The sequence below is a fragment of the Pelodiscus sinensis genome, chromosome 16, assembly GCF_049634645.1.
Source record: "Pelodiscus sinensis isolate JC-2024 chromosome 16, ASM4963464v1, whole genome shotgun sequence".
NCBI lineage: Eukaryota > Metazoa > Chordata > Testudines > Trionychidae > Pelodiscus > Pelodiscus sinensis.
The window spans coordinates 10041701-10185879 of record NC_134726.1 but is presented as its reverse complement, the minus strand read 5'-3'; positions in this window follow the sequence as shown (position 1 = coordinate 10185879).

Below are 144179 nucleotides of genomic sequence, written 5' to 3'. Positions count from 1 at the left end.
CCTGTCATGGTTCATAACAAAAGCCCCCAAACCTTGCTCCCTAGATCTAGTATTAAATCCTTCAGATACCTACAAATTATGATGCTGATATGGCTGCTAGGATCAAGGTTTAAAGTATAACATGGCTCTTACAAGAAATTCTAGTGATTGATGTAATATATCAGGCACTTGCCTTGAAAAAAAAGTATTATTCAGCTGCCTTCACTGGAAGATTAAAAGGAGGAGGGAGAAGTTGCCAAGGTGGTTAAATGAAGGGTGGTTGTTCTCAATGGTCAATGTTGCAATGAAATCACTATAAAAAATAGCAACTGATATTGAACTTGCTTGCAACATCTTCTGATCCCTCTAATACATGTCTGTAGGCAGCAATTCTCTCTTCACCTCAATAACCTTGTTACACCAGCTGGTTTCAAATACTTGCAATTTCCAAAATCATCTTTGAAAGCTCCTTTCCATACACTCTGCTCTGCATGTTTTTGAAACTCCTCAGACAATGTGAGCAATTGCTTTTTATATTTTCAAAAGGTCCAAGTCACCAAAAGGAAGGTTACTCCCTTCTCATACAATTTCAGGTTCTAATGTTGATTTGCAAACACAAGTATTTGAACCCAATGAATGATACCATAGGAACAGTGAAAATTGGTTACTATCATGCTCAAAACATTTTGGTATGGGAACATAGAACCAATCATACTTAATCAGGCCACTAGTTCATGAATAGTCTTGGCTTTTGCAGTAGCTAATACCCAATATTTCATAGGAAAGTGAAAGAAACCCCAGAGCACTAAGATAATTGTCCACCAGTGTTTGAGGGAAAATATCCTTCTTGCCCCCTAGGTTGTCTAGCTCTTGCTTTCACACATGTAATATTAATACCATCATTATAATGAAAATAGACTCAGGATATTGTTTTCTAATCTATATTTACAGTATATACTCTACTCCTGTTGGAATTCTGCAACTGTTGCATTTGGAGCCATGGGATTTTTGCAAAATTCCAATAGGAGTAAGATTCAGGCATCTACCATGGAGACCCAATAGTGGACTGTGCACAAATTACAGGCAGTCCCCGGGTTACATACAAGATAGGGACTGTAGGTTTGTTCTTAAGTTGAATTTGTATGTAAGTTGGAACTAGTACATATTGTACCCCAGATGTCCTCGATTCAGCCGCTGCTGAAACTGACCAGCGGCTGACTACAGAAAGCCCGAGGCAGAGCTGCTTTGCCCCGGGCTTCCTGGAATCAGCCATTGATCAGTTTCAGCAGCAGCTGACTTGGGGACACCTGGGGTAGAGCAGCTAGGGTGCTGCCAGGTTGGTCCCCGCAGTGCCGAGGTGCGGCGCTGTGGGGACCAACCCGGCAGCACCCCAGCTGCTCTGTCTCAGGCGTCCAGATTCAGCCGCTGTTGAAACTGACCAGCAGCGGCTGAATCGGACACTCCTGGGGCAGAGCAGCTGGAGTGCTGCTGGTTTGGTCTGGTAGTGCCGACCCTTGGCGCGGCGGGACCAACCTGGCAGCACCCCAGATGCTCTTAGGGATGCCTGGGGCAGAGCAGCTGGGGTGCTGCTGGGTTGGTCCCACAGCGCTGCTCCTCGGCGCTACTGGACCAACCCGGCAGCACCCCAGCTACTGTGCCCCAGGAGTCCCCAAGTCAGCCGCTGCTGAAACTGACCAGCGGCTGACTACAGGAAGCCCGAGGCAGAGCTGCTCTGCCCTGGGCTTCCTGTAGTCAGCTGCTGGTCAGTTTCAGCAGCGGCTGACTTGGGGACGCCTAGGGCAGAGCAGCTGGGGTGCTGCTGGTTTGGTCCAGTAGTGCCGCACCTCGGCACTGTGGGACCAACCCGGCAGCCCCCCAGCTGCTCTACCCCAGGCATCGTGATTCAGCCGCTGCTGAAACTGACCAGCGGCGAGAAAAGCCTGGTCTACTGGGGGGATGGGACCCCGCCGCCAGCGTCCTCCGCAGTGAGAAAAGCCACTCCGCGTCTCCCTGTTCTGCTGGGGGGAAGCGCCCCCCGCGCCGCCGGTGGCGGCGACAGTGGGGGAGGCACCCTGAACTAGCTGCACCCCCCCCCCCCATTTGTAACTAGGGGTCCGACTTAAGTCGGATTGACATAACCCGGGGACTGCCTGTATATTCATAGGAGACCAGCTGACACAGGCTCTCTCGGTACTAATGTATCTCCATAGGGAAGAGGATCAAAGAGTTTGATTGGCTCTTCCCTTTCCCTCCCTCCTTTGCAAGGTCCCCATAAAAGTTGGAAAGAGACTGAAGAGTTGCAAAGTGGGTCCCATGTTAATAGTAGGCAGTAAGTATCATGACCGAAACATGTAAGAATGCTACTCTCAGGCCAGCTTGTTGGGAATGTATTTGAAATTTAATGAGAGAGATGCAGAGAAAACAGCTTTGGGATATGTAAGGGCATGTCTACACTACAGAGTTATTTCAAAATAGTTCACGTTATAAGAAGAAATAACAAGGCAAGTATCCACACACCAAGCCCATTGTTTTGAAATTATTTTGAAATAATGGGCTTCTCATTTCAAATTAATAAATCCTATTTCATGAGGAATAATTCCCATTTCAAAATTACTATTTCAAAGTAGGGTGAGTGTGGATGCTGCAGCTGTGCTTATTTTGAAATAACTGGTCCCCAGTGGGGAAGCCCATGGTGGGAAAGCCAGGGACAATGGGATTGACGTTGCCCAGGATGATGACTCTGCACAGCAGGATGGAACTGACGGGCCTTCACCTCCTGTAAAAACACAAGAAAACAGATTCACTGTAGCCCTTTGGAGGTCTCCGTGTCCAAGATCCTTCCCAGCATAGGAGCAACCCCAACTACCCCATTCCCGACAGGGCTTTGTGAAGCCGGGATGGCATAGCTGAAGTTGAAATAGCTTAATTCAGCTTTTGGTGCTGTCTACACAGCAGGCAGTTGAAGGGCAAACACTCTTCCTTCGAATTCCCTTACTCCTTGTGAAATGAAGATTACAGGAGCTGGAGTTAGAAGTCCTTCAGCTCAACATTACTTCGAAATAATGGCTTGCAGTGTAGACATGTTCTTTGTTATTTGGAATAACGTGACTTATTCCAAAATAATGCTGTTGTGTAGACATTGCCTTAAAGACTATTTTCTAACAAAATAAAACAAAAATACAAACGTGTTGCAGAACACACTATTACTAAAAATTGCTCATTTTCTCATTTTTAACATATAATTATAAGGTAAATCAATTAGTACGTAAATATTGTACTTACATTTCAGTGTTTAGAGCAGTATGAACAAGTCATTGTCAGCATGCAATTTTAGTTTTCACTGGTTTTGCTAGTGCTTTTTAAATAGCCTATTGTAAAACTAGGCAACTATCTAGACAAGCTGATGCCCCTTCCTGGGAGACCTCTGTGTAACTCCAGGGTACATGTATCTCTGGTTGAGAACCACTGCCCTAGTGCAAATGAGAATCAATCCTTTTGCTTTTCAAATTCTGTAGAAGCCTGTGGGCTTGGTTTATTTTGTTTTATGTTATTTTTTATCTTAATGTGGCTCCAGTGAAGTTACTACTGATTTACACTGATGTGCTAAAGAGCAGAATCAGGCATTATACATTTTACACTCTTTATAATACTGATCTGTAATCATGCAAAATCCACAGGGAAAACTGTGTTCAGGCCTATACAATCAACATTGTAATAATTTAAAAAACCCACACAGAATTAAAAATACAAACCACCTGATTTTAAAATAAATTACCTTCATGGAATTATATCTTATCTTTAGAGTGAAATATTCATAGAAAATTAATGAGATTGTCAAGTGGCTACAATGAAGATTTATGTGCTAATCTGGTGACATGTTTTAAAACAATATGAAATAATAAAGAAATGCTTTTGTTAAAAAAGGCAGAGATACTTAATTTGAATGGAATCTTTTATTAGATTCCTCCTGTTTAGAAGCAAATAGCTCCTTTGTTTAAATACCCTTCACAAAGGCAAATCCTCGGGAAACATTTTGTAAAAGAATTCTGAAAGTCAAAGTCATTTTGACAAAAATCAAACCAGAAATAATTTCTCCCTGAAGGAATTCTACTTTATTTTAATGATGTCGGAATTGTTTCCATTTAAATAGCCTTTTTTCCTGTTAATTATGAATCACACTGTCCACTTTAAACAGTCACTTTTTTACATAAGCTCAGGAACTCATCTGTTTTATCCATTTAGTACAAGTGGAGGAAACAAATATGAAAGGAAAACAATTTGACTAAAAACATCTTCTGTTCATTAAAAAGTGTTATGCTCTAATGTCTGAATGTGAAATTCTGCCCTTGACAGCAGCTGAGAGCTGGGGAGCTCTCTGTTCAACACTTACCGAGACATTTTTTCTTGATAATCTAGGCTGTTTATGGGGCTTTTCATGACCTTACTTTTTGGTACTGCTAACAGAGGAATACTGTGTGCATCTCTTTTGCATCCACGTATCTGCTTGTTTATGGATATGTACCTTATTTATTGTCTTCATTTGGAAGAATAAAATGAGGTAACAAAGAGAATCAAAGTAAGGTATGTGTGTTGTGTCATAAAGCTAACACTGTCATTAACGTACATACATGCATCCATACATGAGCATGTTAATGCTACCAGCACAAAGGTTCTGAGATAAAATGCCCAGTCAACTCCTTTGGTGCTTGGGTACATTACAAGGTGTTACTGCCCTTTGCTATGGACATATTGGAAGATGCTGGTGAGTTCCCTCCTCAGGAGTTGTGCATTCTTTTGCTTCTAATATTACAGGATGGGTATTCTTTTAGTTAGAAATGACCTGGAACCATTAATACAAATCCCATAAAATTTGGAAGTTCAGCTAAAATAGTGTGTACATTTAAATACTCCATAATTTTGTTTTTGTAAAAAAAACCTTCTATCTCCAAAGTTGGGTGCAAAGAAGCATCCATTTTGCATCCAAACACTCCAAGAAATGATATCCAAGCAATGATTGACAAGATTAGACTCTAATACTATAGGCATGCCATGCAAATAGAACTAAGATCGTGTTGGAACCTTACTGGTATCTGAATTCACCATAATTCCATATGGAGCCATCTGATCTAGGGGCAATGTCTTTGGATGAAGCTCTGCTAAAACCAACCATAGTTATTAAAGACTCCTTTAAACAGGAAAGAAGGTGGGGGAGATGTTAATCCATCTAATAGCCATACACATCCAACCACTCCAAACATGCTCATGTATGGATGCATGTATGTATGTTAATGACAGTGTTAGTTTTGTGACACAACACACATACCTTACTTTGATTCTCTTTCAGTTACCTCATTTTATTCTTCCAAATGAAGACAATAAATAAGGTACATATCCACAAACAAGCAGATACGTGGATGCAAAAGAGATGCACACAGTATTCCTCTATTAGTAGTACCAAAAAGTAAGCACTTTGCTTAACTCCCTTTGATGTCAATAAGGCCTAAGCACTTCCCTGAGTAAGGATGGGTTTAAGAACATGTGTAAGGGCTTAGCTGGATCCAGGCCATTCTGATAAAGTCAGAGAAAGATCCAACAAGCTTGTTTATCGCTGGAATTTCTAACTCCCCAATGACTGCATTCCAAAGAGCCCCTAAGCTTAGCCACATATCCGCAGTCTCCAGCTGCAGCCAGCAAACTCCCCTAGGTATGTTTCACAATCCCCCCTGACCAGCAAGGATACTGCAAACACAAAGCCATCAGCATTTGGACTCTAGCACGTATTTATCTGTGTTTCCTTTAAGCTGTCCCCCCTCCCACACATAAATATTTTTACTGTAACAAAAGTTGAGCTTTTTCAAAATGAATTCCTTTCTTTTCTCAGTAAAGCTGAATGTACAGTGCTAGTAGATCAATAATTAAATGTTTTCATCTAGCGTTATATTGGGTCAATGTATTTACTATTCCTATGTACACCATGGGTAATTTTATTGGAGCCTGTTTTAAGTATCAGAAAAACATATGCATTAACTTGCCCCTCAGAGTCACTGCAAATTGATATCCAAGCAATGATTGACAATATTAGACTCTAATACTACAGACATGCCATGCAAATAGAACTAAGAATGTGTAGGAACCTTACTGGTATCTGAATTCACCATAATTCCATATGGAGCCATCTGATCTAGGGGCAATGTCTTTGGATGAAGCTCTGCTAAAACCAACCATAGTTATTAAAGTCTCCTTTAAACAGGAAAGAAGGTGGGGGAGATGTTAATCCATCTAATAGTTAATTAAAATATGAATAATTCCAGTCCATCCTCCCTCCTGACCCCTACTCTCACCCCCATATCTTTCTCCCTCCTTCTACATTTAAAACAGCCTGTTTCCTCCTCTGCCTGGGTTGAAGTGGGGGAAGAAAATGCATTGTGAGCAGAGATGCCTGTTCTTCATACCAGTGTAGAGCTACTGTTGCTGGAAGAATCAGTCACAAGGAAAGTACTACTTCAGTCCTGCAAGTCTTAGGCAGGATCAGACTCTGCAGATAGAACCTCTGGAAAATTTAGCTTGGCTCTCTACTGAGCATGTGCAAACTGAATTTTTTCTGATACTCATAGCTTGTGCACCTTCCTACAGTGACAGTAAAGAGCATATCTGTAGCACTAGTGCAGCCTCCCTGTCCCATTTCAAGTCCAAAAGCTTCTGGCCACCAGACCTTTCAATTAAATGGTTTTAAGAATTTGTTTAACATGGGGAAACAGTGCTTTTCTTAAGTCCATTTTTGGAAATGGTGAATGCACTTCTGCAGAAGCTACTGAAGGGTCCTATAATGGAAAGTGTTGGGTATCCTTACCTATAAGGAATACTACTCGCTCCATTCACAACATTTTATGAAACCTTTTAGAACAGAGTAAGTGTTACAATGCTTTCATTTTCTATGCAGACATTGACATTGGCAGCTATCGCATATATACAGCAATCACTGTCATAGGAGAATGTGTATATACAGCAGCATGTAGAGCATGTATATTACATGCCCGATAGCATGAGTACTAATAGGACTAGAGACTGTGAAGCACTGCTTAGGTGAGTAATGACATACCAGAACCTTAGGGTATACAACTTACATAGCTCTCCAGTCACCCGTGCACTGCCTTCCATCCAACACTGCTATTCTTAACTGTCTCCTACTGCTGGAGCCTTTCTCCACCACAGGAGCTGCCAGATCCTTTCCCTACTACAGTGAAAGACTCCAGCAGCAAAGAGACACTGGCAATGGGCGGAGAAGGGAGAAGTTATGGACAAAGGCTCCAGCAGTTATTTGTCTGTTAAAAATTGGCCACTAGGCATGCATTTAAACATAGTGTAAAAGAGACAATAAGTGGCTCATAGATGCGATAAGTTTGCTACACTTATGAATAGCGTATTGTAGGTGGCTGTATGCATATCAGTACATAATCCTCCAGACAGTCGCAGCCTATTGACATGTTGGACTTTCTAACAATCCATAACAATTGGCTAACTCTTTCATTATCCATTATAATTTTACTAACGTTGTATATAAATACCTTTAATAGAAAATACGACCAAAGTTAATGGCTTTTACCATGTGTTGAGAAGGACACAAATTAAGAAAGAAACTGTATAGCACATAATAGAGCCAACAACCTAAACACTGCAAATAGTTTGTCCTGACTATACATTTCTACCTGAGGGTGTCTTTGCTATGGAATTGTATCATGTTAGAACAGGACCTTGACAAAATGAGATAATTAACACTATTCTCACTCATCGGGCAGTATAGATATGGAGTGGTCACGGTCAGAATAGAGGCAGCTAGTCTTGGTCAACTTGACTCCCACTCATGTTTAACCATAGCTAACTGAAGCAATGCGTCATACAACTAGCCGCCTGCACTTAACGAAAGAGTCACAGTCAGCATTGTTCGATGCCATCCTACACTATTCAATTCTGCAGGGAAGACAAACCTTTAGCTCTGTGTTCTGTTCTGAAGACAGCACTAAAACAACACCTGCAAAACGGCTTGAGGATAATGAATTCCTGAAGCGAGGGATTTGAAATATCAGCAAGCCATTTGATATGCAGTGATAGCCTAGAGGTGACCTTGCCCCTGTAATTGCTCCTTTTCTCAATTGCAGGGTGATACAGCAACATCTAACTGCAGAGTGGAAAGAAGAGAGCAAGTGTACAACACCCATGGCTAGAGACTGCTCTGAGCCAGCTTTTCAGGAACTTTCTGCTTCAGAAGTCTCACCTTTCATATCTGCAGCATTCTAGTGGAACTCTTATCTGCTATGTAGTGTTCTCTCCTGGGACGACTTATATCCTTAGTGAAACACTTAAAATCGGACCCAGCTGTCAATCAAGTCAATGTCCTAACTTTGTGCAGGTCCTCCTCATTAGGGCCGGATTTCCTGAGGTGCTAAGCATTAACTGCTCCCATCGAGTTCTAGTTAACTTGTGAGTGCTCCGCACTTCTGGGGAGAAAAATCATGCCCTTGTAGTCTTCCTTGCTACAAAGGGGAAAAATCAAAATACAGATGACTCTATGGAGTTTCCTCTAAAACAATGCTGCTTTTTGTCCTTGGCAGGAGTTCACCCCTCATCCCCTGCTTCTCTTCTTCCTGCAATTTATGCAGGTTTAAAACCAGCAGCATCTCTGGACTTTATGATCAGATGGAGCTTTTTTCCCTTCTCTATTCACCTGACTGCAATTACTCATTTACAGCTTTACTGAACTAATTTTCAGTCACCATGGTTAAAATTAATTCCAAAACAGAGTTCACAATTAAAAATCCCCAGCATTAATTCTTTCATTCTGTTTTCAAAATTATTCTTGTAAATTATTCGGACAACTGTTAAAAATTAGTTTTTTGCTCCCCAAACCCTTTTACATCAATGCTTTCAAGAAACTATTTTTCCCCTTTGGGTCTCTGATTTCCCTAGTGGCAGCAATATAAACCTTGAACTTCTTAAATGTCACTTAATTTATTTGATTTTTCTGTTTACCCTTTTAAAGTGACAAGTTGTTCTGTAGTATTTATGTCTGTTTGAAAATTAGATATCATAGACAAGCCACTGCTGCAGTTACATTTGTTACCTTAAGCTTACTAAGCACTTGCCATAAAAATTGAGGATAAAACAAACCCAGTCTCTTTTTCCTAACTTTACTTTTTCCTCTAATGTACAACAATTTTAATCTACTTATTTAACTGTTTACTTACTCCTTTAAACTTCAGCAGTAACAGTGATTTCAAAAGATTATGACCCCTGTGTTTGGTGAGCAAAATAAGAGATTATTGACTTGCTTTTAACTATCCATTCTTGACATGGGTTAATTAGTTTCACACCAAGCATGTCAGATCTTGTCATAGGCCTCTGAGTCATCATCTTGGGGCTGCAATGAGTTGCACACACTATGTTCCCTTCAGAGAACCTTGTGACAGAAATGAAATTAACTTGACCCGTGCTGCCAGTTTTACATTAACGTTGCATCTGGTCTCTAAATTAGGATGACAAGATTCTTGCTCCTTCAGTTCTGGTTGGGTTAGCACATCCCATGGGCCATGTTTATGGTGGTTCTAGCATTCAGGAAGTCCTTCTCTAAGCACTGAAATCACAGCTTTCCACCATGGCGACCATGGAAAAAGGATAATGGCAAGTACTCTTCCTGAGCAAATACATTTACAGCTATATAAACACAGGTGGAGTCACTGGAGCTACTTCATAGTAGCAGATGATCTGGACCATAAATTGAAAGTTATTCATCCAAACTATTCGGAGAATAAGAGTAACTAATACATTTGAAGAAAATCAGGGCTAATGTTTTAAAAAATGGGTGTCTAAAGTTAGGTTTCCAACTCTGTATTTAGGCATCTAAAAATTGATCAGACATTTAACATGAATAGGAGCAACTGAGTGCTCAAATCAGGCCTCTTATTTAGGATCCTAATTTTAGACACACATTTTTGAAAACTCATGACAATTGATCCAGAGATGGTTCTCTAACCCAAAAGTGGTGCTAAATTTCTAATCAGGCTACTGAAAAGTTAAAAGTTCCACTAGAAGTAAAGGGGGAGAAAGAAATGGAGAGCAAGTACAAGATAGTCAAGATCTGTAGCTATCCTATGAAAAGAATCTTGAAGGTACATAATTTTGTAGATGTGTATGAAGAGCCAAGGAAACCTTAAAGACTAGCAGGAGTCCTAATTAGTCTTCTATTATATCAATTTACAGGGCAGAAAGAAATGGAACTAAGGGTAAGAAAAGAAAGGTCAGAGATAAAGCTTTTCAAGTAATGTCACACACAACACAGAACTGACACATCTTACCTATTTGCTAATTTTGTGAACAAGCTCAAAAGTTTGTTTCTTTCAGCAACAGAAGCTAGTCAAATAAAAGATATTACCTTAAGTGCCTTGTCTCTGTAATATGCTGGGACTAGTACAGTTACACCAAACCTGTATACAATTTTGTGACTAGGTGTACCTATTCATTTTTCACCTATTGAACTTGTGTCTACTTCTAACGAGGGAAGGATGGGTAAGAACAGGGAAAGGGGCTGAAAGAAACAAAATGAGATGTTAAAACCCTGCTGTTTATCTAAGAAAGCTGAGAAACTGGAGGCTGTTTCAAGAAGGAATCTTTAATGAATAGCTTAGGGCCAAATATGCAACCCCTAGAGACTTTGGTGAGAGCACTGCATGTGCAACTCAGGAAGAAATAGGCTCTTATTATCCTATTTTTAAGACAACCATCACAGTACTCTCCAAACATATGTCAATTCAATTCAGAAACAAGTTCAAGAATTACTTATGGTTATGTCTTTGAGTATTACACCACCTAGGTGTTATTCACTAGCTCTGATATTTGCACTGAATCTTTAATACCAAATTCTTGTATCATTGATGTATGATGCTTGCACTTTTGTCTGCATGGGGAGATATAAAATAGGGCATCCCTCTCCAAGGTGCCTCTAAGATCAGTGATCATAACAGTATGTCAAGTCTTCATACCTGTGAACTGCTGGAATGAGTTCAGGTTCTATGGAGCTAAATTGGTAAAAATTTATTACTAAAGAGAAGGAAAAAAAGTAGCCATCTCTTCCTTCCCAGAGATTAAACAGTAGAGTATTGGATGGCACTTACTTTAAAAACTACTGTGACTTTTGTTAAATGCTACACTTGTCAGGACATTTTCGCTATGTCTGCACTACACATTTATTTCAAAATAAGATATTTTGGAATAAAAACTCCCAAAATAACTACAGGCAGACCCCGGGTTACATCAGTCCAACTTAAGTCGGACCCCTAGTTACGAACGGGGCGGTGGGTGCAGCTAGTGCGGGGTGCCTCCCTCACTGTCGCCACCTCCGGCGGCGCGGGGGAGCGCTTCCCCCCAGCAGACCAGGGAGACGCGGAGCAGCTTTTCTCGCCACAGAGGATGCAGGTGGCAGGACCGCAGCGTGTTTCGGCGGTCCCGCCGCCCGCGTCCTCCGCAGCGAGAAAAGGCGCTCCACTTCTCCCTAGTCTGCTGGGGGGGGGGGCACAGCTAGTGCACCCTCCCCCCCCCAGCAGACTAGGCTTTTCTCGCCGCGGAGGACGCGGGGGGCAGGACCGCGGCGCATCTTGGTGGTCTCACCACCCGTGTCCTCCGTGGCGAGAAAAGCTGCTCCGCGTCTCTGCTTTTCTCGCCGACACCTGGGGTAGAGCAGCTGGGGTGCTGCCGGGTTGGCACCCCAGCTCTGTCCCAGGCATCCAGATTCAGCCGCTGTTGAAACTGATCAGCGGCTGATTCCAGGAAGCCCGGGGCAGAGCAGTTCTGCCTCAGGCTTCCTGTAGTCAGCTGCTGGTCAGTTTCAGCAGTGGCTGACTTGAGAACACTTGGGGCAGAGCAGCTGGGGTGCTGCCAGGTTGGTCCAGTAGCGCCGAGGAGCGGCGCTGCGGGACCAACCTAGCAGCACCCCACCTGCTCTGCCCCAGGCATCCCCAAAAGCAGCTGGGGTGCTGCCGGGTTGATCCCGCCGCGCTAAGGGTCGGCGCTACCAGACCAACCCAGCAGTACTCCAGCTGCTCTGTCCCAGGCGTGTCCGATTCAGCCACTGCTGGTCAGTTTCAACAGCAGCTGAATCTGGACGCCAGTTCCAGACCTGCTGCAAAGCACTCGCTGGCTCTCAGACCTCATGCTGCACCTCCTGGTGCAGTTACTGCAGGCTGCTCTCGTGGTATTGCAGGACCAGGACCAGGAGCCCTCCCTGGGGCACTTCCTCATACCACTCCATGTGCTTCTTATGCATCACAGCCCCTCTGCACACTGTGCGCCACTGCTTCTGGCATCAGGTCACCAGTTCTAACAGGTGGGACCAGATCATTATGGAGCAGTGGAATGACCAGCAGTGGCTCCAAAACTTCCACATGCAGAAGGATACCTTCCTGAACCATGTGACCCACCCCTCCAGAAGAAATCATCATCATTATTTGGAAGCTCACCCTGCCAGACAGCTACTACTCCATTAGGAACCAGTTCGGTGTGAGGAGATCGACCATCGGGGCTGTGTTCATGCAGGTATCACTCTCTTGCTATTCTCCCGGGAGGGTGGTGAAGCATTGGAATAGGGTTCCCTACAGAAGGAGGGAGAGAGAGGACTCTCCCTCTCTGGAGATTTTTCAGGCTTGCCTTCACAAATTCCTGCTGGGATGGGGTAGTTGGGGTTGCTTCTGCTGTGGGAAGGTTCTTGGGCTTAGGGACCTCCTGAGTGCTCTGGCAACCCTGTGATTCTCTGCAGGAGCAGGAGTGGGTGTGATGGGGGACTTGTGAAGGAGCAGGAATAGGGAAGGGGGAATGGCTGCTGGACCTCTCAATCACAGCAAGCAGACAGTCAATGGTGGTGGTGTATGCCACGTATATGTTGTGGTTCCGCTGGGACAGCTCTTTCCAGGTGGTGCAACACAGCTCCCTGTCAGCATGGTCCGCCTTCAAGTTGATGTCCCACCTTTGCTCCTGCTGCTCAAGACATCAGTGCAGGGCATGCAGGTAGGCGATGTGTTCCTACTCCAGGTCCTCGCAAGGTCATCTGTAGAGGTGGCTCTCACAGGGTTGGGAGGATGGTGCTGGAGGTGATGGATGCACCTCACTTTCAGCTGGTCCAGCTGTGAAGAAAAATGAGAAAGGGGGCTCATCCCAGAAGATGCTATGCATGAAGGTCTGAGCCGACACTGAAAGGTCTCGGTTCAGACGATGGTAATGTGCTTCAAGTAAGGCCATCTGTGGGCTAGACATTGTGCACAGTCCTGCAGGGGTACAGATGTCCCTGGGAAACCCCACTACCACAACTTCTCAGTGACAAGCAGGCATAAAAAGGTGACAGCCAGGCCAAGAGCCTGCGGGTGGAGGGGGTGTGTGTGTGAAAGGGCAGCTCACCTTCCCTCCATGCTGCGCACATACCAGGTCCAGCAGTGGTGGCATCACACAGGGGGAGGACTTCTATCCCTGCCTGCTGGAGGAGAGTGGGGAAGGGTGTTGTGGGAGGTGTGTGTAAGGCTGTGTCCAGACTCCATGCCTCCGTCGACGGAGGCATGTAGATTAGCCAGCTCGGAAGAGGGAAATGAAGCCGCGATTAAAATAATCGCGGCTTCATTTAAATTTAAATGGCTGCCCCGATCTGCCGATCAGCTGTTTGTCGGCAGATCGGGAGAGTCTGGACGCGATGCCCCGACAAAGAAGCCTTTCTTCATCGACACAGGTAAACCTGGTTTCACGAGGCTTACCTGTGTCGATGAAGAAAGGCTTCTTTGTCGGGGCATCGCGTCCAGACTCTCCCGATCTGCCGACAAACAGCTGATCGGCAGATCGGGGCAGCCATTTAAATTTAAATGAAGCCGCGATTATTTTAATCGCGGCTTCATTTCCCTCTTCCGAGCTGGCTAATCTACATGCCTCCGTCGACGGAGGCATGGAGTCTGGACACAGCCTAAGTGGCAGACGCTGTTTGTGGGGGAGAGTACTACTGGGGTCCCTTCCTCCTCCCTCTGGCAGGTTACCATGCAGGGGCTCTGTGTTCTCCACCTTGCTGTGCTTGCCTGGGAGCAGATGCTACCCTGAGAGTGTGGCATGAGCCTGTGCCATGTGCAGCAGTGCTGTATATGTCCATGACACCAGCCTCCTTAGTGGTGGCTTGTGTTGGGTAGGTATCCCACCGCAGAATCAGAAGTAAGGTAGGCCTCTCCAGAAACCTTGTGAGCAGGAGTGAAAGGTTCCTTTGTGGCAGCCTCCTGTGGCTGTCTGCTCTGGACTGGCGCTCCACGTGAACCCACGTGCACAGCCTGCTGTGTGATTCCCAGGCTGAGACGGGTGAGCACAGAGCCTTTCACCACCTGCCACCTCCCTCTGCATATGTCTACAAGAAGTAATGGAACTCCCGGGATGGATTTTCCCCCACTTCGTCCGAACTCTGGGAAGGGGATACTGGCTCCAGGGACAGGATGACCTCCTGGCTGGTGGGCATCTTGTCCTGGCTCCTCCTCATCTTCCTCGTCCACAGCCCCACCCTCCAGGATGCTCACAATAAGCATCTCTAGGCCAGAGTACATGACGAGTGGGGTGGAAGGAACTGAATGTGGTGCAGCCGCTCATAAAAGCGGCAGGTCTGGGGTGCTGCTCCTGAGCAGGAACTGCATTCCCTGGCCTTGGTGTAGACTTGCCTAAGTTCTTTGATTTTCATGTGTACCTGCTTCTGGGTGTGCATGTGGCCCTACTGGCCCAGGCTGGCTGCCATATGGCTGTAAACATCCATGTTACTGTGCCTGGTGTAGAGATCCTGGAGGTTAGCGTCTGCTCCACAGACATCAATGAGATCTAGGATCTCTGCACCAGACCAGCAAGGGGCCCTCCTCTTCTTCCCCTGATCAGGGGTTGGGAGCTGGCTACTGGTTCGCTAGCAGCCCTAGGGGGCTCAGTGGGAGCACTGGGGTTGCTCATGGGAGCAGAACAGGGTCCTGCTCTGTGGTACAGCGCTGGCAGGGCCGGTGTGGTGCCACAGGCAGTTTCTCTTCTGGCTGTAGCTTTAAAGGCTGCAGGGGAAGGAAAAATACAGAGTTTTGGGGAGTGTGGACAGAGTGGCTATCAGAGCAGTTGTGAGAATCTCTGGAGGCCAATTATTTTGAAATAACCACAGCTGCCCCATCCACACACACCCTATTTTGAAATAGCTATTTCAACAAAGGCATTATTCCTCATGAAATGAAGGTTTATTATTCTGGAAAATAATTTTGAAATAACATGAGCTATTTTGAAATAATTGTAATGTAGATATGCCCTGTATGAAAATCAGTGTGATAGACAAAAACTATTATTTAACAAGGCCTGCTGGAAATGGATGAAAATATTCGTTTAAAATAAGAACTAGAGCTAGGTAAATCTCTTAAGCCCCTCCACAAATATTTGTTCAACTAAAAAATTTAATTCACATCATCTGTGTTTACCCCACCCCCTATTATGTTTATTCCATGTTGATGTTTTAGTTTCCTGCAAAGGGTGCTCCCAGATACAACAATTGAAGTGGACCTTAAAGAATTTCTCACAGAACATGAAGGAGGTTAGTTTGTCACATCAGTATTAAACCTTGTGCTTCAGGATTTAAGATGATCTCTAACAATTAGAGACCTGGATATGATATATATGTGTGTGGGAGGGGGATTCCTCCACAACTGCTGTGTGTATGGCTTCATCTAGAATGAAGGCTTCTTTTGGAAGAAGCTTTTTTTGGAAGTGATCTTCTGGAAAAAACGTCTTGCGCAAGAGCACGTCCACACACAAAAGCTCATTGAAAAAGCAATGCACTTTTTTGAAAGAGGGCGTCCAGACCGATTGGACTCTTTCTTGCATAAAAGGCTACCCAGAACCACTTCAGCCAGGGCCTGAGGTCACCAGTTACTTCCAAGTGATGGTGCCAGAGCCTAGCAGAGACACATGTTTAAAGGGACCCCCCGGACAGCCGTTTCTGTGCTTCTGCTGTGTGCTTGCTACCTCTTTGAGGGACAGAAAAGCTCTCTCAGTGCCTGCTGTGGTTGTCCTGCTTTTTTGGATGCCACAGCTTGTCTTTTGGTGCCATGGAGCCAGAGCTGCCCCTGGGCATGTGATGGCCCCACATGGCCATATTGCAGTTTCTGCAGCACTTTGTGCCGGCTACCTTCCTAGTCCTGACCAAGCTCAGCCCCAAAGCTCATTCTGGGGACCCTCTCCCTCGGTGCAGGAGCTTCACTCTAGCAACTGAAACCCACTGTGGAGAGGCATTTTAGAAAGCTGGACATCAGTTCGAACTGGTGGTACTGGCTGGTCATAGAGCAGTGGGATGACCAGCAGTGGCTCTGAAACTTTCGCATGCAGAAGGCCGCCTTTTTGGAGCTGTGTGCCTGGCTTGCCCCTACTCTCCGGAGATGCGACACCCACCTGTGGCCTGCCAATCCCCTGGAGAAGCTGGTCACAATTGCCCTCTAGAAGCTCACCACACCAAACAGCTACCGGTCGGGGGGCAACCAGTTTGGTGTGGGGAAATCGATTACCATTGGGGCCTTCCTCATGGAGGTAAGGCACTCTCGGGCTGCAGTTCCTTCTTGGGGTGGAGGAATACTGTTAAAGGGGAACCCTCAGGAAAGGGCGGTTGGAGGTTGTGGGGGGTGGAGTGGGGTTGGGGGAGCCCTGTCCTGCGGGGTTGTGCCTTCCCGCCTTCACACAGCCCTGGAATTGGGCAGGTGGCCTCATAACGGATGGCTCCTGGGATGTTTGAGGGGGGCTGAGGGAGGCCACCTCCCAGGGGTTCAGGCACTCTCTCTCTCATTCTCTGTTTTTTGTGTTTGTCTCCTTCTGCAGGTGATGAGGGCCATCAATTCCATCCTGCTGCGGAGAGTCATCCCGAGACCGGCTCCTGATGGTGGTTGGATTTGCTGCCCTGGGATTCCTGAACTGCGCTGGAGCCATAGATGGGACCCACATCCTGATCCGAGCACCAGAATATTGAACAGCCCAGTATATTCATAGGAAGGGCTACTTTTCTATGGTGCTGCAGGCCCTGGTTGGCCATTGTGGACAGTTCACAGACATATTTGTTGGGTGGTCAGGCAGAGCACACATTGCCTGCATCTTCAGAAATTCCAGGCTCTATGGGAAGCTGGAGATGAGCACATTCTTCCCCCCCTATGACTTTGCAGTTGGGGATGTGCAGATGACACTGTGAATCATGAGGGACGTGGCCTACCCACTCATGCCATGGCTAATGAAGCCATATACCAGCCATTTGGACCCCAGCAGGAGCCAACTTAATGCCCACCTGGACCTGGTCCGGATCCAGGTTGCGTACGCCTTTGGCCACCTCAAGGCGCAGTTCAGGTGCCTCCTGACCCACTTGGATGTGGGGGAACACAATATCCCAGAGGTGGTCGTGGCATGTTGTGTCCTCTAAAACATTGTGGAGAGGAAGGGGGAGGCCTTCCTCCCAGGGTGGGGGACAGACGCTGGCTGCGAAGGGGAAAGCCTTCCAGCAGCTGAGAACACCTGCCATCTGACAGGCCCATCAGGCCAGGGTGCACGTCCAGAAGGCCCTGAGAGAGAGGTTCTCTCAAGCACCCCAGTAACTCTCTCCAGACCCTTCCCACTAGGGGCCTCTCGTTTGCAACCCTATCCTTTCCCTACCAAAACCTCTCCCTTCGCCTCTTCCCTGACCTCAGAATAAAGATACCTGTCTAGCTGTGAACAAAATGAAGGCTGTATTTATCTTAAAATCTTACAATCCGAAAAGGTGGGCAGGCGAAGGGGGCTCATAACGTAGAGGGGGAAGAGGGCAGCTAGATGTGCCACCTCGGGAGTTGGGGTAGGGTTAGTCCACAGTGGGGCAGACGGGGGCAGGGGCTGGAGCGGGGTCAGGGATGGCAAGAAGGACAGGAGGAGGAGGTTAAGTCATCACTTGGGGAGGGAGGAGGCATCGCATGGACATCACTTGGGGAGGGGGAAAGACGTCACTTGGGGAGGGAGCGGAGGCATCGCATGGGATGCAGGCAGAAGGGCATAGCAGAGGGGGCAGGAGGAGGAGCAGAGGCATCACATGGACAGCAGCAGCAGGTGGTTGTTATCATACCAGTGCATGAGCTGGTCCCAAGCGTAGTTCTGCCACTCGGAGTCCTCATGGCCTTCTGCACCAGGGTCTGCTGCATATCACACAGGACACTGACATGATGGTGCATGAGGTCTTCTTGGGCCCTGGCGCACCTTGTCAGAGGGTCCCTTGCCCCTCAGTCTCAGCTGGTCCTGCTGTGGAGAACACAAAGAGGGAGAGGCAGACGGTCAGTCATCCCTGCAGACACCGTCGCTGGGGCTGTGCCCTCCTCTGTGAGCAGCGACCAACAGTCCTTTGAACATCCTTAGAACACACAAGAGGAAGAGGCTGTCAGTCATCCCTGCACACACATTCCCTGAAGCCGTGCCCTCCTCTGTGAACGGTGACCGCACCAGTCCACGGCCCATAGGAGGGGGATGTCCTGGGAGCAAGGCCACGTGTGGCCTGCACAGCGAGCCTTGCCTCACAGGGGCCCTAAGGTGCCCAGGGGACCATGCTGCCCACTTCCCAATCACTTCCCCTGCACAGTCCACAGACAAGAAGACAAGGAAAGTGTCCAGCCACAGAGGGATCCCCCTATGGGTAGCAGAGGAGCCAGGAGCAGCCTGGACCTCCCTGGTGTCCGCGCACACACCTGCGGCTTGTAGCACTGCCCGCAGGAGTGGGTGGTGCCTTGCATGTGCATGTATGCCCGTGTGATGTGTGCGGCACTACTTGCTGTGTCTGGAGTCATGCCTGTGCCCTTGTGGTTAGCCTGCCAGCAGCCATGGCAAGTTCTGGGAAGGCTTTCCCTCCCTCGCTCCATGGCTGGACATGTGTGGCCTCCCCTGAGCCTGGCAGCTGGAACCCACCAATGCTCAGGGGCTGCCTGCTGTGGTCACATGCTGCACACTAATTCAGCATGTGGTTCCATGGCATCCGATGAGGCCTGGGAGATGTCCTGGCTCACAGGTACCAGCTCCAGGGTTAGGGTCATGGTCTCTGTCTCCTCCTCCTCTTCTTCCGGCTGGTGCTGGTCCTCTTGCTCCTCCACCGCCATGACCTCTGGCCTGGCGATGACAGGGATCTGGAGGCTGGAGTCCACCACAATGGGTGGGACAGATGTTTCCCCATCCCCTGGGTCTGCTGCAGCTTCTAGTAATAGGGGCAGGTGTGGAGTCCTGCCCCTGAGCGTGAGCTGCATGCCCTTGTCTGGACAAATCCCTGTAGGAGCTCCTTGACCTTACTCAGGACCTGTTCTAAGGTCCGGGGGAGGTGTCTGCGATCCGGTAGGGACTGAGCCATGTGTTCATAAGATGTCAGCATTGCACCTCTTGGAGCGGAGATCCTTCAAGGTGTCCTCCTCACCCCACAACTCGAGGAGGGACAGGATCTGTGCTCCAGACCTCTTGGACCCTCTTGGATGCCTGCCTCTTGGTCCCTCTGGGTGGGTCCTTGGACCCCTGGGGCTGCTCCCTGCAAGGGGCAGGGGAGTCACAGAGGGCTTGAGGCTGGTCCATGAATGGCAAGGCTCGTGGCAGGGAGAGCTGCGCAGTGAGGTGCTGCTCTCAGGCTGGCTTCCTGCCACAAGGCTTGTCCAGAGTATCTGCAGCTTTAAGAGGGGCCAGGAGACGGGAACAGGAGTTCTGATTACTTTGGACAGAGTGTCCACCAGGGCACCTGTGTTATTTCCTGGAGGCCTCTTCTTTCGAAAAGAAAGAACAACCCTCCTTCTCGTCCACACATGCCTTTTTCCAAAAGAGCTCTTTTGGAAAAGGTGTTCTTCCTTGTAGAAAGGGGAGTGCCTCTGTCAGAAAAAAACTCTCTGTTCTTTTGATTTTCTTTCAGAAGAACATGATTGCAGTGTGGATGTAATGCAGGTTTTGTTGGAAAAACGGCTGTTTTTCTGACAAAACTCTGTCATGTAGACATACCCTATGGCTACATCTACTCTGCAGGCTTCTTGTGTAAGAACTGTTCTGTGCAAGAGTTCTTGTGCAAAAGGTCTTCCACAAGAGCATGCCCACACTGCCATGTGCTTTTGCGCAAGCAATGTGCTTTTGCGCAGGTGTGTCCATGGCAGTGTGGACACTCTCTTGCACAAGAAAGCTCTGATGGACATTTTAGCCAGAGGGGTTTCTTGCGCACGAAATCCCTGTTGACTGTCTATACTGCCTTCTTGTGGAAGAGCTCTTGAGCAAGAGGGCTTATTCCTTGTGGGGAGAGGAATAACTTCCAGAAGAAGCCCTGTTTTCTGACTCTGTATCGTAAATTAACTTTTGCAAGAACGCGCGTGATGTGTAGATGCTCTGCAAGTTTTTGTGCAAGAACAGGTGTTCTTGTGCAAAAAGCCTGCAGTGTAGATGTAGCCTCTGGGTTTTATACCCTACTCTGAACCATCTGGTTTTGGCTGATATGAAAGGCAGGGAACTGGGCTAGATGGACCATGGATCTCATTTAGTCTGACAATTGATATGTTCCTAATAACTCTTAGATATATATTTCCCTGAAATATAATAATACCTAGCTTTTATATAGCACTTTTCATCAGGAGTCCTCAAAGTGTTTTACAAAAGGTCAATATTTATTTTACAGCTATGAGACCGGAGTCAATGAAAGGAGAAGTGACTTGTCCACAGTTTCTCTATAGGACTGTGGCAGAGCCACTGACCAAAAACCAGGTTTCCTGAGGCCCAACCCTGTGCTTTATCCACTCGACTAAGCACTGCCTCATATGCTTCTAATCCTTGATAAGTTGGCTGAAGCCCCAATGACCTGTATGAAGAGGCACCCACTTACATCTGGACTGAATTTGACCCTGGCCTCTGGTTGGAATTTGCAAAAAGTCATTTGCAAGCTCATTGGGGCAGGGACTGTGTCTTGCTGTGTATTTCCAGGAACTATACTACTGTAATAGCTACTGGCAACCTAAAAATAATTGCTGAAATTTTAGGCTTTGAACTTAAAACTTCTAAACTATGTTTTAATGAGGTCACTGGACTACAGAATACTGGCAATCACAGTACTCAAGTAAACAGGACTAAGTGGGTTTAAGAGCCCAATATAAATCTATTATAGTCTGCTGCCAGTTTGTGTGCCCGAAAATGAAAATACGGCATGCACCATTCTGAGTGGCTGACAGCAAAAATAATCGAGGCTCATTTGAAACAAACTTTATTGGCCTGTATGAATTATTTTTGGTCTTCTGTAATCAAAGCTGAAGAGTCACCTGTCAGGCACAGTATGGTAACACTCATTAGAATCTCACCATGTGCTGTTATGAAATTGCTCCATATGGCTGTGCATGATTGTTTACTCGCTAGGTTAGGTTATAGGCAGGGCTGAAAAAAATAACAAGTAATAATTATTTTCAGATTTCTTAAGGCAAAAAGCATCTATATGCAAATTACAGACTTTGCCAATAGTAAATATTTCCCTCATACAAAAGTATTTTGTTCTGCACAGCACTGACAATATCGATCATGCAACTGGAAATCCTCAGATGTGAGCACTCATTACTGCAAAGGTATATGAATCATTTTTTAATGACACCTTTTTGCTTTCAGCAGCTTAGCATGTGTCCTGGTTTCAATGGATGCACTGTAATTTAGGCAAGCTGTCTATGGGTTTCTGCCATTTCTCTTACCATATGTTTTCTTCAAAAATTACCATGCGCTGGGGCCTGCTTGCTGGATTCATGTAGTGATGTGCACTCTCTGCTGTATCAGCACTTCAGCACCAGTTGAGAAAGCAAGAGTAATGTGCTTATTATAAAGAGAAATTCCCAATTAGCAAGTTTAGTGCATGTGTGTTAATGTGGATTAAATACTTGCCAATTATGGGCAGCTCATTATTGAAGCTACAGCCAGCTGTTTGCCAGAAATGTGAGATCTGGTAAACAAGCTTGTCTATCTTCACTTGAAAAGACTCCCAGATTATTTGTTCTTCCTATTGGCTTATGAATACTAAGGATGAATATTGATGTAAATTGTACTGCCATGGCTCTAAGGTGGTTCAAAGCAGTACCAGTGTCAGAGGTAAAAACATCCGTTCCTGCTCACAGCAAAACCAGAATATAGCAACAGTGATAACACTTTGAAGGATCACACATGCATAGAACATGAGAGCTAGAATTGACCTTCTGGTGTAGGACATATGGATGAGAATCCAGCTTCACTACAAATGGGAGAGATTCTGCCTTATTATTTCCTTCTATTTTGCTAGTTTTCACTTAAGTGCTTCTACCAAGTTTGGTTCATTAATACAGGAGACAGATTACTCTCCTATCAGATGGTTCATGTTATCAAAAAGTTTTTTCTAATACTCTAGATTAAAATTGAAGAGAGATATACATTTCTATTCACCTTGAAATGACTGTCCAGAACTAGAAGTTCAGAAAGAAGGTGCTGAAAGATACATACTGGTTTTCCATTCTTAAGCTTTTAAATCAATTTTCTACATGATACATTTAAGGATTATTTCAAAAATAAGATTCTAAAATATATGAGGCATACAAGGTCGATAGGGAAATATTGTTTATTGGACTGGTGGTGGAGGGGAAATCTTTTGAGTTGTATAGAGCTCACCCTTCACAGAGGTCTGGAAAAGGTAACCAAAGTGTAATAGTTAAATACAAGGTGGGACTGAGTGTTAAGCATAAGGGATTCAAACGTAGTGTAGGAGACCACTTAAAATGAAATGGGTGCTCGAAGCTTCTACAGTCATAGGACAAAAAAGGGTTACTAGGCTGCAGTGTTTTATAAATTGTTATAATGAGCCATGAAATTGGTGTCTTTAATAAGTAGGGATTAGTGTCCAGTAAAATTATAAATTTTACTTCCCATGATCATCTTTTGTGCTGGTTGCCTTTGAGGATGAGGACTGAAAAGTCAGATATGGGGTAATCAGATATGTCAATATAGATAGGTGGTTTCTTTCTTTCTTTCTTTCTTTCTTTCTTTCTTTCTTTCTTTCTTTCTTTCTTTCTTTCTTTCTTTCTTTCTTTCTTTCTTTCTTTCTTTCTTTCTTTCTTTCTTTCTTTCTTTCTTTCTTTCTTTCTTTCTTTCTTTCTTTCTTTCTTTCTTTCTTTCTTTCTTTCTTTCTTTCTTTCTTTCTTTCTTTCTTTCTTTCTTTCTTTCTTTCTTTCTTTCTTCCTTCCTTCCTTCCTTCCTTCCTTCCTTCCTTCCTTCCTTCCTTCCTTCCTTCCTTCCTTCCTTCCTTCCTTCCTTCCTTCCTTCCTTCCTTCCTTCCTTCCTTCCTTCCTTCCTTCCTTCCTTCCTTCCTTCCTTCCTTCCTTCCTTCCTTCCTTCCTTCCTTCCTTCCTTCCTTCCTTCCTTCCTTCCTTCCTTCCTTCCTTCCTTCCTTCCTTCCTTCCTTCCTTCCTTCCTTCCTTCCTTCCTTCCTTCCTTCCTTCCTTCCTTCCTTCCTTCCTTCCTTCCTTCCTTCCTTCCTTCCTTCCTTCCTTCCTTCCTTCCTTCCTTCCTTCCTTCCTTCCTTCCTTCCTTCCTTCCTTCCTTCCTTCCTTCCTTCCTTCCTTCCTTCCTTCCTTCCTTCCTTCCTTCCTTCCTTCCTTCCTTCCTTCCTTCCTTCCTTCCTTCCTTCCTTCCGAATTAGGGAAAATCAGAAACTTTTCTCAATCTCCAGGTTTAAAATCTGTTTCACCTATGTATGGTGGCTTTGGCAGGGAGATGAGAAACCTGGAGCTTTACTACCCTGTCTGTGATGTTGATAATAAAATTTATTTCAGGGAACTGGTATAAACTGGCAAAATACTCTTTTGTGGGTATAAACTCTGCCTTGACCAGGACAGATGTATATCTACTGCATAGGTCTCTTGGCAACCCCTTCCTCATGTATGCAAGGCCTGGGAATCACTATAGCTCTCCGCTTTCTCCTAAATGACAGTAAGTGAGGGTATGTCTACACTACCCTCCTAGTTCGAACTAGGAGGGTAATGTATGCATACCGCACTTGCTAATGAAGCCCGGGATTTGAATTTCCCGGGCTTCATTAGCATAAGCGGGGAGCCGCCATTTTTAAATCCCCGCTGCTTCGAACCCCGTGTAGCGCGGCTACACGGGGCTCGAACTAGGTAGTTCGGACTAGGGTGCCTATTCCGAACTACCGGTACACCTCGTTTCACGAGGAGTAACGGTAGTTCGGAATAGGACCCTAGTCCGAACTACCTAGTTCGAGCCCCGTGTAGCCGCGCTACACGGGGTTCGAAGCAGCGGGGATTTAAAAATGGCGGCTCCCCGCTTATGCTAATGAAGCCCGGGAAATTCAAATCCCGGGCTTCATTAGCAAGTGCGGTATGCATACATTACCCCGCTAGTTCGAACTAGCGGGGTAGTGTAGACATACCCTTATTTACTAGTCTTACAGGCTCAGATGTTCAGGCCAATGAGTAGGGAGGAGTAACCAAGGCTCTGCTCATTTTTCATCTACCTCCTTCAAGGGAAGTGAGAGTGAGTATTTTGCTCTTCTTATTCCTTATACCCCTGCATGCCAGGTAGCCCAAAGTTGAAGTCTTTGTTCCCTTTTATTCTCTTGCATTACACAGAGTCCAAGACTGAATCTAGCCCTTACTGAATAAAGGAGCTATGGCACAAGGTAGATGGGGGAGACAGGAGGATCTCTGGACCTTTGTAGGACATAAGGGCCACACTGGGTCAGACCAAAGGTCCATCTAGCCCAGTATCCTGTCTTCCAACAGTGGCCGATGCCAGATGCCCCAGAAGGAGGGAACACAACAGGAAATCATCAAGTGGTCCCTCTCCTGTCATCCATTTCCAGCCTCTGACAAACAGAGGCTAACACACCATTCCTACCCTTCCTGGTTGATAGCCATTGATTAACCTAACCTCCATGAATTTATCTAGTTCTTTTTTGAATCCTGTTAAAGTCCTTGTCTTCACAACATCCTCTGGAAAGGAGTTCCATAGGTTTACTGTGCGCTGCATGAAGAAAAACTTCCTTTTGTTTGTTTTAAACCTGCTACCTATTAATTTCATTTTATGTCCCCTAGTTCTTATATTATGGGAACAAGTAAATAACTTGTACTTATGCACGTTTTCCATGCTAGTCATGATTTCACAGATCTCAATCATATCCCCCCTTAGTCTCCTCTTTTCCAAGATGAAATATCCTTATCTTTTTAATCTCTCTTCATATGGGATACATTCCAAATCCCTAATCATTTTTGTTGCCCTTTTCTGAACCTTTTCCAATGCTAATATATCTTTTTTGAGATGAGGTGGCCATATCTGTATGCAGTATTCAAGATGTGGGCATACCATGGATTTATATAGAGGCAGTAAGATATTCTCTGTCTTATTCTCTATCCCTTTTTTTTATTCTCAATCCCTTTTTTAATGATTCCTAACATTCTGTTTGCTTTTTTGATTGCTGCACATTGAGTGGATGTTTTCGGAGAACTATCCACAATGACTCCAAGATCTCTCCCTTGAGTATTTATAGCTTAATTAGTCCCCACCATTTTGTATGCATTTGTTGGGATTATTTTTTCTAATGTGCATTACTTTGCATTTATTAGCATTAAATTTAATTTGCCATTTTGTTGCCCAATCACTTAGTTTGGTGAGATCTTTTTGAAGCTTTTCAGAGTCTGCTTTGGTCTTAACTATTTTGAGCAGCTTACTATCATCTGCAAATTTTGCTACCTCACTGTTTACCCCTTTCTCCCGATCATTTCTAAATATGTACAGACCCTAGTTCCCTCTCTCCATTCTGAAAACTTACCACTTATTCCTACCCTTTGTTTCCTGTCTTTTAACCAGTTATCAGTCCATGAGATGACCTTGCCTCTTATCCCATAACAACTTATTTTATTCCATGCCTTGGGTGAGGGACCTTGTCAAAGGCTTTCTGGAAATCTAAGAATATTATATCCACTGGATCCCCCTTGTCCACATGTTTGTTAACCCCCTTAGAAAACTCTAGTAGGTTAATAAGGCATGATTTTCCTTTACAGAAACCAGGCTGACTTTTCCTCAACACATTATGTTCATCTACATGTCTGACAATTTGTTTCTTTACTATCGTTTCAACTATTTTGCTCAATACTGACCTTAGACTTACCAGTCTGTAATTGCTAGGATTACGTCTAGAGCCCTTTTGAAATATTGGTATCACATTAGCTATCTTCCAGTCATTAGGTACAGAAGCTGATTTAAAGTATAGCTTGCAAATCACAGTTGTTAGTTCCACAATTTTACATTTCAATTCTTTCAGAATTCTTGGGTTAATGCCATGTGGTGACTTGTTACTGTTAGGTTTATCAGTTTGTTCCAAAACCTCCTCTAATAACACCTGAATCTGGGACAATTCCTCAGATTTGTCACCAAAAAAGAATGGCTCAGGTTTGGGAATCTTCCTAATATCCTCAGCTGAAGACTGAAGCAAAGAATTCATTTAGTTTGTCCGCAATGACCTTATCGTCTTTAAGTGCTCCTTTAGCATCTCGATCATCCAAAGGCCCCACTGGTTGTTTAGCAGGCTTTCTGCTTCTGATGTACTTAAAAAGTTCTATTACTTTGTGAGTTTTCCTTTTTGGCTTTTCTTATTATATTCTTACATAGGAGCGGCTCAAGGTGGGCTGTGGCAGCTGGCACCCCAGGCGGAACATGCAATCGGCACTTTCACCTACATGGCCATCAATGGAGTGACGTCATCATCGGGCACCCTGGGCACCCTGTGACATCATCATCAGGCACCCCAGGTGCCCTGTTGAAGGCGGCGCCCTAGGTGATGGCCTTTAGTCATGGGCTGCCCCTGTTCTTACACCTAATTTAACAGAGTTTATGCTCATTTCTATTTTCTTCACCAGAATTTAACTTTCACTTTTTAAACTATGCCTTTTTATCTCTCACTGCTTCTTTTACTTGGTTGTTAAGCCACAGTGGCATTTTTTTGGTTCACTTACTGTGTTCTTTAATTTAGGATATTTTGTAAGTTGGGCCTGTATTATGGTATCTCTGAAAAGTTTCCATGCAGCTTGCAGGGATTTTACTTTTGTTACTGTACCTTTTAATTTGTGTTTAACTAACCTAATTTTGTGTAGTTCCCCTTTCTGAAGTTAAATGCCACAGTGTTGGGCTGCTGAGATGTTATTCCCACCACAGGGATGTTAATTTTTTTTAAATTATGGTGATTATTTTCAAGCAGTCCAGTTATATTTACCTCTTGGACCAGTCAGGGATGGTACTTGGTCCTCCTGTGAGGGCAGGGGATTGGAATTGATGACCTCTCAGGGTCCCTTCCAGTTCTATGAGATAGGTATATCTCCATATATTATATTATTATATTATATTATTATTATCCTGAGCTGCATTTAGGAGTAAATCAAGAATTGCCTGTCCGCTTGTGGGATCCAGAACAAGTTGCTCCAAGAAGCATTTTTTTAGGGTATCAAGAGATTTTATCTCTGTATCCCGTCCTGAGGTGAAATGAACTCAGTCAATATGGGGATAGTTAAAATTCCCCACTATTATTGAACTTTTTATTTTGATAGCCTCTCTAATCTCCCTTAGCATTTCACAATCACTATCACTATCCTGGTAAGGTGATCGATAATATATCCCTACTGTTATATTCCTATTATTAGAGCTTGGAATTACTACCCATAGAGATTCTATAGAACATTTTGGTTTATTTAAGATTTTTACTTCATTTGATTCTACATTTTCTTTCATGTATAGTGCCAGTCCCTCACCAGCACAACCTGTTCTGTTCTGATATATTTTGTACCCTGGTATGACTGTGTCCCATTGATTGTCCACATTCCATCAAGTTTCTGTGATGCCTATTATATCAATATCCTCCTTTAATACGAGGCACTCTTGTTCACTGGTCTTATTATTTAGACTCCTAACATTTATGTATAAGCACTTTAAAAATCTGTCACTATTTACCTGTCTGCCATTTTGTGATGTGTTAAATTCTTTTAAATTTCTCATCTGATCTTACCCATATTTTATCATCTTCTATCTTCTCCTCTTTACTAGAACATAGAGGATCTCTATTAATATGGAATGATGCTTACTCACTGCTGAAAGGGATGCTTACCACCCACCACGAGCAGTCGCACTCAAAAGAATAAATTTAAAAAACAATAAATAGTCTGGTAGCACTTTAAAGACTAACAAAACATGTAGATGGTATCATGAGCCTTCGTGGGCACAGCCCACTTCTTCAGATGCCTGGAGTGTTGAATGTCCAGAACTAAAATAAATAGGGGAGAATGTGGAGGAGGGGCAGAGAAGGAAAAAATGGGAGGAGGGAGGGAACAAGAAGAGGTAGTGGGTATAAAAATATCAAGGGGAAAGCCGAGCTGGAATGTAATCGGAAAAACAAATAGTCATAAGCACCTAAAGACTGGATAGTCAAAAGAGGCAGATAAGCCTACTAATTGCTTAAGTCCATGCACCTAAAATTGTCTGAGCCTTGACACCTCTTTCTTTACATTAAGCACCAGAAATAAGCTCGACTTTTGGTAGTAAGTGTCTGCGGTATCAAGTGTTTAAACCCACCTGTAGAGAAAAGCAACTTCTTTATCTGATAGATTCCACTCTATCTTCAGTTTTATGATGATCTGCACCTTGTTTATTAGAAACTGTGCAAACCCAATGCTAATTGGCATGTTGACTCTGCAAAAAAACGCAATCCCTGCTAGTGATGCCTGGAATGTGGTTACACTAAGCAATGTAGTGCAAGTACTCACAAAGTATGTAGGCTCTCTATATGCACAACTTCTTCCACTTATAGCAACATTTACCAGACCAAGAAATAGGCAGTGAGGGAATCTTTGCTTCATACCTGTCCAGTATAAGCAACGGGGAAAAATATATTAACAAAATGACAGCACATGGTGAGTTTTTTAATAAAGGAGAGAAAAAAAATGATTGATTAAGTATAGGCCAAAGCCAAAACACTTGAGGATTATGGAAAAGGTAATCCCATTCTAGGCAGTCAAATGCTTTCACGGCGTCATTAGAAAGTGCTATTTGGTAGGAGAGAACAGCTTATTGGCTCAAGAGATAATGCTATAGAGGTTTCTAGCATTATCTGTGCATAATCCATATATAACAAATCCAACCAGGGACTGAGTTATGGTGTGGGAAATTGCTTTTTCAGTACTAGAAGCCAAAAGCTTAGCTCTGCAACCCTAATTTATAAGGGAAAAGGGACGGTTGTTGGAACAAAAATTTGGATCACCCTCAGGTTTCGGATTGAAAATAATTAATGCTTCTGTGAAGCTCCCTTGACAGTTAGTTTCGGACTCAAGATCTTTAAAGAAATGCTTTAATTTAGGGACAGAAACTCATTATATTGTTAAAAGACCCCAACAGTGCTTGTTATGTTGCCTTCAGTCTATGTTCCAACATTTGTAAGATCCAAGCTTTTCTGGCAGCTGACACACAAATATGAACCCTGATTATTTACCACCCCAACACTGAAACTTTGTTCCAAGTCAAATCTTCTTTGAATTACATCATAGTCAAGCTTCTATGCCCTTGTCTATTCTATGCCCTTCCCATGATTATCAGCATCTCTTTTCACATTGCCCTGATATCCTGTCTACAAATGGCACCAAGTCCACTTTAAGGACTACACTGCATGGGTATTTCAGGATACCAGAGGTATCCTGAAATAGCTACTCCATGTCTACACAAGCCTCCCATTATTTCAAAATATTACTCGAAATAATGGGCATGCTATTTTGTCATTCTGATAGACGTCATTGCACGAGGGATGTCTTGAAATAGTGCGTTATTTTGAAATTTGGCACACTGTAGATGCACCAAATTTCAAAATAAGTTATTTCAAAATGGATTCAAGATAAGATATGCTATTTGCATAGTGCAAATTGCATATCTTATTTCAAGTTTAGGGTGCTGTGTACAGAGGGAGAGGCACAAGGATCTTGTGCAAAATGGGGTTTTTGTGCAAAAAATCCCGTCCACACTTCTTTTTGCACAAAAACCCCTTGCACAAAAAGAAACAACAGAAAATATGCTAATGAGATCATGACTCATGCAAATGAGTCCCACATTAGCATATTTTTTTCAGGAAGATCTCGCAGTGTAGACGTAGCCTCAATGTTTTACACTGTTCCCCTCTTGTACCATCATCTGCCTAGTTAGAATGGAAGTTCTTTGGAGCATAGACTGTGCCTTGCAGTAACTTGTTAATTTCCTAGCACATTTTGGGTACTGTTGGGGTGTATATAGTAATCAAGAACAGAAAATCTGCAAATGGGTCAAAAGGACCATATGGGCCAATCACTTTTTGATCAGATGTTTTACTAAGTTTTACATTTTAAATTGTTCTTTGTATTTCAGATTCTCACATGGTATCAAGATGGTATTTCTTTAGACTTAAGTACTACATGAAAATTTCTGGATTCTTCAAAACTGTGGCATGATTCACTGAAGATTCTGCAGTAGTTTCATATAATTTCTAAAAGTAGAGTTTTGGGAACAAACCCAATAATTCGTAATCTCAGTGGTAAGATTCCTATTGTTTTCAAAAGGAATTGAAACAGGACCTCAAGGAATTCAGACATACCATCTGTACAGTACAGTAGCCTGGAAGTTATTTATTGCCTATTTTAAACCCTTATTTTCAATGCTAGATTTTTGTACCAATGACCTAGGCACTGAAAGTTGTTGTTTTGGCACCTACAGAAGTGCAGGGAGATGACTTGGGATGGTGGGTTAAACTCATTAGCTCTGATCAAATTCCACCAAAAGATCTAAGCCTGGTGATGACAATGCTTTGAGAGCTGGCATGGGGTGGACACAATTTTCTCTTTGTTTAGTTAGCATGCTAACTAAAGTTCTGTCCTGCTAAGCATTTGCATCTCTCTTGCATAAAGTCAAAGTGACTATTCAGAGTTCCAAAGTTAAGCAAACCATTTCTGGATTGAGTCAAAGACTTCTCCAATCACATTATTTTAGGAAAATCATGAAGTGTCATAGTTTTTTCAGCTCTTTTAGTAAAAAACAAAGTGAGAAGGATGATCTTTGGTGAAGTCATATACATTATTAGCTGGAATAATTCTGCATAATTGAGTTTCAGTATAACCTCTTTTAATCTTCCACTTTTATGTCTTTCTGAGAATGCAATGAACGTTTGTTAAAACAACATGGCCACATTATGCTTTTTGTCAGCCAGTGGGGAATGTAGAATTTCAAATAACTTATCTGTTTAGATTTGGGTTTTGATAAATGGCTCTCTTGGAGGAATACTACTGAGTATTTAGTTCTTTTTTTAGAAACACACATATTTTTGCCTGTTTTAATAAGGCTATTATGGCTTTTAGCATACCATGAAATTAAGTGTCTACATTGGGGATTCATAACTTAGCATAAGAATAGTATTTATAGCACTTGTTGGATCTGTGAAGAATAAGAAGATGGGCTAAGAGTGATTGTAACATTCTAATTGTGGCTATACATTCTAGAGTCCCAGAGTTGACCTATGAATTAAAAACATATTAAAGTGATAATCATATTTCTCAGGAGTGGTTTGTATAAGGAGAATTATTATCTGCAAGATAGAATTAACCTGGAATCTGCTGGGAAGTATAAATACACATTTAAAAATGTATGCAGAATACCTGAAATTCTAAAGATGGTCATAAGTACACGGAAGTTACAGTATCTGGTTACTTCACACACATGCATCTTTCTTTCTTATAAGTGTAACACAAGTTGTAAATAAGCCAGGGATATATTTATATATGCTATGTGAAGATAGTTAGGGCCAGATCCTGCAAGGTCACAAGGATCCCCCACCCCCAACTCCCACAAAGTGATCAGGAATAGTCAACATGGATTCATTAAGGGCAAGTCATGCCCAACTAATCTGATTAGCTTCTATAATGAGGTAAGTGGCTCTGAGGACCCGGCGAAGGTGGTGAATGTGATAAACCTTAACTTTAGCAAAGCTTTTGAAATGGTCTCCCACAGTATTCTTGCCAGCAAGTTAAAGTAGTATGGATTGAATACATGGACTGTAAAGTGGATAGAAAGCTGGCTAGATGGTTGGACTCAATAGGTAGCAATCAACGACTCAATGTATGGTTGGTGGTCAACTCTTGAATGTCCCAAGAGTTGGTTTTAAGGCCAGTTGTGTTCAGCATCTTTATTAATAACCTGGACGAGGGGAGGGATTGCATCGTCAGAAAGTTTGCAGATGACACTAAGCTAGGAAGAGAGGCAGATATGCTGCAAGATAGGGATAGGGTCCAGAGTGATCTAGATACATTGGAAGATTGGGCCAAAAGACATCTGATGAGGTTCAGCAAGGACAAGTACAGAGTCCTGCACTTGGAACAGAAGGATCTCAAGCACTGCTACAGGCTAATTGGGTAAGCAGTAGTTCTGCAGAAAAGAACCTGGGGATTATGGTGGATGAAAGCTGGATATGAGTCAACTGTGTGCCCTTGTAGCCAAGAAGGCTAATGGCATATTAGGGTGCATTAAGAGGAGCATTGCCAGCAGATCTAGGTAAGTGATTATTCTCCTTTGTTTGGCACTGTTGAGGCAACATCTGGAGTACTGCATCCAATTCTGGGGCCCCCAACATAAAAAGAATGTGGACACATTAGAGAGAGTCCAGTGGAGGGCAACAAAAATTATTAGGGGGCTGAAACACATGACTTATGAAAAGAGGCTGAGGGATTTGTGCTTATTTAGTCTACAGAAGAGAGGAGTGAGGGGATTTGATAGCAGCCTTTAACTACCTGAAGGGGGGTTCCAAAGAGGATGGAGAGAGGCTGTTCTCAGTGGTGACAGTTGACAGCACGAGGACCAATGGTCTGAAATTATAGTGGAGGAGGTCTAGGTTGGGTATCAGGTAAATTATTTCACTAAGAGAGTGATGAAGTACTGGAATGGGTTTGAGCAGGGAGTTAAATTAGATGACCTCTTGAGGACTCTTCCAACTCTAATCTGTGATTTTATGAAATAAGCATAGATTTCTGGCCTACAATAACTCTGTGTCTGGTAGGACCTGTGCTAAGTTGTCTTGGGACTGCTTCTGGTGTCTTGGGCTACGTATATACTGTAGCCTTCTTGCAGAAAAGCTTATGCAAATGAAGCTCGGTGTGGAATATCACCACACTTCATTTTCACAATTAATGAGCAACCGTTTTTGTGCAAGAGGTTTTTGATGGCTCCTTTTTCCACAAAAAGCCCCTCTTGCACAAGAGCCATTCTTCCTCATTTTTTGAAAATCTTTCTCTCGAAATAAACCTCATTTTATGAGGAATAAGGGTTAACAGTTATTTCGAGAGAAGGATTTCCTCTAGAAATAACACGTCTACACAGCGTGTTTTATTTCGAAATACAGGCAGTCCCCGGGTTATGTACAAGATAGGGACTGTAGGTTTGTTCTTAAGTTGAATCTGTATGTAAGTCGGAACTGGCGTCCAGATTCAGCCACTGATGAAACTGATCAGTTTCAACAGCGGCTGAATCTGGACGCCAGTTCTGACTTACACACAGATTCAACTTAAGAACCCCAGGCATCCCCAAGTCAGCTGCTGCTGAAACTGGTCAGCGGCTGATTCCAGGAAGCCCAGGGCAGGGGCTTCCTGTAGTCAGCCACTGGTCAGTTTCAGCAGCGGCTGACTTGGGGACGCCTGGGGCAGAGCAGCTGGGGTGCTGCTGGGTTGCTCCAGTAGCGCCGCCGCTCCTCGGCGCTACTGGACCAACCCAACAGCACCCAAGCTGCTCTGCCCCAGGTGTCCTGATTCAGCCGCTGCTGAAACTGACCAGCAGTGGCTGAATCAGGATGCCTGGGGCAGAGCAGCTGGGGTGCTGCCGGGTTGGTGCAGTAGCGCCCAGAGCGGCGCTACGGGACCAACCGGCAGCGCCCCAGCTGCTGTACCACAGGCGTCCGGAGCAAAGCCGCGGAGCACGGGGGCAGCGGGACAGCCCAGACGCGCCATGGCTGTCCTGCTGCCCTCGGGCTCCGCGGCTTTGCTCTGCTTTGCTCCCCATCTCCCTGGTCTGCAGACCAGGGGGACGGGGAGCAAAGCGGCGGAACACGCGGGCAGCAGACAGCCCAGACGCGTCTGGGCTGTCCGCTGCCCACATGCTCCGTGGCTTTGCTCTGCTTTGCTCCCTGTCTCCCTGGTCTCCAGACGCGTCTGGGCTGTCCACTGCCCACGTGCTCCGCCGCTTTGCTTCCTCTCCCTGGTCTGCTGGAGACCAGGGAGACGGGCCCCGTTCGTTACTGCGGATCCGACATAAGTCGGATCCGCGTAACTCGGGGACTGCCTGTAGTGCTATTTTGAAATAGCGCTATAAAACAAATATGCAAATGAAGCATGAGATATTTAAATCCTGGCTTCATTTGCAATTTCGAATGTCTTCATTTGCATCCCTATTTCGAAATAGGGTGCAAGTGTAGACATACCCTGAGGCAAATACCACAATTATTTTTTTCCGTATCAGACCCCTGACATTGTTATATTCAACCAAGAAACTGCCCAGAAGCAATCACAGAAAGCAAGTGGCACTACCAACATGACAGCTAGAAACTGACAAGACAGAGCCACGAGTAATAATGAGTGTTACAAGATTTGCACATGCATAGTATAATTATGTGACAATATCATTGTCCACTAACTCTGTTGACATAGTCTTGACATGATAATTGTATAAACTTCCTAGACACTCCATGTCAAACTAGACCCCATTATCTGAGACTGATAATTCTATTATAAAACAATAGAAAAGCTGGAAAATCCATTAAACATGACACATATCTGCCAAAAATACAACAGTTATATCAGGGGTCAGCAACCTTTCAGAGGTGGTGAGCTGAGATTTGACTTATTCACCTGTAAGTACAGGTCCGAGTGCTGGTGACACATTTTAAAGCAGTGGTCACCAACCAGTAGATTGGGATCTACCAGTAGATCTTAGAGCCTCTGACAGGTGATCCTGACTGATTTGGCCAGGAAGCTATCAAGTGCTGGCACTTTAGTTGCCTTTCCACCTACTGCAGTGGTGCTCCTGCCCTCTGCCTTGGAGCTGCCCCTTGGGAGACTCCTGCTTGCTGTGCAGGACATGGGAGAGAGAAAAGGCAGTGCAATTATGGCACGGTGTCCCTCCTCCCCCCCACTTCTGTACCCCATCTCCACACAGAGAAAAGGGGATGGAGGGAGTTTGGCAATGCAAATCTCTGTGGGTATGTCTACACTACCCCACTAGTTCGAACTAGGGTGATAATGTAAGCATACCGCACTTGCAAATGAAGCCCGGGATTTGAACTAGCAAGCCATTCCGCACTATCTGTACGCCTCGTGGAACGTATGCAGAACTTACTCTTTGAACAACTGAACAATTATGGATATAACAACATATGAAAGCCCATATTGAATCAGACCAAAGGTCCATCTAGCCCAGCATCTTGTCTTTGTGAGTAGCCAATGCCAGGTGCACCGGGGAGAATGGATAGAACAGGTAATCATCAAGTGATTCATCCCATCAACCATTCCCAGCTTCTGGCAAAAGATCCTCAAAATAAGGCAAACATCTCCAGCCAGATGGATTTACAAGACATAAATGACCTGGAAAAGAACCCTCCCTTTTCTCCAAATGACTTCAGAAGTGCCTGAATTAGTATTGTAAAATATTTGCAATTTTTTTTTGGAAACAATGAATCGTCAACCCAAACCAGGCAAGTTCCTTAAAAACAAAACAAACGGTACTCAGATAATGCTTGGGATTTTTTTTGTTTTGAGGCAGCACTCTCATCCATACCTGGCTTTGTTAATGGAAGCATTTTGGACCAAATCAGCTGATGCAAATCAGTATATCTCCATTGACTATAAAAAAGACACTGATTTACACCAGCTCAGGATCTTTCTCGTAAGTACTTATATAGTGATTATTATCCTGTATTATAAAAATGTTCCTCTGTAAAAGTAATTCTACAAATATCTTCTTTGTAACAATCTTGGCAAAGGGACAAGAAAAGGTTGCTAATTGTTTTTACCGATATTTACTACCATATTAGAATGTTTCATCACAATTAAAAATAACAACATAATCAGGGCTATTCAAATTAGAGATCACTAATTAAACCACAGTTATATACAGATGCAGGGACAGAGCTTGACTTCAACTTAACACTTAGTTGCTTAATATTTTATTTTCGTACAATAAAGTGAAGAAACCTATCATAAAATTCACGTTTGTTTGCAGAGACTATTCAATTAATCTATATAAAATATAGCAATATATGTGTGTGTGTGGAGACACACATATTTGGCTAAAGTTTACAGTGACATTTTTTCCCACACACTGTTTGAAATTTTTCAATTAAAAATTCTCATATTTGCTATTTTAATTGATTTGAAATAAACTTTATTTGAAATGGAAAAATATTAATTTTGATTAAAATCAAATCCTGATTTTTCTTTCCAGATTGTTTTATTGGAAGCTTTTGGGATACCATTTTGAACAAAATTAAACATTTTCAATTTTAAATATTTTTTTTCTCCGGAAGACAATTCCCATTTTTCACCCAGTCACTATACAGTCTATATTTCACTTCTAAAATGAGAAAATGTACCAAGAAGACCTAGTTGCTTCACTTTTAACTTGAATCAGTTGGTATATAATGGAAATGCTGGCAGACTATATTCCAGGGGTGAGGAACTTCAGGATGCATGGATTCAGTCCCCCAGTATAGGGAAGCCTGTACTGGCATTTTAGCTCCCCTGTTGCCCCACCACAGGGCGCCCCCCCCAGGCTCTGGTGTGTGAAGGAAATGTGGGGAGTGTCTTTCTCCTTCTCAGATAGGAGCCACAATGAAGGGGTTTTTAACATTTTTTTGCTTCTGAATTGTGTGTGGCCCCCAATTGATTTTTTCTATGGGTCAGTGGCCCCTGACCCAAAAAAGGTTCAACATACCTGTGTAATCTATTGCAGGGTGAGCATCCATTCACTCTTAAGTGCTATGCAAATATAACAACTATTTGCCCAAAGTAATGGAGGTGTCTGACAGCCTATACAGGAAGGATGGGCTCCACCTAAACCAGGGTGGAACCAGACTGCTGGCACTAAACATTAAAAAGGCCGTAGAACAGTTTTTAAACTAAGAGATGGGGGAAAGCCGATTGGTGCGGATATGCACGTTAATCGGAAGGAGACTTCTCTTAGAGGAGAATCCATTGATAGAGACTCTCTAAGCTGTAGTCAGAAAGGGTATGTCTACACTACCCCCCAGTTCGAACTAGGGGGCATAATGTAGTCATACGGAGTTGCAAATGAAGCCCGGGATTTGAATTTCCCGGGCTTCATTTGCATAAAGTCGGCCGGCGCCATTTTTAAATGCTGGCTAGTTCGGACCCCGTGCCGCGCGGCTACACGCGGCACGGGGTCTGAACTAGCCAGCATTTAAAAATGGCACCGGCCGGCTTTATGCATATGAAGCCCAGGAAATTCAAATCCCGGGCTTCATTTGCAACTCCGTCTGACTACTTTACCACCCCTAGTTCGAACTAGGGGGGTAGTGTAGACATACCCAAAGAGAGGAGGGGAGAGGACAAACCATAGGCCAGAGCAGACAAACAACCGCATTCAAAGGAATCCAATGCATCAGGGAAGGGCAGACAAATAAGCAGTGGCCAATTTTTAAAGTGCTTCTACACAAATGCTAGGAGTCTGACTAATAAGATGGGTGAACTAGAGTACCTCGTATTAAATGAGGAGATTGACATAATAGGCATCACTGAAACCTGGTGGAATGAGGAAAATCTGTGGGACACAATCATACCGGGATATAAAATATATAGAAAGGATAGAGCAGGCCGGGTGGGTGGCGGAGTGGCACTGTATGTGAAAGATAATGTAGAATCAAATGAAATAAAAATAGTAAGTGAATCAACATGTTCCATAGAATCGCTATGAATAGAAATTCCATGCTCCAATAATAAGAAATTAGCAGTAGGGATATATTTTTAACCACCTGACCAGAATAGCGATACTGACATTGAAATGCTGAGGGAGATTAGAGAGGCTACCAAAATAGAGAACTCTATAATAATGGGGGATTTTAATTACCCCCATATTGACTGGATACATGTCACCTCAGGAAGAGAAGCGGAGATAAAATTTCTCAATGGCTTAAATGACTGCTTCTTGGAGCAGCTGGTGCAGGAACCCACAAGAGGAGAGGCAATTCTCGATTTAGTCCTGAGTGGAGTGCAGGATCAGGTCCAGGAAATAACCGTTACAGGACCGCTTGGGAATAGTGACCATAATATAATAACATTCAACATTCCTGTGGTGGGAAGAATACCTCAGCAGTCCAGCACCCTGGCATTTAATTTCAAAAAGGGGAATTACACAAACATGAGGAGGTTAGTTAAACAGAAATTAAAAGGCACATTGACTAGAGCCAAATCCCTGAAAGCTGCATGGAAACTTTTTAAAGACACCATAAGAGAGGCCCAACTTAAATGTATACCCCAAATTAAAAAACATAGCAAGAGACCTAAAACAGTGTCACCGTGGCTTAACCACCATGTAAAAGAAGCAGTGAGGGACAAAAAGGTATCTTTTAAGCAGTGGAAGTCCAATCCTAGTGAGATAAATAGAAAGGAACATAAACACTGTCAAATCAAGTGTAAAAATGTAATAAGAAAAGCAAAAAAAGATTTTGAGGAACAGCTAGCCAAAAACTCAAAAAGAAATAACAAAATGTTTTTTAAGTACATTAGAAGCAGGAAGCCTGCTAAAAAACCTGTGGGTCCCCTAGATGATCAAGCTATAAAAGGAGCAATCAAGGACGATAAAGCCATTGCAGAGAAACTAAATGATTTCTTTGCTACAGTCGTCACGGCTGAGGATGTTGGGGAGATTCCCGAATCTGCACCGTCCTTTGTGGGTGATGAATCTGAGGAACTGTCCCAGATTGAAGTGTCATTAGAGGAGGTTTTGGAACAAATAGAAAAACTTAATGTTAACAAATCTCCGGGACCGGATGGCATTCATCCAAGGGTTCTAAAAGAACTCAAATGGGAAATTGCTCAGCTATTATCTGTAGTTTGTAACCTATCCTTTAAATTGGCTTCCGTACCTAATGACTGGAAGGTAGCCAATGTGACACCAATATTTAAAAAGGGCTCTCGAGGCGATCCTGGCAATTACAGACCGGTAAGTCTAACTTCAGTACCGGGCAAATTAGTCGAAACAATAGTAAAGAATAAAATTGTGAAGCATGTAGAAGAACATAATTTGTTGGACAAAAGTCAACATGGTTTCTGTAAAGGGAAATCCTGTTTTACTAATCTGTTAGAGTTCTTTGAAGGGGTTAACAAGCATGTGGATAAGGGGGATCCAGTAGATATACTATACTTGGATTTTCAGAAAGCCTTTGACAAGATCCCTCACCAAAGGCTCTTGTGTAAATTACATGGCCATGGGATAAGAGGGAAGGTCCTTTCTTGGATTGAGAACTGGTTAAAAGACAGGAAACAAAGGGTAGGAATAAATGGTAAATTTTCAGATTGGAGAGGGGTAACTAGTGGTGTCCCCCAAGGGTCAGTCCTGGGGCCAATCCTTTTCAACTTATTCATAAATGATCTGGAGAAAGGGGTAAGCAGTGAGGTAGTAAAGTTTGCGGATGATACAAAACTGTTTAGGATAGTCAAGACAGAAGCAGACTGTGAGGGACTCCAAGAAGATCTCACCAAACTCAGTGATTGGGCAGCAAAATGGCAAATGAAATTTAATGTGGATAAGTGTAAAGTAATGCACATCAGGAAAAATAACCCCAACTATACGTACAGTATGATGGGGGCTAATTTGGCTACGACAAATCAGGAAAGGGATCTTGGAGTTATCGTGGACAGTTCTCTGAAAACTTCCACGCAGTGTGCAGCGGCGGTCAAAAAGGCAAATAGGATGCTAAGAATTATTAGGAAAGGGATAGAAAATAAGACACAGAATATCTTACTGCCCCTGTATAAAACTATGGTACACCCACATCTTGAATACTGTGTACAGATGTGGTCTCCTCGCCTCAAAAAAGATATTTTGGCCTTGGAAAGGGTTCAGAAAAGGGCAACTAAAATGATTAGGGGTTTGGAATGGGTGCCATATGAGGAGAGGCTAAAGAGACTGGGACTTTTCAGTTTAGAAAAAAGGATACTGAGGGGGGATCTGATAGAGGTCTATAAAATCATGAGTGGTGTGGAAAGGGCCGATAAAGAAAAGTTATTTATTAGTTCCCTAAATAGAAGAACTACAGGTCACCAAATGAAATTAATGGGTAGCAGATTTAAAACGAATAAAAGAAAGTTCTTCTCCACACAGCGTGTAGTCAACCTGTGGAACTCCTTGCCAGAGGAGGCTGTGAAGGCTAGGACTATAATAGAGTTTAAAGAGAAGCTAGATAATTTCATGGAGGTTAGGTCCATAAAAGGCTATTATCCAAGGGATAAAATGGTGATCTTGGCCTCTGTTTGTCAGAGGCTGGAGAGAGATGGCAGGAGACAAATCGCTTGATCATTGTCTTCGGTCCATCCTCTCTGGGGCACCTGGTGCTGGCCACTGTCGGTAGACAGGATACTGAGCTAGAAGGACTCTTGGTCTGACCCAGTACGGCTGTTCTTATGTTCTTATGTTATGTTCTTAACTTTTTCAACTATAATTGATAATCATATCTCAATACAAGGATTTCAACCACTGGTAGCTGGGGAAGTTTCCTCACATTGATAAAAAGGGGTAGGATTTCAAAAGTAATGCAGGAGTATGGCTCCAAATGACTGCGAGGGGTGACATGGTGCCAAACTCTCTACACCTGCTTTTTCAAATCTCACAAAAAAACATTATATACCAAAGCCTGGGCTCAGGAGTATTCATGCCTGAGGATGGGAGGGAGATTCCCCAAACTGAGCCATTCTTGTAGGGGATAAATCTGTGGAACTGTCACTGATTGAAGTGTAATTAGTGGAACTTTTGGAACAAATAGATCAACTAAACAGTAATATGTAATAACAGTAATAAGTCACCAGGACCAGATAGTAGTCATCTATTAATTCTGAAGAAACTCAAATGTGAAACTGCAGAACTACTAGCTTTAGTTAGTAACCTGTCTTTTAAATCAGCTTCTGAACCAAATGACTGGAGAATAGCTAGGAGGCCAATTATTAAAAAGGGCTCCAGAGATTATCCTAGCAATTGTAGTCCAGTAAACCTACTTTCAGTAGCAGGCAAACTGTTTAAAACTATAGTAAAAAACAAAATTGTATGATGCACTGATTAACACAATTTGTTGGGAATCAAGATGGGTTTTGTATATGAAAATCATGCCTCATCAATTTACTAAAATTTGGTCAAATAAGCATGTGAACAAGGGTCATCTGGTCATACAATGTACTTGGGTCTTCAGAAACCCTTTGGCAATGTCCTTCACCAAAGACACTTTAACAAATTAAGCTGTGATGGGGTAAGAGAGAAGGTTCTCTCATGAATTGGTAACTGGTTAAAAGATAGGAAACAAATGGTAGGAATAAATGGTCAATTTTCAGACTGGAGAGAAGTGAATAGTGCTGTCCCCCTGGGGTCTATACTAGGACTAGTCTTTGTAAGCATATTCATAAATGATCAGGAAAACGAGGTAGACAATGAGGTGGCAAAATCTACAGATGATACAAAATTTTACTAGGAAGGTGGTAAAGCACTGCAATTGGTTACCTTGGGGTCACTGTGAATAGTTCTCTGTAAACATTTACTCAATGTGCAACAGCAGTCCAAAAAGAAAACAGAAGTTAGGAATCATTAAGAAAGGGATAGAGAATAATAAAACATTTGCTCTCCTACCATCACTGGTTGCTGAGTTGACCAGGAGACTTGGAATCAGGAATCTTGAGTTCTATTTCTCTGTGTCTGTACACTGGATGATGTTAGGTAAATACTTTAGGGACTGATTCAAAGCACGCTGAAATAAGTGGAAAGATTCCCATTGATTTTAATGAGCTTTGGATCAGGTCTTTAACCTTTCCATACCAGACAGTCAAATGGACGTGGTAAGTTATCTTTGCTTCTGAAGGTCTTTGAGGTCTTTAGATGAAAGGGTACAAAAGGCTTTTTGCGTAAGGCTTCCAAGTTTCTTAACACAGATGTTGGAGATGTTGGAGAAGGGGATAATAGAGGAATCTACTTCACCTCACCAAGCGCAAACAAGAACAGGTGGTCTGGTGTTGTACTTTACAACATGCTGCATGCTATATCCAGGATGCAGAGAGAGAACATTGTCACTCTTTGACCCTGGAAACAAAGCTTCCAGGGTGCATCTTTCTTCCTCACCATAACCTGAAGCAAAACAGCTGTTTCTCAAGTGGAAAGATAATTAATAATGTGGGAGGTCAAATGAATGTTGAGCTATTCAGGAAAAGGTACATTGAACTGCCAGGTTTTTCTCATTTACCCACAGGAACAACAAAGTAGCAAAGAAATAAAACCCTCTTACAAGGCAGAGCTTTCATCAACCTATTCCCTCTAGCGGATTTTTCTTTTTTCTTCAAATCTCTCTTTTCCCAGTGGCTCCTATTAGAAATGCAAATAGTTTCCCTCTCCACTTAGCAACAAATGTCATGTTACTTTGGATTCTTTAATAGTATTAAATTATCTTTTTAAAATTTTCAAGACAGAAGGGATGAGCAATTTGTTTAGTCAAATATTCGTAACAGGCACATCTGGCTTGTAAGCTGGGTATGTAAGTATCCTATGGGAGTTACACACCCAGCTCCCACTGAAAGACAATTAAAGTGGGGGGACCCAACTCTTTCCAAAGCTAACCATACATGGTCGCAGTTCATACTAGCCTGTTCAGGAGTGGATCTTCATCGCAGCATTTAAGAAACATTATGGGGTCATACAGATCATCTTACTAAGCTTTCTTACACAGCAACTGAAGGAAGTGAGAAAAATCATTCTTTACGTTGTAGTTAATTGGGTTTTTTTCTGCTAAATGCATTTTCCTGCCTGAGGTTCCTCACCACTCTGGAGAGATATTTGGGACTGAGCAGAGCCCTCTGGGGTGAATAGGATCCTCTCCTAAACATGACATCTTTAAACCATGGAGTCAGAGTCAGTTTGTTTCTCTTTCCCCCTCCTCCTCTAGGTCAGCTTGCTTCCTTTTATTTTTGGCTGTTCCTGCACTTAAATAGGATCCTCCTACTACAAAAGTATGCCCTTGTCTCCTGCCCAAAGCTTTCTGTTCCCCACTCTTTGGCTGTGTCTACACCTCCACTTAGGTTGGCACTTGTATAACTTATCTTATTCAGGGCTGTGAATAAGCCACCCCCAATTGTCATAAGTTACACCATACTAAGCACTATCATTGGGGGTGGATTAATTAATTCAGCCAGAGTGCTCTGTACCTTCTCTTTGACATCTGACTTGTTCTCTCTCCTCTCATACAGCTCTGCTGCCCATCTAAATCCCAGCATCGCCTCTCCTGCTACACTTACTTCCTCCTTTCATTGTATTGCACAGCTGAGCACCTGTGGAGATTGCCTGGAGATCTCCCTCCTCTGTGAGGCCATTCTCCTGTCTTCCTTTCGAACAGCTTTGCTAAACTCATCTCCTTTTTACTCTAGCGTGTTGGGATTTTTGTAGTACCTAATAGCAATCATATGCATCCAGTATTTGGCAGATTCAAGGGTCTTCGATGTGTCGGTCAATTCAAAGCTTTATTTGATGTGCACAAAGGGAGAGCACCAGGTACAAAAGCAGCCAGGCTCTCTCGGAGGGGCAAGTCCCCTCCTCAGTATTTTATAGCATAGAGCAGTTGCTCCATATGAACCTTTGTGCAGTCTTGTCACATTCTTTACACTCAGCATAACCGATCATGTTTAACATTCCCATAGAGAAACCTGTTTACCACATACCTGTAATCCTATAGATAAACCTGTACTTTGACCCTCCATCTGCTGGGCTCACCCTCCCCTCGGAAAAGAGAACAAAGAGAAGATGTTCCAGAAACTGATTAACTACCCAAAGGGGGTGGGGGGAATGATCTCGGCCGGTTCCTCTGCACGTACATACCTGCTAAATTATCCTTTGCATAAAACATATACATTCCTAAGCATAAGCACAATATACAATACCCTTCAAGGGATATGTCTACACAACAGCATTATTTCAGAATAACTGTCATTATTCCGAAATAACAAAGAATGTGTCTATACTGCAAACCTTTATTTTGAAATAATGTTGAGCTGGAAGACTTCTTACTCTGACTCCATTTCATTAGGAGTAAGGGAAATCTTTGACTTTCTGCTGTGTCAATTGCACCAAAAGCCAAATTAAGCTATTTCAACTTAAGCTACACAATTGACATATCTGAAGTTAAATAGCTTAATTTGACTTTTGCCCTGCTGTGTAGACATACCCTAGATAGGTCAATGAGAGTCTGAATGGAAGCACTGTTTACTGGCCATGAGTGCTGTGAATCAAAAGTCTATACAATAGAATTATTTTGAAAGATGGTGAATGAAAATGAAAGTTAAAGGGAGATCCAAGTTTGGGCCTCTACGGTAAGATTGAACTGAGAGGGAGGTGATGAACACACCCATTTTTATGCCCCCAGCTCAGTACATGAGGAAAGCAGGGCATACGTACCACCTACTGGTACTACTAGCAAAAGTCTCCAATTCAAATGCATTGAGTATACATACACCTACAGTGGACTGCATGTGCACAGTCACTCAAGGAAGAACATAGCAAAATCTTCTGATGACCCACAGATTCAAGGCTTCTTTCTGATAAAACAATGAAAGTGAATATAGAAAGAGAACTTTGCATGATAAGTTAAAGGAAGGGCAGATTTCACTAGCTGACCTACAGAGAATGAATAAGAAGAAAGAAATTGGCAGGGTAATGGCAGAAATTATTTTATAAAATCTGTATAAAAGAGCAGATAGTGTCTCATATTAGAGATAGAAATTCTAAAGTTTTCACAGAATAAAGGAAGTACATGACAATGAATGGAAAGGTTAAAATTGCAGCGCGGCTACTATAGCGTGTCTGTTAAGAAACTGATCAAAATCTCAAGTGAACAAACCACTCAGCAAAGAAACTAAATGGACAAAGAAAGATTTAACTGTGATAAGCATAGCTAAATACTTTAAGTAGGGTAAAGAAATCTAAAGCAACATGATCCAAGACATAGAAGTCACCAAGAAGATGAGAAGACAACTTGTCATGGAGTGAGAACAGATATTCTTTCTAGAGAACTAGACTGGTAAAGTAATTACAGATAGATTCAGGCTCCTAAAGATAGCTGAGGAGTTCTTACAGGAACATTATGAGAGAACATCTAGACAAACATGATAAGCATCAGCCTTTCCAAGGCACCAGAAGTAGAAACCATAAACGCTAGTCCCTAATTACCTACTACAGTATGGGAGAGAACAGAGGCAATGAGAGGTTCCAGATCTGAACTAAAAAGTTGCTAGTGCAAATTCCACACTACATATTGCTTTTTTAACTAAACAGAAATGGCAGAAGCACTTTTAAGAGCAATCTTATTCAAAAGCTATTAAAGCAGCCAATCAGTGCTAAATTGCATAGGAAGGAAATATGCCCCAGAGGCATAGAAAGCCAGAAAAGATTGACTTCTTCAAACTGGGTCGTCAATGGAGCAATCAAATACTCCAGTGCCAGCTTTCCCCATGGAGACAAGATAACCCGGGGCCATGCAACTTCAGCCTCAACTATGCACAAGGAAAATTCAATGAGAGATTTGCTGGAGGAACTGCTGTTTTGAAGTGACAAATTACAAGCTTCGGTGGCCTACCTGGAAGGAAAAGTTTGAAACTTTATCAGCACAATGGAGCGGTTTAGGTGAGCAGATGCAGGAAAGAGAACTGAGGGTATGCCTACACTACAGAGGTTTTTTTCTGAAAAAACTTCAATTACATACACACTGCAATCACGTTCTTTCATTACAAATCGAAAGAACTCAGAGCTCTTTCAGAAAACGGCATGTATGGATGAGGAAGAGGGAGTTCTTTCACAAGAAGAGGAAAGAGGAAAAAGCACAGGTGTCCTGGTGGCCATTCTGCCCATAGTAATCACAGCTTACATGAGAGAGAGAGTCCATTCAGTGCGGATGCTATCTTTCGAAAAAGCAGAGCACTTTTTCGATGTGCTTTCACAGTGTGAATACTCTCTTTCGGAAGAAGTTTTTTCATAAGATCTCTTCTGGAAAAGCTTCTTCTGAAAGAAGCCTGCAGTGTAGACATAGCCAGAGAGAATACAGAGAAGAGACAAAATCCAACTCTCAACATTACTGGGAAAGTAGCTGAATCTCACACTAAACTTTTGGTTAAAAGAAAAATGGCAAAGAAAAGACATGTTACACTTTAGGAACATTAGAGTATGTTATGGGCCAGATCTTCAGCGGGTATAAATCATTCTCAGTGCATTGAAGTCTACACCATCTCAGCACATGGCTCACTGTGTGAACACACTGTGATTTTGGACTATTAAGAGCTGATTTACAGCACTACTGAGTAACTACTGCTCCCATTTGTTTCATTTGGACGTGTGAGTAACTCAGCACTTCTGAAAATCAGTCCCTCCAAGTAGAGGTGTAACAACTCAGCTTTATTTCAAAGTCAATCATCATCACAGCTTTGAAAATTCACCCCAAACTAAAAATACATATCAGAAATGAATTCCACTCAGGAGAGAAAAATGTGAAAAATGCACCAGTGGGGAAACATGATACACAACAGATTATGTTTAACAGCAAAGTAGAGTGTGATCACAATGAATAACAAAAACATAGAGAAGTACTGAATGAAGAGGAGAAAGACAAAAACTTTTCACACTAAAATATAAATTCAGCTTATGAAGAATATAACAGGCAGAAGCTTGGGTTTCCCAATTCAGCAAGATGATCATGTTTATCTTTGAGTGTAACTTGAAGAGTTACATTTGAAGTCATTGGGGACTACTTGTGTGCTTATAAGCAAGCATGTTCTCAATTTTCTTGTGGAATGTATGTCCTTGATTATAGTGGTCTGGTTTTAGTGTGTTTAGGTCCTAATACTGTGTCAATCACTGGGGGAGGGAGAATCCTTCAATGTCTTCTACAAAGCAGTGTTGATCACTAGGACATGAGACAGGCTTTCACCTGGGGTTTTATAAAAATTTGCTAAAAAATGGGTTTCAAGTTGCCAATAAAATGTTTTTCCAACTTCATCTAGGTTGCAAACTCAGCAGACACCTCAAAAATAGCTTAAGAGGCCAAGGAAGACTCAAACTTGACAGGGTTCAGTGTTATGGAACTATGGCGATCTGAATGGCCGCAAGTAGATGTCCCAAACGAATATCTTGTGTCGGACCCCACCACTGAGCAGAAAGCTTTAGATCTTTCTCGGAGACTGTAGTGTGTTCTAAATTGTCTTAGGACCGGACAGGGCAGGTGTGGTTATCTACTGCATAAGTGGAATTTGTTGCCATCTCCACTTTGTGACTGTGGCAGTCCGCAAACTATGTACCACATTGTTGTGGAATGCCCAACACAAAAATGTATTGGCTTACTGGAGGATAGCCACAATCTATGCAGTGATGCTGTTCACTGCCTGGAGAGTTTGGACGTCCAACTTCAATGAAGAAATACAGCATTGAACACGACATTCAAAAGAAGAAGAAGATCTTTACTTAGTAAAGAGGAACTGTCCTAAAAACATCTGAGGAGAAATGTATTCTCTCATTTAAGGCCCTCATTTATATTTTTGTATTATATCCTCTACAGCTTTCAGTATAAATAAAGATGCAACAGCACATGCACAAATGCAACAAGGGGCAGAATAGGATACAAAGTAAGATTTCCACTTTGCTAACAAGAAATCTAAGCAAATATATTCCATTTTGAGTATAAATTAGCTGCTTGCAATAGAACTGGTGCAGACAGCTCTTCAAGCAGAGTAAAGTATAGCTAAACTTCAGAAGATCCACGCTATATGAAAAGATATTATAAACTCCAACATCTTCATGCTCCTGTGGTTGCACTTTGATCAAATCACTGAATATCAAAGACAGCAACTAATTACAAAAAGCTTTGAGAAGCAAATGTGGGTTTCTGCTCTGCGTGGACAGGAGTGAGCTAAAGGATTGGTGCCTTCAACATGTGAAAATGAGAGAGTTGTATTTGTTCCTAAAGTTGACAAAAAAACCAAGTGAACTCAATAGTGATTAAAAAGGGATTTAAAAGCAGTGTGATTTTCTGAAAATGTGAGTTTTTACAACGATGGGATGTATAATCAATTCCTAAACTGCAGTGCAGATCAGATACGGACACTTTTTTTCCGCAAATGATTGTGAGACTTAAATCAAGCCTTCTTTTTTGAATAATTGTCTGTGCAGTCTGTTGGCCAGTTCTCTGTAACAGAATTAGTTACTTTATCCCACCAGTAGATACTAAATTTTCTTCACGAGCGTCTCTAATGGACTGCATTGTTTCCTGTTGTGGGCTTCTAAAGTTTGCCAAGAGTCAGAAACAAAAAGCAATGTGATTATTACCATAACAGAGTGAGGGATCTAAGTCAAATCTCTTGAGTTGCAATCCAATGCCCTGTCCAGTGATCATAGACACCAAACTTCCAGTATTTTATCTAAGCTATTCTTAAAATAGGACTTTTCCATGAAGTTTCTGCTCAGAGATTAACCGAAACCACAGTTCAGAACAGACACTGCATGGATTAGTAATTTCCAGACACAGACAGAAAGTTCAGAAGTATATGTCACCTCCCCACGCCAAATTAAAATTGAGCTTAAAAAAAGGGTTTAGTTTGTATTTTGTCTGAGTGTTGGATGAAGTGTTAGTTTAGTACAGTTAATAAGCCCATTCCTAAGAGATTATTACTCCATAATTACCAACATAATAACTGGGGAAGATGTTAGAGTTGTGAATAAGTAAGTTGATCTCTCCAGCTGTCAAAGGTTTTACCCAGATATCCCACTTCAAGGTCTCAGAGGGTATGTCTAGACTACAGGCTTACGTCGACATAAGTTTTGTCGACAGAATCTGTTGACAAAACTTATGTCGACATTGAGCGTCTAAACTACATCCAGTTCTGTCGACAAAGCAAGCCACTTTGTCGACATAACAGTGTAGATGCAATAATGCCTTCTATCGACAGAACTCTGTCGACAAAAGGCATTATTCCTCGCAGAATGAGGTTTACATACGTCGACAAAACTGCTGAGTTTTGTCGACGTTATGTCAACATAACTCAAAGGCAGTGTGGACGCAAGTCCACTTTTGTCGACAAAAGTCCACTTTTGTCGACAAAACCCTGTAGTCTAGACACACCCAGAGAGTTAAGAGATCACATGTTGAATACTAAACAGAATGCAGAATATCGTGCTCTCAGCAGACAAAATTATTATGCTCAATAAAATTATATATTTATTCTTAAAAATGAAAGCACACGAAGCCACTTAATCTATAACTCAAGAGGGCTAATATGAGGCCCCCACCTCTTACTGCTGTAACTATGGGTGATCTAGGCCTATATTAAAAAACCCTACCTTTTCAAAATACATAAAAAACTGTGTTTTTCTGCATAGGCTTCTAAAACACCAAGCATGGATAAGCAAAGAGGGTATTATGGGTATTCAGCTTGAGATACCTGAAAGGGCCTTGGTTTTCTGAGAAAGTCCACCCCCTGAAAATCAGGTCCATTCAGTGTATAGCAAACTGCGCAACCAAAAACCTCAAGGAACGCCAAATCAGTAGCAAAGTTTCAAAAATAAAAACCAAGATTTACAAGTCAAAAGTGGGGATGACTACAAAGACTTCTTCTGCTTCCAAGATTTCTAAGAGCAAACTGAAAAAAGGTAGCAGTAATCTCTGCTCAAACTAGAACATGATAGTACGCCATCCCATTCCTAAAACGTTTCTCCTAGTTTAACATATGGCTATTGATTTTATTCTCTCCGTATGTGCTGATATGTATAAGATATAGTTCTGTTCCTATATACTATACTTACTGCTATTGTTCCTAGGCTCACACACTCTTTTAAATTGCTAGTGTTATAAAATCCAATTTAAAATACATTTAGAAAAATAAGTGGAATCAAAAAAAGTTGAAAGGAAAAAAGTGCTCAGGAAAATATGGCCTATATATTGGCCTCATAAAATTGAGCAGAGTCCAGTAGAGGTAGGAAAAAATATACATAACACATTAGAAGGGAGTCATACTGAAAGTTTACCTCATAGTTGTTTGATTCTATTTAGCTGATGCCTTCTTATTCAATATTTTAGTATGAAGTCTGATTATTCCTCACCAGAGCAGGTCAAAAATTGATTTTTGCATCCCACAAAAAGTGTTGAGATTTTTATAAATGTTTTTTTCTTGAATTGGGACAAAAAGACAACATTTTGAATTTTTTTATAAGACAAAATTCTGGAAAAAAAACCATTTTGGGTAAAATATTTCATTCTGATAAATTTGAAATGCTTTGGTTTTAACCTTGTTTAATGAAAAATAAAATAAATTTCAAAACAAATACTCATTTCAGAATTAAAATTTGAAATCTGTTTTGAATTTTCAGAATAAGATTTTGCTGATATTTTAAAAATTCTCCCTCATACCTACTTTTTTGGCTGGGGGCAATTTAATAAAAAATGATTCAATCTCATGAATGACAGATTTAGTTAAAAAGGCATTTTCCAATTGAAAATGGTCTTAATCAAATATTTACCCACCAACTCTCACTTCAGTCTTTAATGTAATTTTCCAGCATATTAATGATGTAAAAATGCATACTTTATTCCCTGTCAGAAACAAAACCAAAGAGATTCCTCATGATGATAGACTGTAGAAACAATGAATTCCTAAACGGAACTAAAATGTTTGGAACTGGGCTCAAAAATGTCAGTGAAGGAAGAGAAGGAGACAGCAAGAGTTATGAAAGAAATAATACAATGAGATGAAAACTGAAACCATTCATTCAACCTATCTACTTCCACTGACTACCCTCATGCTTAAGCATATATTTAAAGCTTCACTAAACAACACCTTTCTAAATTAAAATTTAAGAGGGAGAATTCATACTGGACATCTTTGAAAGATCTGACTACAGATGGACAAAGACAATTTTGTAATGAACTCCTACTGGATAGCACTACAGTACCACTATGTGGTTAATGTTGGCCAGTATTGACTTTGATACACTTGGCTACACACTTGGACTGTTAAAAAAAAAAAACCCTCCAGGAATAAGCTTAAAAGTTCTTAGCTTGTATCTGACTTCACTGTGGGTCTGATCCAACTCTCATTGACATCTGTGGAAAGATTCCCACTGACCTGCACAGGGGGTTGATGAGAGTCTACAAGGTTGGATGGTTTAGTAGATTGCTCAGGTCTGGGTTCAGAATGAATGATGTACCACAGTGTTAAATGTTCAGACCTCCAGAGAGACAAGGAAGGAGAGGTAATATCTTTTTTTTTTTTTGGACCAACTTCGTTTGGTGAGAGAGACAAGTTTTTTAACTTACACAGCACTCTTCTTTGTTCTCACTCTTCAACAAAACCTGGTCCCGTGGAAGATAATACATTACTCACCTGTCTTTCTAACATCATGGGACTAACATGGTTACAACAACATTGCATACAATAATGGCACATATCTGTGAGAGTTTAGACCAATTAAAACAAGCCAACACATTTCTCTGCTCCCGTTACCTTCTTCCAACCCACTGTCTCTCCAGTCTTACTGTTCAGAAAGGCTGCAGAATCTATTCTTGTACATCCCATAAAAATAGGCCTAAATACAAGGAGTCTTTGGATTTATGACACAATGTGTTACTCAGAATTGTGTTAAATTGAAATGTTGTAAATTGAAACCACTTTCCCCACAGCAATCAATGGTATAAGGGGAAAGGAGGGGATTAGATCCTGAACTCATGCTTCATACACTATTGTTACCATAACAATCCAGATTTTTTGTACTAAATTAATTATAGATAATTAATGTATCCACATCAGTTTAAACAGCATTGAAATAAACATGTAAAATTACATATGCTTTGATTTTTCAGAAGAGAGCTGTAAGAGGGACCCTTGCACTCTCTTGTCTAATTGGCTTAAAGGGACAGCATAGCTTGTTGCTGGGTAGCCTTGCCACTTGGTTTTGATTGGCTCCCAGCCCCATGCTCACTCAATCAGAAATCTTGAATAGTGAAATCAGTGATTGGTTGAGCCTAAGCATGTGATGTATGCTGTTCTTCTTGCCGGCTTTTGTAATAAAGTTAAAACAAGTGTCATGGGGTGAAATGTGCAGTTGATAGAAAAGCATTGTAAGTGGTGCCTGATGTAAGTCAGATATCATAAGTCCGAGGATTCCATGTAATTCTCTAAATCATGTTCTAATCGTGGGATTAATAAATGTAGCATGATAGTCAGATCGGATTATTATTGCAGTTGGTTCATAATTTTTCTTATAATAACCAGATGAATTCTCAGAACACACAGACAACTTGGAAGGGTTTAATGCTGCCAGTTACTAGGCTGTCTGAATAAGAAAACTGCCATTAATAAAGATAAACCCCTCCGACTTTAATAGCAAGTCTTAATTCATATGTGCCTTTTTAATCTGTGCTGAATTCCCCTGGAACATAATGAACATTTGTAATAATAATAGTAATTCAGGTTCCTAGAGAATTTAATCCTGGTTCAAGTCTTTTTTTAAATTAGACACTAGTCATTAAGAGATTCCAGGATAGTGAATGATAGTTAATCAATGTGTTTAATTTCCCCTCATTAGTTATTTGATAGAATTTCGTGTACACTGGCTATAAATCTTTGCCCTCCCCATTTGGCCACCAGTAGCAATGGTGAAATATCTATTGAAAAAAATGAGATTTGCTTATTCTTTTAAACACATTAAAATATTATCTTTTCTGTACCTATACATTACATATATATCCAGATGCATAATATACATACAGCTAAACACTTCAGGTAGATTTTATCTCTCTCATTTTCTCCCATTAACTTATAGTGCTATCAGTCAAGATTTCCCAGCATTTAACACTATATTAGTTCAAAGCATTGGGAAATCACATTTCTTGGTGTCAAGGGTTTAGAAAGATTCTAATTCAGCAATTAAACTGGAGGCAGCATGTGCCATACCCACAGCACATTCACCCATTAATTCTGTCCCCTGGAAAAAAATGACTACCTCTTGCACCAGTCTGATAAAATAAGGGAACACGCTGATTATGTTTGCAGCTGCTATTCTTGACCCAACCAACAGTGACAGTCATCAAACTACATTACCTAGAGTCTTGCAAGCTGTGTAAGTTAACCCAAAACATCATTAATTCTAAAGACCAGAGCTTTCATCCAGATAGTGTGGTTCAGAGAAGCTTAAAAACAAATCCCTTTGGTGGGCAGGAATTTTGTACATCCTTCGTATTAACTTTACAGATACCCATTGGAAACTTGTTTCTCCGTGTGAACTAGGCAAATACAGAAATCAAAGTATGGGCATCCTTTCATTGGATTGCTTAGAAGTTGAACTGTGAATGAATTAATAATGTTAGGGGGATAGAAAAAAATCAAATGAGAGATTTTTTTGTTTACTTGTTTATAACATAAGGATACAGAGGAGACAAGGATACAGAGGAAGTAGAGAGTAAGGTAGGCTGGATAATTTGCTCATCTTGACATGTGAGCACAGACATGCAAATATCTAAGGCATATTAATATTTGTTCAGCTCTTGTGGAATTTCAGTGGAGGCACATACTTTCGGTAGCGTAGTGGGGGTGCTGTCTGCTCTGTATCCCAGGGTCCCCCTGAGCTGTGATGTATGAGTCCCACTGACTCACCCACATGTTGTGATGTAGTGTCAGTACCTTGCTGGTTGCTGTGTTTGGGTTGTGGGCTGTGGATGACCCCTACTGGCCTCTGCCTGTGAGCACTGTCCAGCAGGTGGGCTGCCTAAGTCACATAGACCAAGACCCAACCGGTCAGAGGAGTTGGGGGCAGCGAGGGAACTAGGGAAGTAAGTGTTCGGGGGAAGGGTCAGTGTGGGGCTAGGGAGGGGGCTTGGAGACTAGGGTCTCAGGCATCCCACCTTAAGGGGCCTGGGGCATCCTAGCCTTACTCCTATTGCCACATCACGTCTATGCTGTGCTGTATTCTGGAAAATCAATAAACTCCTCTCTATTCTGCTGGCTTTTGGAGACTGTTCTGACTGCTATGGGGGTGCAGGATCGGGGGAATCCCGACTGCGCCATCACACTTTCAAACAGCCTTTATGGCCTGAGCCACACCACAAAGAGGTCAGTGGAATGACTCTCAATGTCTACAGTGGGATTAGGATTAGGGAAGAGCTGTATATATGTAGATGGGAGCAGTGGCATTAGAGGTGCCCAGGAATACCAGGAACAAGCATAATATAAAATTCTGGGGACAGAGTATCCATCCAACACCTCTTACAAACATTCAGTGTGTGCTTTCTTCAGTGCTGCCTTTGAACACCAAGACCAAAGCACAGAAGTGGGAGGATTGGTTCTTGGCCCTCCTCAACAAGATATCCCCTACGTGGAGCAGAACATAACCTAGAGATCACAAAAATTTCCTGTGTCACCTCATGAAAGTTCCTTCACTTCCCTATGTGCATCCTTTACCAACAAAATAAACAAATCTACTCCCTGGAATAGACGCGAGAGGGAATTAATGTTTATGAAATGGCTGAGATCATAAATATGAGGTGCTGTAGATGTTTATATTTCTAAAGCAGTTGTCCCTTCCATGCTAAGGCAGATGTGATGAATCCTGATCAAAGACAGGTAACCATGTCCTGATCATTGACACCAGCATTTCTTAAAGTGAGTTCTCGGCATACTAGTGTTCTATGAGGCAGTTGGAGGTGTGTCATGGAGAACAGAGTTCAAAATGGCCACCCTTAAAAGGGCAATGCCTGCTCTCCTGATAAAAGGGCAAACTCTTTGGTGGGTTTTTTTCAACTTCTTTTCCTTGCCCTTTTTTGCTCAACAACTTTTCCCTGGGGCTTTTTTTTTTTTTGGGTCAACAACTTTTCCCTCGGGAATGGCTACCTTTAAAGGGGCAAGCCTCCTTTTTTTTCCCCGCAACAAAAAAAAATCCTTGGTGTTCCCCATAAAAAAAATCATTTGGTGCTCCTCGGTCTTAAAAAGTTTAAAAAACACTGACCTACGCTAATATTTTCAAGAGAGGCCTTTGGCTCTGATTTAGGCACCAATGTGTCATGATCAAGATTTGGGCAGTCAGAGCTGAAGTCAGCAAGGTAAGCCCGGGGTGGAGTCAGAGAACAGAGGCAGTGACCAGGAATAAAGCAGGAAACCAGAAACAGGTAAGGAAAACAGGGATTAGGTCAAGCTGTGCAGAGTAAGGTTCAGGAGTCAGGGGAGAAAGCCATGTCCATTGTAGCAGCCAGCCAGAAATTCACCCCATTATACAGACAACTTCCTGTGCCCCCTTCTGATTTTCAAAGCACACCTAGATGATCCTCCAAACAGAACAATGGTTCAGGGTGCCTCTTGTATGGCTAGAGTTCCACTATCCATTCAACCAGCTAGCTTCTATCTAACTGCCAGGTGACAACTGGTTGTGATGCTTGGGGACTAAGGTCCAATGCCTGTGGGGATTCTCACAAAAAGGAAGTGGTCAGATTTTCAAGAGGGCAAGAGTTGGGTGCTGAGCTATTTGGAGATTCTGACAGTGAGTGTCAGACTGTAGGGTAGGAAAGTAAGCCAGTGCCCCCTCCCACTCACTTGTGACTAGACAGCATCTAGCAGGCTCTCTTCACCTGCTGTTCCCTGTGGGCAGCCAACTGGCTCTGTAGCTTTCAGCTTCTTCTCCTGATTCTTCCCACCGGCCTAGTCACTGTCTAGCCTCACCACTTCGGCAATATCAATCTCTTGTACAGTGTCCCGTGGAACTGTCATTATCTACATGGCATCTTTGTCACTTTCCAGCTGACTCTGCCATCTCACTGGTTTCTCACATCTGTGGTCTCACAAGCTTCCCCCCACTAGATGCAGAAACACCCAAAGGAACCAATCCCAACTAAAGCAATCCCCACATATCCAGGCTTGAGCCATTAGTTCTCCCAGCTCCTTGTTGGGTCACAGAAGAGTGGCCCTGAGGGTTCCTTCTCTGCTGCCTTGCTCCTTCCCTCTAGGTTAGCTGCTCTGCTACAGCTTCCCCATGGTCCCTCCCCAGAACGAGAGAACACACATTCTGACCCTCTGGCTTCTACACCTTCCCCTGTAGCTTTCACTTCTTTCCTTTACTGAGAAGAGCCTGCTTTTCCCCAGCTGGGTCTGATCACATCAAGTCTGACATGCCCTCCAGGTGCAGCAAAGTGGGGCTAATTCAACCTTCAGACTCCAATAAACCCTTTGTTTACCTGTCTTGGGCTTATCATCTATCACAAGCAGTTGCCAGCTTGATACAGGTGCACCCAACAGTCCCAATACACCCAGGAAGGCAGAAGTCCCTGGCAAATGGGAGTGAGGGGAAGGATAAGCAGTGCTATGAATGGAAAAACTAAAACTCAGCTGGGGACAAGGGCATCTAGCTCCAGGCAGGTAAGGAGGGCCCCAGAGGCTTCTACCTGTTCCCAAGGTCATTTAACTTCTCCAAGTTCTTCTTCCTGGTCCAATCCTCAGACTTACAGTAACTGCTCCAGCCCTGTTGGATCCTGCTCTTGCCTCCATGCCCCTAGGCATGCAGGAGTTCACATGAGGAGCCTGCACCACATTTCCATTGGAGGGATGCTAGTCCTCCTGCTCCCTTGGTTCCCCTGCCCTGCATGCATCTGGACATAACTAACTTATGGATGTAAATGCTTGATGCCCACAAGGCTGGGTAATTGCATTGTGAAACTGCGCACGTGCACACACACACAGAATTACAAAATGCCTCTATTTCTAATAAACCCACAAACAACAGGAATCTTGCCTTTAATTTCAGTCTAAAGACTAGTGCTAGTTTGTCCATTTGAAATGCATACACTGTGTAATTCACTGTGAATCTATGGGGCAGAACTGCAGCTGATATAAATCAGCATTGCTCCACAGATTTTAACAGAACACCATCAATTCACTCCAGCTGAGTCTCTGGCCTATTATTACTAGTTGAAAGTTTACCATGTTGTCACACTGTTCAATCACATTTAGGGCCCAGTCTCATTGCTATGTCAGGGAAATCAGCCCTCATCTGGACTGCTGCCCCCCTCCATTATTTGCTCCATCCACAGCCTCTTTCCCTCTGTCATTCAGGAGTGCTCTCTCTCTCTCTCTCTTTGTGACTCAGTTGCTCCCTCTTCACAGCTTAGCTCTCCGGCCCAGGTCACAATATGTTTTCCCCATTCCTGTGCAGTCCTCACTAGATTGTCTCAGGGTGTCTTCAACTCTACTGCCCAGACTGTGCCAGTTCCTCTGTGGCTGGTAGAGGAACGCAGGCCCACCTTCCATTCTGGGTTCTGGCTCAGGGGGGCTGACAGCCACACTGGGCCCCTGAGCAAGATGGGGACATGTGTTTCTCTGTGCTCCTGGAAGGGGTGGGTCTTAAGCAGAAGGGGCAAGGCCAGCGACAGCCAGCTCCCAGTGCTGCCTGGAGTCTGCCAGCACCTCCAACCCCTAAAGTTGCCCAGATCACACCATGCAGCACTCTGGCAACTACAGGGCTGGCCCACAACATTTTGGCCTCTGAGGCAGGGAGCTCAAATGATGCCCCCATACCCCTTCACTTGGGCCAAAACTTTGAAAGGTCTCAATTCTCTGGGTCCTAGTGGCACCGCCTCCCCCCAGTCTGGCACCTGAGGCAGCAGCCTCAGTTTGCCTCATGGTAAGGCCAGTCCTGGGTGGCTATGTAAAGGACTTGGGAGTTTGTGTGCCACCACTGCTGCACCTGCTACTGATGCAGTGGCTGGCAGCCCCAGTCCCTTTAGGATTGCTGGACCCCAGGACAGTTGTCCCCTTTGCTCCACCCCCGCTCCTTTGGTGGGCCTGGTTTCAGCTAAGGGATCTGTAATCTGTGGCTCAGATCTGAAACATCCTACCTTATTGCTGTTTCCCTGGGCCTTTTCCTGCTCCATCTTTCTCAGGCTTCCGCTCAGCCCCTTTCTTCAGGGTCTGGCTCTCCAGGATTTCCTCCTTTCCCTTCCTAATGCCCAGAGGATGCTTGCCAGCTTCCTCACTGTCAACTTTCTGGTTCAATACTAGCTCCAACTGTTCCTTCTCAGCCAGGCTCCCCCATCCATACAGGTTACTTACTTTATTCCTGTTATGCGTGGTCTATCTTCTTACCTGACTCCTTTTTGTCCCTGCTAACTCTTTCCAGGCTATTGCACAATCTACAACAAATATATGGACTCATCCCACAGCACCGCAATCAGTAGGAAATTTGCCACTAACATCAGTAGGTGCAAGATCTAGTCTGTTCTGGGTGAAATTCTGGTTCCACCAAAGTCAATATGAGTTTTTCAATAAACTTCAGCAGGGCCAAGATTTCACCCACTGTGTATTTACAAAGCTACATTACTTCCTCCCTGCTTGAAATATGCCAGTTTACAATATGAATTTTATCCTTTTGTTAATGTTAAAAAATCAATGGCTCAATTAACAATCGGGGTGGAACTTAGAGGCAACAAACGTCATGATCAATAACTTATGTTCAGTGAAATTAAAGGCACTTGTTAAAGCAAATGTTAAAAGCTGCATACGCTTAATACAGGACTATCAGTCAAAGACAGTGTGGCAGTTTAACTTGAAAAAATCAGTAAGTACAAAGTTCCTGTACTATCTTCCACCCAGATGAGTAACTAATGAAGCACAAATATTCATATAAATTCATTTCTGTAATAAATTCTCAAATTTCTCCATAACACAACAGCAACGCTGGCTTGATAGAAGCCTTTACTTTTGTTATGAGTAATTCTTCTAAAATATAAAACCAGAAGGAAGATGACAAAGTCAAATCCTTCTTTTGTGACAATGAAATCACATTGACTAACATTGGGTCCCATCAGCATTACTGAGAGCAGAATTTGGCCTAGAGTAGATGTGGGCAAATACTGGCCCAAGGCTAGATCCGGTCTGCCAGGGTTAGCCCCTAGAGGGTCCCCACACCGTCATATTTACTTACGCCTCCACACGTACAGGGGATTGCAGCTCCCATAGGCTGCCATCAAATGGCAGCTGCAATCGCTTATCCCCGTGGAGGTGCAGGTAAATACAGTGGCACTGGCCTACCAGGAGCTAACCCTGGTGAACCACCAGCATTTTATTGCCCACCCCTGGCTCTCACGCTGAAGGTAGGGAGGTGGAGTGGGAAGATACTTTTCCATTACATCAGCATAATTCTCCAGCCTAGATATGCTAGAAAAATGCAAATGTACATGTTGTGGACTGTCTGGGTACGTCTAAACTACATGGCTCCGTCAACGGAGCCATGTAGATTTGTTTGTTCGGCAAAGGGAAATGAAGCCGCCATTTAAATAATCGCGGCTTCATTTAAATTTAAATGGCTGCTCCGCTAGCCGATCAGCTGTTTGTCGGCAGATTGTGGCAGTCTGGACGCTCCCCTGCCGACATAAAAGCCCTTTATCGACCTCCCTGGTAAACCTCATCCTACGAGGCATAACAGGGAGGTCGATAAAGGGCTTTCTGGTGGGAACGTCCAGACTAGTGCGCTGAGCCGACAAACAGCTGATCAGTTGTTTGTCGGCTCAGCACAGCAGCCATTTAAACTTAAATGAAGCCGCGATTATTTAAATCGCGACTTCATTTCCCTTTGCCGATCAGCCTAATCTACATGGCTTCATCGACAGAGCCATGTACTTTAGACACACCTTCTGATACAAAAGTTTATATGCTTTTTAAAAAATGAAATGCATTACTGTTTCAATTGAATGAAGCCTAAGAGAACAATGATCTGACTTATGTCTTCGTTATCTACCATGTTTTATGAGATGGTGTGTTTGGGGGAGATTTCCAAAGTCACAAAAAGTAGGTGGATGTCTGATGCCACTGAAAGCCAATGGAGATTAGGTGGCTAATTCCCATGTGTACCGTTGAAAACCTTCCCTAAACTCAGGGGCAGATGACCGTTTTGCGGGGCCCAGGGCAGCATAATCTTGCGGGGTCCCCCTTTGCCACAGCGCATGCGCGGTGGTGCCACGGTGCATGCGCGGGGTTTTTTGAAGCGCGGGGCCCGGGTCGGCCGCCCCGCTCACCCTGCCGTATATCCGCCCCTGCCTAAACTTTATACTTTTACTCACAAGAGAGCCTTTCTTTGAGGAGAGGAAGCTCAGTGTAATGTCAAAAATCACTCTGACAATCAGCTTGAGATGTATAATATATGTACTGCTCAATTCTTGATTTAGGGATAACCAAAGGAAGAACCTTTGCCTGCAGATATCACTGGGCATAGGGAAAGGTAGATGGAGTGTTAAATGGAGGCTGCATTTAGGGTGTTAGGTTACAGATTAAGTCCAGGATCTTCATGGCAGTATTCTTTGATGCGCTGCCAGTTCCACATACTGGGCCAGTTAAGCAGAACTGCAAGGCTTCAATGCACAGGTGGAAGTTGGAAGGAAGGATTTCAGTTTCCTGGGAACTGGAGAACCTTTTGGGAAAGGAGACGCATGTACTGGAATGATGTCTAAACCCAAATGAAAACAGATAGCTGGCATATAAAATTAAAAATCTCATGGAAGAGTTTTGGAACTAAGAGGTGACAACATTTGCAGATGATACAAAATCACTCAAAATAGTTAAGGCCAAAGCAGACTGGGAAGAGTTACAAAGGGAGCTCACTAAAATGGGAAACAAAATAGCAGACGAAATTCAATGTTGATAAATATAAATTAGTGCACATTGGAGAACATAATCCCAAGAATACATACAAAAGAATGGGGTCTAAATACCTTGCTACCACCCTTGAAAGAGATCTTGGAGTCCTGCATATAGTTCTATAAAAGTGGCTTCTCAATATGCAACAGCAGTCAAAAAATGAGAGATTAAAACTACTGGAACTGTTCAGCTTTGAAAAAAAGGCAACTGAAGGAGGATTCACAGAATTAGGCAATAAATAAATAGAAATTCCATGCCTTGCCTGTCTCAGGTTCCTCACCACTCTGGAGAACATGGGCAGAGCCCTCTGATCTGGGGTACCCAGAATTGCCTTTTACACATGACTTTGTCTCTGAACCATGGAGTGTGAGACACTCTTGCTCAGCCTGCATTCCACTGACCTCAGCTGATCCCACAGTTAAACAGTTCCTCTTTGCCACAAAAACTTTCTGTCCTGGCAAAGCTTCCTGTCGGTGTCTCTGAGAGTCTCTGTGGTTTTAAAGGCCAGCATTAACGCCAGCCCCCCCTCTTCCAAGTTGGAGAAAACTGGTTCTCTTGGCTTCACTCAAGTCATTACATCAGAAGGATTGTACCTTACTAAGTAAACATTAGCTTCTCACAAGCCATTGTTGCCCCCTTCCTGGAAGGGACGGGCTTTAACCTGACAACAGATGGCTATCTCCAGGATTCAACAGCTTTCTAAAATCAATCACAATTCATACATTTTTCACATAGAGATTTCCCAAAATACTCTCACCTGGTCAGTCCCCCATCTCCCCCATATACGCTGTCCTCTGCTACCACATTGCCAAGACACATACCTGCCCTGGGACCTATGGGGAAATATAGTGTACCGTATTTTCCGGGGTATAGGGCCGGCGTCCGGGCATCCCAGGCGCGCCTGGGCTGCCCTCCCGCCGGAGCCCCTCCGCAGCTTTGAAAGCCTCGGGGGAAGCCAGCGGCTGGGCATCCCAGGCGCGCTTGGGCTGCCCCCCCGCCGGAGCCCCTCCGCGGCTTTGAAAGCCTCGGGGGAAGCCGGCGGGGGGGGCAGCCCAGGCGCGCCTGGGATGCCCGGCCGCCGGCTTCCCCCGAGGCTTTCAAAGCTGCTGCGGCTTTGCTCCCGGTGCTTTCAAAGCCGCGGAGGGGCTCCGGCGGCGGGGCATCCCAGGCGCGCCTGGGATGTATACCCGGCGTACAAGACGACCCCCGATTTTTGGGGGATGTTTTTTAACATCAGAGGTCGTCTTGTACGCCGGAATACACGGTAACCCCCAAGGAGATTACTTAGATTCCTGGGGCTCTGTCTGCTGGCAGCTCAGGGAGAGGTACTCTGAGTTTGCCTTGGCTTCCCCTCCCTACCAGGCTCAGAGTCTGCCCGGCAACCCATAGGGAGTGAGATGCCCCTCCCAGGGAGTTCAGGAGGGGGAAGGAGAGGCCATTGTGGAGGGGAGTCTGGAGCTAGCAGGGCAAGGGGAGGACTGGCTGTGTGGGAGCTAGTAAGCCCCAGGCCTGCATGCAGGGTTCCCCCTGAGAACTAGCCTCTAGGGACCTGAAGGCAGGATCCCTCAGCTGGGTTTATGTCTCCACTGTTGAGTCCCAGTTTGTGGAGTTTGCTGGGAGGCTTCCCCAGCCAGGCTGAGCTGGCTCCAGCTCCCTGGGTGAGACAAGTCACCGCATGGTCAGCTTGGCTCTAGCGGCCAGTTCAGGGCTACTGCCTGCTGTGTGGGTCTGAATGCTGGACTAGGAGGTTATAGTTTGAATTTTGGTGCAGTTGTGTGGCCTGCACCTTGAGCCCTGCACCCCTTCGTGGTGAGGGGAAATTTCGGGACCGAAGCAGCCTGATTCCTGCTTGAAGAGGATCCCTGCGAGAAGAGAGCAGCCCTTTGCAGTGACTGAGTCATCTCTGAACCTGAGGCTCATTCATGGAGTGTGGGAGTGCACCAATTTTTAGTTAGGCAGGGAATTTGGGGATTTTATTACCTACTGCATATTAAACCAGTGGAGGGGTTTACTGCCTTCTCCCATGTGTGAGTCCTTTGAGCTGTACTGGACCTAGACAGCCCCACTGCTAAACCACTGCAGAGAAGAATTTTGTGGTCAAAAGTCATCAAGGGCCCCAACAAAGTACGCGTACCAACAGGACACTGATCTTACAGTTGCTGGCACCGGTGACCCTAAAAATAGTGTTTTACCCTGTTCTGTTATATTTGTCTCCTGTTTAATATAATTGTGTTTATTATAGTGTATGTGTTTGTGCTATTTTCTGGTAGTCTCCAACTATCTGGCAAATACATGGGGATTACCCTGGGATAGAATTTTCCTCCCAAGCTGCCCTTGTGACCCTGCCAGGAAGGAGTGAGGCGGGTGGAGGCACCGCCAAATAAATCCATCAGAAAAAATAAAATTGAGTGGGTGGCGGGATCCAGAAGAACCCAGATCTATCCATCAAAACCTGTAAGGAGATTGGCTTTAAAGAAGGTAACCAGGTGAAGAGGGGGCGCTACAATAGCTTGGCTTGGCAATCTAATCTCCATGGGATCAGAAAGAGACAAGTACACCTCTTTACCCTTAGATGTCTATCATGTGACATGAGCTATAACTGCTTTGCTTATTTCACTCCACTGAGCTGAAAAAAATACCAATAAAGAGTAAACTATAAAAACCAAGCCTAATTCAGGCAGATTTAAATGCATGCATGCACACACGCTCTCTCTCTCTCTCTCTCTCTCTCTCTCAAGACCCCATGCAGCTCTGGATCCATGAGGTAACAGGAGATGAGCTAGGGTGAGATGGCAAAGTCAGACCTTCCTCTTTTTGGCAACTTCTGGAGGAAGAACAATGTATTTGGGAACATTCCATATTTTAGCCAATAGAAAATTAGAAAAACAAAATCATAGAATCCTAGGGCTGGAAGAGACCTCAGGAGGTAATTGAGTTCAACCTCCTGCCTAAAGCAGGACAAACACCAACTAAATCAACCCAGCAAGGGCTTTGTCAAGCCGGGACTTAAAAACCTCTAGGGATGGAGACTCCACCACCTCCCTAGCTAACCCATTCCAGTGCTTCCCCACCCTCCTAGTGAAATACTTATTCCTAATATCCAACCTAGACCTCCCCCAGTACAACTTGAGACCATTGCTACTTGTTCTGCCATCTGTCACTACTGAGAACAGCCTCTCTGCATCCTCTTTGGAACCTCCCTTCAGGTAGTTGAAGGCTGTTATCAAATCCCTCCTCACTCTTCTCTTCTGTAGACCAAACAAGCCCAAATCCCTCAACCTCTCCTCGAAGGTCAAGTGCTCCAGCCCCCTAATCATTTTGGTTGCCCTTTGCTGGAACCTCTCCAATACACCCTTCTCTGGACTTTCTCCAATACATCCATAGCCTTTCTATAATGGGGGGCCCAGAATTGGACACAATACTCCAGATGTAGCCTCACTAAAGCCGAATAAAGGGGAATAATCACTTCTCTAGATCTGCTGGAAATGCTCCTCCTAATGCTCCCTAATATGCCATTAGCCTTCTTGGTTACAAGGGCACACAGTTGACTCATATTCTGCTCCACTGTAATCTCCAGATCTTTTTCTGCCAAACTGCTGCTCAGTCAGTCAATCTCCAGCCTGTAACAGTGCTTGGGATTCATCCAGCCCAAGTGCAGGACTCTGCACTTCTCCTTGTTGAAACTCACAGATTTCTTTTGGCCCATTCCTCCAATTTGTCTAACTCACCCTACCCGCCAACATATCTACCTCTCCTGCTAGCTTGGTGTCATCTGTGAACTTGTTCCTGTTTCTAAACTCAACCTAAAGACTCTCAACAGGAAAGCTTTATACCGGAGCTCTGAACATAGTGCTCTTTTACATTTAGTGCAATTCTTCCACCTTTTCTCCCCATCCTGTTCTTCTTGAACAGTTTATACCTTCCATGACAGTGTTGCAATCATGTGAGTTGTCCCACCAAGTCTTTGTAATTCCAGTCAAATCATAGTTCATTGACTGTGCCAGGGCTTCTAATTCTTCCTGCTTGTTTCCCAGGTTTCTTGCATTTGTGTACAGACCCCTACCTTCTCAGTACAAATCAGGGGATCCTCTGTTGCACCTTCCTCTTTGTGTTTCTTCCCAGTATCCCACTTCCCCACTTACCTTGGGGTTTAAGTCACTGTCCCCCGACAAACCTAGTTTAAAGCCCTCCTCGCTAGGTTTGCAAGCTTGTCCATAAAGATGCTCTTCTCTCTCTTGTTCAGGTGGATCCCATCTCTTCCTAGCAATCCTTGTGTCTGGAACAGTATCCTATGGTCGAAGAATTGAAAGCCCTCTCTCCGACACCACCTGCGCAACCACACATTTACTTCCATGATTCAATAATCCCTACCTGGACCTTTTCCTTCAACAGGAAGGATGGACAAGAACAGCACTTGCATCTCAAACTCTTTGATCCTTCTTCTCAGTGCTACATAATCTGCATAATTTGTGACCTGCTCAAAGTCATTCTTGGCAGTATCATTAGTTCCTACGTGGAGGAGCAGGAAGGTGTAGTGGTCCAAAGGCTTGATCAGTCTTGGAAGACTCTTGGTCATATCCTGAATTCTAGATCCAGGTAAGCAGCACACTTCTCGAGATTCACAGTCTTGATGGCATATGGATGATTCCGTCCCTCTTAGCGGGAAGTCCTTGACCACCATCACCTGTCTCGTCTTGGGAATAGTGGTCATGGAACCCCTATGCCTAGCACTGTGCAGCCCATGCCTTCTTGTTGAGGGGGTGTTCTTCTGATTCCTTCCCTCAGAGGTCTCTTCCAAAGCATTCTTCACTGTAGTACCTGTGCAGAAAACCTGAAAGTGATTACTTACCTCTATCGGGATTGGAGATACATGTGCTGTCTTTCTTCTACTGGAATTCACATGCTCTCAATTTCATTCCCCATTCTGTACTGCCCTCTCTGGTTCTTTGGCATCCTGTGCATGCAGTATCAAAGGCTGATTTCTATCCAGAAAGTCTTCATCTTCTCTGATGGAATGTAGGGTTGATACTTGGGTCTCTAGTCCTTTAACCTTCTCTTCCAATATGCAGATCAGCTTGCACGTTGTACAGACAAAATCACTTCTGTCTTCTGGGAGGAAGACTAACATGGCACAATAGCTGATCTTTCACTATCCATATTGTCCTCCTTTGGAGAGACTCCTCAGATGTTTTTATTGCACCCTGAAGCCCAAAGGGGAGAAGAGAGGGAGAAAAAAGAAGAGAACAAAAGAAAGAAAAACACCAGCCTCTGGGGGGCTCCCCCAATGTGAACTCACAGGCAAACACCCCTGTTTGCTGCTCACTTGGTTCGCTCTGGCTGCCTTTTTTTTATAAGGCTGCTGGCTCCAAGCAAGTGCCCCAGATCAAGGCCTTTCTTTCAATCCAATCAGCCCCCCCCAAGGCCCACTGGAACAAAGCACTCCCAATTCACACTTTTCAAACAGAAAATTGCCTGAGGACTCATAATCCATGTGCCAGAAACTGGGAATGGGTGACAGGGGCTGCGTCACATGATGATTATTTATTCTGTTCGTTCTCTCTGGGCACTGTCGGAATACGGGATACTGATCTAGTTGTATTTGGTCTTATCCAGTATGGTTGTTCTTATGTTCTTACTCCTCAACACAGTCCTAAGGGATTTAATTCAACAACATCTAGTGGTCTTGAAGAAATTATTAATTCACAGTCATCCTGTGACCTGTGTTATGCAGAAGGTCAAACAGTGGTCCCTTCTGGTCTTATGATCTATGAAATAATCACTTATAAAATCTTAAATAATAGCCACTGACTCTGTATTGACTCTAGAGACTGCCATCATGGCCACATTTTTAAAAAATGGGTGACAAAAGTTAGGCTCCTAAATCAATATTCAGGCACCTTGGTAAAGGCGTCTCATTTTCCAAAGGGTAGAACAACAAGTACTTCCCACTGAACTCATTGGAAGCTCCTAGGTGCTCAGCACTTTGGGAAATCAGACTCTTTCCATAGAGAAATAATAATCACTTTACTGACGTCATTTGCACTCTTTCAGGTCTCACAGACTTCTAATGGGTGAATCCCTCAGTGAAATGCGTTTACAGATTTTTAAAAATGAAACTGAAAGCATACACTAAGTTCTTCTTTTACTCTGACACAAGGCAGCAATGAACAGACTAGATATTAATATTATAAATGTATCAATCCAGAGCAATTGAGAGCACCTTAAAATAAATGAAAAAATATGCAGTAAAATACACAAGACTTTTCAATTTTCCATCTCATGTCAGTTTCTTTGGTAATTGCATTCTTAAAGTCTATGTTCTAAGAACAATCTTTTCACTTCTCCCCGTGGTTGTATTTTCAATTTTACCTTAGGACTTGCTAAAGCCACTTGATAACACTAGATCATATTTCCACAAAGAAAAAATAAAAGTATTGAGATGGCCTTCTCAGCGTCTTTTTATTTTTTGAAATAACTTGGTTGCTGCACAAATCACTGAATGAACAGAACATTTTGTAGCATATTCGACCAGCAACAAACAACAGCTTTGTGAATTACTTCCCCGGGTGCCTGTGTTTCAATAGGCGCATAACACCCTCCACGCGATTAGTTTTGAGTTCTAGCTGAAGGGAACCAGCACGATGCTATCTAACATCATATGTAGGGTGCTTGCATTTTCCAAAGGCAAAACAGGAAAATGCACAAGGCCAAGGCTCCCTCCTTAGCCACGCAGGGCTAGGCCAAAGTCCTCCTATATCCCTCTTACTGGGCTGCTCTCCCTAAGCCTTTTTTCCCATACAGAGCTGGCATTTTCTCTTGCCTCCCCCTGCACATTCACCTATGTCCTTCTAGGGGCTGCAACCCCCCCCTTTTTTGTGTGTGTGTGCAAAACTGCATTTGTCCCATCTGTTCTTGCCCTTGCCAACTGGTGATTAGTTTTGCCAAAAAGATTGGGAAGACTTGGATGGGACAAAATGGGGTATATGGTCACCCTACTCACATGTGAGCTTCAGTTCTATGTGGATCCACAGAGAAAAGCACAATCATCAAATGAACCAACATTTGGTAATTTGTGGTCAGCTGTCTGCTGGCCATTTTAATTGCATGACAAACAATTAAATGAACCTTCCTTTTACATGCCCTCTCCTCTGTACTAATTTGATTTAGTTCTATGTATAGCTTGCCACTTTAACAAATTGTTTGGCCCAGCTGGATTGGACTCACCTGTTGCATGCAACTTCCTCTTCGTTCAGTGAGGTTACAACAGTAGTCTCTAACCTTTTTAAGCACAAGGTCACCTTTTTCAATGTAAGTCCTACTTCAAACCCACATACCCTTGCCTGGCTTCCTCCCCCCCATCCAAGGCCTAACCCTGCTCACTAACTCCACTGCCCTTCCTCCCCCAATCTCATTCACTTTTACCAAGCAGGGTAAGGGTGCAGGTTCTGGTCTTGGGCCAGGGAGTTTGGCAATTGCCCTTTCCCCTGGGGATCTCAAGGGCCAACTCCACCGCCTTCAGGGGTTCCCTTATCCTGACCTCCTAGTGCAGGAGCCTGGTCCATCCTTGGGGCAGTGCTGTGTTTGGCTGTCCCACTGCAAGCAGGGCTTGAACCCACCACCCTGTGCTTCCCAGGTGAATGTTGATTCTCTAAGTCACACTAGATCCCACCCCACCTCTGGTGGGTCCTTTATCCTGTGGTGGGTGTCTGGTCACTCCTGGGGGGGGGCATGAACTGCTGAGGGGGTGCTGAGACTGAAACCCACAACCCTGCCCTTCTCAGGCTAGTGTTGTAGCCCCTAGTGCACACCAGCTCCCTACCTTCAGAGGATCCCTTGTTCTGCATCTGTTTGCTCCCAGGGTGGGAGGCTTGAGATGTTTGGGGAGGAGGGGGTTGGGACTTGATCACCACCCCCCTGTGAATGCCCTATCCCCTAAGCCCCTCCAGAACCCATCACTCCTCTCTACCTTCATAGGGTCCCTTATCCTGCCTTCCTGATACAGGAGCCAGCTCCACCCCTGGGGCAGAGAGTGCTGACTGCATTACTGTTGCCTGAGTGGGTGAAGGGGGGCAGGATTGAGCCCACCACTCTGTTGTCCAGAGGCTGATGTCTTATCCCCAAGTTCACTGAGATCTCACTCCACCTCCCTTCAAGCCCCTCCCCCTCCACCCATCCTGGGCACAATCAGACACAGGATAAAGGACCCCCTGAGAGTAGGGAGGTGGGGTGGGTTCTTGAGTGGACATGGGAATTTGGCATGGGAATACAGGGTTGGGGGCTTGAGTCCCACCGCCCACCTAAGCAGCAACTGGGCAGCAAACACCAGCTGCCTCAGGGATGGACCTGGCTCCCACATTAGGAAGACAGGATAAGGGACCCTCTAGAAGTAGGGAGGTGGGTGGGCTCAGGAGAGGGCAGAGTGGTGGGTACAAGCCCTATCCTGGGAGCAGCCAGACAGCTACCCCAGGGATGGAGCAGCAGAGGTAGGGCAGGCACACCCCTGCCTTGGCCCTGGACCACCTCTGAAAGCAGCTGGCATGTATAGCAGTGATTCCATGTTCTGCTTCTCATCTATGGGCACCAACCCCACAGTCTCCACTGGTGACAGTTCTCCATTATTGATCAATGGGAGCTGCAGCAGTGGTGTCAGCCGGCAAGGACAGCATGTGGAGACCCTCTGCTCTGACATTCTCAGGGGCTGTAGGGACATGCCAGTCACATCCAGGAGCACAATTAACCACTGGGATAATTACTCCAGACATGACAGAATAGGCATTTTATAACTCGCTACTCAAAGAATTAAATGTAAGCGTAAGAGAGAAATGAAAGTTATGAAGTGCACAGACCAGTGTCAGCCGACTGTCAGTGACCGGGGTGACCACTGAGTTACAACAACATACATTGGAGAAGAATCAGGCCATATATTGTTAAACCCAAAGTAAATTAAGTCTTTAGTCTGGTGTATTTTCTTTTTAATTTGGAGCTTTATATGAAAGGGAAAGAGACAGATTGTCTCTATTTAAATATTCCTCTGAATGTTATTTTAAACAGATTTCTCATCCTACCCATTATTAGGGCTTGACCGACAAAAGCTGGTAAAAATACAGGTTTCTTCTGTTACTACCTGTGCAGTTCTAGTCAAGAAAAGCTCTTTTTAAGGGCCAAAGCGATCCTGGACCCATATGGTCATATACATGTTTTCCCCATGCAATTTGCAGAGGCATTCACAGATGAAACTTGGGCTATATCAGATCTTTCCTGTGATCTTTTGTTATTTGCCTACTTTTCATATAACAGAAGACTTAATTTCAAACCATACTGAAAATCATAGCTGTTTTTTAGGCTTGTCAACACAAGATGGCATGTACTTTACACACTTCTGACAGGATGATGGATAATGGAGGAGAAGCATATATTTTTTGTAGCTTAATGCAACAGAGGCACAAACACAGCCCACAATGTAAATCACAATATTTCTTTACTAGAAAACGGGAAACTAGCTGAATAAAAAATACACTTCTTACAGGGTGCGACCTGACACGAGGAGGCCTGCCTTTTCTGGCAAAGACCTCCATCCATCCCCGCGTAATGGAGTTATAGGCTCTTTGCATAACAAAGCACTTCACATACCTTCTGAGTGAGCAAACAATATTCTCGGCAATGTCTCTAAAACAAATAAGAGTGTCAACACTGGAAATTGGGACCTGAGTGAAGGAGTCATAAATCGGTGGCATCCTGATTGAATGAGTTGTGCCCAGAAGGGTTGTTGAAGGCTGAACGGCTCTCTCTTGTCAACCAGCTGATGCTGTATGAGGAGAGGAGTGAATTATGAAGAAGGTGCGGGGGGGGGGGAGAGAAAGATTAGTCTTGTTAAGGATCCCATGGGGAAAACTGAAGGAAATTGTAAGGCTAGCTAGGCCAAACTAGGCAAAGAAATCAAGTATGTGAAGTGGTAATTGTGGGACTGTTACTTAGCAGGTTAGTCAGTTTGATACTCCCTAACTTTGCTTAAATGTGTAAAAGTACGGCTACTTACAAGCATGCAAAAACAAAGGGAAAGAAGAGCCAGAAGCCTGTCTTGCCTAGGCTACCCATGACAGCCTCTCAGCATTGATCAGAGAGTCTAACAAACCCACCATGTACTAATAATTTACTCAGATTGGATGGAATGAGTTGAACCAGGGTCAAGCTTTAGAACCACAGAGGATCCAGAGGAGAATTTTAAGTTCATGCTATCATTCAACTCTGTTGAAAACAACTCATTCCCACTGTAGAAATGTAACAGCTGCAGATGAGGGACTAGCCAAGGTTACCCCAAGGTAAATAGAAACATTAATACTTGAGTATGGGATACTATAAACATCTGAACCACCAAGGCCTTTTCTAAACAAGGGATTCACCTCAGTCACAGCCCTCACTGCACCTTAGCAGAGGCAGGCAAAGCTATAATTTATGCAGATGCCATTTACCCCTGTTTGAAACAGAGGGAAACTACACTGGTGCAAAGTGCAATGGAAAGCAGGTTTGCTCTGGACTTGGGGGTTGTCGTGGCACCAGGGGCTGAACTCTCCACTGTAAAGAAAGCTGTAATTTGTTCCGTACTTCACTGTTTTGTAAATGTTGCTTCCTGCTAGCTAAGGAGCTTATAAGAAAACCTCTTCTGCTGTCTCCTGAGATCTTCAGCAAAAATGACTTCTGTGACAGGGTGCCTGCCCTGCACTGGCCCTTTAAGACCAGGACTCAGGCCCTGAGCCGGGGCTAGAAACAAAGAGGCCAGCTGAAGCTGTTTGGGCTAGGGAGAGCCCAGCTGGCAGGTGTATATAGAGAAGCAGTTTGCTTAGAGGGGGAGTGAGTGGAGGGCTGACTGCCGAGGAAGTAGGAGCTCCTTGGAGGGAGACAAGCTGGGGATAGCCAGCAAAGGCTGGAAGTGGGCCAGCCAAGACTCCCCTTGGCTAGGGGCTGGAGACAAAGCCTCTGGTTTGCGGGCTTATCATGAGGCCGACTAGGTAAGCCGAGCCATTGCGACAGATGCCAATGATGAGCAACCCATACAGACTGTAACTTGCCCTGAGAGGGGCTATATGAGGACAGTCAGGGGGCACAGTGGGGGGCTTGCACCCCTGACAACTTCATAGTGCAAGTCTAGGTCTATGTCAAGGTGGTTCCTCCTTACTCTGTCTCTGACCCTTGCTTGCTGTGTCTACACTGCACCCCTTTTCTGGGAAAGGGATGCAGATTAGACACTTCAGAATTGCAAATCTGCGGGGGATTTAAATATCCCCCGCGGCATTTGCATTTACATGGCTGCTGCTTTTTTCCGGCTCAGAAAAAAGTAGGAATAAGGGATCCTCTGGAAAAGGGATCCTCTGTTCTTCATCATTGGCACTTAGCTGAATTGTTAACTATGTTCCCAACAGAACCACCCTCACATTAGGATAAAATGCCCAAAGGCACCTACTTGGTATAGGAGCCATAGGTGCCATCTAGTAATGACTTCAGTTCATTTGACAAGTTTATGTAGCAAGTGCAATAACTATACCTAAATAGGCTGTGTTTTAAGGAACATTTTGAAGCATGACAAGCCCAATAATTGAGCCTTTCAAAACATTATTTTTTTCTTAATGTGTTTGCTGATATGAAAAATAAACTGTATTTGTGCTCATGACAGTAACAGCTTTGTAACACGGTGTCAACCATTGTCTTTTCATAAATACAGAAACCAGAGAAGAAATGTGCAAGATGCATCATGCATTTGCACAAGTTTTGTCTTGTGGACTCTCATAGGGGTGTGTGAATTGAATAAATTATAAAACGTAGCATTTATATGACATTTTACAAACATTAGCTAGTAAATACAGTATCCTGTGAGATAGGCAAAGGCAATTACTTGTGTAGTGATAACAGGCTACAGCCCATTGTAAGGTGTGTGGGAGTCATTCACTTGTGATGCACCCCCTTCATAGCTGAATTTGGCATAGCAGACTTTTTGGTTCAGTAGCCCCATCTATTGTCACTCTAAGCCTAGTGTGGCTTGCCGCTTTTCATGCTGCATCACTTATAATTCTATACAGCAGAAGTCCAATGACTCCATCCCAAATCTTTAATCAGAGCTTGAGGTGTTATATTACTTTGAGCCGTACACCTGCATCATGGAAGGACAGTCCCTTGTATAGGCCCCATCCAGCAAAGGCTTCTTAGCGCAGCAGGAGTAATGCTATTAATTGTGATGGGAATACTCACAGTGTCGAGAGTTAAGCATGCATTAAATCTTTACAGGACTGGGGTCAAAATATATGATGACAAACAACAGGTGGATATAACGAAAAGACAGAGGTGACCCAGTGCCAGCAAGACGATGAAGATGATTATATTAATTGTTCTTAATAAACATAACCAATGTTCCAAGTGATCATGAACAATCTATGAAATATTTTACATGTCTCTGAAAACAGCATTTTCCACATCCTCCATGCCTATGGTAACTGTTGCTCTTTATTTAAGACAATCAATTTATTTCATAAGTTGTTTTTTTTCTAATTCGCTCATAGCTCAGAGTAAATCCCTTCCATTCAATTAGTTCCAGAACTGAACACACTGATATAGCAGTTTGTTTTGCATGCATTAAAAAAGAAAGCCATGGTTGGATTAAAGGATTCTGACATGGCTTGTGGAAGAAAAACCCACGTTTCACAGTGAGGATCTGGAAAATCCAAACTGCTTTTCTGCCTCAAATAATCCCATCTAGTTAGCACTGAGTTCTGATGGCAATACATGATGAAGGGAGAATTGGAAGTTAAAGAATGTTCCCTTCCCCCCCCCCAATTTATATACACCAGTGAATTTGAATAATTAAAATTCAGTTCAAGGATGAAAGTTATAACTTAAACCAACAAAACAAGAAAGTCCTTTGATCTCTTTCCACCATGATCTAAATATTAAAATACAAGGTCTGATTCCTATCTCATGTACACAGATGCAATTTAGTTGTCACTCCATTTATTTCAATGTCTATAGATAGGCTCTCAATTATATTTATTACATTGTCTGTGAGATTTGCTATTTTGACCTTTCTATATCTGGCAGTTTAATAAGACCAAGGGAATCTGAAACTTTTCTATTGAGACCCGATGTTAAACTTTCCTCCCATAATTTTGACATTCCACTTTCATTTAATCATTGACAAAGGGCACGTGGTCAAGACGAGGTTACAAACCACAAGTTGAGAACTGTAGACTAGATAAGGGTTCAGTTTGTTCACACGACTCTGCCTCATTTGTTGCCATAGTTGAAAGGCATGTCGTGTCAGAGACAGGAGACTGCAGAAACAGTCAGAAGAGGGGGATCTCATGATTAGGGCAGCTGAATGCTTCCCTGAAGAACGACATTTCATCCCTGCCTCTGGGTATGTCTACAGCTGTTTATCTGAAAAAACTTCAATTATGTCCATACTGCACTTGTGTTCTTTCAAAAGAAAATTGGAAGAACAGAGAGGCATTGGTAAACCTCTTTCTATGAGGAAGAAGCCTTTTTTCCAAAAGAGCTCCTTCGAAAAAAGGCATGTGTGGACGGGGAAGAGGGTTTTCTTTCAAAAGCAGCAGCATCCAGAAAATAACACAGGTGTCCTGGTGGACACTCCGTCCAAAGTAATCACAACTCTATAGTTCCTGTCTCCTGGCCCCTCTTAAAGCTGCAGGCACCCTGGACAAGCCTTGTGGCAGGAAGCTGGCCTGAGAGCAGCACCCTGACCATGCGGCGTCTCTCCCTGCCACAGGAATTGCCAACATGTCCCAGCCTCAAGACCCTTCTGGCCCTCAAATGGAGCAACCCCAGGCTCCCAGAACCTACCCAGGGTGACTAAGAGGTGGACACCCTCTTGCTCGGGAGTGAAGATCCTGTCTCTCGAGCTGTGGGGCGAGGAGGAGATACTCCAGGATCTCCGCTCCAAATGGCAGAATGCCGACATTTATGGCTGGATGGCCGAGTCCCTGGGTGAGCACAGACACTTTCCGGGACCTTGGAAGAGGTATGGAGAAAGGTCAAAAAGCTCCACCAGGGATACATGAGGGCCAGAAAGTGCAGCTTGCACTCCAAAGCAGGACCCCACATTTGCCCCTACTAGCAGGAGCTGCACCAGATCCTGGGGGGTGGGGAAGCCATTTCCCCACCCAGCGTAGTGGACTCCAGTCTCAACACGCCTGTTGTCGCCCGGCCATAGGTCAGGGTGGAGGAGAAGGAGGACCAGGGACACAGAAGGAGGAGGAGGCAGATGACATGGCCACCATCATGCTGTCCTTAGAGCCAGTTCCCGTGGACCAAGACATCTCCCAGGCCTCCTCTGATGCTGTGGAGGGATCTCCAAGTGAGTGCTCTCAGTTTGTCACACATGCAGGGTGGGGGAGGCAGGCACAGAGGGGGAGAGGTGTGAGCGTCACTTGGCCTGCTCATCATGCTGCAGTCTGTGCACATGGAACCACATGCAGCATTGGTGTGCACCACGCAGACTCAGCAGGCAACTCCTGAGCACACTCCCAGGCTCAGGGAAGGCCACACACACGTCTGGCCCTGGGGGGAGAGCGGGGGAGGATGCCCTTCCACCACCTGCCACGGCTGGAAGAACTGAGGAATATTGCACACAGCACATGGGCAAGCCTGCATGTGGAAGGCAGCACCCGCTCCTGTGGGCAGCGCTGCGAGGCACAAGTGTGTGTGCAGGCCCCAGAGAGGGCCAGGCCACTGTGACCAGACACTTCCCTTGCCTGCTTGTCCATGGTGATGGGGTGGGGGAGGGAGAAGCAGGCAGCATGGTCCCCTGAGCACCTCAGGGCTCCTGTGAGGCAGGGACTGCTGTGTAGGCTACATATAGCCATGCTCCTGGGACTTCCCCATCTTCCCCAAGGACTGTTGGTCACTGCTCACAGAGGAGGGCATGGCCTCAGGGACAGTGTCTACATGGATGACTGACTGCCTCTTGGTATTCTGCACAGCCGGACCAGTTGGAACTGAGGAGTGAGCTACAACAACCACACCAGCCTCCCAAGCCCAGGGGACCCGAAGTGCGCCAAGGTCCATGAAGACCTCATGCGGTAGCATGTCAGTGTCCTGCACGACATGCAGCAGATCCTGGCGCAGAAGATCAGGGAGGACGCAGAGTGGCGGAATTGTGCACGGGACCAGCTCATGCAGTGGTGCGATAGCATGTGTGCCATCATGAGGGAAATGATTGCACACTTGGCTGCTGTCACTGCTTTTGCCTACCTCCCTCCTGCCTTCCCTACTATGCCCATTCCCCTCTGCCCCTACCACCAAGCAATGTCTATGCCCCTCCCCAAGTAATGCCCATGCCCCTTCCCCAAACGAAGGCCATGCCTTCCCCAAGCAATGCCCATGCCTCCTTGCCATCCATGACACCGTTCCTGCCCCTCCTCCCCATATGGTCCCAGGACCCATCCAACCCCAAGTCCAATGAGATCCCCGCACCTGAGGTGGCACATCCAGCCACCTCCCACACCACTCCGAGCTCCCCTCCAGGTTATGAGCCCGCTTCCTCCTTTTTTTAAAGACAAATACAGAGTTTGTTGTGTTCAAAATCAAACAGGTATCTTTATTGAGAGGTCAAGGAAGGAGTGAAGGGAAGGGTTGTGATGTGAAAGGGATAGTGCAACAAGCCAAAGGCCCCTCGGGGGGCGTCCCCATGGAGAGTTACTGGGGTCCTTGAGAGAAACTCTCTCTCAGGGTTTCCTGGATGCGCAGCGTGGCCTGATGGGCGTGGCAGATAGCAGCTGTCTACTGCTGCTTGAAGAGTCTCCTCTGGAAGCTGGTCTCTGCCCCCGACCCCGGAAGGAAAGCCTCCCCCTTCCTGTCCACTATGTTGTGGAGGACACAACATGCTGACACCATCTTGGGGATGTTGTGCTTCCCCATGTCCAGGTGGGTCAGGAGGCACCTGAACCATGCCCTAAGGCGGCCAAAAATGCTCTTCGTCTGAATCCTGGCCTTGGTCAGGTGGGCATTAAATTTGTCCCTGCTGGGGTCCAGGTGGTTGGTATAAGGCTTCATTAGCCATGGCATCAGAGGGCAGCCTTCATCCCCAGCTGCATCTGGGCATCTGCATGTCCCCAACCACAAAGTCCCGGCGGGGGAAGAATGTGTCCGCCTGCACTTTTCCATCGAGTCCGGAGTTCTGAAAAATCTGGGCATCGTGCTCTGCCTGACCCCCCAACAAAAATGTCTATGAACTGTCCACGGTGGCCAACCAGGGCCTGCAACACCATAGAAAAGTAGCCCTTGTGGTTGATGTACTGGGCTGCTCTATGTTGAGGTGCACAGATTGGGATGTGGGTACCAACAATCACTCCCCTGCAGTTTGTGAATCCCAGGGCAGCAAACCTGGCCACAGAGGGATCCAGGTCTCCCAGGTGGATGACCCTATGCAGGAGGATGGAGTTGATGGCCCTCACAACCTGCAGGAGACAAACAAACACACAAAATGGAGAATGAGAGAGGGGGGTGCCTGAGCCCTTGGGAATTGCCCACCTCCTCTCATTCCCTTCCCCCCCCAAACGCTCCAGGAGTCACCACCTATGAGGCCGCCCCCTCCAGGAGCAGGGCTGTGTGAGGGTGGGATGGCTGTGTAACGGGTTAGGGGGGTGGCGGGGTGCATTCACCCCACCCCCAGTGCACCCTGCCACCCCCCAACCCCTCTTTCCCAAGGGTCCCCATTTCCCAGAACCGCCCCCCCCCTGGGTCTGCAGCCCAAGAGTGCCTTACCTCCATGAGGAAAGACCCAGCGGTGGACTTCCCCACACCGAACTAGTTGCCCACCAACCGGTAACTGCCTGTGGTGGTGAGTTTCCAGACGGCAATTGTGACCAGCTTCTCCAGGTGGATAGCGGGCTGCAGGTGAATGTTGCGTCATGGGAGTGAAGGAGTGAACCAGGCGCACAGCTCCAAAAAAGTGGCCTTCCACATGTGGAAGTTTTGGAGCCACTGCTGGTCAACCCAGTGCTCCATGCCCAGTCGGTCCCACCAATTCGAACAGGTGTCCAGCCTCCAGAAATGCCTCTCCACAGTGGGCTGTGGTTGCAAGGGTGTTGCTCCTGCACTCAGGGAGAGGGTCTCAAGAATCAGCTCAGGGTTGAGTTCGGTCAGGACTAGGAAGGCAGCCAGCACAAAGTGCTGTAGAAACTGCAGCATGGACATGTGGGGCCATCTCATGCCCAGGGGCAGCTCTGGCTCCATGGCACAAAGGGAAAGGCTGTGGCATCCAAAAAAGCTGGGCAACCAAAGCAGGCACTGCAAAAGCTTTGCTGTCCCTTGAACAGGTAGGCAAACACACAGCAGAAGCAGAGAAACGGCTGTTCAGAGGGTCCCTTTAAGTGCATGTCTCTGCTAGGCTCCGGTACCAGCACTTGGAAACAACTGGGCTGTGTCTACACTGCACCCCTTTTCCAGAAAAGGGATGCAGATTAGACCAGTCGGAATTGCAAATCCGCGGGGGATTTAAATATCCCCCACAGCACTTGCACTTACATGGCTGCCGCTTTTTTCCGGCTTGGGGATAAGCCGGAGAAAAGCGCCAGACTAGATGCGATTCTCCGGAAAATAAGCCCTTTTCCGGAGGATTTCTTATTCCTACTTTCTTATTCCTATTTTCAAGCCTCTGGAAAAGGGCTTATTTTCCGGAGAATCGCATCTAGACTGGCGGTTTCTCCGGCTTATCCCCAAGCCGGAAAAAAGCGGCAGCCATGTAAGTGCAAGTGCTGCGGGGGATATTTAAATCCCCCACGGATTTGCAATTCCGACTGGTCTAATCTGCATCCCTTTTCCGGAAAAGGGGTGCAGTGTAGACACAGCTCTGGTGTCCTAAAGTCCTGGCTGAAGTGGTTCTGGGTGGCCTTTTATGCAAGAGAGCGTTCAATCAGTTTGGATGCTCTTTTGAAAAAGCAGATCGCTTTTTTGAAAAGCTTCTTCCAACAGAAGCCTGCAGTCTAGGTGTAGCCTCTGTTACAGAACTCCTATGTCATCCCTGCTCACTTGAACTGTCTAGTGGTCACCAATCAGTAGATTGGGATCTACTGGTAGATCTTGGAGCCTCTGACAGGGGATCCTCACTGGTTTGGCCTGGAAGCTATCAAGTGCTGGCACTTCAGTTGCCTCTCCACCCACTGTCGTGCTGCTCCTGCCCTCTGCCTTGGAGCTGCCCCTTGGGAGTCTCCTTCTTGCTGTGCAGGATGTGGGAGGGCGAAGAGGGGGGTGCTGATGTCAGGGTGTCCCTCCTCCCTCCCCTCCTGTACCCCATCTCCACACAGAGACAAGGAATCGAGGAGACAAACACACACTGCCCTTCCCTCTCAGCTCCTGACCCAACGTGTACATGGGGGGTTGTTACTAATTTTACTGCTTGCAAAGTGGGTTAGTTTTAGTTTTGACTGGACTCTGCATTTCATAACTTTCATTTCTCTCTTGCACTTAAATTTAATTCTTTGAGTGGTGAGTTCTAAAATGCCTATTTTGTCATGTCTGGAGTAATTATCCCTGTGGTAATTGTGCTCCTGGAGGTGGCTGGCATGTCCCTGCAGCCCTGAGAAGGTCAGAGCAAAAAATCTCCACATGCTGTCCTTGTCAGCTGACACCTGTAGCTCCCATTGATCAATAATGGAGAGCCATGGCCAGTGGAGACTGTAGGGTCAGTGCCTGTAGATGAGGGGCAGCACATGGAGCCATTGCTGTACGTGCTAGCTGCTTATTGGAGTGGTACAGGGCCAGGACAGGAGTAGGCTTGCCTTAACTCTGCTGCTCCACCTGTGGGGTAGCTGTCCAGAGGCTCCCAGTGTGTCTGGGACTTGAACCCACCACCCTGCCATCCCCAAGTAAATGTCTAACTCCTTAGGGAACTCCAGAACGTATCCCACCACCTTCATAGGGTCTCTTATGTGTGTTTCTAATGTGGGCTCCAGGTCCATCCCTGGGGCAGCTGATGTTGGCTGCACAGCTGCTGCTTGGGTGGGTTGGGGGATGGGTGAGACTCAAGCTTCTAAACCCGCACTCCCCAGGCAAATGCCATAGCCCCGTGTCCACTCAAGACCCACCACATTGCCCTATCTTCAGAGGATCCTTTATCCTTTGTCCAGTCCCTCCCACAGTGGGAGGAGGGGGAGGGGCTTGAAGGTAGAGAGGTGGAGTGAGATCTCCAATGAACCTGGGAATAGGGCATCAGCCTATGGCGCATAGGGTGGTGGGCTCCATCCTGCCCCCCTCTGCCCACTCAGGCAGAGGCTGGGCAGCCAATACCAGCTGCCCCAGGGATGGAGCTGGCTCCTGTATTAGGAAGGCAGAATAAGGACCCCTTGGAAGGTAGGTTGGGTACTGGAGTGGATTATAGAATGGGGCATTTGCCTTGGGAGCCAGGGTGGTGGACTTGATTCCTGATCCTCCTAGGCTGCCCAAGTCCCCCACCCACCCCGGGAGTAACCAGACAGCCAACACAGAGACCCACTGAAGGTAGGGAGGTCAGTGTGGTGGGCCCTAGTGTGGCTCAGGGGATAGGGCATTTGCCACACTCCAAACCCCTTGGCCCAAGACCAGAGCCTGCACCCCTACCCAAGCCTGGTGAAAGTGAGTGAGATTGGGGGAAGTGAGCAGGGTGAGGCCTCAAAGAAGGGGTGGAGCAGGGCCCCAGAGAAGCAGGGGAAGAAAGCCCAGGCAAGGGCATTTGGTTTTGAGGTAGATCTTACATTGCACTTAAATTGAAAAAGTGATCTGGTGGTTAGAAAGATTGGAGACCACTGAACTAGACTGATCATCCTTGCAAATTGTACATTCCTCACTTTTTGGGTGCCTAGGGGTGTGATTTGAGCTCTCTTGGGGTACATCTACACAGTCATACATAGCTCAAAATAATCTATGCAAGCTGAGCTATGCAAATTGCACAATTTATTTCGAGATAGCCTATTTTGAAATTTGGTGTTGTTTACCAAATTTTGAAATTGACTGCGATTCCAGAATCTTCTATATTCCTTGGCTGTGTCTAGACTGGCCAGTTTTTCTGGAAAATCAGCCGCTTTTCCGGAAAAATTTGCCAGCTGTCTACACTGGCCGCTTGAATTTCCACAAAAGCACTTACGATCTCCTGTAAGATTGTCAGTGCTTTTGCGGAAATGCTATGCTGCTCCCGTTCGGGCAAGGGTCTTTTTCCGAAAAACTATTGCGCAAAAGAGCCAGTGTAGACAGCATAGTACTGTTTTCCGCAAAAAAGCCCCGATCGCGAAAATGGCAATCGGGGCTTTTTTGCGGAAAAGCGCGTCTATATTGGCCACGGACGCTTTTCCGCAAAAAGTGCTTTTGCGGACAAGCGTCCTGCCAATCTAGACGCGGTTTTCCAAAAATGCTTTTAACGGAAAACTTTTCCGTTAAAAGCATTTCTGGAAAATCATGCCCGTGTAGACGTAGCCCTTGTGTAACAAGGTTTACAGGAAACCAGAATAAGATGCCAGTTATTTTGAATGTATTTTGAAAAAACAGGCATGCTGTTAAGATACGCACAACACTATTTTGGGATACCAGAGACCATACTGATAATAAAGACAATGACAGATTTGCTCTAAATATATGAAGTGCTCGCTGACAAATCAGGCCCTACCAGTCTCAGATTAGCTGCCCAGAAGCAGGTGGTGACTGCAAGGGACTGACTTGTGAGTGGACAGTAAGACTGAATAACTGTAATTTCTGTGCCTCTGTACCCCATGGATGAGACTAGTATTATACATTCTAGGCTGTTCGGTTTCTATCTCTTGGTGTCTGAAAGATTAGGCTGAAAAGGGAGTATTGAGAAGCCCCTCCAAATGTTTTAGCCCCGTGCATCCCCTGCACTGAACAGATTTGGTGTGTGTGTGTGTGCCGGGGATATTGCAGCACCCCCTGGCTGGAAGAGGTTTCCATTATAAATAGGGTTTACAGTTTGAGTCAATGGCTCTCAGCACTCCTGCTGTACAAAATGTACCAGCATCCCTGGCACTGAGTGAGGCAGGGGACTAGTGGGACACACAGAAGTTGCTCAAGTCTAACAATGTCTACACTACAAAGTTAATTCGAACTAACAGACGTTAGTTCGAATTAACTTTGATAGGCGCTACACTAGCGCTCCGCTAGTTCGAACTTAATTCGAACTAGCGGAGCGCTTAGTTCAAACGAGGTAAACTTCATTCTATGAGGACTAAGCCTAGTTCGAACTTACTAGTTCGAATTAAGGGGTGTGTAGCCCCTTAATTCGAACTAGTGGGAGGCTAGCCCTCCCCAGCTTTCCCTGGTGGCCACTCTGGCCAACACCAGGGAAACTCGTATGCCCCCATCCCGGCCCCAGACCCCTTAAAGGGGCACGGGCTGGCTACAATGCCCGTGCCAGGTGCAGCTCCATGCTGTAAGTCCTCATCTGATGCCCTGCCGGCACTGCTTCCGGCCATCCTTAATCCCGGTTCAGGGTCCACTTAATGTGGACATGCTATTTCGAATTAGCAAAACGCTAATTCGAACTAGTTTTTTAGTCTGGATGCGTTAGTTCGAATTAGCTTAGTTCGAATTAACTAATTCGAACTAAGTTAGTTCGAATTAGCGCTGTAGTGTAGACATACCCACAGGGACCTTCTTGAGTCTCTCATGTACCTCATCACCGAAGAGGAAGCAACAATGCTATGACCTCAGCAGCTCAGTTCTTGCCCGAGCTTTATCAAATTCTGATCTGCAACAGCAGCAGAGGCAGCTGAGCCTGGGGAAATCTGGGCTAAATTCACTTAAGAACTGCACTGGGGATAGAGTCAACTGGGAAGAGAGAAAGAAGGCTCCGCAGAGACTGAAGTGACAAGGCAGACCAAAAAAATAGAAGTCATGCAAGGCCCAGTGGAAAAGCAGTGATGCATGGCTTGGGAAGCTGCGGTGAATCCCGAGGAAGCAAGAGGAGCAGAACAATTAATAATCCTCTGGAGCAGGCAAAGGAGCATGAAGGATCGTCCTGAGATGATAAATGGAGCACAGGGCATACTCCAGGATGGAAAGAGGAGACTGAGGGTTCAACTGAAGTGACAAGAGGACCCTAAAGGATCCCCTCAGTATGGCAAGGGGACACAGAAAGGGTACCCACAAGAAGTAGAGAATGAGGGGAACTACTGGGCAGGAGCAAAGGATCATGAGGGATGGCCTGGGTCATCATCTATACCAGAGCAAGCTGAGTGTTGTGCATGCCGTTCGGTACAAAGCAGCTGTCCACCCCCTTTGTGCAGATGTGAATGACAAGGGCCCGTATGTTACTAGTAAGCTTCATTCTGCATTTGCTCCTCCCTCCCATCCGACATGCTGCTAAATGGCTGTTCTAAAATAAAAAGTCAGCAACAAGCCTTATTCCTAGTTTCTTAGGTCCTTTTAAAACTGGGGTGGGGAAACTAAGGCCTGGGAACTAGATGCAACCTGCCTGGATCTGTCCCCTGAGACTCAGGGCTGCTGGAGCCCACGCTGGCACTCCAACCCCTCCACTGCCTGGAGTGCACAAAGTCTACTAACCTGCCCTTCCCCACAGGCTCTGGTGTGCGAGGGGATTGTGGGGTGAGTCTTTCTCCTTCTCAGTCAGGGGCCATGTCAGTGAGAGTTTGGGAATTTTAGTTTTTGGTTTTTTTTTGCTTCTCACTTGTGTGCAGCCCCCAACTAATGTTTCAGTGGGTCAGCAGCCCCTGAGCCAATAAAGGTTCCCCACTCGTTTTAATAGGTGATCTGCTATCTGTAAGATTAGCCTGTTTTTGTAAGAAACTTTGGGATGGGGAAGGAAAGGTCAGGAGCGCTATATTCTCCCATTCCTTCATACTGGCTACAGGTTACTTCCTTTGTAGGAGTTATGGCAAAACTTTCAATGAACCCTCCCAAGCACTTTACTCAGAAGTGCAGCTATCAGATCAAAGAGTGCATCTGTTTATTAGTTCAATCTCCTTCATTAGATTCCCTCTATCATGTGCTTCCTCCACAAATAGTGATAAAAAAAATCTGCTAAAATCCACTGACAGCTGTGGCTGTGATAGACTTCCCCTTAATCCGATTAGCTGCTGCTTCCCTGTTTGCACCAGTTTCTGTAAGCAGTTACCGTATTACACTACAATCTGCTGATTTCATCTGCACCGGCATCAGGCACCATTCAAAGGAAGCCTGGCCCCATAATCACCTGCTTTAAGAGCAGGGAATCTCCTCTACCCACATACACACAAGCTGCACTCTCAAATTTTAAAACCTGCATAATTTAGGATTTCAGCTTCTAAATGAGCAGGGCATTTCCTTAAGAAGCTGTCTTAAAACTATTATTGCCAAAAATCTTCCCTGCTCTTGCTTTTTTTTCTTCTTTTTTTGCTTTTGCATGGTGATGCGTAGCATAGCCCCAAATTTTAATAAAAACAGGACCCATTTTGGGTAAGGATGTTAAAATGCAGTTATCGGGCTAATCATATACGATTAGTCAATAGGCCCGCTCTGCAGCACTGCAGTGGGGGTAGCTCCAGGAGATGGCTCGAGCTGGGACTGAGCAATCCCGGCACATGCCAACTCCAGGAGCCACCCGTGTTGTGGCTCTGCATTTTAAAAGTAGTACGACCCTCTGGGCTCTTACTACATTTAAAATGCAGAGGCACGGGGATCAGCACGAGTCAAAACTGCTCAATCCCAGCTTGTACTGAGTCCAGCAGCCCCTGTTTGTGGAGCACAGCCCTGTCCACTACAAACAGCAGGAGCAGCCTCTGTTCACGGTGACCACCATGGCTAGTGCCACGAATAAAGGCTGCTCCGGCACCAGCCCCTGTTCACGGCAGCCATGGCTCTTCTACATTTCAAAGGTTGAAGCGGCCACAGTGGGAAACTGCTTCAGTCCCCACTCACACCTTTAAGCTGGCTCCCCCCAGCACCAGCTCCTGCTCCTGCCTTGCTGCCTTTCTTTGACAGAGGCAGCAAGGGGAGGTAGGGGCGGGAAACGACTAGTTGCGTTACTACTCAACTATCAGACAAGCTTATGCTTATTGGATAGTCAACTAGTCAACAAGTCGCTTACATCCCTAATTTTGGTCAGTCCAATGGCTTGCTCAAAAGGCAAGAACTGATGCTCAGGGTCTGTGTGAGAGGGGGAAGTGGTGATATATATTTGAATAGCAAGGGAATGATTTTCTTTTCCCCTGCCCCTCTTACAAATAATGGCTCCATTCCAAACAAGAAGGAAGCGTTCTATAGGTCAATGGAGGGATGATAGGAGTTACTATAGAGAACTTTCTGGGTGTCTGGCTGATGAGTCTTGCCCACATGCTCAGGGTTTAGCTGATCGCCATATTTGGGGTCGGGAAAGAATTTTCCTCCAGGGTAGATTGGCAGAGGCCCTGGAGGTTTTTCGCCTTCCTCTGTAGCATGGGGTACAGATCACAGCTAGAGGATTCTCTGCATCTTGGGGTCTTCAAAGTATTTGAAGGCTTCAATATCTGAGATATAGGTGAGAGGATTATTCTAGGAGGGGTGGGTGAGATTCTGTGGCCTGCATTGTGCAGGGGGTCAGACTAGATGATCATAATGGTCCCTTCTGACCTTAAAGTCTATGAGTCTATACTGTGGTGTTTTACATGCTGCTTGTAATTAGAACTGGGAGCACTGGCTGTTAGGAATCTGGAAGCACAGGAAACAGGAAGGAGGGAGGAAGAGTAAGAAAACCTGGAATTTTATGCAAAGGGACCATAAATTCACATCTCCTCTTAAAATCATAGGGTATGTCTACACTACCCTCCTAATTCGAACTAGGAGGGTAATGTAGGCATACCGCACTTGCAAATGAAGCCCGGGATTTGAATTTCCTGGGCTTCATTTGCATGAAGCCGGCTGGTGCCATTTTTAAATGCCGGCAGTTCGAACCCCGTGCCGCGCGGCTACACGCGGCATGGAGTAGCTAGTTCGGATTAGGCTTCCTAATCCGAACTAGCTGTACTCCTCGTGGAATGGCCAGGAGGGATTGGGCTGGAGGTTGGTGGGGAGGAAGGGGCGGGGTGAAGTGGGGAGAGGCTTGGATCCAGGGGTGGGCTTCAGGTGGAAAGGGTGGTGCAGGGCAGGGTGGGGTGGGGCTGGGCTTGCCTTCCCCAGCTGGGCTTTTACCTGCCGCCCATGGATGACACAGAGCTATGCCGCATTGTTTCACCGGTGCACAATTTCTTCATATTTCAGAGTGGTTGCTGTGTTAGTATGTTTCAGCAAAAATGAGTAGTCCTGTGGCACCTTAAAGACTAATTAATTTGTTTAGGCATAAGCTTTTGTGGACAATAGCCCATGTCAACAGATGCATTTCTTCAAAGGGACAGTATTTGAAACATGATCCTTGTGAGATGCTGCAATCAGCATATCATGGGATGAGACCCGTTAGTAGTGTTTCATACCCATATACAAAATACATAACAGTATTGCAAGGTGTTCAGCAGATGTTCATCCATCTATCATCCCAAAGAACTGCCAGGTAGTTTTGTATATGTGGATATGTGTGGTGTGATACCTTTCACACCATTTTCTTTTCTTCACTCAGACTGGTCAGAGAGTTTTCTTCACCTAGATACCACCAGGTAGTTAACTTACAATATCTCACTAAACCACCTTACATCCTAGTACATTCACAGAATGTATAATGTTACCCAGATTTGCTATCCCTTCTCACGGTAATGGGAAAGGTGTCTCCTCCCAGAAAATTCCCTTTTGTCAAGTCTTACAAGCTTCTCTCTCTTTTCTACTTCTCCCTCCTCGGGCTTCTTTCCTGTGCTCTTTTATCCAGGTTCCTTGTTAATGAGTTCATTAGCTTCCCTGCACCTATTTGATATGCTAATCACAAACTCCTCTCCTTAATCAAGTTCTCCCTAGGGACTAATGGGTTAAATGAGTATCAGCCAGGTTCAGTTGCTGATTCCATACACTGCGTATAGTACATCTTACGGCTTATTCAGAATCTCAAATACATGGGAGGAAAAGAACGCAGAGTTCTGTTGTGTTATCTGGCTAAACATCTTGGCACCAGAATACTAGTTAACAACTCAAATCAGAACAAGCTGCAAGTCTGTAAGTGGCTAGATAGACTGGGAACATGCCGGAGCACCCTCCGGAAGCAGCAGCTATGTATGTTTAGGGATGGATGTTCAGGCCAATGGTGAAATAATCTAACATAGCAAACACCCTAACCACAAGAGTTAGTGGTGAGGAGAAAAAGAAAAGAAAAGGTGGTCCTGGATAAAAAAAAGTGAGAGAGTTTTGGTAGTTTAAAAAGTCAGCTAGGAGAAAAGCAACAGCTTCAAGTAATAGTGTGTAAGTTCATTGTTGAGGATTTCATTCTCACAGCAAATGGCTCAGACTGAAATGGAAAGTTACCAGTGAAAAGCTCACACTTAGATTTTCATCTGGCCCTGGATTTTTTTTGAAAGGCAGCTATGCAGATATCTAATTTAGGTATTTTGAAGAGCAGCATAGACGCGGGCACATGGAAGGTACAGCTGGCTAGCTTGTTCTCATTAGTAGAATTTGTGTCAATGAAATGTTGGCCTTGATTTTTTATTTCTGTACATTTAGATTTATAAAATGATGAAAAGGCAAGTTTCAATAAATTATCCTGAGGTTAGACAGTAAGTCCTTATTTAACTTTGCTCCTGCACACCCAGCTAATTTTAAAAGTGAATTGTTGCATTGGCTTTAGTAGCACTTCTCACAGCAAGCAAAACAGTTAAGCACGTATTAGGTTCTATTGATTCCAACAAAACTTAAGCTTGTGCTTAAGAGGAATGTGTGATGGGTTAGATCACAGAAGTCCCCGTAGGGTTTTTCCCTGGTGTGGTGATCATGCCATTAATGCCCGCTTTCCTGTTCTTTAGAGCTCCAGAGCTCCCTACCAGGCGCTACATCTAGACTGCATCCCTCTGTCGACAAAGGGATGCAAATCAAGCACATAGAAATTGCTAATAAAGCAGGGATTTAAAAATCCTGCCCTTCATTAGCATAAACATGGCCACCACTTTTTTTCAAAACAGAGCTTTTTCTAAAAAAACCCCAAAACGGCAGTCTAGATGTGGATCTGTCGAAAACAAACCCCTTTACAACAGATCGGCTGTGTCTACACTGCACCCCTTTTCCGGAAAAGGGATGCAGATGAAACAAGTCGGAATTGCAAATGCAGTGGGGATTTACATTTTCCCCGTTGCATTTGCATGAACATGGCTGCCGCTTTTTTCCGGCTCAGGGCTTTGCCGGAGAAAAGCACCAGTCTAGACGGGATCTTTCAGAAAATAAACCCTTTTCCGAAAGGTCCCTTATTCCTGATTTTAAGAGGATAAGGGACCTTTCGGAAAAGAGTTTATTTTCCGAAAGATCCTGTCTAGACTGGTGCTTTTCTCCGGCAAAGCCCCAAGCCGAAAAAAGCGGCAGCCATGTTCATGCAAATGCAGCGGGGAAAATGTAAATCCCCGCTGCATTTGCAATTCCGACTTGTCTCATCTGCATCCCTTTTCCGGAAAAGGGGTGCAGTGTAGACACAGCCATCCTGTATTCCTCAAAAAATGAGGTTTACAGGATCTGTCGAAAAAGGGTTTATTTTTGACAGATCCGCATCTAGACTGCCTTTTTTTTTAAAAAAAAGCTCAGTTTCGAAAAAAAGCGATGGGCCATGTTTATGCTAATAAAACGTGGGATATTTAAATCCTTGCTTCATTAGCAATTTTGACATGCCTAATCTACATCTCTCTGTCAACAGAGAGGTGTAGTCTAGACACAGCCAAGCTGTCTTGCTGGGCCACAGACTTTGATCTCTCCCAGCCAAACTAAAGATGGGATAACCACCCACCTGCAGAGCAACACAGATACTGACCCATTTCAGCGCTAAGGAGGGTTCAGCTATAAGGGCTCAGCAGCCAGGAAACCCCCAAAGGGATCAAACCCCAAAATCAATCTGTCTTACCCTGTGTAAAAGTTTTACACAGAAAAAGCTCTTAACGTCTGCCCACTTTATCAATGCAAGAGAGACATGCACAGCGCTTGCTCCCCCCAGGTAAAAATTATTTACAATAGGCTTGATAATAAACAAAAGTGTTTTTGTTGAGTATAAAAAGTAGGATTTAAGTGGTCACAAGGGAAAATAGTCAGAACAAAGTAAATTACGAAATTAAAATGAACAGAAAAACCCCTGCTAGTGAATTCTGGTCCACTAAGAAACTTCTTACATGCAAATTCTTATGTTACAGAGGTTCTTATCTCAGGTAAAAAGCTTCAAGTCAGAGTTAATCTTTACTCTAGCCCAGGTCTACAACTTCCTCAAAGTCCTTTGTATATTCTTAGGGTGGGCCAGGCAGTTTCAAAGGCCAGCTGAAAAGAAAGGACTGATGGCTTTTCATTCCTTAAATAGACTTTTCTCCAGGGCAGGGACCCTTTGTTCTGCACTTCCCATCCACATGGAAAAATACCAGGTTAAAGATAGTGATAGAAAAACCAGTTTCTTGCCATTTCAACCAGAAAGGACACTGTCTCAATGACTTAACTACCTGCATCCTGCTTCAAAAGCATTTTAAATCTGCACTCGAAAGGGAATCCTCTGAACTGTCATTCATGCTAAAATTCGACACTCTATGTGTTGGGTCTCAACAAAGGCGCCAACTATCTTACCCATTACAAAGATAGCTTCCCCAATGACACCTCTAATGACATTAGCTCACAGACATTTACCTTTTCCCCACCTCTAAAACCATTAGCTTACAGACACTTCCCCCCCCATCCCCTTTCTGTTCTGAAATGTGATTTCCTTTTCATATGTGTTCAATTTTTTTAAATTGTATCCTTTGGTATATATGGTTGTGACTATTTTCTTCCACTATTTGATCTGAGGAAGTGGTTCTGGCCCATGAAAGCTCATCATCTAATAAACCATCTTGTTAGTCTTTAAAGTGCTACATAGTCCTGTATTTTGTTTCAGGTTAAAGATGAATTTCAATACCACGTGGCATAGTCACGTCTTTCTAGGACCAACCATTGTGTGGGCTTATAGGACAAATACAACCATTCAGAGGTACCTGAAGTACCACTAACTGCATCCCTCATTAGCACATTTAGAACTTTAAATGGATCCACACTTCATATTTCTAACTTCACATACAAGAATGATACATGCACAAAAAATAGGATATACACAGTCAGCAAATTGTAATGTTAAAATGATATGCTATATGAGATATTTTGTCTAACGCATCTACAAGTTATGCATATTCATATTCATAAGCCAATTTTCATAAAGCATTGCAGGTGACAGAATGCTTTCCTGAATTCTGGCCTGTCTGCTTAAAGTGTGTTAATAAATGGCTACAGGATTGGGGCTAAAGCCGCTCACACTGATTTCATTGGAGGTTCTGCCTAAACACTGAACAAGGACTGCAGGGCTTAATTCAAAGCCCGTTGAATTCAGTAAAAGTCTTTGCATCAACTTCAATGGGCTTTGGATCAGGTCTTTACTGTCCCGTCTGTATTTGGACATTGGGCCTGATCCTACAAACACAGTCGGCTGTCATGTCTACTACTGAGATTAAGGCCTTTGTATCTAGTGGGGTTTTTGTAATGGAAAGTGCTGTCAATAATAATAAGACCACAGTGCTTACACATATGCTTGACTTTACAAGCATGAGTATCCCACTTAGTCAAATAGAGAAATACTGACTTCGGGTGGTTGACTGATTATAGGAGCGTGCCACAAATTCAGGAAAAAAACAAAACAATATTTAAAGCCACAGGACTTGATACAGGGGGAATCAGGACTTTTACAAATATTATACTGTAATGAAGGTATTTTTTAGCTAGGACTGATAAGAGAGTAAAAAAGATTAATATTATTTGGCTGACATGCAGCCCCTTTGAGTCATAGATCTCAAAGTACTTTATAAAGCAACACCAGTATCGTTGTCCCTGATTTATGGGTATGGAAACGGAGGTGCAGAGTGTAGTAGTCACTTATATAAGGCCACACAGCAATGCAGTAGAAGAGCTAGGACCAGAACCCAGGTGTTCTGACTCCTAATCCAGCACCTTAATGGCTAAAATAAGCTGCCCCCTTCAAGCCCATTAGATATTTACAATAAATCTCATATGTTGAGTTTACACACTTTAAATGCAATAATACAGACACACTGGTAATAAAGTCTATTTTTCCTCTGTGTATATCTTTTCCAATTAAAGCCTTTAACTATGAAGAAGAAACCACATATCTCAGGGGACTTGAAAGGACTCTTGAGTTTGGCAAACTTATTTTTAAAACCAAAGTAATAAGTTTGTCAATCACTTCTTTAATATCAGTCACTCTCTAGTGAACAACATTCAGACTTTAATATCTGCAAAGAGACAATCTGAGAAATGAATGCTTGAGTAATTATATGTAGGATTTTTATGGTCTGATTCTGTTTTTAAAAATGTATACACAATTGGCTAATTCACCATCAGTGAGCCTTACAAACTCCCTGTGGCAATTACAACATATGGGAATTACTTTTATCTTCCTCTTGAAGTGCGCAAAATTTCTATTACTAGCACATACATGTAGCAAGGGGAAAAAAGGTTCCTTTTAAATTTTTGGTTGTGGGCGTGTTCTACATTCTCTTCAATGTGTTCATGGTATGTATCAGGGAAAAAATATAAACGTTGGGTTTCTGTGAGACCATGTTCATCTTTTGCTCAGTCACATTAACTAAAGCAGATTCCCTAGAATTTTCTAGTGCAAGATTCCAACACATATTTTAGTGCAAGACGTTATGGAAATTGCTCCTATCTGTGCTGTAGTTCCAAGGAGAGTCCTATGGTTCAGAGCTCTCATGGGAGCCATAGCAGGGAAAGGAGCAGAATGCTAGCAGCTCGTCCAGTATGTATGGCTATACTGCCCCAGCCACACCCTCAATGGGGCTACTGTATAGACCCTGGATAGGTACAGCTGCATGGAAGGGAGAGGGAGCAGGGCTGGGGATGGTAGAGCCACGCCTTAGGAGTTGCTGGTGTGAGCTACCTGTCAGCCTCACATTCTGCTCTTTTTGCTGCTGCAATTCTGAAATCTCCAGTGCAACAGGAGGAGGACAGAGCCCCTCCCCTCTAGGCAACATGGGTAGATGATAGAGAGGGGATGAAAAGAGCATGTGAGCCTGGGCTGAGGGCAGGAGTCACGCAGAAGGTGACATGGGGAGATCACAAGGTTCACCTTTAGCTGGTGCCTGCCATACTGGTAAGAAATGGATTCCACTTGCACCACTGGAAATGACCCAGGGTCTCAGTCAGGCATATGCAGATCACACTGAAATCCATGCTGTTCACTGCTATTGGTGTGCATGCTAGCTAGAATAAGCTACTTCTGGTATCTACAGATGCCGTGCAAACACCTCCCTCTGATGCTGATCCTCACACTCCTCTTGCTCCAGTTTTACACCAGAGTTACTTGACTGACTTCAGTGGAGTTACTCCCTATTTACACCGATGCAAGTGAGAGGAGAATCAAGCTCAGCAAGAGGAATTCATCCCTATACAATGGAGACTTTGTACCAGCTATGCCACTGCAAAATAGCTGTTTGTGGACAGTGTTTCTGACCCACTGGAGAATACTTCCAGTGCAGAAGGCAATGTAGAACAAGTTAATGGAGGCCTACAGGTTGCCTTAGCTTGTGCACTAGACCAAACTGTACCCCAGCAATGCCAGAAAAGGTAGGGGGCTTTAGCCTCAAACACAATGACCCCATCCCTAAATTCTACAGGAGCACTGAGATACATTTCATTCAGACACATCAGAATCTTATTAGGCTCATATACTTACCTTTAGGAAATGTATACATCTGTACATGTGTTTGCATGTAGTCCACATCAGCTACTTCAGTAATAACTGAAATTAAAGAGAAAAAAAAGGGGGGGAGACAGTCTTACAAAAAACTCCTCATCCCCCGTTTCCTAATTTACAAATTTGATTTCTGTAACAGATCTCTGAATAAAGACATTGGCTGGATGGCTGGCTACATTCCACATCCTAATGACATAAAAAAGCCACACAATGAGTACTTAAGAACAATTAGTACCTTCTCTATAACCTTCATGTAGCATGGACACTCTATTTCTTCTCCCCTTTTTTGGTTCTTTTCCCCCTTTTCTCCCCCTTCTCTCTCCCCATCCCCTATTTATTTAGAAACTGGACCTTTAAGAACTCCATTCATCTGAAGAAGTGGGTTGTGTCCACAAAAGCTCATGATACCATCTACATGTTTTTTCAGTCTCTAAGGTATTACAAGACTATTTGTAGCTTTTTAAGTTTTTCCAGTTACAGACAAACTTGGCTACCCCTCTGCAGTTTTTTTAACATAGCTGAAGTTGGTGTAACTTACCTACAAACTGCACAAAGAAAGCGTAGCTATTATACTTGGACTGCCCATATTTGAGAGCACTTCCTTCACATGCTAAGATAAAAACATGTAGGGAGAGCATCCTTTACTGCCCTTCAGAATGAAAACTGATAGGAAATTACAAAAGAAGAGGAGGGCCTGGTGGTGATTTAAGCACTGGATGTTTGAAGAGCAAACCTGAAACCCCAGATCTGAATTGTGGCAATGTAGCTAATCTCAGAGCTCCACGGTTTTAAGAGGAAACCTGAACATCTAAGATTTTTTTCTGTTCTGTGATGATATTTTAAGTTTCTTGGAGAATTTTGTGAGATTAGGGGTTAATCCCCAGTATTCTTGGCAAGGTTGTCCACTCCTTTGACTATCGAGCAGTGTGCTGAACACCAGATGGTTGTGACTTTACATCCCAGAATTGTAGTAATTGTACCAGGCTGGTATCTGTGATGTGCTTTGGGGCTCAAACAAGACTTTGAATCCCTACTTTTATTATTTTATGCACCACCATTCCCATTAGCTGCTGATTGCTTTATCTTATAAACTATAGACAACTTAATTTTTTTTGAAATCTTGTCCAGAGAGAACAATTCCCTTTGTATACAATCAAATTTTGAATATACAGAGTAAGAGCTGCTGCTGTAGTTAACATAATTTTGGCTGGATAGCTGATTTTCCAAGGCTTTTCCAGACTTTGTGTTTTTAATGTGCCTTTAGCAATGCAAGTCTGATCAAAGGGAATAATTTGTGATTGTTTCTAAATGGCTGGCAAGAATTTTAACAGATATTTTTGAGAAATAATTAATTAGGGATATAGTATAATTACTACAGAAACACAGATCTTTTATTGAAACAGGATAATAATCACTGCTGCAGTGAAAGAGTCATTTGGATTATGTAGAGAATCACATTTGTCAAGTAGAAATTTTGGTTTATGGAACAAGAATAGACCACAAAGAGTTTTGAAAAGCTCCATTAACAAGACATTTTATCCAGCATGAAACATCTTTCTTTTTATTCTTGGAATTTCATAACTGTTTTATTTTCCAGGCTTTCCCAATTTTCTTTTCTCCCACCAGGAAATAAGTCCCCAATCTGCTCCCTTTCTTGTTTCATAGAATCACCAGTGAAGATCCAGTAAAAACCTTGCTCTGGTCATTTGACTACAGGCTGATCCACAATCCAAGGAAGTCAGTGGAAAGACTCCCCTTTACTTCAAGTGTGTATTGAAAAAGGCAAGAAAAGGCTTAAAAATTCTTTAGATTTTCAAGACTCTGAAGACATCATGGTCTCAAGTTTATTTCTAGGCCATATGGTTTATTCACAGGAAGGTGTGACAGTCTAATAATACTCACTCATTTCCTAACAGCTACTGGAACTGAATATGTAAATATCTGAGTTTAGCACCTGGTTTTACACTTTATATGGGTTTTCCAAACTGACAGCTAGAGCTTATCAGATAAATGTCACCAGCTCATATTTCACTGAAGAATGCATTTCTGTTACAGTTAAAGCAGTCTGTAAAATCATGCCAATTTTGCTGAAATTTCATTTATTAGAACAACTGAGGAATAAAGTTGCAATCATTTTGAAACATCCTGTGAAGTCCTATCACTTTAAATATTTGAACACTCCCCGCTACCCATGTGCAAAGCCTCATCTTCATGTTGATTTCAGCTTCACAGTCTGGACACTACAGGAAGCACAACTGGAAGCTGGGTTTCTATTCTCTTCTTCTGTTCTATGCGGATCCAAATATAGGATTTGGCAATGCAGAATTTCTGTCACACAAGTGGCCAGTACGACTGTTGCCTGAACAACAATAACAAGAAGAGTCAGTAGATAACATAAAGAAAGAAAAGAAAAAGTTCATGTAGGAATTGAAGGCTGTAGACAAATAATACTAGCATGAAGGAGAAATGTCCTGCAACTACTAGCTGTTCAAACAAAGCAGTAGGGGAAAGCAAGAAGCCATATTGACTGACCATGTGCAATCAGAGAGAAACATGAAACTTATCCTGCACTAAGGGATTATAACCAGCAGAGGGAGGCTGAGTACAGCCAAAGGAAGAATTTGTCCATTTAAACAGTAGAGCCCAGAAGAGGCAGAACTAGCTCAGATGCTGCAGTTTCTCTATGGCAGTGAAGATGTCCAGGAGGCGTAAAGTCCAAGAGAAGAGCAAAGAAAGAGCAATGTTTGTTGGCAACATTAGTGAATTAGACAACAACCACAAGTGGTGTAGCCCCAATGTTGTGAGCAATTTGTAACCTGCAGCACTGTAGCTGATGGACAAGTTTCAAATTTGCTGACAGTGATGGATGTGAAGGCACATGGAGTATTGCATGGTCTACTGTCCCCAACTGTGCCTGGAACTAACACATATGGTTCAGTTGTTCAGTTCAATACAGGAATATTTTTTCTCCTAACTCATTGATAACAGTAGAACAGTATCTGTTTCATCATCAGCATGAGGGAAGTGGAAAATATGGTAATATCATTTGTTGATGCTCTAAGGAAATCAGAATGTTGTCAGTTTGGACAAACATTCAGTGATGCTCTGCCTGAAAAATTGGTCTCTGAACTATGCAATGACCATACCCAGAAGACGTTACTAATGGTATAAGTGCTTACATTCAAAAAGGCTGTTGAAAGTGTAGCAGTTGCAACTACTTATTGCCATAATTTATCCTCTGGTATGCCTCCATAGTTCTGAAGTTTAACTAGATGGGCAGTCAGTCATTTTACCCTTATATGTGACTGAAGAAAAGTACACATCTTATTTGGCAGAGGTTGGGTTAAGAAACTAAAGATGAATTGAACCAAGATCAAGGCAATCATGAAGCAACTTGCAATCTTGGAAAAATACTATGTAAACACTACGGCTACGTCTAGACTGGCATGATTTTCTGGAAATGCTTTTAACAGAAAAGTTTTCCATTAAAAGCATTTTCAGAACAGAGCGTCTAGATTGACACGGATGCTTTTCTGCAAAAAGTGCTTTTGTGGAAAAGCGTCCATGGCCAATCTAGATGCGCTTTTGCGCAAAAAAGCCCCAATCGCCATTTTTGCGATTGGAGCTTTTTTGCGGAAAACAAATCTCAGCTGTCTACACTGGCCCTTTTGCGCAAAAGTTTTGCACAAAAGAGACTTTTGCCCAAATGGGAGCAGCATAATATTTCCGCAAAAAGCACTGATTTCCTACAGTAGGAATTCAGTGCTTTTGCGGAAATTCAAGCGGCCAGTGTAGACAGTTGGCAAGTTTTTCCGGAAAAGCGGCTGATTTTTTGGAAAAACTGGCCAGTCTAGACACAGCCTCCAAGTTTTTGCAAAAGAAGTTGGTCAGATAGGCGGCATGTAAGTGAAGCTCACTGTTAAGTCTGACAGCCAGACAAAAAGTTGCAAGCCCAGAGTGGAGCCTTTTGTTCTGAAGTCTCCAGTGGAAGCCTATTTGAACTTTTCAGTGAACACTGGAGTCTTGTCATCAGTTTCACATAGTGAAAGAATGATGCCTGTCAGGCCAGTAAGATGTAAGTAAGTAAATACGATGGCTCCATCCAAATTTGTGAAGATTTCAAAGTGATACTGAATCTAGTTTTATATGCAGGCTAGCATGTCCTTCTTGAATTGCAGATTTCTGTGCAACAGTGTTTCTATCAGTTCTCTCTAGAGGGAACATCTACACAGCAGGGCAACACTCAAACTGAGCTACACAACTTCAGCTACATCAATTGTGTAGCTGACGTCACAAGAGCTTAATTTGATTTGACGCTGTCTACACAGCAGGAAGTCAAAGGAAAAACACTTCCTTCAACTTCCCTTACTCCTTGACATGAGGGTTACAGGAGTCAGAATAAGATTTCCAGCTCACCATTATTTCAAAATAACGGGCTTGTAGTGTAGACACACTCTTTGTTATTGTGGAATAACACTACAGTAGCCCTTCTGCCGGATAGGCCTGGCAGCAACCAGGGCCGGGTTCAATATCTTGGGGTCCATCTCACACAGAACTGGCTCGAGTTGCCACCCAGTAACCTAGGAAATTCACATACCCCTGGGTGCCTCTGAGAGGCAATGCTTCCCCACTCACAAGCACAGATTCTGAGTGTAGGGAAGAAACAATTAGACTACGTCTACACTGGCATGATTTTCCGAAAATGCTTTTAATAGAAAAGTTTTCTGTTAAAAGCATTTTCGGAAAAGCGCGTCTAGACTGGCAGGATGGTTTTCCGCAAAAGCACTTTTTGTGGAAAAGCGTCCGTGGCCAATTTAGACACGCTTTTCTGCAAAAAAGCCCCGATCGCCATTTTCGCGATTGGGGCTTTTTTGCGGAAAACAGTACTGTGCTGTCCACACTGGCCCTTTTGCGCAAAACGACTTTTGCCTGAACGGGAGCAGCATATTATTTCCGCAAAAGCACTGACAATCTTACATGAGATCGTCAGTGCTTTTCCGGAAATTCAAGCGGCCAGTGTAGACAGCTGGTAAGTTTTTCCGCAAAAGCAGATGATTTTGCGGAAAAACTTGCCAGTCTAGACACAGCCTTAATGAAACTGAGAGAGAAGTCATATGGCATTAACTTGGGAAAATACCACAAACAGAGTTCATAACCCAAACATGAGCTAAGCCCCCCGGACCCAGCCTAGAATCACCCGAAGTCCCAAAGTCCGACACCCCAAAAATCTCTGTCCCTGGTCAGTGCCACCCAGAGTCGAAAAGTTCACCGGCAGGGTTTCACCTCCCAACCTGGGTAGAAATGGGGGTGGGGAGGATAGATACGGGGCACCTTACGAATCACTCTGCCACGCTCCACCAGCTGTCTCGTTCCACATGACCAGATGCTCCGCTGGTCACCTGCTGCTGCTCCAACCAGCCGCGCCACGTCGCTGGTCACCGCTCCTTGCCTGCCGCCGCTCTGCACCTCGCCGCTGGTCGCCGCTCCTCGCAGGCTGCAATGGGTCTGGCTCCCAGCCAAACCAGTGATTTCAGCTCTTAGTGATTTCAACTCTTTAGCCACCACCTGGGCTAGCAAAGGATTCCAGCTTCCCCTAGACTAGCAAAAAAAGACTCCTCATGGGCTATGTCTACACTGGGGGTGCAAGGGTTCTTGTGCAAGAAATCTTGTGCAAGAAAATGTCCACACTGCCATGTGCGAGCAGTGTGGACGCTCTCTTGCGCAAGAAAGCTCTGATGGTCATTTTAGCCATAGGGCTTTCTTGCACAAGAAATCTCTGCCGAGCGTCCATGCTGCCCTCTTGCGCAAGGAGCCCTCTCTTACCACAGCATACTGTAAATTTCCTTGCGCAAGAGTGGGCGGGCAGTGTGGACGCTCTGCAGATTCATGCGCAAGAACAGCCATACTGGTGCAAGAAGCAGTGAGTGTAGATATAGCCACGGAGTCTGCTTTAGGTCTGTCCTTAAAACAAAGGGGGAAACGGGCAGGTTGGGCCAGTCTTACAGCTCACACCTGGCAGGTGTGAAGCAGGCTGACTCAAGCCCTTTAACCCTTCCCGCCAGCTCAGTCCACTCAACTCCGGAAGGGGGGGGAGGCTTGTTCCTCGGAGACTTCTTGCAATGATGGTGGTGTCTCTCCTGCAAGCACTGGTGGCATGTTTTACAGTTCCTACATTTAGGGGTAGCATGATTTGTGACCCCCACAACAGCCCCAAATTATGTACAATATACCACATTCCATTCCAACACTGATTCTCCAACACTGATTCAGCCCTGGCTGAATTGGATTTACATAGCCACACCTTGTATTCCCTCCCCATCATGGCATGAGCTGTATTTGCATATCAACAGTTAACAGTTAATTATCTTGCACAGCTAAACAATTTTACTGGGCACACCCACCCCAGGGCAGCTCTCTCCTTTTAGCTGGCTGATAGCAAGCAGCAGTACAGCCCCTGCTTACACTAGTTATTCTGAAATAACGCAGCTGTGTAGACATAGCCTCTATGTCTAGCTCCTTCTCTGCTGGTCCAACTATAACACAGCCAGTTATCTCTTTTGTACTATACAAAAGGCCAAAATAAAACGCAGTTTAATTTTGATGAAATGATACATTTTGATTAACTCAAATCACTTTTTTTCTTCAGAATAGTCTTTCACAAAACATTTTTAGATTTCTTGGTTTTGTACCTAATTGGACAAAGAAAATGCCAAAATTTTGAAACCCTTTGAAAAATGGATTTTCTGTTCTCTGCACAGCTCTACTGGAAGTATTGTAAGTATCCTCATTGCTTATGACAGCCTATACGTCAGATTTACAGATTGCACAGAAGCACGATGTTTGATTATGCCTTTTATGGTAGTGAGTGCTTGTAATGATGTCTGCCTTTTCCACTTCTCCATGGACTGAGACTTCCTCCTTTTTGCTTAAGAGCTTCAGGAGATAGCCGAGTTAGTCTGTTACAGAAAAAACAACAAATTGTCTGGTAGCACTTTATAGACTAACAAAACATGTAGATGGTATCATGAGCTTCAGATGGCCATCTGAAGAAGTAGGCTATACCCACGAAACCTCATGATACCATCTACATGATTTTTTAGTCTATACAGTGCTACCAGACCATTTGTTGTTTTTTTTCCTTTTTGCTTGTTTCTCCTCGGCTATGTCTACACTGGCATGATTTTCCAGAAATGCTTTTAACAGAAAAGTTTTCCGTTAAAAGCATTTTCGGAAAAGCGCGTCTAGATTGGCAGGATGCTTTTCCGCAAAAGCACATTTTGCAAAAAAAGCGTCCGTGGCTAATCTAGACACACTTTTCCGCAAAAAAGCCCTGATCGCCATTTTCGCGATTGGGGCTTTTTTGCGGAAAACAGCTCTCAGCTGTCTACACTGGCCCTTTTGCACAAAAGTTTTTCGGAAAAAGACTTTTGCCTGAATGGGAGCAGCATAGTATTTCTGCAAAAGCACTGACAATCTTACATGAGATCGTTAGTGCTTTTGCGGAAATTCAAGTGGCCAGTGTAGACATCTGGCAAGTTTTTCCGCAAAAGCAGATGATTTTACGGAAAAACTTGCCAGTCTAGACACAGCTCTCATGTAACTAGTATTGACTTCCTTTTCCTAATATCCTTAAAAGTTAGTTCGGCTTCCCAGCTTCCTCCCCAAGTCTTCTGACTTATGCAATGGAGCTGTGAAAGAGATTTTTCCCTGGCAAAGGGATTCACTCCCAGCACAGGAAGCTATGTGAGGTCTTAAGCAAAGTTTGACAAGGGAAGTTGATAGGCTGCACTGTGCTAAAATGAATTTCATTGTCTGTGTATGCAAGCTCATTAGGGTCAATGTTTGAAGTTGACCAAATAGTTTGGATAAAATAAGAAACCTTCTGAACTCAGATCTCACAGAGGCAAACAAAGCTGAAGTGTAGTTAACCCATCAGCCACTGTGTGCTGATGAATACATCCCTAACAGCTGAATGCAATGAAAACTCATTCATTGCTGACTAAAGCAGATTTTACTTCCTGACTGAGTCCTAAGAATGAAACAACACAGGCAGCTTTTTTTTTTCTGGATCCTTAACTTAATCTTCCCCTCAGAGTGTTAGCTGGAAGGGAAAATCTGTCACACTTTTGGAATTCAGATATATAATAGAGAGATTTCCAGGCAGTTCTGGTGACATTCTGAATGAACAGAAAAATATACTTATTGATTTTCTATTTTGGTCAACATTAGGATTTATTGACTCTTGAGGTAATACTGATTCCTATTTTGTCTTGGTCAATATATCTTGATACCTCTCTAAAAGTCAGTATTTCCTTTGTATAACACAGGTTGTCCCAATGAGCAAAACACTAACGCTGCTGAATATCATGAACCACTTGCCTCTGCTTCCCTCCCTAATCATGAAGTCATTCCTTTTAAGACTACGAGGCCTGTGACGAATTAGAAGAGATGAAGAACCTGTAGCAGATTATATCTGTGTAGAGCAAAGGCGCACACACATTTGTTACTTACCCTGTGAGGAAGGGTAAATTAGTTCAATGGCTCTCTGAGGTTCACAAACTGTTGTAGAGGAAGAGCATTATTCTGTGATTAGGAACTCCTAGTAGAAGGTGGCTGCCACCACATTTATTTTCCTATGTTTTCTTTCTTCTTTTGCTATATGCTCATTTTGCCTGCCCTGAAAAACAGTATTCACTGGCTTGTATTATTTGAAGTTTATTATCTTCTGTCTGGCACCAATGAGTTCTCACCAACTTATCCTGACTGTCACAAATGATGCTTCCTGGTCCATCATAGGGGATTTACTTCCCCTATGTGCAGGCTTGGTGTGGAGAATAAGATGTGGCTCTAGAAGACTTGCTAATGCAGAACATTTCTGCTAACCATTCCTGCCGGTTTATTACGTGTTAAGGACATATTGGCCTCTTTGGAGTAGGCCTGCTGTGGAGTATGGACCTACTTGAGGGACTAGAATATGTTTTTCCTTGTAATGTTTGGCAGCTGATTGTAGTTCTATATAGACACAAATATATTGATTTTGATCATTTATGATGCATAACCTTAATGAGTCACTTTTTTAAAATTGTTATCACACAGGGTTGAGAGAACAGTTTTTTTCCTATGTTATCAATGCTGGGGTAACAGTACGTATCTGGGGAGTGATAAACAACTGAATGTGCAATGAATTTTTGGCTTGATTTGCTGGCATATTTAAACTACTTGGTACTGCTCTGTGAGCTCTAAACCCAGCTAAAGTTGTCCAATAAAGGATTCCCTCTGATGGAGCAAAGCTGCAATAGCAGCTCCTCCTCCTGACTATTGGCAGTATTGAATTGGCCAAGTGAAAGGGGTGTTTTAAAGTGTCATGTCAGCCAGTTTACCTCTGCCAGAACAACTCTTGGGGGCCAACAACAGCTGACCTAAAAAGCAGCCTGTAATGTTTTTTCTGGGAGGAGGACCAGAACCCAGGATTGGGGGGCACTAAGGTAGTATATAGCTGTGGCTCCATCAAGGCCTGCCAACCGAGGGAGGAAAAGGGGGCAATTGGCCTAGAGCCCAGCAATTCAAATGGACCTGGAGTTTCTGGGTGCTGCCTCTGTACTGCAGCAGCAGTAATAGCTGGAGTCCAGGGCCCTTTAAACCACTACCAGAGCACTGTGCTGTGCTCCTGGCACCACTGAGAGCTGGGGAGGATGCTGCTGCTCTGAGCTGTGCAGAGAGCTAGCAGCCTGGCACCACCTCTTCTCCTGGAGGCTCCTCCCCTTCCAGAGGCACAAAGCCAGGCCCCTTCCTACACCATGCTCAGGCTGTTTTGCCCCCCTGACTCCGTCAACTGGGTCCTCCATTTTCACAAGCTACACTCTATGAAGGGACAGCTCCATTTCCAATTCTGTTGCATCAGGCTGTGGAGCCACCTTCACAGGCCTGTTGAAAGTGCTGGCTACAGTGGATCATACTGTTTTATTAAATAGACTTACAGGTTATTTGAACTGTTTCCAGAGCTATCTTTAGATAGTGTGTTAAATCAGACAGTTTTATTTCCCAGCCAAATTTGATTACTAATGGAGTTGCAGAAGAGTCTATTTTAGTCCCAATATGACTTTTCTTTTATAGTAATAATTTAGTGCTTTAGCTCTTCAGTTCATTTTTATGCTGATGATACCAGTTTGCATTCTGTAGGTACTCCTTGGTCATCAATAAAGAATGAGTAACAACAGAACTTTAATAAAATCCAGCAAACATTTTCTATTTTGCATCCCTTAAATTCAAGTAAAGCTAAATTTATTTTTAGCAGGAATATCACATCCACCTTGGCTAATGACAGCTCACCTAAATTGTAATAACAATTAATCAGATGGTGAAGCAAATCCCATTTAAAAAAAGCAGTATGCCAAGAATATGTTTTCAATTTTAATATCCATATGGATTCTTTACAACAACAATATCCAAAGTGGATTTCACACTGAATACCAAGTCCCATTGCGTGTAGCTGAACCAAAGGACTGCTGTTTCCAATTACTTTGTCACTGGTTGAACCATGGTGATATAATGTACAGATTGTCTAAGAATACACTGAGGAGGCTACATGTTTTTTTCCAAATTTTAAAGAGTTCCCATTAATTTTAAATGTGAGCTTGAGACATCCAAGGTTACTCAGCACCCCTTACTCCAAGAAAAAATGGCAGAAGTTGCAGAGACACAAAGCTTCTGAAAATCAGTCCATCAATTGTTTCAGATTCTTTATATAAAGAATTCCACTGACCCACATTGAGCACAAACCATTGGAGGCTCCATATCTGCTCGTCAATATAGGCTAATGCCTATTTAATTGCAGACTCTGCCTGTGCTGTCCTCCTCACATCACCATTTTCACCCTGGAGATTTTCATTGAACTACTCATTCCAAAGCTGACCATTTCAACAGCTGTGAGGTTTAGCTCACTACAAAAAGACCCTTCCTGTTCAGTGCCTGAAGCTAGAGCAGTCACTGAGTAGAATATTTTACAGGACATATTTAGTGGGGTGCAGAGGAATGGGCAGGGGGCAAGCTGTGATGCCAAACCCAGGCAGTGGGGGAGACAGAGCTTGTGTGGTTGGGGGGGCAGGGAAGGAGGTCAGGCAGGGCTCAGTTGAGCAGCAATGTTGGGCGGGGGGTCGGGGGGTCAGGCAGGTCTTGGGCAAGGACCAACATCAGCCCTATGCAGAGAGAGAGGGGCTCAGGTGAGTGGCTCTAGCTAGCCCTTCATGGGGAGGAGGAAGGCAGAAAAGGCTTGGGTTAGTCCCACACAGTGGGATATATGGCCATCCTAAGTTAGGTCTGGAGACACTGTTCTTGACTTCATGGAAGATAACCAAAATATACCAAACTCAACCGTCTTCCATATCCCAAAGGGTTCTGACTACATTTCCCCCCATAACCTTGATCAAAGAAAGGAAAGTGGGTGAGTCTACATGTGACTGTCTAATGGTGAGCTATCTCCACTGTGCAAAATAGTCTCTGCCTCACCCCACTTAAGTACTAAAGAAACATCCAACAATATGCCAATGTTTAGCCTGGGTGAACCAGCCACATGAATTTTTCATTGCTATGATAACTTATTATCTATAAAGCACTTGAACCTAAAAGCTCCGACTGAGAAGAGAATCAGTACTATACACACACATAATAATGGGTCAGTCTGAAGCCCAACCGTCTTAAAATCTAAAGAGATGATAAAAACTAAAGTTGAGATAAGGGAAGTGTTATCCCCCTTTCACAATCAGGGAACTAAGTTATATTGAGTGGTGTGGTCATTTGAGTATGGATTTTAAATTATTATTTTAGAGGAGTCACCAATGCCTGTTTTTGTAGGAAGTTGTGGCAAGAAGCGAGGGAGTAATTACTCTGCATCAGTCTCTAAGGATACTCAGTTTGTGTGTCAGAGTTGCTTTCTAGAAATTGGACATTGGTAATTTGGACTGAGATCCCTGAAAGAAGGAATTGCCTGTATGCCATTTGTGGCCACCTCTCTTCCAGTATATACAGCAGGTAAATAAGTCGAGTTGCACTAAGGAGATCCTCATATGCTGCATCACTGTTTTTTGTATTTTTATCCTGCTCCCGCCCAAAAAAAGTTAAGTCTAACAAACAAAACAAATTCCTCCATGTTACTCAAAAAGAAAAGGTCGGTTAATATGTTATAAACAGAGTTCAGATAATTTTTACCACTATAAGAATTAAACAACTCTTGCTTAAACCATGTAAAAATACTTTAACTCCAGTTGTAGCATACAAATCTCTTTCTGTCCCTTGCTTAAATTTTAATAGTATAACCACTATTTAAAACTCATGAACAAATATAATTTCAGCAATGTAAAGCAAATTATGACAAATGGATGAGTGATTTAGTGTTTTCCTGCACTCCAGCTGGGAAGAGGGGATCTGGCTGCAGGGACTCACTCTGCTCCTCCCGCCTGGTGCTCCTTCTGGGGTCCAGGGTTGGGATGCAGGGCCAATCTGCCTGCCTGGAACTCCAGCTGAAGAGCCCAGGCAGGGACTTGTCCTGCTCCTCTTGCTTTGTGCTTGCCGGGGAGCAGGACTGGGACACTGGGGGCTTGCAAACTCCCAACTTCCACTCCTCAGATGGAGCACCATAGCAGGGCAAGCCGCTGTGCCCTGACCATGCTCCCTGGCAGGATCTCTGGGTGGAAGAAGCAGGACCCATGCCCATGGCCAGCCCTCCCTTCTCCTCTAGTTGGAGTGCTAGAACTGGTTCCTGGCAAGAGCATTGCCCACCCTAAATTGGGGGCCACCCAAGAATCCCAGTCAGTCTCTCTATTCCATTGACACATGTGCAGCCAAATATCTAACAAAACTTTATATAATTTTATGCTAAAGAAAAATAATAATAACAATAACAAAACCATCAATCAAATGTCCACAGTGCAAGATTACAAGGCTACCTCATAATCCATATATATAAACACAAAGAAAAACAATTAAAATTAAACAGGGCAGTCCCCACAGAAAGACAGTGTGAAAAGATTCCAAGTTCCCAAAAACTCTGAGATCACCTGAGTCTCAGCCAACAATCTTTGATCAACAAAATCTACAGTCTGTTGACCTTTGGGCCAGCACTCTTCCTCTTCTGATATCATGCAGGGCATGTCTCCACTAGAAAATTATTTCAAAATAACTTACTTTGAAATAATAACTCCCAAAATAACTAGTTTGGAATACTACAGGGAAGCCTCGAAATTAATCCCAGGCAGGCTCCCTTAATATGGACATGCTACTTTGACTTAGAGCCCCAGGAAGCACTAGGGAGTAACTACTCTGAATGACTCTGGGGAGTCGTTATTTTGAAATAGCAATAGTGGAGTGTCCACACTACCGCTATTCTGACATAACTATTTCAAAATAAGCCTTATTCCTCATGGAAAGCAGGAGTTATGATTTTGAAATAACCAGCTCCTTATTTAAAAATAACGGGCTTGATAGTGTGGAACCTCTGCTTGTTATTTTGGAATAACAGGAATTATTTTTGAAATAACTCCCTAGTGTAGACCAGGCTCAGTTAGCTAGTCAGCTAATTATCCAATCACTCAGTTTAAGTATATAGAAAAAAATCTTCAAAATGCTTCAGAGTTAGAGGGAAACCCTCTGCTTTGTGCCCCTTAGCTCAGTTTCTTCCAACTCACACAGGGCACTTTGCCTCTTGTAAAGCACCTGGCCTGATTACTTGCCCTCAAGGGCTACGTCTAGACTACATCCCTTTTTCAGAAAAGGGATATAAATTAGATGTATCACAATTGCTAATGAAGCGGGGATTTAAATCTCCCGCGCTTCATTAGCATAAAAATGGCTGCCGCTTTTTTTCGGCACGGAGCTTTGCTGGAGAAAAATGCCAGTCTAGACTCTGATCTTTCAGAAAATAAAGACTTTTCTGAAAGATCCCTTATTTCAAGAGGGATAAAGGATCTTTCGGAAAAGGCTTTATTTTCCGAAAGATCAGCGTCTAGACTGGCGCCTTTCTCCGGCAAAGCTCCGTGCCGAAAAAAAGCGGCAGCCATTTTTATGCTAATGAAGCGGGGGAGATTTAAATCCCCACTTCATTAGCAATTGCGATACGTCTAATTTACATCCCTTTTCCGAAAAAGGGATGTAGTCTAGACATAGCCAAGGTGTCTGAGTTCAGCAAGAGGGAGTCTATTAAGCACACCCAAAATTGCCATACCCAGTTTCGGAGAGTGGAGTGCTAACTGCACATCTGCCTAGCAACAGGGAAGCAGATTCAGTTCATTCACTCTCCTACTCCCCAATACACCTTGTATATGGATGTCTCCCTGTTAGGCTCATGGCAGCATGCAGGCAATCCCTAATGTCGCTAGTGGCCAGGACATGCAAGCCCACACTGCATGATGGTGCTATGAGTATTCTGGGGTGCACAGCAACCCAGGAGCAGTTGTTATAAGATAGCAAAGCCAGATGTGGCTCTTACATTGGGGACCAAAATCTTGGAGACAGGAGGAGACGAAGCTGGCTTAAAACCATCTTTTCATACCCATTCACACTAGGACGTGCAGCACGGAATCAGACCCCCAGTCTGAGTTGTGTTTCAGTGGGCGAATGCCAAGAAAAAAGCAAGAAAGCAATTGTCTCACTTAAAATTAGGCAAACTCTTTGGAATCATATTTGGGGATGGATGGATGGATGGATGGATGAACAGCTAGATGGACAGACATGCGCAGAGCTTTGAGGCGGAGCCATGTACTGTACAACACACCCATTTGCTGCTGACATGTGTGTGATGGGATGCACTAGGCCCCGATATTCCTGCTGGAGACTGGAGGCCTTTCTGCAGCCTGCCCAGCAACAGGCGCAGAAGAGAGGCTCTCCAAGCAAAACAGAGGCTGCAGCAGGCCGATATAAAAGAAGCTGCTGGGCAAGGGCCTGCCAGTTCCTTCCTGGAGCTCGACCCAGGCAGACCCAAGGGCTGACTGGGAGAACAGCAGCACTGCAGACAGCTCCAAGTGGGAGCTGGACTTCAGACCTGGTCCAGAGGCTGAAAACTGGCCAGTAAGCCAACAGCAACCCTTTGCAGAATCCTGGACTTGACCACAAGCCGCAAGAGAAAGGTCTGGACAGAGCAGCTTCCCAGGGAAGGGGCCCAGAGAATGTGACAGCACCTGTCCTCTTTGAGACTCAGCAGGTAACTGATACTTATAGGGTCCCTGGGCCGGGACCCAGAGGAGTAGGTGGGCCTGGGTTCTCCTCCCCAACCCCCAGCAGTCACGACAGGGTGTAAGAAGCCTGATCCCAGGCCACATACTTCCTCTCCCGCAGACAGCCGGGTAGAGAGACTATAAGATTTCCCTTTGCCACCGAAGGGCGTTCACAAGAAGGGCAGAGCCCTTTACAGTGTGTTTCTCTTATGGGAAACCAAAGTTATAATTGGATCTGGCTGATGCTTGAGGTTTCCATGACAAGTCATTTTAACAAGGGGTATTTTGAGCATGGGATTTCATTGCATCACATATCACCTTTGAACCTCTGCCATCGGCTGGGAATACCGCTATCATTTTTGTGAAGTCTTTTATTAACAATTAGTTGTGTACAACCTACTAAAAATGAAATAGCTCTCCATTTTCTGGGAGTGGAATTGTCATATTGACAGCTAGGGTGTTATTACTGAAGTGCAGGACAAAAAAATAGCTAGCATTGTTCTTCCCAGTGGTTTTTGGCAGTGAGTGAGAGCACCTGGGATAGGGGAGAAGGTAACTAATACCTTCTCTTGCTTTCAATCAGACCTTTTTATTAGTGGTGAGTGAATCTCAAAATCACCTGGAAATACTGAAGATGAACACTTCTAACCCTTAATGGTTATCTGAAGCTCATCTGAACCACTTGTATCAGTGAAATTGGGATAGGATTTTCACAAGACCAGATTCTCTTATGAGATTTCCTGTCCTTCCTTTTCCTGATGAGGTAAGGATTATCACAAGAACATGCAGCATTTCTCAGCAGCCCTGGAGAATTAGTCTGCTATCATGATACAAATGGATTGTGACCCTCATAAGAGTCTTTCCTAATTATGACTCCACAGTAGGCTTGAAATTAGGCTAAAACAAATTTGCTTTGTCCCAATAAAAAATAGACTGCTGATTTCCAAAGCAAAAATCAGATGCAGATAGGTAACTTTGACAAATTGGATTTTTTTTCTGCTTCCACACATATGCAATAAGAATTAAGAATGGAATATTTTGATTAGGTATTAAAACATTGCTAAGGGCTCATAGAGTGCTGAATAGTCTCGGCAGGGGGAGTGATGAAAACTTTATTAGTTAGGTCATTTAAAACTAGACAAATTTTAACTAATATTATAGGTAACAGTCTTGAACAGGCTGTAGGATAAATAAGATAGCCATGTCTACCATCCAGCATTCTCTACCCCATCATGCTATTCCCAAGGTGAATGTGAACTGTTCAATAACTGATGCCCAGTTCACATGGAGACAAGAGCATGTGATACGTCCTTTGATCTTCACCTTTCCAACTTTAAGCACAATGATAGCAGGTAGAAAAAGCTTGTTACTTTTTCCACACAAATCTAAGAAAACTTCAGTCATTTTTATATTCACATGATGCTTTATTTTATTGGTAATGCTACTCAAATTCAGGTCATTTCATCTATAAGCAAGTCTGGATCAATTTTCTGAAAGGTTTATTTACCTTACCCACCCCTCTTATGCATTTAATTTTATAGCTACACATAGATCAGCAAAATTTGTCATGGCACTTTTATTTAGGCTGCCTTTCCTCTTCCCACTGCAATGAATAAACTATTGTTAGGCTTGTTTATACTATTGTGGGCTGGTCACTTAAGTTACAGAATACCATAGCTAAGTTGACATACTTACCACAGTATCTTCACAGAGGTAAGTCAACAGCTGATGCTCTCCCATTGACTCAGCTTAGTCGTCTTGTTTTGGTAAAGTAGTGGAGGTTAACGGGAGAAAGCTCAGTGTTTGATTTATCGTGTCTATACTAGTTGCCATACATCGACCCTACTGGATCAATCGCTTCCCGTAAATTCAGCTTGTGGTGAAGACATGCCCTTAGATACTGAGTGTGGGAAGGTTTTTAAAAATGTTCTCAAAGGAACATAGTTTTGCTTTATAAATCTGCATTATTGAATTTTTGCATCTCACTGGCTGCCTAGCCAGGGAGTTTGCTTCACCCTGTAGGTGTAGGGTATTTTGTCAAGGTAGCACAACATAACAGGTTTAACGTAGCAGCTTTAACTTCTTGGAGAGACTCCATAAGAGATGCACTGAGTCAGCAGTTCCCACATGCTCAGGACTTGTCCCCTTTAGTGGGATCTGCTCATTTGAGAGCTGCACAGGTTGGCTCCATTTGCCCTTGCAGAGGAGGTTACTTTGCAATACCTCACTCTAGGTGGAATTGCTAAAATATTGCTCCACAATGTGTCAGAAGTTGGAAGAACTCAGCTAGTTACTCCCCCTTCCTGAGTCCTGTTTGCAACACACTGGATCTTTTCCAAAACTCCAAATTCACTTTTCCCCTCGTTCTGTAGGATTTGTGTATTTGCATATTTGACAAACAGCAGCTATAAAAGGATTATTCTTAAGCAGCTGCTTCTTTTAGCAGTCTAGGGTCATGCTATGTAGTTAGGAATTAGACACCTCACAATTTTTGTTACATTTTTAAGGAAACTTCAATTAACAGATATTGCCCAAGGCAGATTTCTTGCTCAACAGCTGTCCTTTAAAAAGAAATCAGCAGAATATACTGCAGATAGAAAATATATCACTCACTAGAAGATGCTCAGATACGTGTGACCAAAGGGAGCTCCATGCAGGATTGGTCCCTGATGTTTCTTCTATAAAGTTTGTTCCATTTAACTTGTTTTTTCCCTCCACTATGATATGTAAACGATGGTTTAAAATGACCAATGTGATGCATCAACTTCTTTTTCACATCTAATTCCCTAATCCATTTTTTCACAGTAATCTATGCCTCCAGTGTAATTGCCATAGGCCATGTCATGCTATCAGGTTTTTTATACAAACTTCCCCAGTGCTACTTGACAACTAATGCCACCTGCGATCTCAGATTCTGTATACAAAAAAGTGCTACATTGTCCTGCATTTTGTATACAAAAAACTTATTTTTACAGATTTTAAAGGTGAGTGCTTCTCTTATTAATATTGTCCTGAATAGTGATATACCCCGAGACAAAATTCCAGGTCTGAACACTCATGAACAGTTTACATCTGTAGAAAGCACTTCTCAATTTGATTGTGTAGAAGCAAAACACCATACTCAAACAGTCAGTCTTATGAAGTTTGGGGACACAGTCATTCTAAATTTGGCAGTTCCGTTCTGAGAAATTCATGTTGTAAAGTTCACAATATAAAAAATGTCAGTTTGTCTCAGTATTGGGCCATATAGCAAATATGTACTACATTGGTACCATAGAATCATAGGCTCTCCTCTCAAGTCATGTGCCACAGCCTCCTAATCATTTTTGTTGCTCTCCCCTGGATTTTCTCCAATTCATCCACATCCTTTCTGTAATGGAGGCCCCAGATTTGGACAATACTCAAAATGTGGTCTCACCAGTGCTGAATAAAGGGGAATAATCACTTCTCTAGATCTGCTGGCTCACTTAATGTATCTTAATATGCCATTAGCCTTCTTTGCTACCAGGGCACACACTGTTGACTCACATCCAGCTTTTCATCCACTGTAATCCCCAGGTCTTTTTCTGCTGAGCTGTTGCTTAACCAGTCAGTCCCCATCCTGTAGCAGTGCTTGGGATTCTTCCATCTCAAGTGCAGGACTCTGAACTTGTCCTTGTTGAACCTCCTCAGATTTCTATTGGCCTAATCCTACAATAAGTCTAGGTAACTCTGGCCCCTATCCCTACCCTCCAATGTATTTACCTCTCCCCCTAGGTTAGTGTCATCTTCAAACTCAGTTTTTTAAATAGTGTATGTTAGTACATTAGTTATATGTAGGAGAATTAGACAGATCAAGGTCATGAGAGTTGTTATTGGCATATTCAGAGGCAGGGGCAGTCCGTGGCTATAGGCTGACTCGGCCGTCACCTAGGACACCGCCTTCAATGGCGCCTGATGATGACGTCACGGGGTGCCTGATGATGATGTCATAACATTGATGGTCGTGTAGGCAGGGGCGCCGATAGCGCATTCCACCTGGGACGCCAGCTGCCGCAGCCCACCTTGGACCGCTCCTGTTTGGAGGCAGCAAAATTAAAAGGTCAAGAAGTAACACTTAAATTGTGAAGATAAGAGGTGGTATATTGTCTTGGAAGGAAGAAAGGAGTCTTTGCAAGCTTCCTTTAATTTCACAAGAAAGAGAGATCTGGAACAAAGAAATGTAGCACTTGCATCAAACACCTCTAACAGTTTTCCCAGTTATTGCCAGGTAACTACAAATGGTGTTTCTAATCATGAGTTTCAGGTAGTACACATCACGTGCATTCACATACATGGTGTGTCTTTGTAAGGTTTAATTGCATTTGATCCTGATACATTTGAAGACAATGACAAAACTTCTGTTGTGTTAAGTGTAAAGAAGGCTATGTCTAGACTGCAGACTTCTTTCAAAAGAGCCCTTTTTTTTAGAGATCTTCCGAAAAAACTTCTTCTGAAAGAGAGCATCCACACACAAAAGCAAATTGAAAAAGTCCACTGAATGGACACTATCTTGGATTTTTGCTGTGATTACTATGGATGCAGTGGCCACCAACGCACCTGTGCTTTTTCCTCTTTCCTTTTCTTCCGAAAGAACTCCCTTTCCCCATCCACACACGCCTTTTTCCAAAAGAGCTCTTTCAGAAAAAGATTTCTTCCTCATAGAAAGAGGATTACCAATGCTGGAAAAACCTCTCTGTTCTTTCGGTTTACTTTTGGAAGAATGCAACTGCAGTGTGGATGTAACTCAGGTTTTGTCGGAAAACCAGCTGTTTTTCTGACAAAACTCTGTAGTGTAGACATACCCGAAGAGTAGGCCTTCTCTGTGTAATATGGGTAATTATTACATGTACAAAATATTAATTTATTTTAAATATCTGGCTCTTCACTTGAAGTTTCACTAGGGTGAAAGTAATACTTTGCTAGATGCAACCAGTTGTTTAATCAATTGCCTCACCAAACTATGCAAAGTGAGATCTTCTCCCCTGACTGCCATATATAATCTACAAAGTCTTGATCCAAAGATGTTTTTTGAAATTGATTCTGAGGCCAATATTTTGCTTTGAAAAATACAAAGCTTTTCACTCCCATCAGGAGAATTCATGCCCTATCAACTGAAAATTGACTGTTTAATACGGTGAAACAATTTACTGAGGTGCAAAGAGAGCTAATGCCATTATCCCTACATGCTTTAGATATGAATATCTCTAGAGCATTCTAAGTGTCCAAAAATGTTTCATCTCCTCAAGCAAACACAATATTTGCAGCTTAGAAATAAATGCAAAATCCCCTGGGCCCTGCCATAATAAAACAAAAGCTACCTGGGAGCTTGAAAAAGGGAAGAGAAGCCAGATTTTAAAACAAATTAATAGTGAAGATTTCAGCTTATATAGGCCACTGTTTTCCTTCCTATACCTGAAACTCATCAATTGATTTAGAAACAATGAAATACACTGATCGTTGTTCTACAAAGCAAACCATAATGCAGATTTCTGATCATGCTGGACACAAATTGTACTTGTAATTAATATTCCAGAACCAAATTCAATATAATCACAGCCTGAACATTTTTAAGTCTATTTGTCTTGTACACTTTTACTGTGTTTTCTGTCATAACATGAAAAAAAAATTAAAAATTAAGTTTTTGATTTTAACACTTGTTACTAAATCACACATCTCAAATTGCATATTATTTTATTTATTTATTTAAATATTTTTATCCGCCTCTCTATTTAAAATATTGTGTGTGTGTGTGTGTGTGTGTGTGTTCATACAGCCACGTCCCCACTTCAAAAGGTCAAAAAGTACAAGTCCGCTCTGTCCCTCAGAAGCACAATGGGCAAGATAACGTGGGACATGGGCAGAGAATTGGGAGATGTATCCTTAAGCCTGGTCACCATAAGGCCTAAGGAAATTAATTAAGCTAGTTGTAGCTTCTGTAGGTAGCTTATTGGGGGAAGAGAGAGCTCAGTGGTTTGAGCGTTAGCTTGCTAAATCCAAGGTTGTGAGCTCAATCCTTGAGAGGGCCATTTAAAGATCTGGGGCAAATCTGTCAGGGAGGGTGCTTGGCCCTGCCCTGAGAGCAATGGTCTTGACTTGACTCAAGGTCCCCTCTGGTTTTGGATTTACAAGATAGGTAATTTGTACTGGAGGGAGGGATACAAGTGATTTGAGCACTAGACTGCTAAATCCAGGGTTGTGATTGCAATGGGATGGTTGTAATGGTAAGTAGCATAAACCCATGTTCTTGTACGTGGGTTTTCACACTGACCCATGGAATATTTGCTAGTGGTCTACCACAAGCTACCTAGTGACTTGGTGCTACCTCCCCATTCTGATTCCATCTGCTTAACTACCTTGGAAGAAGCTCAAAATATGTTAAACATGTTTTCAAGATTGCTTTTCTGTATTGCAGTATTCAACACAAGGATTGTGTGTTATCATGAAAGAAATGATTTACATAGGCCTGGTCTATGCTGAAAAGTTGTTAACAAAAAACACACACGTCTGACAGATGTGGCTATGCCAACATAACCACAATGTAGATGTGCTATGTCATCAAAAGCATGCTTCCATTGACATAGCTATCATTGTTTGGCGAGGTGATGTTCTTTCACCAACAGAATAACCCCTCCTCTCAGCATAGGCTGCAATTATGGTACAGGTCTACATCTGCATTCCTGTGCTGACATAATCTCCATAGTGCAGACACACCCTCAGGGTTGGTGTCCATGAGTTAACCTATATTAAGAAGTGATTCTTCTCTCTTTTTTTCTATTTTAATATGAAACACTCTTCCCTGATGGGGACATCCTTACTTTGCCTTCTGTGTAACTAAAATGCTGCATAACACATGCCCCAACAACATCACATAAACAGGAATCTCATAATAATGTAGATCATTCCTCAAAGATATAAAGTGCTGTCAAGCAGAACTAAATAAAATACTAAATGGAATGAAAGGCTATTCTGTACATTCCGAAGGCCAGCACCGTAACTGTACCGGTGATTTACATCCTTCTGAAATACCTAACTATTAAATTTAGACATGCAATGTTTGTATATACTAGGTCTATACTTACAAATCAGCCTCCTGATCTAAAAGGGCAACTGCAGTGTTGGGGGTGAAGAGGAAAAAGTATGCCAACAGCAGTGATAGGTGCATCTTAAAAGACAAAGAATTTAGTTAGCAAGTATGTTGTATACAATTGGGTGCTGGGAGTGGTATTTTCAAAAGGGTTCCAGGGTTGACCTAACCCCACTTCCACTGAAGTCATTAGTAAATCTCCCATTGATTTCAATGAGAACAGAGCTAGGCCTCTCCATACTCTGCATACTTTAAAATATCACTCTGGAAGCCACGCTGATTTATGGCACGGTAGCAAATGAAACCTCCCCTTGAGCTCTTTAGGACAGAGCCCGTGTCTGGTGTTTTTATCTGTTCTATAAAGCACCAAGTACATTTTGGGGCACTATAAACAAATGAAAAATAAGGCAGGTATTTTTCAGGCCCTAAGTTTCTGGAGATCTAAGTACAATTCTCTTCTCTGACAGAGATTTCCATTGTGACTTTGGGCAAGACACTTAGGGTACGTCTACAATGTGGAGCTACTTCAGGAAACCAGAAGTATCCCAAAATAGCTATTCCGCAACTATTGAAGCAGTCCGTTATTTCAAAATAGATTTCAAAATAAAGGACAGCTTGAAAGTAGGGATAAGGGATCTATCGGTAAAGGGCTTATTTTCCACAAGATCCCGTCTAGACTGGTGCTTTTCTCCGGCAAAACCCTGAGCCGGAAAAAAGCGGCAGCCATGTTCATGCAAATGCTGCGGGAGATATTTAAATCCCCCGCGGAATTTGCAATTCCAAAGTGTCTCATTAGCATCCCTTTTACGGAAAAGGGTGCCAGTGTAGACACAGCCTATGTGTAAAATGGTACTAATAATACCCACTGTCATCCACCTTTTTGTTGCTCTGGTCCATTTAGATTGTAGAAGACAAGGATTGTTTCTTAACCAGGATTTGTACAGCACCTGGCATAGTGGAGTCTGATATCAGTTGAAATATCTAGGTTCTACTGTAATAATAATTCATTAAGTACTGACATGGTCTGATTCTTATTCAAAATATAGCTAGTCTAAACCTAATTTCTTGGGTTTAAAAGTTGTGCTGGACATCTTGTGATGACAGCTTTATCTAGCAAATTAGTCATATCTGCTTGTGGTCCTGGTTTGAATCTAGATCTGGCAGTTTTATAATCTGGCAGTTATAACCACTGAATGAATACAAGTGGTATTTCAAAAAGTGAAATGCCTCTGAATTTTCACAGTGAGTTTAATAATTTATCCAAAATCCTCCATTTTTCCTCTTTCCTAGTAAAGGACTTAAGATTGGGAGATTGGCAGGTTGGTTCAGGATGAAAAAAATTAGGGAGGAAAAGAGGATTCAAAACCTAGGATTATCACACAAAATTCGTCAAGCTCTTAACTGTGAAGAGACTCTGTATCTCCATAATACAGTTTGGGAAAGTAAATCATGTTTGGGAATGAATGGATGACAGACACAGCTAAATGACCCAAATCAAGATGTTAACAGGTATACTAAGTGTAAAGTAGCAGAAGAATTCACAGGTTTGAAATGTACTTTTAGCATAAAAGAAAAGGGAAAAATATGAGCCTTTTTTGCAAAATACAACCATGCTTCACAGCAGGATACCCTAAATTGGCAGATAACTATGTAATATATTTTGTGTACTGGTTTAACATAATTTTATGCCATTGTCAGCTTTAACTTATCTAAATAACTACTGAGAGAATTCATTAAGGTATGATGGCATCTCCATGTAGCTTCATACATGCTTGACTGAAACAATATGGTAGTTATTGTTTTGTAATGTTATTTGTTGAGTTTTAGGGCAAAAGGGCAGTCTTCCATGCTGCTCAGTGGAATTCATGAATGCACTCAGCTTTGTCTGCAGAGTTGGTTCCATTAAGAAGGCTAGTACCCATTGTTTTTGGTAGAAATAATTTTTGTTTTCTTTCTGAATGCTATAAAATTAGGATAGATAAGAAGGTGATACTGAAAACAAATTTGAAAACCATTAGAGCAACCCATGAACTCAATGTTTCCAAGACCGGCATAACTCATATGAGATTCAACTCCCACTATTTGCTATTTCTCCAGAGAGGCTGCAGGTTGGGCATTACAGATCTCGCTCCCCCAGCACTGAGCCAGGCCATCCAAAAGCAGTTAGCAAACTGAGTACAAGTGTATAGATAGGTCTGATTTAAGGATTCCACATTTGAAGTTCTCTCCACACATTTCCCTTCAGAGAAGAGGACTCAGGTGATAGGAAGGTCAAAGAAAAACAAACAAACAACAAAAAAGTTAATTTGTAATACTGGTAAATATTGATCCTGAATCTCAGTTCCTCTGTTCCTACACTTGGGGCAGAGATAGGAGTGGAATAATAAGGTGGCTTTTGGCCACCTTCACATACCCCATTTTCTAAGGCCATATGCAGGTAATGTTTACACCAGTGCTCTGCTTCTGATTGTCCCCTATGGGTTTGGGAAGCAGAGAGTTGATGTAATACTCTGTAATTCAGGTAGGATGTCAGGAAACCTATGAGTAGTTGACAGTTGTGATTGAAAGAGGATCTAGAGAGCCTTTCCTCCATATGAGCTCACATTTTCCCCTCACACACACACTTGTTTTGAGTTTTAAATGAACCTGAAATCTCAGCATAGAACCAAGCTGAGAGAATTCCATTTCATGTCTTCAGTAGCCCCGAGAAACATGGTCGCCTCAAACTCATGTCAACAAAGCCCTACATGCATCTTGCAATGTATATAACAGAGCTCTACACAGATGCTCACGACTATGCAACAAGGGAACTGCCCAGATCAATAAATGTTTACCTCAAACAGGCTTTCAATCTCAAGGCACAAATAGGTATACTGTAGCACAATATGAAAGGCACAAGCTTAGAATTCGGTGTAATCTTTGGGGACCCAGCTTTGTTCCTATTGACTCCAATTGGAGCTTTTTTAAAAGCCACTTTTCAATGTGGCTAAATCTATTGGATGCTTTGAAATCAAGGTGCATATAACTAAAGCTACATTCACACGGAATCAAACTTTATTTTTAAACAAATGGCAAAGATTATTCACCTGCTAGAATGGTAGACAGGCTTCCGGTTTACTATATTTGGCTTGCTTTCTGCTTTTAGCTGATCATGTGTCCCAATAGCGAAAGTGAAAGGGTTCACTTTCCCCATGCAGTCCCTAATAGTGTCTGTCCCGGTGGGGGGCGGTCACCGCACGTTCAGGCAGCGAGTTGGGATGTAAGATTAGAATAAATGGCTCTGTTGCTTGGGATGCTGGACATTCACTGTCCTGTCTCATAGATGGCCTTTAATTTTGCCTGCTGGGCAAAACTGTTTAGCAATGCCAAAATATACCCCCCTTTGCTGTACAGGTGAAGGTGGCCTGGAAATGGAGGGCATTGTATAGAAGGGCATGTGAATTCTGGTCTGTGGAGGAATATGGAATCCAGGCCTGCAATTGAGCTATTTTATCAGTGGAAGATGGTGAGTGTATATATGTAGGAGAAAACAGGGCTCTCGGGGTCACTTCTCTCATCCTCTGTCACAAGCTCAGACTTCCTCCTGAAGCATCAGAAGAACCATGACAATGCCAAACAGTCAGCCAGCAATGGCTCAGGCCATAATTTTCAAAAGGCATCACTAAATTTGGATGCCTTAATATTTAGGTGTCCATCCTGATACCCACAGAGCCCCTGAGCACTGATTGAAATTAAATCAGTGGAGCTACGGGGGGGTCTGTGTGTGTAAATTAAAACAAGTTTACTATCAAGAGGAGATAGAATTTTATGTGAGTTTAAGTATAATCTTCAAAATAGTTACAAGCAAATAAACGTAAATAAAAATGCTTTCTAGAGGATAAGACTTAATGTACAAGGTAAAGCTTTTGGACAAGGTCGTTTTCTTACCAGTTCACCATCCAGCAAGATGGCTAACTACTCTTTAGCTTAGGATCTCCCACAATGCCCGACTAAGTGGGTCTTTGCCCACGAAAGCTTATGCTCCAATACATCTGTTAGTCTATAAGATGCTACAGGACTCGTTGTCGCTTTCACAATGCCTGAAGTGCTCAAAGCCTTTGTTTTCTTTGCTGATAGCTATCTTACAGCTCTTTGACCCTTTCTTTTATAGCCCAGGCACCCTTTGAAATGGATTCTTCTGAAGATTAAGCTCCACCACACACACATAAGTAAAGTTCAAAGTGAGGAAGGTGACCCTGGGGCCTGGCTAGCTTCTGTCCCCTCTGGTGTTTGCCAAAATGCAAATGTATTAGTTTCATTCAATCGCCTCCCTCTGTTACACAGTAGGTCCTGTTGGTTTCAATGTAATTTGCATTCTCATTGTCTATTAATGTGCCTTTGTGATCCCTCGCAGGCAAGGACGCCATTTTGGGAGATAAGTGTGTGGGGTGGGGGGGAGGAAGGAAGGGCAGCAGTCATGTGTACCTGAATGTGGCTTGCCTTTCTTCCCATTCCCTTGACTATCAGGGCGCGAGGGGAAAGTACTAGGATTCTGTGCACACATCTCACTCTTGGATGGTGAGAGGAGGGAACAGAAGAGTAATTCATGGAATCCAAGTTGTTTCCCCTCGCTCCTTGAAAAGCTATCCATGTCTCGGCATGCACGGCTACTGCCTCCCCTTGGTGTCCCAAATGGTGTCCTTGCTTGCAGGTTTTTGAATCTCATTCCTTTGTCGAGGGTGGAGTAACTTTAACTCTACCTGGCAGACATACAGTTTTCAATATGTTTGTAATTTTGAATTTGTCTTCTGTACATATACCACACAACAATATTAACAATTTGAATATGAATAGCTTTCCACTGAATCTTGACAGCTTTAAATACATATTATGACAGTGAGCTAGGGTACATTCAATTGGTCAGGCTGGCTGATACTTATTGTCAGATATGAAGTGCTTTGCCTTCTTACACTGGGATGCTATTAGGGTCACAGATGATTCTCTAAATCAACGAGGGCCATCAGGACATTCCTAAACTTGGCCCCTTGTTGGCCACCTTCCTGCAATGTCAACACAAGAGATGGGATAACCTTTATTTTTTATGTATTATGGCATTCACAGAGCAACTAATGCACTAAAAACATATATATAGTTAGGTTGAGTTAATTATAGTTTTATTTTTAATGTTGAGCACACAGATGGAGTCATATGTGAATTCCAGCTGATGTCTCTATTCAGTGTCAATGACTTTTTCTTTACGTATGTTGATAAAGAGAGTAGGTAGGTATCCTTGGTTAGCCATAAAAAGACTCAATATCCTTAATAAAGATGGGCACTGGTTAACATGTTTCTGCATACAATTAGATTGAACATGCCTGTTAATCAGGCTCTACAACAAGAGATTTCTCAGCACAAAGGACTGAATTCTGTCTGTACTCGGAGCCAGTTGAGGGATTTTGGCACATGTCTTTTAAAATCTCTATTTAGAAAAAAAAAGTGGTGGTCAAATATATTTCACATCACTTCTTAATACTACTCACTTTCACTATTCCCCAGTAACATGTGAACACCTGCCTCTGCCCCCTCTGGCCTCCTGGCCATCCCAGAGAGCCATAGTCCTGCTAGCTAGACAGTCATTTCCATTGAGTCTATGCAGATTCTTAACATCCCCACTTAGTCTGGGGAAATAGATTTGTACCATACACACTGCTGGTACAAATCAGTCATGTGTTGAGTATAGTACTTCTAAAAAATTTCTATTTTGCAATCCAAGGATGCATCTACACAACATTCTTAGCTTGAAATTAAGCCATATAATTTTCACTACACAAATTACATAGCTTATTTCAATGCTATTTTGAAATAGCTTAGTTCGTAATTTGGCACTGTCTACACAGCTGCAAATTTTGAAAGAAATCACTACTCTAAAATTCCCCTTAACCCTCATAAAATGAGGGTTACCGGGATGTTGGAGTAAGCCGCCCATTATTTCAAAATAACAGAGTGCTTCAATAGACACAGAAAACTATTTCAGGATACTCCCAGTATCCCACAATAGCTCTACAGTGTAGACGTACCCCAAGAGTTTAAAGCCCAATCCTGAAAATGTTTTCCCAAAAAGACTATCCGCAGCATCATGAATCTCCCTGAAACTAAGGATCATCACACACAGCCAAACACCTTCTCTTCCAAGTGCCAGGTGCACTCTTCATCTTTTTTACATTTAATGAAACAAAACTCACCAAAACAAATCCCTCTGAAGAGAAGAGGAGAGAGAAAGAATAAACCATATATGACAGGTGTTAGTCACATCACTTAATGCAACAAGAAAACACTTTGGGTATGTCTACACAGCAAAGTTATTTCGAACTTTACTAGCATCTACACAGCCATTTCGAATTTTGTAAACATCATTCCATGAGGAATAACTCTAAATTAGAAATAGCTATTTCAAAATAAGTGCTGTGTAGACACTTATTTTAAAATAGGGGGCCTCCAGCCTTTCCAGGTGCCCTGGTGGCCACTCCAGCCTCAACCAAGAGCACTCCGCTCCTTCTCCCCACCCCTCAGAGCCCTTAAAAGGGTTGACTCTGACCACAGTGCCTGTGCCGGCTCCAAGCCTGCCAGCCCAGAGCCAGCAGTCACTGCCCCTGACCCAGTGGCCCCAAAACATGAGCCAGCAAGCCACTGGCAGCAAGCCCTCCACCACTCCCCAGGAGCAGTCTGCCAGCTCCCAGGAGCCTACTAGGGCCTAGAGACAGCAGGAGCCTTCCTGGTCCAGGGTGGAGATCATGGACTTTATTCAGGTTTGGGGGGATGCCCCCAAAGTCCATGATCTCCACACTAGACAGAAGAACGTGGCTGTTTATGGCAGGATAGCTGCCAGCCTTGCCACCAAAGGCCACATGTGAACCCAGGAGCAGGTTCACATGAAAATCAAGTTGGTCTGGTGAGACCCCAAACCCTGAGCGCTAAGCTTCCCCTCTCCCTCCTTCCCCTTGCTTCCCTCTTCCAGTTCCCTCCTCCCAGGTTTCCCCCACCCCTCTCTCAGCCTCTCTTCTCCCCTCTCCCACCTCCTTTCCCCAGTCTCACCAGAGTTTCAACCCCTCCCCCCAGTTTTGTTAAATTAAGAGAGTTTGTGTTTATGAAAATAAGTGTATTTTATTTTACATCAGGAAGGGGGGTTAGGGAGGAGTAAGTGGAAGGATGTGAGGGAGAAATGAGGCCCAAGCCCCCAGTGGGGCACACCAAGGAGGCTCTTAGTGTTCCTCAGGGTAGAACCTCTCCCGCTGGGCCTTCTGGATACTGACAACCCCCCGATGGACCTTCCTGATGGCAGCTTGCATAAAGTGCAGCCAGGCTCACAGCAACATGTCCAAGAGAAGCACCAGAGTGCCCAGGGGCAGTTCTGGATCCATGTTGCAGAGTGCTGTGGTGTCCCAAGTGAGGGCAACCAAAGCATGCAGAGAAAAAATGCTTTGCTGTCCCTCATCAAGGTAGGCAAGCAAGGAAACCTGAGAACCAGCTGTCCGGGGGGGTGGGGGGAGGTGGATCCCTTTAAGCACAGGCCTCAGATAGCCTTAGCCAGCAGCCAAATGAAATAACTCCTGACCTGATGCCCTGCTGGACCTGGTTCCAGCCGGCTTTAAATACGATTCAGTGTGGACGCGCTATTTCGAAATAGCAAAACGCTAATGCATTTTGTGTATAGACAAGTTATTTCAAAATAACTTATTTCAAATTAACTATTTTGAAATAAGATATTTCAAAATAATGCTGTAGTGTAGACATACCTTTTGAGACCACAGTGAAGAAGGCAGTAAAAGAACACATGGAGGCAGTCCGTTTAAAACTTTAAAGATCTTCCTTGGACAGGTCAGTGTATCAGCAGAAAGATTCAGTAGAGACATACATATTGTTCACATAGAGCTTTCCAAATATATTTAATAATCTAAAAACCAAAACCAAAATGCTCAGACCTAGACACTGTCGCTCAATCACCATATGAAAGCGCACAGTAATGTTACATATTTTTCATGCTGCTCTACACCATGGATATATTTCCTGAAATCTTTTTTTAAAAATGTATGTACATCTTAAGGTCTAAGATCTAACATGAATAATAACTGAAATGATACATAATTAAACATTTTGCACATCTGTGTGAGATATTGATGGTTTAAATATTTGATGACTAATATGTTCACTTAGGGTTTTTTTTTAATCCAAGCTACTAAGTTTTTTCTCTCTCACCTCCAGTGCACTGCATCTGAGAATATCAATACTGCTTTCATCTAAGCTGAGAAGTAGATTTCAAATTTACTTACCAGAAAGTAGTTGAAAAAAAATCCTCCTCTGGTGTAGTAAGGAGCACTCAACCAATTAATAATCAGGAAAAAGGGACTTTCCTATCATGGCAAGTGTGTTACACATCCTTCTCTATACCCTATCTGCATAGGATATGAGTCTGTCAGAAGCCCAGCTACAGAGTCTTGGCTCATTAGGCCAAGCTGTGAAAGTTTCTAGTTTAATCCTCAGTGTGTCAGCTAAGACTTGGTCCATCCTAATGGCACTAAGGGGATAACTGTTTATTAGAATCCATGAAGAATATGTCAGAGCTGAGGTAACATCCCTGCTTAACCCACCGCTACAAGGCAGGTTGTGTTCCCCTGTAATGGCTCCTCCACAAAATACAGGAAATTACTATTGATATTAGCTAACTGATTAGGGGTTTGGAACGGGTCCCATATGAGGAGAGGTTAAAGTGACTGGGACTTTTCAGTTTAGAAAACAGGAGACTGAGTGGGGATATGATAGAGGTTTATAAAATCATGAGTGGTGTGGAGAGGGCCGATAAAGAAAAGTTATTTATTAGTTCCCTAAATAGAAGAACTAGAGGACACCAAATGAAATTAATGGGGAGAGGTTTAAAACTAATAAAAGAAAGTTCTTCTTCACACAGCGTGTAGTCAACCTGTGGAACTCCTTGCCAGAGGAGGCTGTGAAGGCGAGGACTATAATAGAGTTTAAAGAGAAGCTAGATAATTTCATGGAGGTTAGGTCCATAAAAGGCTATTAACCAGGGGGTAAAATGGTGTCCTTGGCCTCTGTCTGTCAGAGGCTGGAGAGGAATGGCAGGAGACAAATCGCTTGATCATTGTCTTCGGTCCACCCTCTCTGGGGCACTTGGTGCTGGCCACTGTCGGCAGACAGGATACTGGGCTAGATGGACCTTTGGTCTGACCCAGTACGGCCGTTCTTATGTTCTTATGTTAACTGAGCTGAAGGGGTAGAGTGTTATGCTTATGCTGCTGAAAGTAACTCAGGAACATGGTATCATAGAATCATAGGATCAAACGGCTGGAAGAGACCTCAGGAGGTCAGCAAGTCCAGCCCCCTGCCCAAAGCAAGACCAACCTCAACTAAATCATCCTAGCCAGGGTGTTGTCAAGTTGAGACTGAAAAACCTCTAGAGATGGAGATTCCACCACTTCCCTAGGTAACTTATTCCAGTACTTCATAACCTTCCTGGTGAAATAGTTTTACCTAATATCTAATCTAGACCTCCCCCACTGTAATTTGAGACCATTGCTCCTTGTTCTGCTATCAGTCACTACTGAGAACAGCCTCTCTCCATCCTCTTTGGAACCTCCCTTCAGGAAGTTGAAGGCTGCTATCAAATCCCCCCTCATTCTTCCTTTCTGTGGACTAAGAAAGCCCAAATCCCTCAGCCTCTCCTCATAGGTCATGTGTTCCAGCCCCCTAATAATTTTGGTCACCCTCCGCTGGACCCTGTCCAATGCGTCCACATCCTTTCTACAGTGGAGGGCCCAAGAACTGGATGCAGTGCTCCAGCTGTAGTCTCACTAGTGCTGAATAAAGGGGAGTAATCACTTCTCTAGATCTGCTAGTAATGCTTCCCCTTATGTAACCTAATATCCCATTAGCCTTCTTTGCTACCAGGGCACACTGTTGACTCATATCCAGCTTCTCATCCACTGTAATCCCCAGGTCCTTTTCTGCTGAACTGTTTCTTAGCCAGTCAGTCCCCATCCTGCGGCAGTGCTTGGGATTCTTCCCTTCTTGTCCTTGTTGAATCGCCTCAGATTTCTTTTGGCCCAATCCTCTTATCTGTCTAGCTCACACCGAACCCTATCCCTGCTCTCCAACATATCTACCTTTCCCCCTAACTTAATGTCATCCGCAAATTTGCTGAAGGTGCAATCCATCCCCTCATCCAGGTCAGTAATAAAGATGTTGAACAAAACCAATGTTAGAACCAATCCTTGGGGCACTCCGCTTGAAACTGACCACCAATCTGACATCTAGCTATTGTTCACTACCCATTGGCTTGACAATCTAGCCACCTTACAGTCCATTTATCCAATCCACATTTCCTTAACTTGCTTGCAAGAATATTGCGGGAGACCATATCAAAAGCTTTGCTAATGTATATCACATCCATTGACTTCCCCATGTTCACAGACCCAGTTACCATAGAGGTCCAGCTTTATTAGTGCTCAGTGTTTTCATAGGATTTTTCCTCAGTTTACAAATAAAGGGAGGTAGTTGGAGTTTTGTTTTCCTAAGTGCTGGCTCTGTGATCTGATAATCAAGCTGGTTCTTTTCTTATTAGTCACTCACCAGATGACACACAACCCCTCTTCAGAAGTGATGGTAGAAGGATGTGCAATTTGAAGAGAGAGTAAGTTATATCATGCAAGATTAATAAGGCTGGCATAGGAAATTGGATTAAATCTAGCATCCAATCTCCAAACATTTACACCTGAGAGCTATTTTTATGACTAAACAACTAAATCTGGGATATACAAAGGGGGCCTAACAGGGTTACGCACCCAACTCATAAGAACATAAGAACGGCCATACTGGGTCAGACCAAAGGTCCATCTAGCCCAGTATCCTGTCTGCCGACAGTGGCCAGCACCAGGTGCCCCAGAGAGGGTGGACCGAAGACAATGATCAAGCGATTTGTCTCCTGCCAGCCCTCTCCAGCTTCTGACAGACAGAGACCAAGGACACCATTTTATCCCCTACCTAATAGCCTTTTATGGACCTAACCTCCATGAAATCATCTAGCTTCTCTTTAAACTCTATTATAGTCCTAGCCTTCACAGCCTCCACTGGCAAGGAGTTCCACAGGTTGACTACACGCTTTGTGAAGAAGAACTTTCTTTTATAAGTTTTAAATCTGCTACCCATTAATTTGTTTTGGTGTTAGTTTTAAACCTGCTACCCATTAATTTCATTTGGTGAACTCCTATAGACTTTCTATAGATCTAGGCACTAACACCTTTAGCCAAACTTCATTCTTAAAAATGTAATCAAGATAACTCTATGGGTACGTCTACACTACAGCGCTAGTTCGAACTAACTTAGTTCGAATTAGTTAATTCGAACTAAGCTAGTTCGAACTAACGCATCTAGAACTAAAAACTAGTTCGAACTAGCGTTTTGCTAGTTCGAACTAGTAAGTCCACATTGAGTGGACTCTGAACAGGGCTTAAGGATGGCCGGAAGCAGTGCCGGCAGGGCATAAAAGGAGGACTTAGAGCATGGAGATACTGTCTCAGGCTAGCCGAGGGCTGCGCTTAAAGGGTCCCGACCCCCACCCCGGACACACAGTTCTAAGGGGTGCCCCGCTTGCAAAGAAGTTCTGGCTTGGAGTGCCCTGAGTGCCCACACTGGGCACATCACACCACTCGGCCATCAGCCCGGCTGCACTTGCCGCAGGCTGCCATCTGGGGAGAGGGAGTAATTGGGGGGCTGCAGGAGAGCTTCCACCCCCAGAAGCCCGCAGAGCCAGCCCAGTCCTCCCCATCGGGGGCTCGTACCCCATTCCTCCCTCACCTCCTTCCACTTACCCTTCCCTAGCCCCCCTTCTTATTGATGTACAAAATAAAGATAACGTTTCTTCCAACATTGACTCTGTCTTTATTGAAAAAAAACTGGGGGAGACTGGGAAAAGGAGGTGGGAGAGGGGAAGAGAAAGGCTGGGAGAGGGGAGGGCAACTAACATGATCAGGGGTTGGGAACAGGTCCCAGATGAAGAGAGGCTACAGAGACTGGGACTGTTCAACTTAGAAAAGAGGAGACGGAGGGGGACAGGATAGAGGTCTCTAAAAGCAGGGGTTGGGTGGAGAGGGTGCATTCAGAAAAGTTCTTCCTGAGTTCCCATAAAGAAGGACTAGAGGACACCAAAGGAAAGGAATGGGTAGCAGGCTTCAAACTAGTAAGAGAAAGTTGTTCTTCTTGACAAAGCAAAGAGTCAACCTGTGGAACTCCTTGCTGCAGGAGGCTGTGAAGGCTAGAACTAGAACAGAGTTTAAAGGGAAGTGAGATAAAGTGATGGAGGTTGGGTCCATGGAGTCCTATTAGCCAGAGGGTAGGAGTGGTGTCCCTGCCCAAAGTTTGTGGAAGGCTGGAGAGGGATGGCACGAGACAAATGGCTTGGTCATTGTCTTCGGTCCATCCCCTCCAGGGTCCCTAGGGTTGGCCGCTGTTGGCAGACAGGCTACTGGGCTAGATGGACCTTTGGTCTGACCCAGGACGGCCATTGTAAGCTCAGGGCTCAGTGTCGGGGGTCTCAGTGGACCCCCTTGATTTTCATGCACACCTGGTCCTGGGTGGCCAGGCTGGCAGCTCTCCTGCCCTAGACGGCCACTTTCCTGTGCCTAGTGCGGAGATCGTGGACGAGGTCCACGATGTCCGCACTAGCCCAGGAAGGTGCCCGCCTCTTGCGGTCCAGGGCAAACTCCCGGGAGCCGCCAGCCTGGTCCCGGGAAGAGGGGGTGGGCTGGGGGGCATCGGGTGGGTGGCTCTGTGCCGTGCCAGGTGCAGGGTCTGCTAGCTGGGTGCTGGCAGGCTTGCACCTGGCACGGGCACCGTAGCCAGCCCGTGCCCCTTTAAGGGGTCCGGGGCCGGGAGGGGGGCATAGAGTTTCCCTGGTGTTGGCCAGAGTGGCCACCAGGGAAACCTGGGGAGGGCTAGCCTCCCACTAGTTCGAACTAAAGGGCTACACAGCCCTTAGTTCGAACTAGCTAGTTCGAACTAGGCTTAGTCCTCGTAAAATGAGGTTTACCTAGTTCGAACTAAGCGCTCCGCTAGTTCGATTCAAATTCGAACTAGCGGAGCGCTAGTGTAGCACCTATTAAAGTTAGTTCGAACTAACGTCCGTTAGTTCGAACTAACTTTGTAGTGTAGACATACCCTTTGATACATAGCCCATGAAGCAAGCTTTCATCAAAGCCAAATGGAAACTGCACTATCCAGCCAGTCGTTAACAAGGTATGTATATTCTGAAAGGGTTAACTACCCTGGGATAGGTGCCAATGACAATATCGTACAGTGCTGAATGTGCTGTCAATTGGTGACCATAAATATGTGCTGTAATAAGGGATGTACAAGCAGCCTATACAACTGGGAGAACTATAGAAGGGCACATTCTCTGGGAAAAAAAATCAATTTTAATTAGGAAGACAATTATATTTTTTCCCAAAGGTTGCCAAGGTCTGAAGATTTATCTCTAAGGTGATGGAGAGCTAATCCTTTGCCATTCTGTTCCGAGTGGATAGGGAAGTACCCTGGCAATATTTAAGATCCTCAAGAAGACCAAAAGGTCTCTCAAGGTCTTACAACCCTAGATAATACAAATCAGTGGTATATCATTAGCCTGTCTCCTACAACTCTAGTTTATGATTCTAACCTTTGATTCCTTCTGCCAAAACTTTGTTCAGTTCTCTTGAACTGGTTAGCTGTGCTTTCTTTACTGTGTTGCTGACTTTGTTTGTCACTGTTTACAACTTAGCGTGGTGCAAATAAATAACCTTCGTTGGGCTATGTTCTCCACCTTTTTATCAAAGCAAACTATGAAAACATTTAATGTGACTCAGCTCTCTTGTCAATTAGGGTTATTTTTTTAATGTGACCCGTTTCCTAATATCTAACAAACACAGTGGTTGCATTGTCCAGCTCTCCCTGGAGTCCACATCCACCTGGCTATTTCTAAACCTTTGGCTGTGTCTACACCGGCATGAATTTCCGGAACTGCTTAAAATGGAATACTATTCTGTTTTCAGTTTTTCCGGAAAAGGAGCGTCTACATTGGCAGGCTGCTTTTCTGGAAAAGCCCTTTTTCTGGAAAAGCGTCAGTGGCCAATGTAGACGCACTTTTCTGGAAAAGACTACGGGGCTGTCTACACTGGCCCTTTTCCGGAACAGTGTTCCGGAATAAGGACTTATGCCCGAGCGGGAGCAGAATAGTTTTTCCGGAATAGTGGCTGATTTTGTACAGTAGAGCATCATTGCTTTTCTGGAAATTCAAGGGCCAGTGTAGACAGCTCGCAGCTTATTCCGGAAAAGCGGCTGATTTTCTGGAATAAGTGGCCCAATGTAGACACAGCCTTTCTGTTTAAGACTAGGTCTAAACTACACCTTTTTTTTTTTTTCAGAAAAAGATTTCTGATTTTTTTTCTGATTTTTTTTTGGAAGAGGCTTTTCTGAAATTTGTCCTGTCTACACTGGGCCAGATTTTGGAAAAGTCCCCTCTTCCAAAAGATCCCTTCTTCCTCGCAGAATGAGGAAGACAGGACTTCTGAAAGAGCACGTTTGCTCTTCCTCAAAAAAAAGTGGAAAAGCAAACACGTTCTCTGGACGCAGCAGAGTTTTTCCAGGATATCAAGGTATCCCAAAAAAAAACCCTGCAGTCTAGACGAACCCTAAGCGAGGTAAGAGACAGAATTAGAGTGTGAATGTGGGCCTTATAGATTATATGATAACAGGCCTCATCATCTTCTCTTTGGGTATGTCTACACTACAACGTTAATTCAAACTAACTTAGTTCGAATTAGTTATTGCGAACTAAGCTAATTCGAACTAACGGATCCAGACTAAAAAACTAGTTCGAATTAGTGTTTTGCTAATTCGAACTAGCATGTCCATATTAAGTGGACCCTGAACCGGGCTTAAGGATGGCCGGAAGCAGTGCCGGCAGGGCATCAGAGGAGGACTTAGAGCATGGAGATGCTGTCTCAGGCTAGCTGAGGGCTGTGCTTAAAGGGTTCCAACACCCACCCCGGACAGACAGTTCTCAGGGGTGCCCCGCTTGCAAAGCAGTCCTGGCTTGGAGTGCCCGGAGTACCCACACTGGGCACATCACAGCACTCGGTCATCAGTCCGGCTGCACTTTGCCGCAGGCTGCCATCTGGGGAGAGGAGGCAATCGGGGGGCTGCAGGAGAGCTTCCACCCCTAGAAGCCCGCAGAGCCAGCGCAGTCCTCCCCATCGGGGGCTCGTGCCCCATTCCTCCCTCACCTCCTTCCACTTACCCTTCCTTAGCCCCTCTTCTTGATGTACAAAATAAAGGACAATTGTGTTCAAAAATGGAATCTCTCTTTATTGAACAAAACTGGGGGAGACTGGGAAAAGGAGGTGGGAGAGGGGAAGAGAGAGGGTGGGAGAGGGGAGGGCAACTAAAATGATCAGGGGTTGGGAACAGGTCCCCTATGAAGAGAGGCTAAAGAGACTGGGACTTTTCAGCTTAGAAAAGAGGAGACGGAGGGGGGACAGGATAGAGGTCTCTAAAAGCAGGAGTTGGGTGGAGAGGGTGCATACAGAAAAGTTCTTCTTTTCCCATAAAGAAGGACTAGAGGACACCAAAGGAAAGGAATGGGTAGCAGGCTTCAAACTAGTAACAGAAAGTTGTTCTTCACAAAGCAAAGAGTCAACCTGTGGAACTCCTTGCTGCAGGAGGCTGTGAAGGCTACAACTAGAACAGAGTTTAAAGGGACGTGAGATCAAGTCATGGAGGTTGGGTCCATGGAGTGGTATTAGCCAGTGGGTAGGAGTGGTGTCCCTGCCCAAGGTTTGTGGAAGGCTGGAGAGGGATGGCACGAGACAAATGGCTTGGTCACTGTTTTTGGTCCATCCCCTCCAGGGTCCCTAGGGTTGGCCACTGTCGCAGACAGGCTACTGGGCTAGATGGACCTTTGGTCTGACCCAGTACGGCCATTGTAAGCTCAGGGCTCAGGGTCGGGGTCTTCCTTGATTCTCCCCTTGATTCTCTTGCACACCTGCTCCTGGGTGGCCAGGCTGGCAGCTCTCCTGCCCTAGATGGCCACTTTCCTGTGCCTAGTGTGGAGATCGTGGACGAGGTCCACGATGTCAGCACTAGCCCAGGTGGGTGCCCACCTCTTGCGGTCCCGGGAAAGCTCCTGGGAGCCACCAGCCTTGTCCCAGGAAGAGGGGGAGGGCTGGGGGGCATCAGGTGGGTTGCTCGATCCATGCCAGGTGCAGGGTCTGCTGGCTGGGTGCTGGCAGGCTTGCACCTGGCATGGGCACCGTAGCCAGCCCGTGCCCCTTTAAGGGGTCCGGGGCCGGGAGGGGGGAAGACAAGTTTCCCTGGTGTTGGCCAGAGTGGCCACCAGGGAAAGCTGGGGAAGGCTAGCCTCCCACTAGTTTGAACTAAGGGGCTACACACCCCTTAATTCAAACTAGCTAGTTCGAACTTGGCTTAATCCTCGTATAATGAGGTTTTCCTAGTTTGAACTAATCGCTCCGCTAGTGCGAATTATGTTCGAACTAGCAGAGCGCTAATGTAGTGCCTATGAAAGTTAATTCAAACTAACGTCCGTTAGTTCAAATTAACTTTGTAGTGTAGACATACCCTTTCTCTCCTTAAATTCAAATATCAGCTCATTTGTCTGACTCCCTTTTCCTTTGTGTCCTGCTCACATAGGGAATGACTGATTATTTCAGTTACCATTCCAGAAAATGAGGAGGAAAGATTCAAACTCTGAGTTTCACCTGAGAACTCCCAATCTCTTCCCATGTTCTCATATTGTGGAAGCAGACAACTAAATACTAAGGCTCAGGAGAATGCCTAACTGGAGAGCCAATAAACCTGTCTCTGGGACTACAGCACATCATAGGGTGGAATTATTGCTATCCAATAGTCAATTAAGGGAATCACTCTTATTTTCTGATGGTCTAAAGCATGTGTTTTATTAGCCTTCTCAATATTATAACTGCTCTTGAGAGTGACAATTAATATCGAAAGCATGTCCAAGCAGAGAACCCATTAAATACTGTTCTTGCTTTGTCTGAGTAAGAGATATTGTGCTTGCATATTATTTTATTCAATAGCTTAGGTCCAAATCCTGAAGTTTTCCCTCAATTTCTGCCCCCTTTGTTTTGATGCAGTCAGAAAACTTTCAGCTAAATCACTGGGAGGAACCAGACAGTAACAAGTATCTTTATTGCCTCAAGAGGACTGCTTGACCTTGGCTCCAGGTCTACAGGAATCAGTTTCAGGTGGATGGGGGAGTAGATAGTCTTGGCTCTATGCCTAACTGGTGACTTAGTGTCTGGGCACAGCTGAGCTGCAGCAGGATCACCTGACTGACCTCTGCACTTGGCTGACCAATCTGTTAAGTCAGTGGGTCCCAACCTTTTTTATACCACAGACTGGCAAACCCATTCACAAACTTTTGGTGAACTGGTAAAATTTTATTTGCATATTTGCATATTCATGATGGTAACTAATTTTAAGAGGTCACGTGTTATTTTGCATCGCATCTGTACGCACACTGTACATGTCGTAAAGGATCACAGTTTGCAGATATCTACGGGTATGTCTACACTACCCTCCTAGTTCGAACTAGGAGGGTAATGTAGGCATACCGCACTTGCAAATGAAGCCCGGGATTTGAATTTCCCAGGCTTCATTTGCATAAGCGGGGAGCCGCCATTTTTAAAACCCCACTGGTTTGAACCCCGTGCAGCGCGGCTACATGGGGCTCGAACGAGGTGGAACGAGGTGTACCGGTAGTTCGGAATAGGAATCCTAGTCCGAACTACCTAGTTTGAGCCCCGTGTAGCTGCGCTGCACGGGGTTCGAACCAGCGGGGTTTTAAAAATGGCGGCTCCCCGCTTATGCATATGAAGCCCGGGAAATTCAAATCCCGGGCTTCATTTGCAAGTGCAGTATGCCTACATTACCCTCCTAGTTTGAACTAGGAGGGTAGTGTAGACATACCCTAGAACACTAAAAAAATATTCACAGGAAGAATTCCCCTCTGGCTGCTGGGTGGGGCAGCTCCTCCCCCAGGGACAACTGGTGCCTGCAGAGGGAGGGGCGCAGAGAGGGGCACCCACAGGGGCAGCGGGCATGTGGGGCACCCTATTTAGTAACTGAAATTTTGTCAGGAGCATAGGAGCTGGTGTCTCCGAGGGCTACCCCCAGTCACCTCTGCCCTCCCCCTCTCCTGCCCCATGGAGTGGGGGAGCTTCCATGGTACCTCCCCCATTTCCTTCTGTACAGCACCTGCCCTGTGTCACTCCCTTCCCCAGGCTGCTCTTGCTCCCATAGTCTCCCCCAGCCTCCCCTCCCCTCATTCCCCCTTTCCCTCCCTGTGACCCCCCTCAGAGTTTCCCTCCATTGCATCCCTGATTCCATCCACCCCAGAAGTCTCCCCTATATCCCCTCAACCTCCCTTCAGTACCTCCTGCATCCCCCTCCCACCACCAGCTCTCATGTCCCTGTTCCCCCTCACCTCCCTTTTCTACCCTTGTCCCTCTTCGGCCTCCTCCCAACCCCCCCAGGGCTGGCTCCCCTGACCCCACACATGCTGGGAGCTGGTGACAGCTTACCTGGGCCCCAGGCAGGGATTGCAGCCAGCTCCTCTGGGAGCAGCTCAGGGCAAAACCCTCCCCCTGCATCCCCAGGGTACTGGCAGGGTCTGGGCCGAGCAGGGCCCGGGCCAGGATAGGGGTGCTCTCCTGGGAGAGGCTGCTGGGGACTGTCCCTGTTGGAGATGCCCAGGCTCCAGAGGCCCTGCAGCAGCCCCCACTGGGACTCAGAGATCCGGCCTGGAACCTTGATCCCAGAGTCCCCATGGGCAGTGGTTGCGAGTTACTTCCTGCTGCTGGACCTGAGCCAGTGATTGTTTCCTCCAGCTCTTGCTGCTGCTGCTGCTGCTGTACCCATCATGCTGCAATGTGCCACAGCCTGGCAGCTAGATGTTCATGGCCCAGCACCAGTCCACAGACAGACAGTTGGGAATGACCGTGTTAAGTAACAAATAATCTCAATGCACATGCCTGCAGTTGCAGTTTCTCCTATGCCTGCCTTGCTTCTAGCCTTGTTCCAGCCTCCTTCCCAGCTTTGCTCCTGTCCTGTTCACTTTGCCTTGGCTTGCTTTCCTGCTTCGTTCCTGATTTGGACTTTGATTTTCAGCACTATTCCTGGTCACTGACTGCTCTTAGGCATGACCACCTCTGTCACAACTGTCAGACGTGACTGTCCATTCTCTCCTCACTAGGCCTGACCACCTACATTCCAGGAAATGACAGCATCTCTAATCTCTACAGACAATAGAGATTCCAACATAGATCTTTCAAAGAAACATTTTCCACTGGACCTGTCACAGTGCCCCTCATCGTTTGAATTTCTTCATAGGTGACATGTGAGTGGTCCAAAGTGAAAAAGATTTGTCAGAACTACAGGTTCCTCTCTCAGCACCATGGATTGACTGCATCTTCTAAACTCATCCTGTTCCAATACCCCCTCCAGATCCCCATTGGGAAAGTATAATGACACCCTGTGATGGCTTCTTATGGGTGCGAGCGCCCCCTTCTGACAGGGCAGAAGGGTTCAGCGGACCCGCCGTCTAGGGTTACCCGTTACTGTCCCGGGGTTTGAGTGCGATCACCCGGCCGGAGGTCCGGACCGGGGTTCGGCGAACTCACTGCCCTGGCCCTTTTGGGGGTCCCTGGGTTCAGTCAGACAGTAAAAAACGGGGGAAAGGTGGTGGGAAGTCCCGGCGGCCTGTCTGAGGGCAAGGTCCTCGCCGGGAGCGGGGTGAGGAGTATTGAGCGTCTAACTGCGCAGTTTCAATTGCCCGTCGTCCGCTGAGCCGTGCGTGGCTTTGATGGGACTTGCAGGGCGGGGCGAGACTATGCATGGAGGGGCGGAGTGTGGGGGACCCGGGCCCACCCTCTCCACCGGGTCCCAGCCCGGGGTCCTAAGTGGGTGAACAACGGGGTGTTCCTCCCATGACAGGTGGGGACTATCCCTGTAACACACCTGTCCATGGGTGCCAGAAGGCCCCTGCCCCGGGCTCCTCCCACTCCCCACTCCCGTCCACCCTGCCGGCATGCCTGCCGGCGGCGCTTACCCCGCCCAAAGCGTCGGCCCCGTCCGGCGGCCGTCCTGGTGGTTCCAGCATTGGCCCTCTGGTCCTCCAATGGGGGGAGGGGTCTCCACCTGGTTGCGGGGTCGCTGGTGGCTCCTCCTGGTGCCGCCTCCAGCTGTCCTGCCCAGACACTTTTCAAACGTCCCAGGCGAGGACGCCGGGGACGTTGGCTCCGCCCCCTGGGCGTCCTCATGCTCCGCGACATGGGGGCCAGGGTTTGCCTCCCCGCCGCCAGCCCTGCGCGGCCCCGACCGGCCAGCGCGCCGCTCGGGCTCCCGGCTCGCCTGCCGATGCCGCTCCTGGCCCCACCTTCCCCGGTGCGGGGCTGAGCGCTTTTCCCTGAGTCAGGTCTCAGCCTGCCCGGGACTGCTGCAGTCTCCCGAGCCACCTGACCCTCCCGCCTGGCTCCGGGAGAGGGGGTGATCCCCCACCCGGGGTGAGTGCGGACCCCGCCGGGTCCGTCACACACCCTTTTTTTATTTCATTCTCCATACTTGAAAAATTCCCGACCAGTGCATTGTTACAGGCTGGGGACCAACCAGCTAAGTAGTAGTTCTGCAGAAAAGGACCTGGGGGTTACAGCGGATGAGAAGCTGGATATGAGTCAACAGTGTTGACCCTTGTAGCCAAGAAGGCTAATGGCATATTAGGTTGCATTAACAGAAGCATTGCCAGCAGATCCAGAGATGTCATTATTCCCCTTTATTCGGCTCTGGTGAGGCCACATCTGGAGTATTGTGTCCAGTTTTGGGCCCCCCACTACAAAAAGGATGTGGACGCATTGGAGAGGGTCCAGCGGAGGGCAACCAAAATGATTAGGGGTTGGAGCATATGACCTATGAGGAGAGGCTGAGGGAGTTGGGTCTGCTTAGTCTGCAGAAGCGAGGAGTGAGGGGGGATTTGATAGTAGCCTTCAACTTCCTGAAGGGAGCTTCCAAAGAGGATGGAGAGAGGCTGTTCTCAGTAGTGACAGATGGCAGAACAAGGGGCAATGGTCTCAAGCTGTGGTGGGAGAGGTCCAGGTTGGATATTAGGAAAAACTATTTCACTAGGAGGGTGGTGAAGCACTGGAATGGGTTACCTAGGGAAGTAGTGGAGTCTCCATCCCTAGAGGTGTTTAAGTCTCGGCTTGACAAAGCCCTGGATTTAGTTGGGATTGGTCCTGCCTAGAGCAGGGGGCTGGACTTGATGACCTTCTGAGGTCTCTTCTAGCTCTATTGTTCTATGATTCTAAGAGCACACAAATCCCTATCTTCGAGCACCAAAGAGACGTGCAGGAATGCATTAATTACTTCAAGCTAATGAGTTACACAATGAAATGGCTGGAAAGAATTATCGAGAAATGATTTCGGGAGAAGTGAGAACATAAAATGACAAACAATACAGTTTTGCGCCAGGAAGCAATGAATGCAGTGTGTTCAGCCTAAATATTTCTAGAGGAGAACAGGGAGTAACACAAGCAATTGCATTCATTGTGGTGGATTTAGAGACGGCTTACGAATGAGTTCCTAAAAAACTGTTACTGGGTGCTTGCAGTCATGCAAACTATCAGAGATGTCTTCAAATGATCATGGACACGCATGAGGCTGTGGGAAGCAGCTGTAGTCATTTACTCTGAGGGCCTACACCAAGGGCCAGCCTTAAGCCCAGTTCTATTTGTGATTTTAATGGATACCTTGATGAAGGAGATCAGGGCAGAGCCCCTGAACAACCTTAAATTCCACTTGCTTTAATAAGAGTTGAGGGTACTGAGTTCCTCACAGGTTTGTGCATTACGCTTATACCAAGGGAGCTGCTTCCACTCCAGCCTGGCAAAGCCTCTCGCCTCTTCTTTCACTCCAGGCACTGGCACAGTTGTCTCCTCTGGTTGGTGGGCCAAGTAAAATGAACTAGTTGGCTAGATGTGATTACTGGCCACCAGTCACCCATCCCTGTCATATAAGGAGCACAACCCTCACTGGGGTTTTAAGAGTTAATTTGATTTTTAAATGAACCCCTCATTTTAAGGAGTATATTTATTTGTCCCTGTAAAAAATATTGGAGATGGCCTTTTTAATAGCACTCTATCACTGTAAATGTTGGCAAGGGGTTTGATTAAAAGTGATTGCACCCAAGGAGATTTTGATTATGAGATCTGAACAAACAAAAATTCAATTTAATTTTAGGAAGGAATCACAGAGAGTAAATTTAATGGGAACATATTGCTCTCATGCCAGTCTGCGGATCTTGAGCAAAGCAAGCCATTTGAGAACAGCAGGAGCAAGATGGAGGGAGGTAAGAAAACAACAGGAAGCAAGAGGAGACCATGGAGAAAGACAGACAGGAGGGAGCAGCTGAAGTAGAAAGATCTTGCTGGATTTTCCTCATAGGAGACAAAGGAGTAGGACACTCTGCTATACGGAAAAGAAGACATACATAGAGTAGCCTGAATATAAAACAGAAACAGCTGTGCATTCAGTCTGAGGCTATCACAGGGAAAGGCTGATATAAATCCCGCTGACTTCTATTGGACTTAGACATCCTTCCCCCCACCAAGTCGCTAATATCTAGGGTCCAAATTCTCTCATCCTTACTCAGTCTTACAATGGGATCTCCAGGAGCAAGGTGCTCCTCAGTGTAAATGGGAGAGAATGGGCTTGGGAAATCAGTCAGATGACTAGCTAATGTTGTGTCCCATTAGGAGGCTTACTCGGGGTGCATCTACACTGCATGCTTATTTCAAAATAGAGCTTCTACTCTGCAAATGCCTGTTGAAATAGCGCTGAGCTATTTCGAAATCGCACATCCACAGTGATTGGAGCCTCAGTCGCATTTAAAACCCCCTGATCGGGCAGGGCATCAGGACAGCATTCACTTCCTGAGGCTTGTGCTTAAAGGGACCCCCCTGTACAGTCATGACTCAGGCTCCTCTTCTTTGAGGGACAGCAAACCCATTCCTTTGCCCGCTCTGGTTACCCTTGTGGACACCACAGCTCTTCTGCTGTGGATTCGGATCTGCCTCCAAGCAGTTGACAGCGCTTAGACCCCACGCCACACTTCCTGCTGCAGTTACTGCAGGCTGCCCTCCTGGCCCTGCAGGAACAGGACCCCCAGCTCATTGCAGGGCACCTCCTCTCTCCATTCACTGCTCATGAAGCATGACTCCTCCCACCCTCCGTGCAATGCCACTTCTGGTGACGGGACACCAGTTCTGACTGATAGGACAGTATTGTCATGGAGCAGTGGGAGACTAGCAATGGTTCCAAAACTTCCACATGCGGAAGGACATCTTCCTGCAGCTGTATGAGTGGCTTGCCCCAGCCCTCAGGTGATGGGACACCCATGTGCAACCCTCTGTCCCCCTCCAGAAGTGGGTTGCTATCACTTTGTGGAAACTCGCCATGCCAGAGAGCTACTGATCCATCGGGAACCAGTTTGGTGTGGGGAGACTGACTGTTGTTGGGGCTGTGGTCAGGTGTGGCATTCTCGTGTTATTGTCTCAGAACAGTGTGATAGCAGGAGGTGGGATGTCCACCTGCTTGTATCACACCAGAATGAGATTATCTGTGCTGGAGCCGGCAGGCCATTTATTCTCTCTGGGTATGTCTACACTACCCTCTTAGTTCGAATTAGGAGGGTAATGTAGGCATACCGCACTTGCAAATGAAGCCCGGGATTTGAATTTCCCGGGCTTCATTTGCATAAGCGGGGCGCCGCCATTTTTAAAACCCCGCTCGTTCGAACCCCATGCAGCGCGGCTACACGGGGCATGAACTAGGTAGTTCGAACTAGGCTTCCTAGTTCGAACTACCATTACTCCTTGTGGAATGAGGAGTAACGGTAGTTCGAACTAGGAAGCCTAGTTCGATCTACCTAGTTTGTGCCCCGTGTAGCCGCGCTGCACGGGGTTCGAACGAGCGGGGTTTTAAAAATGGCGGTGCCCCGCTTATGCAAATGAAGCCCGGGAAATTCAAATCCCGGGCTTCATTTGCAAGTGCGGTATGCCTACATTACCCCGCTAGTTCGAACTAGCGGGGTAGTGTAGAAATACCCTCTGTTATTGCCACAAAGAGTTGTGTAGAGCTGATTATTATTTAGAACTTGACAAAATGTTCACATTTCAAAATTTTCCTTCCAAAAAGGGGGCATTTAAAAAAAGTTCATGAAAAAATGTCATGTTTCAATCAGTTCTAATTATTCTTTTTAAAAAATCCCTTTCATGGGACACATCCGAACATGCACACAGAAAACTGCATCAGACAATCTTGTTGTTGACTCGTTTTACCCTCACCTTACTTTGCTACTGTCTATTATATTTACTAGACCTGCTTCTGGAATTGTTGGAATGCAGACCATCTCTTTCTATTTCTTCTATAAAGCACCCTGCACCCTTTTGAATTCTGTGAAAACAATCATCACCCAAAAATAATCACGAGAGAGCTCAGCAATAGGTGATCAGCAGGGATCTTGGTTTTCTGTGATTAAAAAAAAAATCACAAAATTCTCCAGTAAAAAAACATAAAAATCTGCAGTATGCTGTGATTAAATTGAAATACAGAGTTGTAGGTTCTCTAGCCATAATACATCTAGGTAGCAAATTAATGCAAAGTGTAATTGATATACAGTGGAACTTCATCTATTCAATCTAATTAGGACTGAGATTAATTAAAAATTCAGATAATCTGGAGAGCAGTGGGGGCTCTCACTGCTAGTCCCAGGCAGTAAGGCACTTACCCTCCCCCCACTATTAACAGCCAGGGCCCCCACTCCCAGGACTTTGGCTGGCTTTGTTAATCTGGAGAGCTGGATAATGGAGGTTCATATAAATGGGGTTCTATCCATTTTTCCCTAAAGATTCTTAGTAAATATGCAAAATATGCATTTTTGTGCTTTCTGTGGCAAAAAGATTTCTAGTATCTCCTGTGATTGGGCCCTACTGCAAGAAAGGAGAAACCAGAATGAGCACTATAAAATATACATCCAATCAATTTTTCAGATTACTTTCTACCTAGTTACTTTTGTTCTTCCTGTAAATATCCATTGAACAAATGATGGTAGCTAAGGGATAGACTTCTGGGTAGCTTAGCAAACTAGTGGCATGCATACAAAACTAGGATCCAAGAAACTCCTGTGTTCAAATCCTGGCTCCGACAATGATGCTCTCTGACTGTAAGTTGTATAAGTCATGCTTACTGTGGGTGAGTAGTACTTCATTCCACCTGTTCAGGGCACGGTACCACACAGAATGAGCAAAGATGGCAGAATCAAACCTTTGTTCTCTAATCTCAGATTCCCCATTAGTAAAATGGGGATAAGTTAATTTAATTATCTACTTCACTGCATACTCTCAAAAGTCTGTTATTATTTGTAAAAGAACTGTTGATAAAGAAACACTATGTTGGTACTATGTATTAATCCTTCAGTCTCCATCGTGTTCCATTTAAACTGGATTATTTGAGCATCTCAATCCTTTAGAGTCCTGTGGAAATTCCAGTCATAAACAACAGAGTTGTTTGCAATGCAGAACTCTTGGTTTTTATTAACACTATAGCAGTTTCCTATGAAAGAGCGGCGAGGAGTTGTCCAATGATGTCTGATGATTTATGAACAGGTATAGGATTAATACTGACCTTATGAAAACCAGCACCTTTCCATTCCCTTTTCCTTTCACCTGAACAATTTACCAAACCCCTTAAACAAATTAAATTAGTAATTAAAAGTGACTAGAAACATCACTGGACTATTTAAGTAAACTACAGAGAACTACACTGGATAATTTATTCTTGTGAGCAACATAATGATCACCCAACAAGTTTGGTTAGGAAGATGGTTTATCAGGCCCTCTAGACATATGAGGGTGAAAATTACAAACAACACCTACTGATGATGGATTGCAAGATTTATTAATACAGAAAAGGATTGAGATTTACTTTCTATAGTGAATTAAGGTGCTTCAATACATCCAGGACTAGTTCTTTTAAAAACAACAGGGGACTGAGTTTCCTGCAGAGAAGGACTTAATTTTTATTGAAAACCTACCACCTTCAAACTGCTCAAAAGTTGAAGCACTATAAAACTGTCAAACACCACCATTATTAAAAGCTTTATTTGACAAATCTTCCACTGCTGGGATAACTTGTGTGTTTGCCTCCTCTCTCACATGAAATAAAATCACTCACTTATGCAAACTGCTGACAGGAACAGAAACAAATAGGGTTCTGCGCACTGAGAGAGCCACACTATCCCCTGTCTGCAGCCTAATGGAAATCACAGTCTTTCATAAATCATTAGAAACTATGAATGTGGATCTAGTGTATGAATTGTCGTAAGATACTTTTGCAAAGAGTTAGGGAGGTATCCCTGGAAAGTCGACTGCATTTTGGTGCAGATAGGATTTTTTCAGAAGTTGCCTGCATGAAACTCTTCAAGGGGCGATTATGAGCTAAACACTACCCAGCAACAAAAGGCAGGGTTTGATGTGATCCTTCTTAATACCTTACGACTCCAAATAATAGTCAAAATATGTTGGTAGGTGCAACAGAAGCTTATTTTAAGGCCTGCAAAAGACAACTGTAATCATCTAGTCCAGGTTTATTAGAGCACAAGCTTTCAGGGGCAAAGACCCACTTCATCCGATGCGTGTCACATACATCTGATGAAGTGGGTCTTTGCCCACGAAAGCTCATGCTCCAATAAATCTGTTAGTCTGTAAGGTGCCACAGGACTTCTCGTTGTTTATGAAGATTCATATTAACATGGCTACTCCTCTGATACTTGAATTTAGTCTAGAGGCTCTGAAATTTCGTTGCACTGCTATCCCTTTCTGACAACACAAATTACTACACAACTCCAGGAAGGATAACTGAAGCCCAAGCCCCATTGCCACAGGTGGGAAGGCTAAAGCCCAAGGGCTTCAACTTCAGCAAGGGCTTATAACCTGAGGATATGTCTACACTACAGAATTTTTTCGGAAAAACGGCTGCTTTTCAAAAAAAACTCTCAGAGCATCCACACCTCAAGTGCATTTTTGTGCAAAAAAATTGAAAGAACAGAGGGGGTTTTCCAGCATAGGTATTCTTCATTCTACGAGGAAGAAAGCCTTTTTCCAAAAGAGCTCTATCGCAAAAAGGTGTGTGTGGACGGGGAAGAAGGTTTTTTTGCATAAAGAGGAAAAAGCACAGGTGCTCTAGTGGCCATTCTGTCGATAACAATCAGAGCTTACTTTCAAGAGAGTGTCTGTACAGTCTGGATGCTCTCTTTTGCAAAAGCTCATCGCTTTTCTGATGCACTTTTGCAGCTCTTGCACAAGATGTTTTTGCAGCAGATCTCTTCCAACAAAAGATTCTTGAGCAAGAAGGCTGCAGTGTAGACACAGCCTGAGCCACACCAGTCAGTGATGAAGCCCTTGTGGTTTGGCCTTGGGTAGTGGGGCTTGGGCTTTGGCTCTGGCCTCAGGCCTCAGCCATTCCTGGACCCCCATTTTGTCGTCCCAACTTTCAGTTTGCGAGCTGCTGGTCTAGTCTGATCCTGAAATTAGCATTAACTTCTGTGTGCTCCCTTCTGTGCTCTGAATACCCATCTGGCATGTTTTGGAACCAGCAGCTAGTGGGCAACTCCCTGGCAGCATGACTTTATTGTTGTAGTATGGTCAGACACTTGGGGCTGGGTCACTCACTGACCTAGATGGAAGCTAACCATGTCAGAGAATACTTGAAATGGAAGGGACCTTGAGAGATCATCAAGTCCAGTCCCCTGCCCTCATGGTAGGTCTGCGCCCGGTCTATATAATCCTTGATGGATGTTTGTCTAATCTGCTCTTAGATATCTCCAGTGATGGAGATTCCACAACCTCCATAGGCAACTTCTTCCAGTGTTTAACCACCCTGACAGTTAGGAAGTTTTTCCTAACGTCTAAGCTAGACATCCCTTGCTACAGTTTAAGCACATTGCTTCTTGTTCTATCATCAGAGGCCATTCCCCCCACCCCCACTTCTCCCTGTGACACCCTTTTAGATACCTGAAAACTGCTTTCATGCCCCCTCTCAGTCTTCTCTTTTCCAAACAAAACAAGCCCAAGTTCTTCACCCTTGCCTCATAGGTCATGTTGTCTAGACCTTTAATCATTTGTGTTGCTTTTCTCTGGACCTTCTTCAATTTCTCTACATTTTTCTTGAAATGTGGTGCCCAGAACTGGACACAATACTTCAACTAAGGCTTAATCAGTGCAAAGTAGAGTGGAAGAATGACTTCTTGTGTCTTGCTCACAACACTCCTGTTAATGCATCCCAGAATCATGTTTGATTTTTTTGCAACTGTGTCACACTGTTGACTCATATTTAGCTTGTGGTCCACTATGACCCCTAGATCCCTTTATGCACTACTCCTTGCAAGACAGTTGCTTCCCATTCTGTATGTGTGAAACAGATTGTTCCTTCCTAAGTGAGTACTTTGCATTTGTCCTTATTAAACTTCATCCTATTTACCTCAGACCATTTCTCCAGTTTGTCCAGATCTTTTCGAATTATGACCCTATCCTCCAAAGCAGTTGCAACCCTGCCTAGGTTGGTATCATCTGCAAATTTAATAAGCATACTCTCTATGCCAGGGCTACTCAATATGTGACCCACATGCAGCCTGCAGCCCATTTGTTTCGGCCCACGATGTAGTTTGGGTTCACATGGGGCTCAACACACGGCCTGCAGGGGGGGTTCCTTTGAACATGGCCTCCTCTGGGAACATGCTCCACAATGGCGAGGTGCCTCCCAGGTGGGGTGAGCATGGAAAGATGAAAGCGGATAGGCTGGCTGGAACAGACGGGTACAGAGTGTTG